At 45.8% G+C, this 119,833-nt stretch overlaps 3 protein-coding genes across 6 annotated transcripts; 2 read left to right on the top strand and 1 right to left on the bottom strand.

Annotated features, from left to right (window-relative positions):
• Nucleotides 1–14,636: 14,636 nt before the first annotated feature.
• Nucleotides 14,637–25,827, bottom strand: PRKCSH (PRKCSH beta subunit of glucosidase II). Its single transcript, XM_077261923.1, has 17 exons — nt 25,650–25,827; nt 23,632–23,748; nt 23,383–23,478; nt 23,104–23,161; nt 22,898–23,015; nt 22,625–22,754; nt 22,466–22,550; nt 22,306–22,384; nt 21,766–21,852; nt 21,560–21,697; nt 21,326–21,401; nt 21,173–21,242; nt 18,948–19,037; nt 18,764–18,838; nt 18,563–18,662; nt 17,501–17,655; nt 14,637–15,144 (listed from the first exon to the last, which is right to left on the bottom strand). Exons 1-16 carry the CDS (start codon nt 25,738–25,740, stop codon nt 17,515–17,517), a joined length of 1,551 nt encoding a protein of 516 aa, XP_077118038.1. The 5' UTR covers nt 25,741–25,827; the 3' UTR covers nt 14,637–15,144; nt 17,501–17,514.
• Nucleotides 25,828–25,973: 146 nt separating this feature from the next.
• On the top strand, nt 25,974–41,775 carry ODAD3 (outer dynein arm docking complex subunit 3). Of its 3 annotated transcripts, none has more exons than XM_077261920.1 (15): nt 25,974–26,151; nt 28,004–28,094; nt 28,261–28,382; nt 28,527–28,604; nt 30,157–30,336; nt 30,861–30,896; nt 32,980–33,081; nt 33,173–33,298; nt 33,887–34,009; nt 34,197–34,340; nt 38,433–38,593; nt 39,150–39,306; nt 39,399–39,554; nt 39,860–39,944; nt 40,025–41,774. In XM_077261920.1, exons 2-15 carry the CDS (start codon nt 28,010–28,012, stop codon nt 40,153–40,155), a joined length of 1,686 nt encoding a protein of 561 aa, XP_077118035.1. In that variant the 5' UTR covers nt 25,974–26,151; nt 28,004–28,009; the 3' UTR covers nt 40,156–41,774. The 3 variants fall into 3 exon arrangements, with proteins under 3 accessions (XP_077118035.1, XP_077118037.1, XP_077118036.1); XM_077261921.1 differs by lacking the exon at nt 25,974–26,151 and adding an exon at nt 27,892–27,912; XM_077261922.1 differs by lacking the exon at nt 30,861–30,896 and having other exon boundaries at nt 26,017–26,151; nt 40,025–41,775.
• Nucleotides 41,776–49,870: 8,095 nt separating this feature from the next.
• Nucleotides 49,871–111,770, top strand: RGL3 (ral guanine nucleotide dissociation stimulator like 3). Of its 2 annotated transcripts, XM_077261918.1 has the most exons (19): nt 49,871–50,052; nt 59,276–59,398; nt 68,279–68,377; nt 73,446–73,642; nt 74,799–74,873; nt 75,555–75,736; nt 75,803–75,918; nt 76,096–76,311; nt 77,596–77,699; nt 80,380–80,464; nt 80,760–80,843; nt 82,773–82,859; nt 82,940–82,972; nt 83,067–83,188; nt 87,435–87,524; nt 87,685–87,820; nt 105,281–105,472; nt 105,668–105,782; nt 109,219–111,751. In XM_077261918.1, exons 2-19 carry the CDS (start codon nt 59,282–59,284, stop codon nt 109,311–109,313), a joined length of 2,145 nt encoding a protein of 714 aa, XP_077118033.1. In that variant the 5' UTR covers nt 49,871–50,052; nt 59,276–59,281; the 3' UTR covers nt 109,314–111,751. The 2 variants fall into 2 exon arrangements, with proteins under 2 accessions (XP_077118033.1, XP_077118034.1); XM_077261919.1 differs by lacking the exons at nt 49,871–50,052; nt 59,276–59,398 and adding an exon at nt 65,478–66,087 and having other exon boundaries at nt 109,219–111,770.
• The last annotated feature ends 8,063 nt before the right edge of the window (nt 111,771–119,833 follow it).

Raw genomic sequence — 119,833 nt, 5'->3', positions numbered from 1 at the left:
TTTACCGTGGTTACCAGCGTAAAAGTAAAAAAAAAAAAACCGTACATACTCACCATCTGATGTCCGTCAGGTCCCTTGCCGTCCGCTTCCCTCTCTGACTGTCTGCCGGCCGGAAAGTGAGAGCAGATCACAGCGGTGACGTCAGCGCTGCGCTCTGCTCTCAGTGTACGGCCGGCGCTGTCAGAGCAGGAAGCAGACGGCAAGGGACCTGACGGACATCAGAAGGCAAGTATGTACTGTTTTTTTTTTTTTACTTTTACGCTGGTAACCACGGTAAACATCGGGTTACTAAGCGCGGCCCTGCGCTTAGTTACCCGATGTTTACCCTGGTTACCAGCGAACCTCGGCATCGCTCCAGCGCCGTGATTGCAAAGTGTGACCGCAGTCTACGACGCTGGAGCGATATTCATACGACGCTGCGACGTCACGAATCGTGCCGTCGCAGCGATGGAAATTTCACTGTGTGACGGTACCCTTAGGGGCACCTGATCCCTTTGAGAGTTGCCAGGAGCGGGTGGCCAATAAATTGGTCATGGGTCTCACCGACTCCCAGGGAGTATTGCAGGAAACTTAGGAGGGCATCCTGGGGGTCGTGAGATCTTATTATACTGACTTGGTTCAGAGGAAAGGTTTGAATAAAGACAAGATGACTCAATTCTTGGAGGCAACTCCAATGCCTGATGCTAATTATCTGGACTTTTCTCCTTTGACAGCAGAATTGACAGTGGAGAAAGTTAAGGAGGCCATTGATAAGTTACATCTGAAGAAGGCACCAGGTCCAGAAATTCAGAGACCTCTTGGCTCCAATTCTTGTGCATGTTTACTGAAATTGTCTACAAAATCACCTGATGCCTCCATCCATAAGAGTGTCTTCATTAATTTTGCTGTCTAAAGGTATTGAATGTCAACAGGAAGATTCTGGCAAATATCCTGTTTTCTAGGTTAGTGTGTCTGTCTCCGACACTGCTGGCAGGCTCTCAGTTTGGCACAGTAAAAGGCAGAACATCTCTGGAGCAGTCATCTCGATACGGGAGATGTTTGACAGATGTAAAGCTCTGAGGTGTGGGAGATATTTTGTCAGTCTGGACCAGACTAAAGGTTATGACAGAGTTGATTATCTGTGGGCCACTTTATCAAGGTACGGTATTCCGGGAAAATTTATGGATTATAGACTTTGTATAGGAAGGCAGTGAGCTTTCCTCTGATTAATGGTTGGCAGGGTGATACTTTTGGAGTTGAGGCAGGGGTGAGACTGGGCTGCCCGCTGAGTCCGCTTCTATATGTTTTTGCTATAGACTCGTTTTTGAGATCACTGCAGGAGTGTGACTTTCAGGGGGTGCCAGTCCCCCACTGTGTGGAGAAACGGGGTCAGTGGGTATTCTCATCCACTGGCCCGGCTGTCTTTAGCAAGACTGCATGGACCAGGGCTCATACCACTGAACGCCCGCTCTATCTCCCGGTGGGCAATACACTACACAGACAACACAGGGTTAAGGTAAAACAGTGTGGCCATACTTTATTGAACCACAACACACAATAGCAAACAGAACAATCTCAGCAATTACCCCAACACAGTGCACGTGACAGGGTCTTACTCTTCTGTTGTCTCGCCAGGATAATGGTAGATGTTATATCAGAGCTCCCAGGGTCGCTATTCCACCTGTGATATTATACACACAGAGAAGAGATATCGACAAGCGTAGGAAGATGACAGAGAACAGTCCATAGAGTCCATACAAGATCAAAAGCCAGTTGACATGATGTCAGAGCTCCCAGGGTCGCTATTCCACCTGTGATACACACACAGAGAAGAGATAACGACAAGCGTAGGAAGATGACAGAACAGTCCATGGAGTCCATACAAGGTCCAAAGCCAGTTGACATGAGAGTCACCACCTGGCTTATCTGACCATCTCCATGGAACCAGGCGACCAGCGGGTCCCAAACCTGGCTTTCTCCAAACATATCCATGGTTCAGAGATGGTCACTGGATCAGATTTGTGTCCTTCCAACCGGAGCTGAAAACCCCTAGGTTGTTTCCAATAGAATCGTAGATCAGTGTCCCTCGTGATGGTGCCATGATGAATTGGCTGCAGTCCTTTCTCTTGTCAGTTGGGTGGTTTTCAGAATGTCCGGCTGGTAGCTCTGTCTTACTTCAGTCTCCCATGATGTGATCTGAGTCTTTTTATACCCAAGGCATGTAAGCTATTTTTAGAATTACCCATGGTCCTTCAGTCCAACATCAAGATAAGGTAAACAATGGTGACAGGGACAAGTAGTACTATTAGTATATCAGCACACATCAATAAACAAAGCTTAACACACACTATGTACAGTCACTATTACAGACTTACACAGTATGTTAGATAGTATATCAGTTTGCAAGTCTGTCTTCTTGACCCACCAGACATAAACACTTAAATTCACAAGCCAATATACAGATAAAAAAGCCAGTTCTTTTGGTTTGCAAAAACATGGTTGTCTGGGAAATTAAGATACAATCTGATTTCTTCACATTGCTCCCCCATCTTAATTGACCAGACATGATAAGATTCCAATCATCCAGTTTCCTTAGAGCATATTCCATATCCTCCTTACGAAAATAAACTCCATACGTAATTGAAGAGTAACAACTGGTATCTATTGGGTCCATGCATGGCTTTCTCCACATTCCGTAGCTCCTGCATTAAATTCTATTCAATCCGTTGAAGCTGGAACATCTCCTGTAGTTTCCGTTTCTTGTTGAGGTCATATAGCCACTCTGGTCCTCTTCCCAAGGTCGAGTTGGTGGGGTTGGACATAGTAGCTTTCTAAACCTGCTGTGCATGCCCCATCACTAGTCTTCTGAGTCTGTCTGTATACCTCCCTGGTTGTGGAGCCCTGGACAGTGTCTACGAACACCAGTCGCCTGCAGCTCCCCCGGTTCCGCCGGGCTGAGTAGTGTCCCACTGCTGCCACCAATTGTGGAGAAACGGAATCAGTGGGTGCTCTCGTCTGCTGGCCCAGCTGTCTTTAGCAAGACTGCATGAACCAGGGCTCATACCACTAAACGCCCGCTCTATCTCCCGGTGGGCAATACACTACACAGACAACACAGGGTTAAGGTAAAACAGTGTGGCAATACTTTATTGAACCACAACACACAATAGCAAACAGAACAATCCCAGCAATTACCACAAGATTGTGCAAATTACAGGGCCTCACCCTTCCGCTGACTCGCCGAGATAATGGTAGATGTTATATCAGAGCTCCCAGGGTCGCTATTCCACCTGTGATATACACACAGAGAAGAGATATCGACAAGCGTAGGAAGATGACAGAACAGTCCATAGAGTCAGTACAAGGCCAAAAGCCAGTTGACATGATGTCAGAGCTCCCAGGGTTGCTATTCCACCTGTGATACACACACAGAGAAGAGGTAGTGACAAGCGTAGGGAGATGACCAAGAACTTTCCATAGAGTCCATACAAGGTCCAAAGCCAGTTGACACGAGAGTCACCACCTGGCTTATCTGACCATCTCCATGGAACCAGGTGACCAGCAGGTCCCAAACCTGGCTTTCTCCAAACATATCCATGGTTCAGAGATGGTCACTGGATCAGATCTGTGTCCTTCCAACCAGAGCTGAAAACCCCTAGCTTGTTTCCTATAGAATCATAGATCAGTGTCCCTCGTGATGGTGCCAGGGCACCAGCGCCGACTCGCCCCCCGCCAGCGCCGCTGCATTCAACTATACCGGCGCCTATGATGCTGGTACAGTTGAATGCAATGATGGAGGAGAGAGCATCTGACGATGCTCCCTCTCCCATCATTCCCCGCTCTGCCTCGCGCTGACACTTTGGGTGCGCAATGATGTCATACCATTGCGCACCTGCTGTGTGGCTGGGCAGCGAAGCGGCAGCCGCCGAGACAGGAGCAGGGAGCAGCGTGGGCACGAGGAGAGGTGAGGAGTGTGTTGTTTTTTTAACTGGACTGTGGGGCCATTCTCGGGGGGGGGGGGGGCTGTGCTGTATACTACTACGTGGCCTGTGTGTGCTGTATACTACTGTGTGGGCTGTATATTACTACATGGGCTGCATACTACTGTGTGGGCTGTATACTACTACGTGGACTGTGTGCTGTATACTACTGCGTGGGCTGTGTGTGCTGTATACTACTGTGTGGGCTGTATACTACTACATTGGCTGTGTGTGCTGTATACTACTGTGTGGGCTGTATACTACTACGTAGGCTGTGTGTGCTGTATACTACTGCGTGGGCTGTGTGTGCTGTATACTACTGTGTGGGCTATATACTACTGTGTGGGCTGTATGCTACTGTGGGCTGTATACTACTGTGTGGGCTGTGGGTACTGTATACTACTGTGTGGGCTGTATACTATGCGGGCTGTGCTGTATACTACTACGTGGGCTGTGCTATATTATGCAGGCTGTGCTATATACTATGCGGGTTGTGCTATATACTATGCGGGCTTTGCTATATACTATGGGGGGTATATTATAGTCTATAGGGGAGGCCGTGTTATATACTATGTGGCTGTGTTATATACTATTGTGGGGGTATATTATATTCTATGGGGAGGCTGTGTTATATACTATGGGGGGCTGTATTATATTCTATGGGGGGCTACATTATATATTATGGGGAGGTGGGCTGTATTATATTCTATGGGGGGGCTGTATTAGATTTTATGAGGGAGGATTGCATCATACTCTTTGATGGGGCTGCATTATATTCTATGGGGAGGTGGGCTGTATTATATTCTATTCGGGGCTACATTATATTCTATGGGGGCTGTATTATATTTATATTCTATGAGGGTTGTGATCGTGGGATATGTTATGTGGGTATCATTTTTGTATATTTATATTTTTTCCCCGACCGGCTGGGGTGGGCCAGAGGACCTATGATGTCGACAGCTACACGTTGAAATGGTTCTTCAATTATGGGCAGGGATTGCAGGGGTACCTTATTTCAAGCTCCTGGATGCCGCATTCGCTGGCACACATCGCAGGTGCGGCAATAATGGGCTACCGACTGCGAGATGCCAGGCCAGTAAAAACTTTGGGTGAGTCTCTTTTCAGTCCTTTTCCTCCCTTGATGCCCAGCCAAGGGCCAGTTGGAGTAGCTGTGCCCTGTACTTCTGAGGAACAATGAGTTGCCTGGTCGTTGCGTCAGGGTTGCCCGTCACTGACCTTTGTTACACGATAATACAGTCCGTTTTCTTGAGTGAAGCCATCCCCATTATCTTCCATGTGCTCAGATTCTGCCCGTAGCCTAAGGGCTGCTAAGGTAGTGTCACCCTCTATTTCTCTCCTAAACTCCTCTCTATCCCAAGACTCTCCCAATGTAGTAGCAGCGAACGTATTGCTTACCAACTCTGTTGATCCCACTGCTGCCTCTAGTTGTCACAGGGTCCTTCTCCGATACCACACAATCTTTATTTTCTTTATTTTTTTTTTTATATAGCGCTAACATATTCTGCAGCGCTTTACAGTTTTTGCACATTATCATCACTGTCCCCGATGGGGCTCACAATCTAAATTCCCTATCAGTATGTCTTTGGAATGTGGGAGGAAATCGGAGTACCTGGAGGAAACCCACGCAAACACGGGGAGAACATATAAACTCATTGCAGATGGTGTCCAAGGTGGGATTAGAACCCAGGACTCCAGCGCTGCAAGGCTGCAGTGCTATCCACTGAGCCACCGTGCTGCTCAACAGAGCAACAGAGCAAGAGAATAGTGAACAATTCCTAAAGCTTTATTTAGGCAAAAACACGAAAGGTCCATATACGATCCACCACACAAAGGATACACCAAGGTTACTTACGGGTAGCCGGTTTTTCCGGAGCCCATGACGGCACACCTGAGAGAGGGGATCCGCCCAGTCAGGACAGGAAACCCTACTGAAAATAACAGGGCGGTACCTCTCTGTCGCTTCAGTTGGTTTTCAGAGCATGAGAGGCCCCCCTGGTTAGTACACATGGCAATCCAACACCACATTATATTAACTAAACACACCCAAAACAATAGTGCACACCGAAAGGGTGAAAAGGGGGGGAATATACGGGTGCCGTCATGGGCTCCGGAAAAACCGGCTACCCGTAAGTAACCTTGGTGTTTTCCCTTCCCCCATGACGGCACACCTGAGAGAATTTTGTAGAATGAAACCTTAGGGAGGGACCACCGCTTGTAGCACCCTTCTACCAAAGGTTAGGTCAGCAGAGGAAGAAAGATCTAGCCGGTAGTGCTTGAAAAAAGTTGAGGGTGAGGACCAGGTAGCGGCCTTGCAAATTTGATCAATTGATACCTCAGCTTTTTCTGCCCAGGAGGTAGCCACGGCTCTGGTGGAGTGAGCCTTGATGCCTTCGGGAACCGGAGTGCCACCCACAGAGTAGGATAAACTAATGGCCTCCCTAATCCATCTGGCAATAGTACTTTTAGCTACCCCACACCCTCTTTTGCTACCCTGAAAGGCTATGAATAGGGTTTGGTCTTTCCTCCACTGACTAGTCATAGATATGTATTGTAACATAGCTCTTCTCACATCTAACATGTGGAACTTTTGTTCCCCTGGATTCTTAGGATTACTACAGAATGATGGTAAAGTAATCTCTTGACTCCTATGGAACTTTTGAACCACCTTGGGGAGATAAGCCGGGTCTGGTCTTAGAACAATCCTGTCATCAAAAACCTGAGTATAAGGAGGGCATATTGACAAGGCCTGTAAGTCACTTACCCTACGTGCCGATGTTAAGGCTACTAGTAGAACTGTTTTAAGGGTAAGTAACTTAGGTGACAACTCCTGCAAAGGCTCAAAGGGCTGTTTAGTCAGGGCTTCTAAGACCAAGTTTAGATCCCAAGGAGGGATTTTTGGAATAATGACCGGCCGAGATCTACTACAAGATTTTATGAATCGTGAGACCCATCTATTTGAGGCAAGATTACAATTATATAGGGCCCCCAAGGCAGAAACCTGAACTTTAAGGGTGCTGGTTGCTAACCCAAGATGTAATCCTGCTTGCAGAAACTCTAGGAAAGGACCTACTGGAGGCACCTCCCCCAATGGTTCACCCAGGAAGTCAATAAATTTTTTCCATGTCCTACCATAGATCCTAGAGGTTATGGGTTTTCTGCTTTTCAACAGGGTGGAGATTAACCCTGGAGAGAATCCTTGGCGACTTAGTAACGCCCTCTCAAATTCCAGGCTGCGAGATGGAAGCCCTTCACCTGAGAGTGGGTCACTGGGCCCTGGGTTAGCAGGTCCGGAACCTCTGGTAGGATCCATGGGTCTGTTACCGACATCTGCCTTAGAAGGGAGAACCATGGTCTTCTTGGCCAAAAAGGAGCTATGAAGATGATTTTTGCCTGATCCTCCCTGATTTTCCGGATCACAGCTGGAATCATCACTATCGGGGGGAATGCGTAGGCCAGAGAAAACTTCCAGGGTATCAGTAGGGCATCTACTGCGAAGGGATGTTCTCTCGGATTCAAGGAGCGGAACTTTCTGACTTTTCTGTTGTGAGAGTTGGCAAATAAGTCTATTTCTGGTGTGCCCCAGGCCTGGACTATTTGTTGAAATATCTGGGGGTTTAAGGACCATTCCCCCTGCCTTAAGCCTCTGCGACTCAGGAAGTCCGCTTGAGTGTTTTCTATGCCTTTGATGTGCAACGCCGACAGAGATGACAGGTGTTGTTCTGCTAGTTGAAGGAGTAGATTTGATGCATGCATGAGGCCTTTGGACCTCGTCCCCCCCTGATGATTGATATACGCCACCACTGCTCGATTGTCCGTCAGGATTCGAGTATGGCGACCCCGAAGTAAAGGAAGAAAATGTCTTAGGGATTTCTCCACTGCCCATAGTTCTTTTTCGTTTGATCCATAGTTTTTCTCTCGTATGGACCAGGTCCCTTGTACAGAGTGAGATCTCAGGTGAGCCCCCCAACCTGTACCGCTTGCGTCGGTCGTGATGATGTCTATGACCGGATTTTGCCACCGGACCCCCATTGCCAGGTGGTTTTTCACCGTCCACCAAACTAGGGAATCCCTTACGCCCAGGGAGAGACATAGATTTCCTTCTAAATGCCCTTTTAACAGTCTTTGAGCTGAGAGAACTTCCCACTGTAGTTGTCTTAGGTGGAATTGTGCCCATGCTACCGCCGGGATACACGACGTTAACGAGCCTAGAAGGGACATTGCCTTTCTCAGAGTCATTGTTGGCTGGCGTATTGCTGTACTGGCCAGGTTTATTATCTTGTCTACTTTGTTTTCTGGAAGGAGGCAGAGCTGACGTTCGCAGTCCAGTATTAACCCCAGGAAGGACTGTAATTTTGCTGGCAGCAGTCTGGATTTGGGGACATTTATTAACCAGCCCAGCTCCACTAGAGTTGATGTTACCACTGATACTTGATGAGTGCAGTGGGACTCTGACCTTCCTATTACAAGGAAATCGTCCAGATATGGGACAATGACTACATCCCGGGACCGGAGGTACGACATTACTTCCACAATCACCTTGGTGAAAACCCTGGGAGCTGTAGACAGACCGAACGGAAGGGCTGTGTATTGATAATGTTTTACCTGATTCTGAATATAGAGAGCTACTCTCAAGTATTTCTGATATTCCGGATGTATTGGTATATGGTAATATGCATCCTTCAAGTCTATTACTGCCATGAAGCAGTGTTGGAAAAGAAGTTTTATGGTCGTATTTATAGACTCCATCTTGAAAGAGTAGTTCTCTAAAGATTTGTTGAGTTTTCTTAGGTTTATAATAGTTCTCCAAGAACCATCCGGTTTTTGGATTAAGAAGAGGGGGGAGTAAAACCCCTCTCCTTCCTCCCGAAGAACCTTTTTGTGGACAAGTCCCAAGACTTCGGCTTCTAGGGCAGATTGTTCCTGCTGGGACTTTCTTCGGGGAGTTATAATAAAGTTTCGTCTGGGTGGACAGATGAATTTTATTTTGAGGCCGTCTCTGATAATATTTTTGACCCAGGTACTGGGGGAGATATTTACCCAGGCCGGAAAGAAGAGGGAGAGTCTTCCTCCCACTTCTGGCGTAATGTCATTGGGGGGATTTTTTTGCCGATGTAGAGGGCCCTTTAAACATATAGCCCGATCCTCTCTTATCCCTAAAGTCCCAGTTTTTTCTCTCCCCTGGGGGGCGACCTCTATTATATCTTCTCCTCCGAAAAAAAGTTTTTTTGGACTCTTTAGGGATATTGGGAAAGACTTTCTTTTTATCTCCTGCATGTTCCAGGATCTCTTCAAGTTTTTTCCCAAAGAGAAGTTGGCCATCACATGGAATGGAGCATAGCTTGTGTTTAGATGGCAAATCCCCCGGACAACCTTTGAGCCAAAGGGCTCTTCTTGCCGCATTAGACAAGCTCGCTGCTCTGGCCGTTAGTCTTGCGGAATCCGCAGAAGAGTCTGCTAAAAAGGCTGCTGCTCCTTGCACTAAAGATATATTGGCAAGGATGTCAGTTCTGGGTACTTTGTCCCTTAGCTGATCTTCTATCTGCTGTAGCCAGACCATTAGAGCACGGGCCGTACAAGTTCCAGCAATTGCTGGCTTCAGGCCCCCCCGCTGAGGCTTCCCAGATATGCCTCAGAAACCCATCAGCTTTTTTTATCGAGCGGGTCTTTAAGAACACCCGAGTCTTCTAGTGGAAGGGATGATCTTTTCAAACATTTGGCTACTGCTCCGTCAATTTTTGGGATCTTTTCCCAGGGTTCAGAGTCTTTATCCTCAAAGGGATATCTCCTTTTGGATGAAGAGGGCAAAGAACCCATTTTTTCAGGTCTTTTCCACTCTTTCTCAATTAATGCTTTTATTTTTGCATTAACCGGAAACGTGCGTTTCCTCCTCTCTTCTAAGCCACCAAACATGACATCCTCTAGTGACCTAGGTGTCTTCTTCTTCTCCTCTTTAAGACCCATTGCAGACCTGACTGCTTTGACTAACTTGTCCACGTCCTCAGTTGGAAAGCAAGGACGACCTCCTGAATCACTGTCTGAGGAGGGATCCGAAGAGTGGACCGAGGCCGGTGAAGTAGAGGGAGATCGGGATGTTTTATGACTCCCCTGTCTCTGAGAGGCATCTGATTCTGTAGACGCCTTACGGCTTCTCCCTCTCGGTTCGCTAAGGGCCAATTTCAAGGAGTCTTTTATTTCAGCCTGTATTATGGCTTTAAGGCTAGTGGCGAAATTAGGGGTTTCTTCTTGTATAGTCTTACTAATGCAGTTAGCACAGAGATCCTTCTGATACTGAACTGCAAGCGGGTCTTTACAAAGGGCACACTCTCGGTTCTTTGTTTTACCGCTAGCTTTCCTGGACCCCTAGTGATCAAAACAGAAAAATGGACCCTGTTACCATAAGGGATACATTTACGTAGATCACTCACCACCGCCGACAATCAAGGGTACCGATTTTGGAGGCTGGACAGATGCACGTGAAGCGTCCCTCCTGGACGTCGACGAATCTTGCCGGACGGAACAGCCACTTGAGCGGCTGCTCCTGGTATGGTGGTGGCTCGGCAAGGCATCTGGTGAGAGCTCCTGCTGCTGCTGTGAAGGCGGCTGCTGCTGCTGCTCCTGTTGTCCTACTTCCATAGTGAAGTTTAGAACATGAGCGCGTCTTCTGTGGTCCAGCACCCTTTTATGGGGGGACCACTGCACTCCCCGCCTCCTCCGGTGCCCAATGGTGGCCCTCCCCTCCTCTGCCGCGCCGCCGGAGTCCTTTTTCCACCGGCCGGCGTTTCTTCATGGGCGCCGCCATCTTGGATCCGGCGCCTGCTCCTGACGTCACACGGGCACGCCCATTCCCAGCGTGCCTGGCGTGTGACGTCAGACGAGCGACCCGGAAGCGGCCACCGCGCCTGGACGCCGGCAGAGTGGGGAGAGCGGCGTGGCAGCCATGGAAGGAACCCGGTCCTCCAACCATGCTGCACAACGCCCGCACGGACGCAGCGACCCGGGGGACCTGCGGACGGCGCCTCCAGGACCCGAACCTCCGACGCACAGGCGCTGCCTGTTCTTCCACGCCGGGACGGGACCTGGGTAAGTCGAACCGCCGTGTTCAGCACAAGGGTCCCTGTCAGGACAGGAAACCCAAATGAAGCAACAGAGAGGTACCGCCCTTTTATTTTCAGTAGGGTTTCCTGTCCTGACTGGGCGGATCCCCTCACTCAGGTGTGCCGTCATGGGGGAAGGGAAAAAGATAGTCCAGAAGCTGAATGCAGTTCAGTAACCGGATAAATGTCCAGGAGATGAGAGTCCAATAATCCAGCAGAGGATAAAAAATGGTCCATATGCTTCCCCTTGTGACGTGCGGTGTTCATCATTCCACACAAGACTGATCTGTCTCACCTCCCTGATATTTACAAGTCCCTCTCCTCATTCACAGGTTAGGGGGGTGGGTTGCAGGGGCTCCTTGTTTCAACAAGCTAGGTCAACATGTCATTAGCATATTAGCAAACAACATTATTCACTGACCCTGTGGAGAGATAACAGTACAGGACTGTGGGGGCTGATATCAGATGGCAAATAACAACAATTCATCAATTGGCAAATAGCTCATCCTACAAGAGAACACCATGATAATCAGTAAAATATAAATATACACAAAATGATACCCACATAACATATCCACCATCACAAGGGGTGATTGCATCATACTCTGATGGGGCTGCATTAAACTATGAGGGGGGCTGCATTATATTCTATGGGGGGTTACATTATACTCTGTGGGGTGGTGGCTGCATTATACTATATGTGGGCTGCATTATACTGTATCGAGGACTATGGGGAATACGTTATACTATATGAAGAACTATGGGGTGCATTATACTATGGGAAGTGAATTGTACTACATGGATGACTATGGCGGGGCATTATACTATATGGAGCACTATGAGGAGTGTATTATACTATGTGGAGGACTGAGCAGTGTATTTTAATATATGGAGGACTATAGGGAGTGTATTATACTATATGGAGGACTGTGGAGCACATTACAATATATGGAGGACTATGGGGTGTATTTTACTAAACAAGTAAAATGCTGCATATTCAGATTGTTTTTGCCGGAGCAAAAATCCTTGTTCTCAGCAGCACATCGCCGGTGTAAACTGTAGATGTGCTGCTGATAACATGATACTGTATGGTGATCTGTTAGGGATCTATTAGTGATCGTTCTGTCCCATCATTATTCCTCAGCTGGTGGAAAGAGGCCGGGAAACAAGTGTTGAACAACTTCAGTATTGTCGATCAAACTCATTTAGTGGCCTGAACTCAGCGCATGTAAATACAACCGAAATGCTTTTGTGTGATGTGCAGTATGTTAGCATTTGGGGACCCATTATAAACTTTGCCTAGGGTCCCACTTTGCCTAAAACCAGCCCGGCCTACAAGTGTACAAAGATATTATACAGTCACCATGTGACAAGTGGGCCTGTGTAACTTCAAATACCAGGGCTGAATTTTAGTCCCAGTCTGGCCCTGCCTGTGGCAAATGCAACCCTGGAAGAATGGAAAGTTCCCACACATCATCTTGCCAGACCACTGTACCCCTTCCAGAGGATCCAGATAGACCACATCCAGACATCGCCAAGTGGGGGTTTCGAATATGCCCTTAAGGTCGTGGACGTGTTCTCAGGATGGCCAGAAGTTTTCCCAGTGAGGAACCAATCAGCAAAGACTACTGCAAAGAAGCTACTCTCAGAGATAGTATGCAGATATGGGGTCCCAGAAGTGATAGAGTGACCAGGGACCCGCATTCCACAGCAAATCTCACACGGGAGATCTGGTCAGCAGTAGGGTCAGACTTAGGCCTACACACTCCTTACAATCCTGAGAGTGGTGAGAGTGGAAAGACTGAATGGGACACTTAAGAACAGGATGTTGAAAGTTGCCCAAGAGACAAACAAACCATGGCATGAGACGCTCCCAATCACACTACTTAGTGTAAGGCACACTTCCAGAGGCCCAGAAAAGCTGTCACCATATGAAATTTTGTTTGGGTCTAGTCCCAGGTTAGGGGTATTCTTTCCCTCAGCAGCTGACTATGCAATATGATACTTTGTTTATGTAATTGAACTCACCAAGAAACTTGCTAACATCCATTCTTGAGTTTTTTCTTCATTGCCAGATCCAGATTCAGTGTCCGGTACACACTCCTTGAAGCCAGGAGACTGGGGGTTGGTGAAAAAGTTTGTAAGGAGAACACCACTCGATCCCAGATTTGATGGTCCTGCCCTGCTGATGACACCAACCTCTGTGAAGCTGGAGGGAACACCCACTTGGATCCACGCATTGCATTGCAAGAAAGCTCCCATTTCAGAACATACACCCAAGCCAGAATGATGTTGTGGATGCCCTGCCTGACCGGATAATGACCTACCTGATAAAGAATACACACCGCTCAATACACATGCTGTTGACTAAGATTGCAACGAACCCCAGTTAGGGACAGATCTCCTGACCACCCATATGCGAAAAGTCTGTACAGAGTGGGGCGTAGGCGCTAGGCTTGCGTCAGTCCACCGGCAGCACAAAAGAGTTGCAGCGCTTTGGGACAGGAGGCTAGGATTAGGGCAAGTGATATCTAAGGAGGATTGTGATGGAAATATATATCATATAGATCTCACTTGCATATATACTCATATAATTATATATACTCATATATCCACAGCTAATATATACACTATAATCAATTGCATAAAATGGCTGACAAACTGATATAAGCCAGACAGACTGTTCGGGGATTTCCAGCCAAAAGCAGAACAACGCCATATGTATTAAGTGATGATCAGATGTCTCAACTTTGTCCTAGATGCAGACAGTTACACTGTAGTTGCTTAATCAGCATTCATATGTGCATTAATCACAATATTCCATATGTATTTAGATAACCAATAACAGAGGAGATTGACAATATGGTAATTAACTAACCACCCCTTTCTATATGCAATTATAAATCCATGTATGTACAATAAATCATCAGTATTGGTGGAATGTTATTGTCACAATGGTGTGCAGTCTCATTCTTGAGCGCTCAAAATACTCAGTCTAATTGGAAACGGCCGCAGCACACACCCCCATGTTAACCAAATCAGTGTTTTCTATTAAAAACCACCTTGCTTCCCATCACACATTTTTCCCTTAGTCCCACTGTGTTCATTTTATGTATTAACCTTTTATGTTACACAAACGCCTTTGAAAAGTCCAAATAGAGGACAACCAATGCGTTTCCCTGGTCCAATATGAAACTTACCTCCTCATTATTCCAACTAGATCATAATTTTCCTACTAAAATATTAATTCTAATTGCTCCATTTTGTAGGTAAGGCTTTGAGCATTTTTGTACATGCACTTTATGTATTCTCTGTACCTATCCTGACTCCTACCCTCATAGTAAAAAACAAAAACAACTTCCTGAATGCACCACTAGGAGGAGCTCATTACACAGACTTCTACTGAACATTTCCTCAGTGAGCTCCCCCTAGTGGTGGCTGCTGATCACACAATTCTGATTATGCTCTGCAAACAAAGCACTAGTGACAAAGTGACATGACCGATATAGAAGAGGAGAAAGAAAAAAAAAAAAAAAAAAAAAAAAAGGCACTACACTTTCAGTTTTTATAGAAACATGTATTTTTGAGCACAGAACAATCCCGTCATTAGCATGGAAACAAGAGATACTATAGCAGCTACTTGGAATATTATTTTAAAAAGAGGATATCCATGATTTATGTATATTTAAAAAAAAATTACATTTATCAATAATTAGTGACATTTCTGTCCTTGGGCTTTGTCGGATTTTGCAGTTTACTTAAAGAGCTGCAATACCAGGCACAACCAGTGGGCAGAAGTAGCATTGTTTCTCAAGGAAAAAATAAACTTATGGACCTCCCCTTTAAGTCTCAAGTGTGTAAAATAAAGTGAAGGTGACGCAGGGCAGCAGCGATGGAGGGATGGTGGATGGAATGTGTCTTTCGGTTGCTTGTGTCCTTTACTGCAGAGATGGGGTGAAGGTGGGACGGGGGGTCTGGAATGAGGTTGGGGACGATGTGGAACAAGGCGGCCGTCGGATCTAACTCTTCACAGTCCGTCTGGTTCCGTTCACACGCGGTCTTCTCTACGTCTGGTGCAAACAAAAGGAGAAAGATCAACGTTAGTGTGGGCCATTATGAAAGCAGGCACATGATGTACATTCAGGCGTCATCTTGCATCATCAGGAGCGCGCCCGGCCTCCCTGTTTTGCACTCTTGAAAATTGACAGTCCAGACAGTCATGTCGATCTCCGTCCACATTGGGTCCAGTCGAACCCATCAGTATGTTTTTGGAGTTTATACGTAGACATTTCTTCAGGTTCTCCTACGTGATGCAGCAGGCTCAGGAGCTGAGCCCGCACAACTCCCAGCAGATGCTGGAGGTGTTACACAGCTGACATCTTCCTGTAACAGCAGTGACTGGAGCTAAGCGCCACTCGCTGCTGTTCACCCTCTAAATGCTGCTGTCACTGTCTGACTACAGCATTTAAGATGTGCAATCTGGGGTCATCAGATCCCCCGATGACAGAGTGCTCATAGATTTCCATAGCAGCCAGTGGGTTGACTGAAGGTTCCTTCACGCCTGCAATGGTGGCGCTTCACTACAGTCCAGTCTATGGCTGGGCCTCGCAGGAGAGTGCGATTCTCTATATAGATGTGATATTATTATTATTATTTAGTGCAAGCAATCAGACAATCGCAGGTTTAAAAAAATAAACGTTAAAAATTAAAACTTGATTCCCTGGTCTTTCCCACCATTAAAAATAAATGAGAAAAAAAAAAAAAAAAACCACACCACATTTATTATTGCTGCATCCTTAAAAGTCCAGATTTTTTTTTTTTTATAGAATTAACCCACGTGGCAAAAGCTGTAAAGAAAAACAAAAAAAAATAAAATAAAAATCTAACAAAAAAAAAGAAAAAAAAAAAAGGAGGTGCTCAGTTTTATAAAAATAAATAAATGCTATTGGAGGAAAAAAACCAAAAATGCATAAAAAAAAAGGGTTAACCACTTTAAGAAGTAGCTTCTCCCCCCCACTTTCTATCCAGCATTAAAAGTCATAAATAGGTTTGCTGAAGCACTGCGGTGTCACCATGAAGACGCACAGTATTACGGGACGTCACATCTTATTCACTTTGGTATCTTTTCCTTGCATATTTGAAGCAGTTTCCAATCTACAATATGTCACTTTTTTTTTTTCCACCCAAATGACAGAACAAATGCATTAAAACCACCCGTCAGTGTTTTTCCTGCCAACGCTCCGGTATTGGCAGGTTTTTCTGCTGAAAATACTGACTGTGTGCACATACCCAAAGGGAATCGGGTCACCGGGAGTTTGCCACCTAATCAGAGAGCAACATAACATAGGGCCTCAGCGATGTGTCACTTACTGGGCTGCATGCTGCAGTTTTGATATAATCAGAGTTTTATCAGCAGGAGATCACCACTACAGGACTAGTAGACCTGCTGCCATGTAGTCCTCCATATTCATGAGCTCTCTCTAACCCCACCCACACCACTGATTGGCAGCCTTCCACCTATGCGTAGGGTACACAGCAGAAAGCAGCCAATCAGTGTTGTGGGCGGGGTTATACAGAGCTCAGCATTTAGAGAACTGCTAGATCTGCAGCAGAGAAAACAGGGGGGATTATCAAAACTGCAGCAAACAGCCCAGTAAGTGACACATCGCTGGAATCAGAGTTTTAGCCCCTACATCATGTTGCATTCAAATTATCGGTGACCGATTCACTTTCACATTGAAAATAACTGTAAGAGATTTGGCTTCAGTCCAGTAAAAAACTAAGCGACCTCCCAGTAACTGCTTCGTTTACTTGTCAGGACTTTCGGTCCTCCAATGCTATACACTAGGAGTACGGGGAGGCAGTGGACGGGGAGGCAGCGGAGGGGGAGGCAGCGGAGGAGTGTTCTCAGTGCAGGTCTCCTCTCAGCGCCCAGGATGGCGCCGTGTCTAGTATAAGCATTGACACATCACGTGTCTCCGGACTGCGCCATGCCGGCTTCTATGGGTCCGTCCCAGCACCGCGCCATGCCGGCTTCTATGGGTCCGTCCCAGCACCGCGCCATGCCGGCTTCTATGGGTCCGTCCCCAGCACCACGCCATGCCGGCTTCTATGGGTCCGTCCCCAGCACCACGCCATGCCGGCTTCTATGGGTCCGTCCCCAGCACCACGCCATGCCGGCTTCTATGGGTCCGTCCCAGCACCGCGCCATGCCGGCTTCTATGGGTCCGTCCCAGCACTGAAGCACATGTACCCGATTTTGCACTAATGGATTAAAGAAAAATTATCCAACCTCTTAAAAAGAGACCCAATATTATTGGCCTAGAGGGAAATAGCTGAACAATGGCGGTGTTGTGCTCCGGCCCCCTAGGTCTGGGTCAGCGCCCGTCCTGACCTGATGGAGGGACATGTGGTGTTATGTGGCACCTGTTCTGCTGGTATCACAGCTCGTCATGCTCCTCCTGGGGGATGTCCACCGGCTGATGGCAGGCGGCCGGAGTGAAGAACTCCATGAGGTATTCGCAGCGACTGGGCTCAGAGGTCGACGTGACCACGGTCTCCTTCCCGCAGTACAGCTTCACCTGCAGAGCAGAAACCACATCATTCACGAGTCTCAGAGCGTCCATCACTGGCGGCAAACAGGAGGAGCACAGAAAAGACAAGATGCTACGGCCGCAGTGCTGAGATTCCTAATATATAAGGACCGGTCACTACAGTGGGAGAGGCAGACGCCATGTCCCATAGCTCCTCCTCTTTCCCCTGTGGTGAGAGGGGCAGACGCCATGTCCCATAGCTCCTCCTCTTTCCCCTGTGGTGGGAGGGGCAAACGCCATGTCCCATAGCTCCTCCTCTTTCCCCTGTGGCGGGAGGGGCAGACGCCATGTCCCATAGCTCCTCCTCTTTCCCCTGTGGCGGGAGGGGCAGACGCCATGTCCCATAGCTCCTCCTCATTCCCCAGTGGCGGGAGGGGCAGACGCCGTGTCCCATAGCTCCTCCTCTTTCCCCTGTGGTGGGAGGGGCAAACGCCATGTCCCATAGCTCCTCCTCTTTCCCCTGTGGCGGGAGGGGCAGACGCCATGTCCCATAGCTCCTCCTCTTTCCCCTGTGGTGGGAGGGGCAAACGCCATGTCCCATAGCTCCTCCTCTTTCCCCTGTGGCGGGAGGGGCAGACGCCATGTCCCATAGCTCCTCCTCTTTCCCCTGTGGCGGGAGGGGCAGACGCCATGTCCCATAGCTCCTCCTCTTTCCCCTGTGGTGGGAGGGGCAGACGCCATGTCCCATAGCTCCTCCTCTTTCCCCTGTGGCGGGAGGGGCAGACGCCATGTCCCATAGCTCCTCCTCATTCCCCTGTGGTGGGAGGGGCAAACACCATGTCCCATAGCTCCTCCTCTTTCCCCTGTGGTGGGAGGGGCAAACACCATGTCCCATAGCTCCTCCTACTCCATTCTGGGTCACATGTGAAGGGGGCAAATACTTTCTATCACTCACCTGTGTCGATCGGTTTGGTCCCTGCCAACAGGCTGTGCCTTGTTCATATTTCATTGTACTGAATCGATCATTTTCAGGTCCTGACCAGAATCCCCATGATCTGTGGAAAAGAAGAATCATCAGAAAGACTTGGACCCAATATTTACATAATACTCAGAAAGAAGATTTAAAAAAAAAAAAAAAAAGACCAAAACCTCTCACCCCAAATTAGTCTCCGAGCCTCCAACCTTCGGCTTCTGTGTCACACGACTAAATGGACACAAGCGATAAATATATCTAGAAAAGAAAATCACAGGAACGTCCTATAATACAGTCTGAACACAAGCATCCAATATCCAGAGATCTATTATACACGATCACCCGGGAACGTCTCCATTATACTTACTCGCTGGTCGATAGCTCGTAGCATTGTCCATAAAGATAAGAAAACTCCCCGTGTGACCCAAAATTCAAGGAAATCTCCTTCTCCAGATTCCTAAACACAGACGAGCAAGACGGAAAGGTCAAAGCGCAACAAGGAACCGAGGTACAAAATACAAGGGGTAATAAGGGGATCAGGAGCCGGGTTACTGTAATAAGAGGTTACAGGGGTAATAAGAGGATCAGGAGCCGGGTTACTGTAATAAGAGGTTACAGAGGTAATAAGAGGATCAGGAGCCGGGTTACTGTAATAAGAGGTTACAGAGGTAATAAGAGGATCAGGAGCCGGGTTACTGTAATAAGAGGTTACAGGGTAATAAGAGGATCAGGAGCCGGGTTACTGTAATAAGAGGTTACAGGGTAATAAGAGGATCTGGAGCCGGGTTACTGTAATAAGAGGTTACAGGGTAATAAGAGGATCAGGAGCCGGGTTACTGTAATAAGAGGTTACAGGGTAATAAGAGGATCAGGAGCCGGGTTACTGTAATAAGGCTACAGGGTAATAAGAGGATCAGGAGCCGGGTTACTGTAATAAGAGGTTACAGGGTAATAAGAGGATCAGGAGCCGGGTTACTGTAATAAGAGGTTACAGGGTAATAAGAGGATCAGGAGCCGGGTTACTGTAATAAGAGGTTACAGGGTAATAAGAGGATCAGGAGCCGGGTTACTGTAATAAGAGGTTACAGGGTAATAAGAGGATCAGGAGCCGGGTTACTGTAATAAGAGGTTACAGGGTAATAAGAGGATCAGGAGTCGGGTTACTGTAATAAGAGGTTACAGGGTAATAAGAGGATCAGGAGCCGGGTTACTGTAATAAGAGGGTACAGGGTAATAAGAGGACCAGGAGCCGGGTTACTGTAATAAGAGGTTACAGGGTAATAAGAGGATCAGGAGCCGGGTTACTGTAATAAGAGGTTACAGGGTAATAAGAGGATCAGGAGCCGGGTTACTGTAATAAGAGGTTACAGGGGTAATAAGAGGATCAGGAGCCGGGTTACTGTAATAAGAGGTTACAGGGTAATAAGAGGCTCAGGAGCCGGGTTACTGTAATAAGAGGTTACAGGGGTAATAAGAGGCTCAGGAGCCGGGTTACTGTAATAAGAGGTTACAAGGTAATAAGAGGATCAGGAGCCGGGTTACTGTAATAAGAGGTTACAGAGGTAATAAGAGGATCAGGAGCCGGGTTACTGTAATAAGAGGTTACAGGGTAATAAGAGGGTCAGGAGCCGGGTTACTGTAATAAGAGGGTACAGGGGTAATAAGAGGATCAGGAGCCGGGTTACTGTAATAAGAGGTTACAGGGTAATAAGAGGATCAGGAGTCGGGTTACTGTAATAAGAGGTTACAGGGTAATAAGAGGATCAGGAGCCGGGTTACTGTAATAAGAGGTTACAGGGTAATAAGAGGATCAGGAGCCGGGTTACTGTAATAAGAGGGTACAGGGGTAATAAGAGGATCAGGAGCTGGGTTACTGTAATAAGAGGTTACAGGGTAATAAGAGGACCAGGAGCCGGGTTACTGTAATAAGAGGTTACAGGGTAATAAGAGGATCAGGAGCCGGGTTACTGTAATAAGAAGTTACAGGGTAATAAGAGGATCAGGAGCCGGGTTACTGTAATAAGAGGTTACAGGTGTAATAAGAGGATCAGGAGCCGGGTTACTGTAATAAGAGGTTACAGGGTAATAAGAGGATCAGGAGCCGGGTTACTGTAATAAGAGGTTACAGGGGTAATAAGAGGATCAGGAGCCGGGTTACTGTAATAAGAGGTTACAGGGGTAATAAGAGGATCAGGAGCCGGGTTACTGTAATAAGAGGTTACAGGGTAATAAGAGGATCAGGAGCCGGGTTACTGTAATAAGAGGTTACAGGGGTAATAAGAGGATCAGGAGCCGGGTTACTGTAATAAGAGGTTACAGGGTAATAAGAGGATCAGGAGCCAGGTTACTGTAATAAGAGGTTACAGGGTAATAAGAGGATCAGGAGCCGGGTTACTGTAATAAGAGGTTACAGGGGTAATAAGAGGATCAGGAGCCGGGTTACTGTAATAAGAGGTTACAGGGTAATAAGAGGATCAGGAGCCGGGTTACTGTAATAAGAGGTTACAGGGTAATAAGAGGATCAGGAGCCGGGTTACTGTAATAAGAGGTTACAGGGGTAATAAGAGGATCAGGAGCCGGGTTGCTACAAACCTAATTGTATCCTCAATTTCTCGCAGCGACTTCTCCGCTTCATCATACTGATTACGAGCCACTTGAGCAGCTGCAATAAAGACAATATTGCGATGATAATGAAGGATGATAGGGGTGGTAGTCATTACTTGGAGGATGGATTACGTCACTCACTGTCTATCAGAGCCTGGGTGGCCTCGTCATATGGGGGCATCTCCACTTCCTCGGTGGGTGACTTGCTTGGTGGAGCCTGTGATAACAGTGGATCAGACACACGAATCCTTACGTTACACCTTTCCCCTCCCCCACATGCCGTGCTATACTATAATGAAGCTTATAATAAATCCCTTACTCAGTAGCTCCCCCTAGTGGTGGCTCTGGGAAGGCAGAATTTTCTTATGGACTCACCCTGTGCTCTTCATCAGAGTCGTCATCATCATCCTCCTCATCTCCCTCAGCTACGTCATCATCCTCATCTTCCTCAGTGGGGATTTCCGGGTGGCTTTCGGTCCCCTCTTCCACTGGGGGCAATGGTGGGGCGTCGCTCTGGCGGACATTAACCACATGAATACTGGCCACACGCAGCGCCCAGAAAGCCGCCTGTCAGCACCAACCTCTGACTTGAACTTCTCTTTAACCTGTGGCCACACGGAGTCCAGGAAGGTGGCGGCATCCACCGAGTACGACCCTCTGAGAAGATCCTGCAGGAAGGAAGACACGACACCCATGACCCCATGACATAGACCCCCTCACACCCCAGGACATCACATATGTCACACATTTTTAAAGGGGTTGTCCAACTGATGGTGGGTAGCGGTCAGACACCAGGCAACCCAACCGATCGGATGTTTGTAGCTCTAAGAACTACAGCTGTTACGGTACTGCGGCTCGGGTCACATTCACTTCTATAGGAGCTGCAGTACCCAGTCATGGCCACTACACAGTGTACGGCGCTGTGCTGTACCTCCGGGGGCTGCTGGACCCCATCTAACTGGACAAATGAGATCAGTTGGGGGGGGGGGTCTGAAAAATAAGACTCCAAGGGGATGATTGCAGACTACTGCTTTCACCACTGCCCTCACTTATGGGGTCTTAGATCCTGTGACGCCCCCTTTAGACCGGCTATAAAGCGCCCCTCCACCCACAGGCCTCACCAGGGCTTCTTTATCGGACAACGATCCGTCCCCGTCTGAATCCAGCTCCATGTGAGAGAGCAGCTCCGGGGTGGAAACCCTATAGATAACAGACATGAGAAGGCATAGCTCTGCATGGGAGCTGTGTACACAAAACGGCCCTCTGATCTGCACTACTCACATGCCGTCCGAGTCCTGGTCCAGCTCGGCAAACACTTCCAGGCAGCGTTTCTTCTCCATCGCGGCCTTCTCAGCGTCCCTCCGCTCTACAAGAGGCAAACACAAGTGTAAATGCCCCAAATCCAGGGCAATATGGCGGCGGGGGACGGGCGGGCGGCACCTTCCCACTCCTTCTTGTGAGCATCTGTGGCTTCCTTCTCCGGCTTCTCGGCCACCTCCTTCTCGGCGCGCAGGGCGTCCACCTGAGCCTGCACGCTCTGCCGCTTCTCCACCAGCTCCTGCAGCTGCACCTGGGCGGGAAACAGTCAGCATGGCGATCACGACTCGGGACTAACTATGACACCTCCTCCCCCCTGAGGACAGACAGATCAGGCATATCTACATCCACATGCCCAATCCCCTCGTCCCACCAGGGCTCATCTACGGCCATCACCTGCTTCTCTTCTCGGCCTTTTCGGGCCTCCTCGATAAACCTCTGCTTCAGCAGCATGCCCTCCCGGGCCATCTCGGCCTTCTTCTCCAGCTCCTCTCGCTCCTGTTTGCCCATCTCTCTGAGAAAGACCAGAAAGCGAGAAGTGAAAGATCCCCCCAAAAACCTGCTAGCAATACCTGACCCTCTCCACAGGGGGCGCTACTCACCGGCACGTGTTCTGGCAGCGCGCTCCGCTGTTATACTCATCGGTGGTGTCGCAGCAATCTGCGGGGAGAGGAGACGACCGTCAGCTCTGCGGCTCCGCAATTAAAGGGATATGCCCATCTCATTAAGGAACAGCCTTTTCTCGCCAGGACCTGTGGCGGTCCGGTCTGACCCATCCCACGAATGAAGGGGATGCAGCACAGTGACCTCTTTCCCCAATTTCCAATGTGCTGGGAGCTGTAGTCCCACAAGGTCAAGGGCATGATGACAAGGTTTCTTACCGCAGATGCCGTCGTTGACCCGTGATGCCGGGATGTACTGAGGCTTGAACCCAGCGTTGGTACAGTGGAATTTGCCATTGGCGCACGCAGCGGTGCCTGATGGGAGGAAGAAGGCCCGGTCAGTAACAGGTTGGAGAGCATTTTGCAGTAATGGCCTCCAGCTCCCCCTAGAGGACGGACAGTTGTAACACATGATTGGGCGCCGTGTGATACCACATTTCTCCAGCAGAGGGCGCTCTGTCTCCTTACCGGGCTCGTCGGTTCCATCGGCGCAGTCGCAGTAGTCGTCGTTCACGTGGTCGAAGGGGATGGTCTTGGATCCGTCCAGGCAGGTGAAGGGTTTGGTCTCATCGTAGAAGCTGCGATCTGGGAAAGAAGGAGACGTTACACATCCGCCATGTTCTCAAACACACGTCCCTTTAAGGCCCCCACGTCATCTATCACTACAGCCGGCACTGAAGTGGTCGCTGATCCACAGAGCTATGGCTGTGTGGGGGATAATGCTAAGTGGTTTTGGCAGTCAGGAGACTGGGAAAGCTGGGTGACAGCACATGGGAGAGGTATAGTGGTGGCCATCCCAGACTGTGCATATCAGATCAGTTTGACTGAAATTCATTTGCTGCATCCGTAGCCTAGCAGGCTTGCCATTCAGGAGTCTGGGAAAGCTGGGTGGCATTGTAGGTTTCTTTAGATTGGCCACAGCCACGAAATGCCACCCAACTTTCCCAGACTACCAAATGGCACATCCGAGCAAAAATCCAATTATAATTCATGTGCTGCATCCATAGCTGAGCAGATTTGCCACTCAGCAGTCTGGGAAAGCTGGATGACAATCTGAAGAAACATGGATAACCAACATATTGCAAGCACTATGACTAACATAATATATTGTCACCCAGCTTTCCCAGACTGAGGAAGTCACATTAATTCTACTATAACAGAGCAGACTTGTCATTCAGGAGTCTGAGAAAGCGGAGTGGCATTAAAACCAGACCTGTAAAGTGGGAGCCATGTATTGGTTACTTATGTTTCCGAACTCTGGCCCCCACCACGGCTCTCCCATGAGATGAAACCCAGCTTTCCCAGACACCTGCAGGTCAACCTGCTCAGTGATGGAGGCAGCAGATAAATTACAATAGAACAAATCCAATTTCCTCAGTCTGAGAAAGCTGGGTGACCCAACAGTCACAATGACCTCTCTTGCAGGAGCCCTCACCCAGCTTCTTTTGATTTCTGCATAATAATAGATGCTTTTTTACTGCAAAAGTACTCAAGATTTGCCACTCAGGAGTCTGGGAAAGCTGGGTGACAAGACATGACACAGGACTAGTGGATGCCTTATATGGCCACCGAGCTTTCCCAGACAGAATAATCCTCCTGCTGCAGCCACAGCAGAGTAGCCTTGCCTTTCAGAAGCCTGAGAGAGCTGGGTGTTATATCACAGCTGGTGGCCATTTATGGGTTACACCTGTTTCTCTAAGGCTCTGCCATGCGATGTCACCCAGCTTTCCCAGACTGCTGAGCGGCCAGCCAGCAGATGAATTACAGCAGAACTAATCTGATTTGCTCAGTCTGGGAAAGCTGGGTGACAACACGGTCACAATTACCGCTCTTGTAGTAGTCATCACCCAGCTTTTTCAGACTTCTGAATGGCAAGTAGGCATATTTATATCCATTTCTCACATTTCTGCATATACAGAGAATTGCATTTAGAAGTCTTCTATTGCCACCCAGCTTTCCCAGTATCCTGACGGGTAAACCTGCTTAGTTTTCTTATTATACGTACCACCAGAAACATTTCTGGGAAAGCTGAGTGACGACCGATGTGAGCAGTGGTCACTATGGACATCGCTACGGCTCCGATCACCCAGCTTTCAAAGTATCTCACAGACATTTATGGCATAAAACACAGTTTGAGCCTTGACAAGCCATGTGTGGGATGTAGAAAGACATAAATAAGCTTATTTGCCATTCAGGAGTCCGGGAAAGCTGGGTGAGACATTACTGACATATTAAAGGCCCATACAGAAAAGTCTAGAATATGAGCAGCGCAATTAGATTTCTTGGTGCAGTTCACAGAACAGCCAGCAGAGAGCGCTGCACCCTACAGACAAGTGACTGGAATAAGGCACAGACCATTGAATGAAGCTTAACACTACAACTGTAGGAAAGGAGCCTCTGCGTCACAGCGCCACCCGGAGTCCCGGAGGAAGTATTGCATGCTGGTGAATCGCATAGCAGCGATAATGAATGAAGACATCACTCACTGGACAGGGAGACGCCGCGGGGTCTCTTCACCTCCACCGCCCGGCAACCGAGCCCCGCCAGGAGCACCAGGAAAACAACAACGGGCTGCATCTCCGCACACCAGGAACTCAATATCCGCCTTCTGGAGCCTCTTTGACACCGTCAGTCGGGGGGTAAAGTCTAATTAAAGCGACACTTCCGCTGACGTCACTTCCGGACGACGCGAGTGGCCATCTTGGTTGAGGCAGTTGGTTTAATCCTTTTTTTAAACGATTTCGAACAATCATAGACATTCGATAATCAATGACTGTGTTATAAATTATTCGTTATTTCTGTCATTTAGAGAAAACAGAAGTCATAACAAGGTGGATATGTCCCTATAGCCGGAAATGGTATGAGAGTACCAAGATGGCGGATAGGGCCCAACCAATGGGGAAGTGTGTCAGTCGTTGTTAGGGAAACAGTTGCTAAGCAGCAGAGTTGTTAGGGACAGAGGAGCAGCTGCTGGAGACGCATCAGAAGGTGAGCACCGAGTCCTGTGCATTGGGTGATACATACAGTAATGGCGCAGGGACGGGGAGACAGCAGCGGGGCACAATATGGGGAGCAGCCGTGTCCTGTGCATTGGGTGATACATACAGTAATGGCGCAGGGATGGGGAGACAGCAGCGGGGCACAATATGGGGAGCAGCCGTGTCCTGTGCATTGGGTGATACATACAGTAATGGCGCAGGGACGGGGAGACGGCAGCGGGGCACAATATGGGGAGCAGCCGTGTCCTGTGCATTGGGTGATACATACAGTAATGGCGCAGGGACGGGGAGACGGCATCGAGGCAAAATATGGGGAGCAGCCGTGTCCTGTGCATTGGGTGATACATACAGTAATGGCGCAGGGACGGGGAGACGGCATCGAGGCAAAATATGGGGAGCAGCCGTGTCCTGTGCATTGGGTGATACATACAGTAATGGCGCAGGGACGGGGAGACGGCATCGGGGCAAAATATGGGGAGCAGCCGTGTCCTGTGCATTGGGTGATACATACAGTAATGGCGCAGGGATGGGGAGACGGCATCGGGGCAAAATATGGGGAGCAGCCGTGTCCTGTGCATTGGGTGATACATACAGAAATGGCGCAGGGACGGGGAGACAGCAGCGGGGCACAATATGGGGAGCAGCCGTGTCCTGTGCATTGGGTGATACATACAGAAATGGAGCAGGGAGAGGGAGACGGCATCGAGGCAAAATATGGGGAGCAGCCGTCTTCCCAAGGAGGAGGACTAATGCTCGGAGATCTCCTCCAAGGTCATGCGCATTTTATTAGTGCCACGACTACATATTGTGTGAATGTCTGTTTAGAGGGGTTAATAAAATGGCGTTGTCAGTACACACCACATACATGAGCGTGCACAGGCAAATATACCAGATACAAACTATAGGGGGTGACATTACCTAGAGCCCCAAATAAATACACCCCCCCGAGGCCCTGATAAAAGGGACCCTCAGCCAGACCACCCTAAATCCGGACCCTCAACCAAACCACCCTAAATCCGGACCCTCAACCAGACCTCCCTAAATACCGACCCTCAACCAGACCATCCTAAATACAGACCCTCAACCAGACTACCCTCAACCAGACCACTCTAAATACAGACCCTCAACCAGACCTCCCTAAATACCGACCCTCAACCAGTCCACCCTAAATACAGACCCTCAACCAGTCCACCCTAAATACAGACCCTCAACCAGACCATCCTAAATACAGACCCTCAACCAGACCACCCTAACTACAGACCCTCAACCAGACCACCATAAATAGAGACCCTCAACCAGATCACCCTAAATACAGACCCTCAACCAGACCACCCTAAATACAGATCCTCAATCAGACACCAGGCCGGACTACCCCTAAATACAGACCACAGACTGGACTACCCCTAAATACAGACACCAGACTGGACTACCTCTAAACACAGACCCCCACACTGGAATACCCCTATATGCCGACCCCTGTCCGGACTATCCCAAATAAAGACCCTAGACCGGATTACTCCTAAATACAGACCCCCACATCGGACTACCCCTAAATACAGACCCCAGGCCGGACTACCCCTAAATACAGACCTCAGACTGGACTACCCCTAAATACAGACCCCAGACCGGAATACCCTGAAGCACAGACCCCCACACCGGAATACCCCTAAATACAGACCCTCAGACTGAATTACTCCTAAATACAGACTATAAACTGGTCTGCCCTGATATAAAGACCGAGCTGTGAGAGGTCAGTACGTTTTCCTGCTGCCTGTGCTCCCTCAGCGATGGCTGCCCCTACATGTGTGTGATCTTGCCCCTCATCTTCTCCCCTCTGCCAGGTAGCCATGCCTAGCACCGCTGCGCTCTCTGGGGTGAAGCCTCCCATTCATGAGCAGATCACGGAGCTGCAGAAGAAGATTCAGCTCCTGGGTAAGAAAGTCTGCGGTGGGCTGCACAACTGCTGATGACCCAGATTTGGGGGCCGTGAGCAGTGCGGACCCAGTAGCCCCTAAATGTATTTGCCAATGTCGCAGCATCTTGTGGTAATGTAGTGCAGTGGTCGGGAATAATGCACATTGTAATGGACTGTTGGCAGATGGTGACCACAAGGCGTACCAGGAGAGCGCCAGCTCCACCATCCACAAGAACCGGGAGACCATTCAGTTCCTGCGGCAGGAGAACAAGAAGCTGCACAAGAAGTTGGCCGACACCCTTGCGGTAAGGTCCAGGAGGCGGATTGGCGGGCTGATGTGTAGCTCACCGTAAGCCCGATTTCATGAACATGCCCTCGGGGTGTTCGCTTGTTATGGAGTTGGCACAGAACGTTCTCCGCACCATCCATTTCCTTGCTCTGCTCCTCAGGGGGACGAGAAGGTGATTAAGGAGGCTTTCCACAGTCACGTGGTGGAGAGGGCGGCCATGAGGAGCAAAAGCGGACAAGTAAGTGAGAGGAGCAAAAGCGGACAAGTAAGTGATTATGTGGTCATACGTGGCATAGTCCATGGTCACTTAAAGGGACGCTGCAGTGAGTCCCTGAGGAGAAGAAGACATGCCAGACTGCAGTGCTGTATCTGCTGGCTGACATGCCATGGCTGACAACTGCAGATCTCTATTGCCCTGTTTAATCACACTGTTGTGTATATGATCTGAGCTTTGCTGTTCCAGCTCTTACAAGGTGACCTCCCAGCACTAGGTATCAGCTGTTCTGTGCGGGTGCAGGGTGTCTGACCCTCACTGATCTGATGTTGATGACCTAGCATAAGTCTAATGTCAGCCCTCATCCCCTGCACCTCTTCTGATTAGTATACCTGACACAACGTTGTGTGTGCGTCTCACTGCAATGATGCCAGACCTACAAATCAGAATCAGGGAAGGAGGAGGATCGCAGGGCTCGTTTTCAGCAGGGAAGGAGGAGGATCGCAGGGCTCGTTTCAGGCAGGGAAGGAGGACAATCGCAGGGCTCATTTTCGGCAGAGAAGGAGGAGGATCACAGGGCTTGTTTTTAGCAGGGAAGGAGGAGGATCGCAGGGCTCGTTTCTGGCCGGGAAGGAGAAGGATTTCAGGGCTTGTTTCCAACAGGGAAGGAGGAGGATTGCAGGGCCAGTTTCCGGCAGGGATGGAGGAGGATCGCAGGGCTTATTTCCGGCAGTGAAGGAGGAAGATCGCAGGGCTCGTTTTCGGCAGGGATGGAGGAGAATCACAGGGCTTGTTTCTGGCCGGGAAAGAGGAGGATTTCAGGGCTCATTTACAGGAGAGAAGGAGGAGGATCGCAGAGCACATTTTCAGCAGGTAAGGAGGAGGATCGCAGGGCTCATTTCTGGCAGGGAAGGAGGAGGATCGCAGGGCACATTTCTGGCATGGAAGGATTAGGATTGCAGGGCTCGTTTCTGGCAGAGAAGGAGAATTGCAGGGCTTTTTTTCCATCAGGGAAGGAGGAGGATCTCAGGGCTCATTTCCGGCAGAGAAGGAGAAGGATCACAGGGTTCGTTTTCGGCAGGGAAGGAGAAGGATCCCAGGGCATATTTCCATCAGGGAAGGAGGAGGATCTCAGGGCTCATTTCCGGCAGAGAAGGAGAAGGATCACAGGGTTCGTTTTCAGCAGGGAAGGAGAAGGATCCCAGGGCATATTTCCATCAGGGAAGGAGGAGGATCTCAGGGCTCATTTCCGGCAGGGAAGGAGGAGGATCCCAGGGCATATTTCCAGCAGGGAAGGAAGAGGATCACAGGGCACATTTTCAGCAGGGAAGGAGGAGGATCACAGGGCACATTTCCAGCAGGGAAGGAGGAGGATCACAGAGCACATTTCCAGGAGGGAAGGAGGAGGATCATTGGGCTCGCTTCCAGCTGCCACTGACAACTAATGCGGCCAACGGACTCGGGTCCTGCAAATTGACTTACTCATCTCTGGTCATCAGTATCACGGCCCCTTTAACAACTTGATAGAAGAGGAACAACCAAGATAGCGGTGATAATAATATAATTGTGTCCCCAGGCTGCCGTCCAGCTGATGGACCAGAAACTCTGCGACAAGATCAAGCGTCTCAACGCCCTGCGCCACCAGACGGACGGACGGAGGAAGCGCTTGGAGGAGCTGCAGTCTGTATATAAGCAGAGCTGTGGTGAGGAGGAAGACAAGCCCGAGAAAGATGGCGGAGCGGTACAGGAGGAGCAGGTGATTGCGGCCTAGGGGTCGGCTTGTGGACGAGGCAGTGTTGTGGGTGATAGTACACTGCGTCCTTCATCTGGCTGAGCAACCCAAACACTAAATCATGGGGTCGCTTAGCTTTAGACACCCTTCATCCTCCCACCATCATTTCTATCCTGCCTGGTCCACGTGGTCAGGCAGATGTTCCCATATCTACATAATCATTTAGGACCATTTTGAGCTTGTATCAGCAGCCATGTTGCTTTTCAGGAGTGGGAAGGACGTAGGTTAAGTGGGTCAAACAGAATTAAAAAAAAAACATGGTCGCTTTCTTCCAAAAACAGCTGCTCACCCACCAAGAGGTTGTGTCTGGCATTGTAGCTCAGCCATTTTTACTTCCATGGAGCTGCGCTGCAATATCAGACACAACCCATGGACAGGTGTGGCGCTGTTTCTAATCCTGTACCTCCCCTTTAAGCACTACCTCCATATGATGGCACTATAAATCCATATAATCCTGTGTCTTCATCTTCTACTTGTTTCATCCGCAGATTGAAGCCTCAGAACAGGAGGAAACTCCTCAGCAGGTTATTAACTAATTATCTATTAATTGCAAACCTTCTTGTGTCTCCTGTGCCTCTGACGGAGGCCGCCACGTAATCCCATCTAATATATGTAGACGGCAGAAACTTGGAGCAGATGTCTGAGAATCTTTATCACATCGGAGGATACCTTTGGGGCATCTTTAGACTCTTGGCTGGCTTACATTGGGCTCATCTGCACCAAAATCCTGGCACAGTGGGGACATTTGGTCCACGTGAGGCCCCTATATTACTGCCTATGGGTCTGAAAGGAACAAACAAATCTCTTAGATGGGGTATCCATGACTTAAAGGGGTTGTCCAGACATGGGGTTCAAGTTTGCAGTCAGGAGGAGCAGGTGCAAGACCGCAGGTATGTGATTTTACATCCATGCAGTCACATGCCGACTAGACGTGCCCGGCATCACTCAATACAAGTCAGATGACTGAGGATGGACACGTCTAGTCAGAATGTGACCGGGAGTCTGTGAATCACAAACTTGCGGTCCCATGAGCACCCGCTTCTTGCGTCGGGGAATCCTGACTAAGAGGATTCACAAGCCTGGACAACCCCTTCAAGCCCACCTTACACAATAGGCTTACGTCTGATGAGCCTGCGAGTCTGTCCAACAGTCTGATATGTATGGGGGTCCTGGACAGATGATTGTCGAGGTTATAAAGGATCCGGCGTGTCCCATTTCAGACTGATCCCTTTGTTCACGCAGGGATGTCCGGCAGCGACTCTCTCATAGAGAACACAGGAGCGTACGTCTCCAGTGTATGGGAGAGACAGCCGGGATGTCTGCCAGCCGGTGACACCTCCACAACCATCCAAGGTGTATGAGGGCAGGGTGGGCTTTATCTAGGTTGATCACACCTTACGCAGTACGCAATTTTTATTTTTGCACTTTCATTTTATCCTCCTTTCTTCCAAGAGCCACAGCTTTTTACTTTTCTGTCGTCATTGCCAGTCGATCGGGGGAGATGCTTGTAGTTGGGCCCCTACCTATATGATATTAAAGGGGGTGTCTTAACTTCAGGAGCTAACTGCTCCCATCGCTCAGCTCCCTGCTTCACCGCGGTACGGGGAATTCCTGACGTTTCACAGTTCGCACCAGCAACATGGTGGCACCTCTGGTCTGAAATACGCTCTTTGAAGTAGAGGCACCCTTGATCCTGCTCGTATTTTATAAGTCCTGAGGACGGGTCATCCCCTCTCCTGAGAACAGGTCATCCCTTCTCCTGAGGACAGGTCATCCCTTCTCCTGAGGACAGGTCATCCCCTCTCCTGAGAACAGGTCATCCCTTCTCCTGAGGACAGGTCATCCCCTCTCCTGAGAACATGTCATCCCTTCTCCTGAGGACAGGTCATCCCCTGTCCCTCCTGAGGACGGGTCATCCCCTCTCCTGAGAACAGGTCATCCCTTCTCCTGAGGACAGGTCATCCCCTCTCCCTCCTGAGGACGGGTCATCCCCTCTCCTGAGAACAGGTCATCCCTTCTCCTGAGGATGGGTCATCCCCTCTCCCTCCTGAGGACGGACCGTCCCCTCTCCTGAGAACAGGTCATCCCTTCTCCTGAGGACAGGTCATCCCCTCTCCCTCCTGAGGACGGGTCATCCCGTCTCCTGAGAACAGGTCATCCCTTCTCCTGAGGATGGGTCATCCCCTCTCCCTCCTGAGGACGGGTCATCCCGTCTCCTGAGAACAGGTCATCCCTTCTCCTGAGGATGGGTCATCCCCTCTCCCTCCTGAGGACGGGTCATCCCCTCTCCTGAGGACGGGTCATCCCTTCTCCTGAGGATGGGTCATCCCCTCTCCCTCCTGAGGACAGGTCATCCCCTCTCCTGAGGATGGATCATCTCCTCTCCTGAGGACGGACCGTCCCCTCTCCCTCCTGAGGATGGGTCGTCCCCTCTTCTGTGGAACAGAATATATTTTCCATTTGGTTGTGTGCCATTCGGGGTGGCAGAACTTATTTTTTGGGATACACCAGGAACCATTACCCCTCCTGTCTCCCTCTATAATTACTCCATTATTCTATACCTTTTAATGGACAGCTTTTAACCCTTTACATGCTCTCTTCCTCCAGTCCCTGCGCCTTTTGGAAAATCGTCTGGAAAAAGCACAGCTGAAATTACAGGAATCAGGACACATATACAGCGTGTACCAGAAGCTGAAGGACCATATGCAGGTGATGTACGGGACCCCTTCTCCTCCCCACCCCATGCCGTGTTATGTCAGAGGGTCCCGAGTTGTACGTTACTTGGCCACCATTTCTTCAGGAGGAAAGCCTGACGTTTCAGTCACAGCTGGATCTACTGGAGGCCGAGATCCTCCGACAGAGGAATGAACTGAAGGAACTCCAGATGATGAACAAAGATGCAGTGATGTCACGGGATATGGCCCGGGTATGTGGGGGGTGGCCCAGGTATGTAGGGGGTGGTCCGGGTATGTGGGGGGTGGCCCGGGTATGTGGGGGGTGGCCGGGGTATGTAGGGGGGGTGGCCCGAGTATGTGGGAGGTGGCCCTGCTATGTGGGAGGTGGCCCGGGTATGTAGGGGGGGTGGCCCGGGTATGTCGGGGAGGGGGGGGGCGGGTATGTGGGGGGGGTGGCCCGGGTATGTGAGGGTGGGCCGGGTATGTGAGGATGGCCCGGATATGTGGGGGGCTGGGCTGGATATGTGGGGGGTTACACAGTAAAATCCCATTTACACAGGCTGATTTCAGCACATAAACGAGTGCCAAGCGACTGTATAGAGGCGGATCAGCGCTCGGTTAATGGCCCGTAACGTCACTCTGTCCCCATACAGCATACATATCCTGTCGGCTCATCCCACTACACATGTAAATGGACCATTAATGTACAGAAGGGACAGTTAGGAGGTCTCTTTTCACTCACCCAGTCCACGAATATGCAAGTTCCTACCTCTGATGGGCAAACGGCTGTTTAGGGTTCTCCGACACCCACCATTGTTTTGTATTATCCCCCATTACAGACAGAGCTGCAGCTGCAGGAAGAGGAGTTTCACCGCGAGCGCAGGGAGAGGGAGCGGATCCTTCAGGAGTACAAGCGTCAGGCAGAGGAGAGACGCATGTACGCCGAGCGCGCGGAAAGAAGAGTAAGTAGCCATTAGTGACCAGCAATGGCCCATCTTCTGAATCCACCGATGCTACTGCTAGCTCATCCACTAGGGGGAGCATTGGGCGTTACTGCATATCAGCTCCCCCTAGTGGTGGCACCTGACAGTTATAATTTTGGCCATAGATTTTTTTTGTAGGATCCGATAACTATCTGCACATTTTTAGGCTCAGCGTGTGACTTTGCCAGGAGAGGACGCCCCTACCGACATCCAACTGGTATCTAACGGACAGGAGGAAGAAAAGGCAATTAGGACCTATCAGGAGGCTTTTCAGAGGATAAAGGAGGCCACGGGGGTGACAGATACACAGGTGAGAGGCCGCAAGGTTGGAGATGGATGGCAGGACGGAATAGAGAGGCCACCGAGGATAAAGGAACACGAAATCTAACACTCAGTATATAGTACTCAAGAAATAGTCAGTGTGCAGCATTGTCCACCGGAGCTGAAATCCTGCACAGAACAAGGTTAATCTCTTACTGATCTTTTCCTTGTGGCAGACTTAAACTAAGCCCCCCTAAGCTAGAGTAGCTATAAAAGTCTGTTACAATGGCAGGTTTTTGTAATATAATAATATCATACCCAGAAGAATCATGTCAGAGCTTATCCCACCTTTAATGTCGCCCATATTCTGTACAGATCTGTTGGGAACCAAGATGAAATCTTTTCAGGTGGGAAAATAAAAATGTATTAATAATGGGGTTGCATAAATCTGCACACCCTTATACTAATACTTTTTTCTCCTTTGACTTTCTGGTAGCATTCAGTCCTTTTGCGTCGGGCATGTACAGATTGAGATCTTGGGAGCCGAGATTTCAGTCTGCACCTCCAGCGGCCATATTCCCGAAGTCCACCGCAGGTAAAACAGTGGGAAGTGCGGGAGCTCCGCTGACATTTTCTGAAAGCCCAGGGCAGCATCACACACCCCCTCCTCGCAGCCCGAGGCCCGCAGCATCGCCCCACTCCTGCCGCCGCCAGCTTCCTGCAGCAGGAGCTTTACCGCCTGTATTCCCGCTCCACTGCAGCCGCGACCTCTCCCCCCCAGTAAGCTACATTCGGATTATAAGACGCTCCCCTATTTTCCTTCCAAATTTTATGGGGAAAAGTGCTTATAATCCAAAAAATACGGTAGGTTTTGGTAAAACACAGCTGGACTTGGATAATTTTCTTTGTAAGAAAAGGCTTCTGTCTTGCCACCCTCTGTAACACTATTGGCCAGCAGTTCTGCATGGTTCCCCTTCCCCCTCCATGCAGGGACACCGACATACCGCCCTGGTCACGCGGCTTGGTCCCCGGCGTGCTCCCTGTCTCCAGCTGTGTGGAGGCATTTAGAGTGCACCTGCAAGATGGCTCCCATTCAATAACTGGGAGCCATCTTGTTTAAAAGGCACCCTTTCTAGTAGAGAGATGTCACACTACACAGTGAATCTTTAGTGAGAGAGGTGGTCTCCTAGTGAGTTGTGAGGTTCTCTGGTCCTGGTGTGGTCAGAGTCCTGAACCCAAAGTCCCTGTTCCTCGTGTGGCCAGTCTTGAGCCCGAAGTCCTGGTGCGGCCAGTCCCCCTAAACCCGAATTCCCTGGTCCTAGTGCAGCCAGAGCCTGAACCTCGTTCCCCAGTCTTTATGAATGAGTATCCGAGGCCTGTGTTTCTGAAAGTGTGCCTGAGTACCCCGTATAGCTGGACTGCTACAACCAGTCTCCGAATCAGCCCTGTCTGAGACTCTGTGTCAGTTACCGCTCTGCAGAGGATCCTGAGCCTAGTAGTCTGAACAGAGCCTATGTCAGTAACTGTTCTACAGCTAAGCCTGATTCCACAATAAGGAGCTCCAGTGAACAACAGATGGCCGCTTAGCTACGCCCCTCCTAGGTAAGCCCGGCCCCATGGCACAGTGGGTCCGCTATACCACATGCGCCACCTGCTTGCATAACTATTTACTTGACCATGGGCCCCAGTCCCCGTGCACTCAGAGCTGTGTCAGCAGCTGAGGTACCAGTGAGAGGTTCCATCTGCAGACACTAGATGCCCGATTGGCATCAGCTGTGCCAGCTCAAGTTGCTTAACCTATGGTTATGCCTACTCAACCCGAAACTTATGCCTCTGGAGTGGAACCTTTCCTTTCTGATCCGCCTTGGCACTGTGGGGATCCGAAGCAGTGCCGTGGGTTCCTAGAGCAGTGCATTCGGCATTATGAAGTTTTGGTCCATCAGTTTTCCATATGGTTAAGTTGGGATTCCTAATGTCCTACCTGGCTCCACCCCTTATAGGAAAAAGGTTCTCCTATCACCTCGGACTTGCAGGCCTTCCTGGTGGCCTTCCGAGAGATCTTCGATGAGCGAAATCTGGAATCTTCTGTACCATCTTGCCTTCCCAGCTCCCAGGAGCAGCCCAGACAGGTGACACGTTTGAGGAAGCTGTCACATCTGGCTCTGCCCTTCCAAGGACCACTAGTTTCTGAACATGTTGAGGCAGCAACCCGTGCAGAATTCGTGAAGGTCAACCGTGTATGGCAGGCTGAGCCGAAGTCGGAACTCAGTAGTGAAAAGGGATTGCGGTATCGCTGCGATTGTGTGGAATTTCCTGATGGTCTTTGTCCCGAGAAGTCTAAAAAACTCAAAAGCCTTGGGCTAGTAGGAGAGGCTGTTCTTGGCGAGAGTATTCCCTCTCCACCGATGACTGTGACTGTATCTGTGGCAAGAGGAGGCTTTGGTTCAGCGGGAAAGTTTGTGCTGCAAGCCGTGAAGAGTCGGTGTCAGGTACCTGTCTGACTGCTCCTGAATTCGGTGAGGGTGTTGTCAGATGAAGGACGAGCCCTATCACAAGACAATCAAGTCATTTCCTAGCAACTAGAGCCCTAGATTGGAGCATTGTATATGGAGAAGCTCGCCTTCCATGTGCTGCCTACTTTTCCCAAAGGTTGTCCAGTGCTGAGAACTCAGGTGTCCGTTCTACTCTGGAAACCCCGTGTGGTGCTTTGTTGGGCACAGTTGAGTCACAAGAAGTCTGGTCCCCATATGTCCAGGTCAATCAGCAGTGTCGCCATCTTCTCCGCCTGGTCTGCTAGTCACCGACTCGCTGTGAGCTGGCGTCTCTGAAGGAACGGAAGCAGAGGCGATGTCCACACTCAGTCCCAATTGTTCCAGTGATCTGCTCCCAGGAACCTACCTGCCTTGTGGACGTGTCATCTTGGAGACCACGCTGAAGATGGACTCAGAGAAGGTATCTCTTCAGTTTTAAGATGGTCTGGTGAAGAGAACGTCAAGGTGGTGGAATCTTCCAAGTTTCTGCGATCCACCAACCAGGCGGAGGAACTCCAGTTTGTCCTTGAATCTATCAGGGTGGTAGCTGATCAACAAACGGAGAGAGATTTCCTAATACCAAGTTCCTGGTACTACGCCCGCTTTGTCCTATGCTGAGGATGGCTTGATGGAGAGAAGCATCCTAGTCGTGAAGATGGTGAGATGTGTCAATTTTCTTCTAGTGGACAAGAGAAATTGTGGTCCTGAAGAGAAGTCGTGGGAGTCCGTGAAGAAGTGTCAGCCTCCAACTTCTCTGCAGAGAGTCCTCGGTAGCTTGAAGAAGAGGGAGCGTAAGGGGGGTAGTGTAACAGTATTTGCTGGCGTCCTTGCATGGTTCCCCTTCCTCCTCCATGTCGGGACACCAGCATACTCACCACCCCGGCCGCATGGCATGGTCCATGGTGGGCTCCCTGTCTCCAGCTGTATGCACGCAGCACTTCTCGGTAGCGCGCCTGTGCACGCCCCTGCTCTTAAAGGTTCAGTGTGCACATATTGAAAAGCTCCCAGCCACTTTAAACAATGAGATCCCTTTGCTGTGTTGTCAGCTGTTTATGGACTATGGATTTTACTGTAAAATGCAACTGAGAAAATGTCAGGAAAATCCTAGAACAGCGACCTTGGGGTAGTCAGAATCCCTGTAAACGATGGTGGGCGAGCACTGACTGCTATGTAACATGAGGGTAAATGTGATTGGCTAATTCTGAACACAACCACATCCCCAATTATAAGAGGGTGCTCACACTTATGCAACCACATAATTTTAGATTTGTTAATTTGTGTTTTCCCCTCAAAATGATTTCAGTTTATTTCTCCATGGATTTGTACAGATTATAGGCGACATTAAAGTTCTGAAGTGATTCTTCTTGGTTGGATTTATTTTTCCGTAACAAAAACCTGGCAGGTGTAGACGTTTTATATCCACTGTAAGTGCTGAAAGCTTTGCGATACTTTGTCCTCCTGCAGATAGGGGAGAGGCTCCTGCTGCAGGCCACACACAGGACAATGTGGGGAATATATTATCTGATGCACAGATCATGACACACTTTGATGACCGCTTTACAAAATAGACCCCATGATACCGGTTCTTCTCTGTATCCCGCACTGATTAGGAAGTGGTGAGACGCTTCATTGCCCAGGGGGAGACCCACAAACACTTGGAAGAGCTGAAGAGCGAGAATGAGCGGACTTTGGTGAGGCTTAAGGAGGAAAAAGAAAGACTGCAGGACGCCTTCCAGGAGCTGAAGTATTCGGGGGAGGCCAAGCTATCTAGGTACCTACATACAAGTCAGGTGCTGCAGTTAAAGGGATATTCTTACCATAGTTAGTGTTGGCGTATCCTAGGGGTGTATCAAGAGAATACCCCAATAAAATGCTGTATTTGGGCATTTGTGGTTTATACAAGAGCAAAGACCCAACGTATTCCTGCGTGTCAAATGCTTAGACGTGAGCAATTTGTTTCGCCCAGTCTGGTCCTCCTTTTGATTCGGCCTTGCATGGTGTTATTGACACCTCTGGTGCGTTTGAGGCCCCCGTCATGACGTTGCAGGGCCAAAAAGCAGCAAACAATCCCAGTATACCGGGCACAACCACTTCGGTGGAACCCAGAAAGCAACCTAAAAAAGACTAACGCTTCCTGTTGTGTCCATCATCCTCCATATTGGCCTCCATTACATTCGTTGGTGGGCGGCTGAGGAAAGCTGTGATACTTCCGAGTTGGGGCCCTGATGGTGGCCCCATATTGCTGTAGACGTCTAGAATAGTTTTTAGAAATATATCCAGACCTTACATCCGTTTTACTAGTCTTGTCCCATGTGCCGCAACCACAGCGGTCAGCAGGTTTTAGAAGAACTTCAAGCTCATCTACAGAAGGAAGAGAAGAGACGAGACAAGTATAATGAGGAGCTGGAGAAAATGACCAAAATCTTGGTGGCAGCAAAGTCTGGGGTGGAGCACCTATCTACCAAAGTGCAGCATGTCAAGGTGGTGAGTACTCGGATATGGAGGGGAGCGAAACCAACGAATAGAGAATGCAGAATTCATTTGGTATGTTTACCGCTATTATTCTCCTTTATCAGCCCAGAAGCCATTTTCCTGCAAAGGATCTGTCTTCTCAGTCAGATGAGTATGTCCTGGACGTCCTGCACACGACCGACCAGAAGCTGCAGAAACTCATGGAGGAGTTAGACGGGCAGAACATTGGAGAGATCATAAGGCAGATGGAGGAGGAGGCGGTAAGACGAAGGGTCTGGAAAAACCAAGATGGATAGATGGATGACATGTGTACGATCAAAAGAGTCACCTTGCACAGTGTTGGTTTGTCAGAAAACTTTACTGATATATATATATATATATATATATATATATATACCTCACTGGTATATATATATAATATAATAATAATATATACAACTCAAGGCCCACAGGCTGTGTCTGGTGTTACGGCTCATCTTCTCCATTGAAGTGAATAGGTTTCCTGCATGGCGGGATAAGCTTTATATACCAGGGAGGGTGTGAACACATTACCTCTTGTCTCCAGTTCCAGGCGTCCATCGAGGGTAAACTTCCAGCATTTAACGTTCGCATCCCGTTGCCGGCACAGGCCAAGCAGGACACATTTGATGGTAAGCGTGGAACCAACAGCTCTTGGTTAGTGAATATTTTTATTTTTGGTGACTCGCTACCTGTTAATATTTGTCTACAGATGACGAGGACAGCGGAGAGGACGAAGGCGATGTGGTGACACGCGCCAGTCTAAAGAAACAGTCCCAGCAAATCATAGAGTCTAAGACCAAGAGAAAGGCCCGGCCCAAGAAGAAAAAGGGGAAGCAGTGAGGGATAGCGGTGACACCCCAGTCCTGCTAGAGATACACCTAGGTCTACTCTCAACAACCTGATCCACTTTGTACAGCTGTCCTGTTCCCTAAATCTACAATAACCTACCAGTCCTGCTTCATAGATCTGTAATCATCTACCAGTCCTGCTTCATAGATCTGTAATCATCTACCAGTCCTGCTTCATAGATCAGTAATCATCTACCAGTCCTGCTTCATAGATCTGTAATCATCTACCAGTCCTGCTTCATAGATCAGTAATCATCTATCAGTCCTGCTTCATAGATCAGTAATCATCTATCAGTCCTGCTTCATAGATCTACAATTGTCTACCTGTTCTGACTTGTACATCTACAATCTTCTATCTGTCCGCTTATCTACCTGCCTTATTTTATAGGACTAGGCACATCTACATGACTTGCTTAGGGTTAGTCATCTACCAGTCCTGTTTCCTAGATCTACAATCGTCTACCTGTCCTGCTTCATAGATCTACAGTCATCTATCTGTTCTGCTTCGTAGATCTACAATCATCTACCTGTCCTGCTTCATAGATCTACAGTCATCTACCTGTCCTGCTTCATAGATTTACATTCATCTACCTGTCCTGCTTCATAGATTTACATTCATCTACCTGTCCTGCTTCATAGATCTACAATCATCTACCTGTTCTGCTTCGTAGATCTACAATCATCTACCTGTCCTGCTTCATAGATCTACAGTCATCTACCTGTTCTGCTTCGTAGATCTACAATCATCTACCTGTCCTGCTTCATAGATCTACAGTCATCTACCTGTCCTGCTTCATAGATCTACAGTCATCTACCTGTCCTGCTTCATAGATCTACAGTCATCTACCTGTCCTGCTTCATAGATTTACATTCATCTACCTGTCCTGCTTCATAGATCTACAATCATCTACCTGTTCTGCTTCGTAGATCTACAATCATCTACCTGTCCTGCTTCATAGATCTACAGTCATCTACCTGTTCTGCTTCATAGATCTACAGTCATCTACCTGTCCTGCTTCATAGATCTACAGTTGTCTACCTGTCCTGCTTCATAGATTTACATTCATCTACCTGTCCTGCTTCATCTACTTGTCCTGCTTCATAGATCTACAGTCATCTATATGTCCTGCTTCATAGATCTACAGTCATCTACCTGTCCTGCTTCATCGATCTACAATCATCTATCTGTCCTGCTTCATAGATCTACAGTCATCTACCTGTCCTGCTTCATAGATCTCAATCGTCTACCTGTCCTGCTTCATAGATCTCAATCGTCTACCTGTCCTGCTTCATAGATCTACAATCATCTATCTGTTCTGCTTCATAGATCTACAGTCATCTACCTGTCCTGCATGTTAGATTTACAAGTCTACATGTGTAGTGTCTTTCAGTCCTCCCCTGGCCGGCCACCACTGTCCGCACCCCATGTCAGCCCCCTTCCCTCTCTGTAAGTGGCGCAGACAGGGGGCAGAGGATCAGACTCTGACTTCTCATGAGGCCGCCAAGATCAGAAGTGTTGTGGGAACAGCTGCTTTGTGACGTTATCCTGAGACACGAGCGACGCTGAAATGTGACCTCTTATGTTTTCCCTATAACAAATAAATAATTCTCTAAAAATCCTGTCTCCCTCCCTGCGTTAATAACCAGAGACATCCTGTGTATCGTCTGCCACTACGTATTAGACGTTTCCACCAGATATCGCTTTACGTATTCTCTGATTTGTTACACTTGCATCCAAGCAAAAGCAAAATAGAAATGTACGTGGCATGGTCGTCACCAGACTGAGGATCCTACACCGTGACTGCAGACACAGACCGAGCTCCACAGGTCATGGCAAAGGGCAATTCCCAAATAATAACTGATACTTCCAGGCCCAATGCTTAGAAGTGGGGATGGTTATTTGCTATCATGTCACCTATGTATTTCACTTCCTAAAGCAGGAGATTGTGCTTCTAAGCTGTCCTCCTTTCGGGAATTAGGGACATGACGTTGGAACTAAAGTATCCCATTTCTTAAATTATGAAGAGCTGTTCTGTGTCACCGGATCACCGAGCTCATAAGGAACTACACTCCTGCACTTATTATTCCAACTCGCCCATCTGTCGTACACCTTTTTGAAAAATTAAGTTACACCAGTGTGTACCCTGTAACCTCTTACTACAGTAACCCGGCTCCTGATCCTCTTATTACCCTGTAACCTCTTATTACAGTAACCCGGCTCCTGATCCTCTTATTACCCTGTAACCTCGTATTACAGTAACCCGGCTCCTGATCCCCTTATTACCCTGTAACCTCTTATTACAGTAACCCGGCTCCTGATCCTCTTATTACCCTGTAACCTCTTATTACAGTAACCCGGCTCCTGATCCTCTTATTACCCTGTAACCTCTTATTACAGTAACCCGGCTCCTGATCCTCTTATTACCCTGTAACCTCTTACTACAGTAACCCGGCTCCTGATCCTCTTATTACCCTGTAATCTCTTATTACAGTAACCCGGCTCCTGGTCCTCTTATTACCCCTGTAACCTCTTACTACAGTAACCCGGCTCCTGATCCTCTTATTACCCTGTAACCTCTTACTACAGTAACCCGGCTCCTGATCCTCTTATTACCCCTGTAACCTCTTACTACAGTAACCCGGCTCCTGATCCCCTTATTACCCTGTACCCTCTTATTACAGTAACCCGGCTCCTGATCCTCTTATTACCCTGTAACCTCTTATTACAGTAACCCGGCTCCTGATCCTCTTATTACCCTGTAACCTCTTACTACAGTAACCCGGCTCCTGATCCTCTTATTACCCTGTAACCTCTTATTACAGTAACCCGGCTCCTGATCCTCTTATTACCCTGTAACCTCTTATTACAGTAACCCTGCTCCTGATCCTCTTATTACCCCTGTAACCTCTTATTACAGTAACCCGGCTCCTGATCTTCTTATTACCCTGTAACCTCTTATTACAGTAACCCGGCTCCTGATCCTCTTATTACCCCTGTAACCTCTTATTACAGTAACCCGGCTCCTGATCCTCTTATTACCCTGTAACCTCTTATTACAGTAACCCGGCTCCTGATCCTCTTATTACCCTGTAACCTCTTATTACAGTAACCCGGCTCCTGATCCTCTTATTACCCCTGTAACCTCTTATTACAGTAACCCGGCTCCTGATCCTCTTATTACCCTGTAACCTCTTATTACAGTAACCCGGCTCCTGATCCCCTTATTACCCCTGTAACCTCTTATTACAGTAACCCGGCTCCTTATCCTCTTATTACCCTGTAACCTCTTATTACAGTAACCCGGCTCCTGATCCTCTTATTACCCCTGTAACCTCTTATTACAGTAACCCGGCTCCTGATCCCCTTATTACCCCTGTAACCTCTTATTACAGTAACCCGGCTCCCGATCCTCTTATTACCCTGTAACCTCTTATTACAGTAACCCGGCTCCTCATCCTCTTATTACCCCTGTAACCTCTTATTACAGTAACCCGGCTCCTCATCCTCTTATTACCCCTGTAACCTCTTATTACAGTAACCCGGCTCCTCATCCTCTTATTATCCCTGTAACCTCTTATTACAGTAACCCGGCTCCTGATCCTCTTATTACCCTGTAACCTCTTATTACAGTAACCTGGCTCCTGATCCTCTTATTACCCTGTAACCTCTTATTACAGTAACCCGGCTCCTGATCCCCTTATTACCCCTGTAACCTCTTATTACAGTAACCCGGCTCCTGATCCTCTTATTACCCCTGTAACCTCTTATTACAGTAACCCGGCTCCTGATCCTCTTATTACCCTGTAACCTCTTATTACAGTAACCCGGCTCCTGATCCTCTTATTACCCTGTAACCTCTTATTACAGTAACCCGGCTCCTCATCCTCTTATTACCCCTGTAACCTCTTATTACAGTAACCCGGCTCCTGATCCCCTTATTACCCTGTAACCTCTTATTACAGTAACCCGGCTCCAGCTCCTCTTATTACCCTGTAACCTCTTATTACAGTAACCCGGCTCCTGATCCTCTTATTACCCTGTAACCTCTTATTACAGTAACCCGGCTCCTGATCCTCTTATTACCCTGTAACCTCTTATTACAGTAACCCGGCTCCTGATCCTCCTATTACCCTGTAACCTCTTATTACAGTAACCCGGCTCCTGATCCTCTTATTACCCTGTAACCTCTTATTACAGTAACCCGGCTCCTCATCCTCTTATTACCCCTGTAACCTCTTATTACAGTAACCCGGGCTCCTGATCCTCTTATTACCCTGTAACCTCTTATTACAGTAACCCGGCTCCTCATCCTCTTATTACCCCTGTAACCTCTTATTACAGTAACCCAGATCCTGATCCTCTTATTACCCCTGTAACCTCTTATTACAGTAACCCGGCTCCTGATCCTCTTATTACCCCTGTAACCTCTTATTACAGTAACCCGGCTCCTGATCCTCTTATTACCCCTGTAACCTCTTATTACAGTAACCCGGCTCCTGATCCTCTTATTACCCTGTAACCTCTTATTACAGTAACCTGACTCCTGATCCTCTTATTACCCTGTAACCTCTTATTACAGTAACCCGGCTCCTGATCCTCTTATTACCCCTGTAACCTCTTATTACAGTAACCCGGCTCCTGATCCCCTTATTACCCCTGTAACCTCTTATTACAGTAACCCGGCTCCTGATCCTCTTATTACCCTGTAACCTCTTATTACAGTAACCCGGCTCCTCATCCTCTTATTACCCCTGTAACCTCTTATTACAGTAACCCGGCTCATGATCCTCTTATTACCCTGTAACCTCATATTACAGTAACCTGGCTCCTGATCCTCTTATTACCCTGTAACCTCTTATTACAGTAACCCGGCTCCTGATCCCCTTATTACCCCTGTAACCTCTTATTACAGTAACCCGGCTCCTGATCCTCTTATTACCCTGTAACCTCTTATTACAGTAACCCGGCTCCTCATCCTCTTATTACCCCTGTAACCTCTTATTACAGTAACCCGGCTCCTGATCCCCTTATTACCCCTGTAACCTCTTATTACAGTAACCCGGCTCCTGATCCTCTTATTACCCTGTAACCTCTTATTACAGTAACCCGGCTCCTCATCCTCTTATTACCCCTGTAACCTCTTATTACAGTAACCCAGGCTCCTGATCCTCTTATTACCCTGTAACCTCTTATTACAGTAACCCAGATCCTGATCCTCTTATTACCCTGTAACCTCTTATTACAGTAACCCGGCTCCTGATCCTCTTATTACCCCTGTAACCTGTTATTACAGTAACCCGGCTCCTGATCCTCTTATTACCCCTGTAACCTCTTATTACAGTAACCCGGCTCCTGATCCTCTTATTACCCTGTATCCTCTTATTACAGTAACCCGGCTCCTGATCCTCTTATTACCCTGTAACCTCTTATTACAGTAACCCGGCTCCTGATCCTCTTATTACCCTGTAACCTCTTATTACAGTAACCCGGCTCCTGATCCTCTTATTACCCCTGTAACCTCTTATTACAGTAACCCGGCTCCTGATCCTCTTATTACCCTGTATCCTCTTATTACAGTAACCCGGCTCCTGATCCTCTTATTACCCTGTAACCTCTTATTACAGTAACCGGCTCCTGATCCTCTTATTACCCTGTAACCTATTATTATAGTAACCCGACTCCTGATCCTCTTATTACCCTGTAACCTCTTATTACAGTAACCTGACTCCTGATCCTCTTATTACCCTGTAACCTCTTATTACAGTAACCCGGCTCCTGATCCTCTTATTACCCCTGTAACCTCTTATTACAGTAACCCGGCTCCTGATCCTCTTATTACCCTGTAAGCTCTTATTACAGTAACCCGGCTCCTGATCCTCTTATTACCTGTAACCTCTTATTACAGTAACCCGGCTCCTGATCCTCCTATTACCCTGTAACCTCTTATTACAGTAACCTGGCTCCTGATCCTCCTATTACCCTGTAACCTCTTATTACAGTAACCCGGCTCCTGAACCTCTTATTACCCTGTAACCTCTTATTATTATTATTATTATTATTTATTGTTATAGCGCCATTTATTCCATGGCGCTTTACATGTGAGGAGGGGTATACATAATAAAAACAAGTACAATAATCTTTAACAATACAAGTCATAACTGGTACAGGAGGAGAGAGGACCCTGCCCGCGAGGGCTCACAATCTACAAGGGCTTGGTGAGGATACAGTAGGCGAGGGTAGAGCTGATCATGCAGCGCTTTGGTCGATCGGTGGTTACTGCAGGTTGTAGGCTTGTCGGAAGAGGTAGGTCTTCAGGCTCTTTTTGAAGGTTTCGATGGTAGGCGAGAGTCTGATGTGTTGTGGTAGAGGGTTCCAGAGTAGGGGTGATACGCGGAAGAAATCTTGTATGCGATTGTGGGAAGAGGAGATAAGAGGGGAGAAGAGAAGGAGATCTTGTGAGGATCGGAGGTTGCGTGTAGGTAAGTACCGGGAGACGAGGTCACAGATGTATGGAGGAGACAGGCTGTGGATGGCTTTGTACGTCATGGTTAGGGTTTTGTAGTGGAGTCTCTGGGTAATGGGGAGCCAGTGAAGGGATTGACAGAAGGGAGAGGCCGGGGAATAGCGGGGGGACAGGTGGATTAGTCGGGCAGCAGAGTTTAGAATAGATTGGAGGGGTACGAGAGTGTTAGAGGGGAGGCCACAGAGCAGGAGGTTGCAGTAGTCAAGGCGAGAGATGATGAGGGCATGGACTAGGGTTTTTGCAGATTCTTGGTTGAGGAATGTACAGATTCATGAAATATTTTTCAGTTGAAGTCGGCAGGAAGTGGAAAGGGCTTGGATATGTGGTTTGAAGGAGAGATCAGAGTTGATCTTCTGTAATGGTGGAGAAGTTGGTTTTGGAGGTGGAGGGCTGGGAAGTCGGGAGGAAGGGCTCTGGGGGTTGTTGACCAAAACTGTCTCTGATGTTATCAATCTTCTGCTTGAAAAATGAGGCAAAGTCTTCATCTGAGATAAGTGGGGAGGGAGGAGGTGCTGGGGGACGGAGAAGAGAATTGAAGGTGTTGAATAACTGTTTAGGGTTGTGAGACAGGGAGGATATGAGAGATGAGAAGTAGGTTTGTTTAGCTGTGGCGAGTGTGGTCTTGAAAGTAGTGAGGGACTGTTTGAATGCGATGAAGTGCTCGTTGGAGTGGGATCTTTTCCATCTGCGCTCAGCAGCCCTGGAAGCTTGCCTCAGTTCTTTGGTCAGGCTGGTGTGCCAGGGTTGTCTGTTGATTTTGTGAGCTTTGGTATGTGTAAGTGGGGCAGCAGATTCCAAAGCTACAGCTATTGTGGTGTTATATAGAGCGACAGCGTCATCCGCATTGTGTAAGGAACTTATGTCTGTGAGAGGGAGGAGGGATTCAGAGAATGAATGTAGGTCAAGATGTTTAAGATTTCTGCGAGGGTGTGAAAGTTTGTGGGGTGGGGATTGTAGACATGGAGTGGAGAGGGAAGAGAATGTGAGAAGGTTGTGGTCAGAGAGAGGAAGAGGTGAGTTAGAGAGGTTAGAAAGGGAGCAGAAGCGGGTGAAGATGAGGTCCAGTGTGTGACCATCTTTGTGAGTGGCTGCAGAAGACCATTGAGTGAGGCCTAAGGAGGAAGTGAGAGATAGAAGTTTAGTGGCAGCTGAGAGGGAAGTGTCAATGGGGATGTTGAAGTCGCCCATGATGATAGTGGGGATGTCCGTGGAAAGGAAATGAAGTAGCCAGGTGGTGAAGTGGTCAAAGAATGTGGTGGCTGGTCCTGGGGGGCGGTAAATGACAGCCAGTTGGAGGTTGGAGGGGGAGTAGATGCGCATAGAGTGCACCTCAAAGGAAGGGAGGGTAACAGAGGGTGGCAGTGGGATTGGGTGAAGGAGCAGTTATCTGACAGGAGAAAACCAACTCCTCCGCCATGTTTGCTGCTGGGGCGGGGTGTGTGAGAAAGGTGGAAGCCACCATAAGAGGGTGCAGCAAGGGAGGCTGTGTCAGAAGGGGTGAGCCAGGATTCGGTGATGGCGAGGAATGAAAGTTTGGTAGTAACAAAAAGATCATGGATGTAGGAAAGCTTGTTGCAGACAGAGCGAGCGTTCCACAGAGCTCCTGTTAGTGGGACTGGGGAAGCGGGGGCTGGGTGAATGGGTATAAGGTTAGAGAGGTTACGGAAGTTTGTGATAGAGCATGGATGGGAGGTAGAAATGACTGTGGGAATGTGGTGAGGAGGACCAGGATTTGGAGAGATATCACCAGCAGTGAGAAGGAGCAGAGAAAGTGTTAGCAGGTGGGAGCAGGAGAGGGCATGAGGTGGCTCCTGATCCTCTTATTACCCCTGTAACCTCTTATTACAGTAACCGGCTCCTGATCCTCTTATTACCCCTGTAACCTCTTATTACAGTAACCGGCTCCTGATCCTCTTATTACCCTGTAACCTCTTATTACAGTAACCCGGCTCCTGATCCTCTTATTACCATGTAGCCTCTTATTACAGTAACCGGCTCCTGATCCTCTTATTACCCCTGTAACCTCTTATTACAGTAACAGGCTCCTGATCCTCTTATTACCCCTGTAACCTCTTATTACAGTAACCGGGCTCCTGATCCTCTTATTACCCTGTAACCTCTTATTACAGTAACCCGGCTCCTGATCCTCTTATTACCCTGTAACCTCTTATTACAGTAACCCGGCTCCTGATCCTCTTATTACCCTGTAACCTCTTATTACAGTAACCCGGCTCCTGATCCTCTTATTACCCCTGTAACCTCTTATTACAGTAACCGGCTCCTGATCCTCTTATTACCCTGTAACCTCTTATTACAGTAACCCAGCTCCTGATCCTCTTATTACCCTGTAACCTCTTATTACAGTAACCCGGCTCCTGATCCTCTTATTACCCCTGTAACCTCTTATTACAGTAACCCGGCTCCTCATCCTCTTATTACCCCTGTAACCTCTTATTACAGTAACCCGGCTCCTGATCCTCTTATTACCCTGTAACCTCTTATTACAGTAACCCGGCTCCTGATCCTCTTATTACCCCGTAACCTCTTATTACAGTAACCCGGTTCCTGATCCTCTTATTACCCTGTAACCTCTTATTACAGTAACCCGGCTCCTGATCCTCTTATTACCCTGTAACCTCTTATTACAGTAACCCGGCTCCTGATCCACTTATTACCCCTGTAACCTCTTATTACAGTAACCCGGCTCCTGATCCTCTTATTACCTCTGTAACCTCTTATTACAGTAACCCGGCTCCTGATCCTCTTATTATCCTGTAACCTCTTATTACAGTAACCCGGCTCCTGATCCTCTTATTACCTCTGTAACCTCTTATTACAGTAACCCGGCTCATGATCCTCTTATTACTTTAGTGATCTATTAAATAATCCAGAGACAGAAAATTTTAATGTAAATCAGTATTTTTTTCATTTTGTTAGTTTCCGTTCTGTGGATTCATGAAATCTGAGCTTTTGAAAACAACAAAAATCTGGCATTGTTTTTGTGGTCTGGGAAAATGCAAGAGAGGGGTCAGAGGAAGTGACATTCCGCCCCACCACACCACCCTCTCCTGAGTCTGCAATATTCAGAGGAGGGGGAGCAGGATGTAGGAGGACGGCTTCCAGCTAGTGGGATAGAGGGAGGAAGGGGGAGAGAAAAAGTGAGACAAGTAAAAAACAGGGATCAAAGGTAACGGGGACATCATCTATATTTCCTTCCATACACTGGCTCACACAGCTGCGTCTCTGTGGGGTGTAAGAGTGGGGGACACGTTGCCGTCTGTTCCCACCCTTGTCATGGATTTTTATTAACTTCCTTGCAAACTTTTCTAATTCTGGCGGGTGATTTTGGGAATTGAAGTTATGAGGTGAGGAAAGAGTATGTATTATATGCAGGGTTATATTACATTTGCATTATTTTGTTTTGTAAGGTACAGAGACTTCTGTGTCTGTTGATGCCTATATTTATACCCTGCATGGATATGCAACGTTCGATGCTCGTTATAGGCACCCAGTAACCTTACATGTTCCCATAGGCACCCTGTAACCTTAGATGTTCCCATAGGCACCCTGTAACCTTAGATGTTCCCATAGGCACCCTGTAACCTTAGATGTTCCCATAGGCACCCTGTAACCTTAGATGTTCCCATAGGCACCCTGTAACCTTAGATGTTCCCATAGGCACCCTGTAACCTTAGATGTTCCCATAGGCACCCTGTAACCTTAGATGTTCCCATAGGCACCCTGTAACCTTAGATGTTGCCATAGGCACCCTGTAACCTTACATGTTGCCATAGGCACCCTGTAACCTTACATGTTCCCATAGGCACCCTGTAACCTTACATGTTCCCATAGGCACCCAGCATCCTTAGATGTTCCCATAGGCACCCAGCAACCTTAGATGTTCCCATAGGCACCCTGTAACCTTACATGTTCCCATAGGCACCCTGTAACCTTAGATGTTCCCATAGGCACCCAGTAACCTTACATGTTCCCATAGGCACCCTGTAACCTTAGATGTTCCCATAGGCACCCTGTAACCTTAGATGTTCCCATAGGCACCCTGTAACCTTAGATGTTCCCATAGGCACCCTGTAACCTTAGATGTTCCCATAGGCACCCTGTAACCTTAGATGTTCCCATAGGCACCCTGTAACCTTAGATGTTCCCATAGGCACCCTGTAACCTTAGATGTTCCCATAGGCACCCTGTAACCTTAGATGTTCCCATAGGCACCCTGTAACCTTAGATGTTCCCATAGGCACCCTGTAACCTTACATGTTCCCATAGGCACCCAGCATCCTTAGATGTTCCCATAGGCACCCAGCAACCTTAGATGTTCCCATAGGCACCCTGTAACCTTAGATGTTCCCATAGGCACCCTGTAACCTTAGATGTTCCCATAGGCACCCTGTAACCTTAGATGTTCCCATAGGCACCCTGTAACCTTAGATGTTCCCATAGGTACCCTGTAACGTTAGATGTTCCCATAGGTACCCTTATCCAAGAAGTATCATTTCTCCTTGCGGAGATCGACATGCTGTAACCTTAGATATTTCCATAGGTATTATTATTTATTTATATAGCACTATTAATTCCATGGTGCTGTACATGAGAAGGGGTTACATCAAAATACAAATATCACTTACAGTAAGCAACCTAACAATGACAGACTGGTACAGAGGGGCGAGGACCCTGCCCTTGCGGGCTTACATTCTACAGGATTATGGGGAAGGAGACAATAGGTTGAGGGTTGCAGTAACTCCGATGGTGTTGAGGTGACCATGTCGTCATTACAGGCTGTAAGCTTCTTTGAAGAGGTGAGTTTTCAGGGTTCTTTTGAAGGATCCAAATGTGGTGGATAACCGGACGTGTTGGGGCACAGAATTCCAGAGGATGGGGGATATTCGGGAGAAGTCTTGGAGGCAATTGGGTGAGGAGCGAATAAGTGTGGAGGAGAGAAGGAGGTCTTGGGAGGACCGGAGATTACGTGAGGCAAGATATTGAGAGATTAGTTTGCAACTATATGGAGGAGAAAGGTTATGGATGGCTTTGTAGGTCAGTGTTTGTAGTTTATAATAGATACGCTGGGAAATTGGGACCCAGTGAAGAGATTTGCAAAGAGGGGAAGCGGAGGAGTAGCGACGATAGAGATGAATTAGTCGGGCAGCAGAGTTAAGAATGGACTGGAGAGGTGCGACAGTGTTAGAAGGTAGGCCACAAAGGAGGATGTTGCAGTAGTCGAGGCGGGAGATGATTAGGGCATGCACAAGCATTTTGGTAGAGTGAGGGTTGATGAAACTACGGATTCTGGAAATAGTTTTGAGCTGGAGGCGACAGGAGGTGGCGAGAGCTTGGATGTGCGGTTTGAAGGACAGGGCAGAGTCAAGGGTTACTCCGAGGCAGCGGATTACCGGGACGGGTGAAAGTGTGAATTCATTCAATGTGACAGATAGATCAGGTAGGGAAGATCTGTGAGATGGAGGAAAGATGATGACGAGTTCAGATTTGTCCACGTTGAGTTTGAGGAAGTGAGAGGAGAAGAAGGAGGATATGGCTGATAAGACACTCTGGGATTCTAGAGAGCAGAGAGGTGACATCTGGGCCAGAGAGGTAGATCTGAGTGTAATCAGCATATAGAAGGTACTGGAAGCCATAGGACTTTATGAGTTGTCCCAGGCCAAGGATATAGATTGAGAAGAGAAGAGGTCCTAGGACAGAGCCTTGAGGGACACCAACAGAGAGGGGGCGAGATGAAGAGGTAGTATGGGAGTAGGAAACACTAAATGTGCGGTTGGTGAGGTATGAGGAGATCCAGGATAGGGCGAGGTCATTGACACCAAAGGAAGAGAGGATCTGTAGTAGAAGGTACTAGTAGGAGGTACCCGGTAATCTTACATGTTCCCATATGCATCCTGTAACCTTAGATGTTCCCATAGGCACCCTGTAATCTTAGATGTTCCCATAGGCACCCTGTAATCTTAGATGTTCCCATAGGCACCCAGTAAGCTTAGAGGCTCTGTATAGGCACCCTGTAACGTTAAATGTTCCTATAGGCACCCTGTATCCTTAGATGTTCCCATAGGCACCCTGTAACCTTAGTTATTCCCATAGGCACCCTGTTACCTTAGATGTTCCCATATACACCCTGTAACCTTAGGTGCTCCTGAAGACACTCTGTATTTTTAGGTGCTTGCATAGGCATCCTATAAGCCTAGGTGCTCCAATAGGCACTCCTTAAACTTAAATGCTTGCTATAGGCAGCATACAGCCTTAAATAATTTCCATAGGCATCCTGTATCCTTAGATGTTCCTGTAGGCACCCTACAACCTTAATTACTCCCGTAGGCATCCTGTAACTTTAGATGTTCCCATAGGCACCCTGTATCCTTCAGTGCTTCCATAGGGCCCCTGCAGTAGATGCTGCAATAGGCACTCTGTAACCTTAGAGGTTCCCTATAGGCACGCTGTTACCTTAAGGCTCCCCAAAAGTATCCTGTAATCTTAGATGTTCCCATAGACATCCTGTAACCGTAGGGGTTCCTATAGGAGCCCTGTAACCTTAAGTGCTCCCATATGTACCTTAAATGCTCCCATAGACAACCTATAACCTTAGGCGCTCCCTTAGACACTCTGTATCCTTAGGTGCTCTCCTAGGCATCCAATAATTTTAGGTGCACCTATAGGCACCCTAAAACCTGAAATAGTCCCCGTAGGCATCCTTTAACTGTAGCTGCTCCAATAGGCACTCTGTAACTTTAAATGCTTCCATGGGCATCTTGTAACCTTAGCTGCTCCCATAGGCACCCTGTAACCTCATGTGCTCCCAAAGGCACACTGTAGTTTTAGATGTTCACATAGGCACCTTGAAAACTTAGATAATCTCATAGACATTCTTTTGCCTTAGGTTCTCCCATAGGCACCCTGTAACCTTATATGCTCCCATAGGCACCCTGTAACCTTAGGTGCTCCCATAGGCACCCTGTAACCTTAGGTGCTCCCATAGGCACTCTATACCTTAGGTGCTCCCAAAGGCACTCTGTAGTTTTAGATGTTCACATAGGCACCTTGAAAACTTAGATAATCTCATAGACATTATTTTGCCTTAGGTGCTCTCATAGGCTGTAACCTTATTTGCTCCCATGGGCACTCTGTAACCTTACATGCTCCCATAGGCACCCAGAAACCTTAGGTGCTCCCATAGGCACCCAGTAACCTTAGGTGCTCCCATATGAACCCTGTAACTTTAGATGTTTCCATAGGCACCCAGTAACCTTAGGTGCTCCCATAGGCACACAGTAACCTTAGGTGCTCCCATAGGCACCCTGTAACCTTATCCTTAGGTGCTTCCATAGGCACCCTGGAATCTTAGGTACTCCCATAGGCACCCTGTAACCATATCCTTAGGTGCTCACATACGCTCCCTGTAAACGTAGATGTTCTCATAGATATCTTATAACTTAGATGCTTCCATATGGATTCTGTAACCTCAGATACTCTTCATAGGCACCTTGTAACCTTAAATGCTCCCCATGGACACCTTTTTACCTTAGATGCACCCCAGAGATGCTCCCATGGACAACCCTGCTTTTGTACAAATGTGGCTGTTGCTACATAAAAGATCAGATTTTTATGATATGTTATCTTCGGTGACCAGAAAAATGCCCACAGGAAAATTGCCCACAGGAAAATTGCCCACATGAAAAATGCCCACAGGAAAAATGCCCACAGGAAAATTGCCCACACAGAAATTTGCCCACATGGAAAATTGCCAATTGCATCATCACAAAGTTTCAGATCCATGATATTTGAGGTGCAAGGTGAAGAATGCCCACAGAAAATTGCCCACAGGCTGAATTATAGGTTAAATGCTCTGCAGGACAGGGGGATAGTATGCATGTATACATGAGATGCTCTGCAGGGCAGAAGAGTAATATAGAATTATAGGTGAGATGCTCTGCAGGACAGAGACTAGCAAAGAGATATAGGTTAAATGCTCTGCAGGACAGGGGGATAGTATGCAGGTATACATGAGATGCTCTGCCGAACAGAGAATAGTATAGAATTATAGGTGAGATGCTCTGTAGCACTGAAGAATGTTGGCAAAAATTGCCCACACAGAAAACTACCCACAAGTTTATTAAGAACAGTTTATTAAGGAGTTCTAATAACAACAATAACTTAAGTTTATTAAACAATCATTGCACACCTGCAAATAATTAGCTGCCGGGTGATGGTCGTTGACTTCCATGGGCTCCATTGAAATACAATACAGCACAACACAGGCAGCAAAGAAAATGCAGAATGGATTTCAACAAAGGTCTCTGGGCCCAGTTTACGTCTCCAGGTTCTCCAGGTTCGGTTCACTCATCCCTAGTCCCAGAGGACGGATTCTGTTCTTAGGAGTTGTCATTCCACTGTGCTAACAATAATTCCACTCTCATTGTGGTGTGTCTGGGCCTAGAGACCCTTAGGCTATGGTCACACGTTGCGGATTTTGCTGCGGATCCTCAGCGTTTCCGAAGCTGCGGGTCCGCAGCGGTTTCCCATGCGTTTACAGTACAATGTATTGTACAATGCACATGCTGTGGAAAAAAACGCGCGGAAATGCAGCGGTTTACATTCTGCAGCATGTCAATTCTTTGTGCGGAATCCGCAGCGGTTTTACACCTGCTCCGCAGGTAATTCCGCAGTAAATCCGCAATAAATCCGCAGGAAAAATCCACAGAGGAGCATTCTACGTGTGCACATACCCTTATTCCAATCCACTCTGCATTTCCTTCCATCCTATGCCTGCCTGCACCTGCAGTATATGTGTATGATACATAACTAGGTAGGGTCTGTTCACTCTTACTCTTGGTAGTCATAAGTGGACAGGGAAGGAAGTGCAGGCCCCAGATTCACCGCCACTGAAGTCAATGGGAGAGCGGAGCTGCTATGGCACTTCCGCTCCTCTGACAGATTCTGACAGAATCTCACCTTTCTGCGGTGCCTTCTGGGCTTCCAGGACCATCTATCTCAGCCAGCAGCACCCTGGTTTTGGTGGGCACCCACTGAGGTGAAAATGTATTAGATCTGACCTGCAGTCCCATGTAACTCCACAGATAATACAGTGATTCTTTTGTGGGTACTGATAGCAGTGATGGCTCCTCTGGATCATACTGCTGCTGGTTCTGCATGTGCTGCTGCTCTTGGCTGGTGGGAGGAGTAAGGCAGAATCAGTGAGAGATGAGAGCAGACTAGATCTATCTATTGCTGAGAATGACAGACTGCTGCAAACCACAGATCTTCAGCATGCTTGCAGTTTTGCACTAGGTCAGCTGTAAATCACAAGTTGATCACACATCATGTGAACATCCTCACCTTTCACCTCAAATATCATAGATCAGAAACTTTGTGATACTGCAATTGGCAATTTTCCATGTGGGCAATTTTCCGTGTGGGGAATTTTCCATGTGGGCAATTTTCCGTGTGGGGAATTTTCCAAGTGGGCAATTTTCCGTGTGGGCAATTTTTCATGTGGGCAATTTTCTGTGTGGGCAATTTTCCTGTGGGCATTTTTCATGTGGGCAATTTTCCTGTGGGCAATTTCCCTGTGGGCATTTTTCAGGGAACCGTTATCTTCCTCTGAGCCCTCACCATTTACTAGAACGATGGATAGGTTTGGGCCATCTTGAAGCTCCTAACCAACCACCATCAAACAAAAAAACGTTAGGGGCCCACTTCTTGGTTGTAGGCATACATCGGGATGCCAAACAAAATGTATATCTATTGTTGCAAAAAAAAATCCTATGTTACTGTGACAAAATTAATTTTGTTTGTACAAAAATGTGACAATCACAAATCAAAATTTTCCCTAAATCGTAGAACGCTGTGGGTGTGATCCTTCCAAGTGTATGTCTCGCTAAATGTTTCCTATACGTACTACAGAGTCAAATATTCCTATAATGAAGGCTTTACTACTACGTCTTCAAACAAGGCAGGAAACACTTCGATCTGGGAAGTTCGAGAAGCAAGCCCCGTCCATATAAATGTCATTGCGTATTTGTGTATTTAGAGTGCCTTGAAAAAGTATTCACACCCAGTGATATTTTCCACATTTTTTTAATATTACACCCACAAACCTAAATGGATTTTATTTGGATTTTATGTGATATACCAACACAAAGTAGCAAGTATTTGTGACGTGTAAAGGAAATTATACACGGTTTTCTAAATTCAATTACTGCTGCTGTCTTTTGGGGACTGTCTCTACCAGCTTTGCACATCTAGAGGTGACATTTGTGCCCCTTCTTTTTTGCACATTCGCTGTCGCTCAGCGAGATTGAATGGAGGCGTCTGTGATCAGCAATTTTCAAGTCTTGTCAATTTAAGTCTGGGCCATTCACACACAGATCATTTGTTGATCTAAACCATCCATTGTAGCACTAGCAGGATGTTTAGGGTCATTGTCCTGGTGGAAGGTGAACCTATTCCACAGTCTCAAGTCTTTTGAAGATTCTAACAACTTTTCCTCCATTATCGCCCTGTATTTAGCTTTATCCATCTTCCCATCATCCCTGACCAGTTTCCCTATCCCCGCTGAAGAAAAGCCTCTCCATAGCATGATGATGTTACCAACATGTTTGACGGTGGGGATGGTGTTTTCAGGGTAATGTGCAGTGTTAGTTTTCCGCTACATATAGCGTATTACAGTTAGCCTAAATTGTTGTACTTTGGACTCATCTGACTAAAGCACCTTATTCCACATGCTTGCTGTGTCCCCTACATGGACTTTTGTAAACCGCAAACGGGACTTCTTATGGCTTGCTTTCAAAAATGTCTTTCTTTTTGCCAGATTTGTGGAGTACACGACTATAGGTTGTCCTGTGTCCGGTGGATGTTTCTCACACACCAAAGGCCAATCCGTACAGGCTCAGATTGACCCCCCACAAGTTCCAAAACAGGTTAAAAGTCCAGAATTCGAAGCACCAGGAGAAAAAAACTTCTCATTGGGATAAAACATAATGTTTTATTACGGCAGACTTTTTGTACACTTGTGATTTTTGGCTTGAAAAAGGCCTATCATGGTGAAAACGTTTGATTCTTGTAGCTCATTTGTAACGACTGCCATATGCTCAATCCCAATGTGATTTTTTTTCCTGGTGCCTCAGATTCTTTTGGACTTCATTATAGTTGTCCTGTGGGCAGATTTTCCCAACTGACCTGTGAATCTCTGCAGCTTTTCCAGAGTGACCATAGAGCTATTGTCTGCTTTTCTAATTACTGCTCTCCTTGCTTGGGATGTCGATTTAGGTGGACGGCCATGTCTTGGTAGGTTTGCTGTTGTGCTATACTCCTTCCATGTTTGGATAATGGATTGAACAGTGCTCCGTGAGATGTTCAGAGCTTGGGCTTTTTTTGTTAACTAACCCTGCTTTACTCTTCTCCACAACTTTATCCCTGACCTGTCTGGTGGGTTTCTTGGGTTTCATGATGCTGTTTGATCCCTAATGTTCTCAAACACACCTCTGAGGCCTTCACAGAACAGCTGTAGTTATTCTGAGAATAAATTACACACAGGTCGACTCAATTTACTAATTATGTGACTTCTGAAAGCAATAGGTCATTCAGGAATTTATTTAGGGTTTTCAGACTACAGGCGATTGAATGTAAATGCACGTCACAATTTTCAGATTTATATTTTTAAAATATTTAGAAAACCTGGTATCATTTCCTTTACACTTCACACATACTTGCTACTTCTTTGTGTTGGTATCACATAAAATCCCCAAAAAATACTTTTAATGTTGTGGCTCTGACGTGAAAAAAATGTGCAAAACTTCACTGGGTATGAATACTTTTTTTAAAGGCACTGTATATAGTATACCATATGTGTATAATATTTTTTGCCATAAAATGGCATTGAATATACATAATATGGTATACACAAAATGGCCAGAGAAAATAGCATACATTACTTATGATGAGTTAGTATGCAGATGAAACAGCAGGGGCTTGCAGCTGCTGATTTCTGAGGTAACACATTTTCCTTCCTGTTTTATCACAGGATGTAAGTGTTTCTGTCAGGTCTCCATCCATCTGAACTCATTATATATCAAGTCGGTCATGTAGGAGCTCTGGCAGCCGCTGAGCTTATATGTTACTAACTTGATTTATGATAAGCTCACAGGACTGGTGATGTGGCAGAAACGCTCCTGTGATAAAACAGGCAGGGCAAATGTGTTACCTCAAAAAGGTGCTCGACGTTTGATAACGTGTCCATACAACTAGGAAATAGACGCTCCGGCATTAATGATACACCTTTATCATGGACATGATAGAAAGATGAAGATGATAAAAAAAAAGTTGATTCTTGTCCAAATCAAGAACCTCATAGACTGAAGATTATTAAGTCCAGCATGTTATAAGTAGACCCAACGACATTTTTACGTTTTATGTGCTTTAAAATGTTGAGTTTTAAGACAACCATTACCAAGATTTGGGTGACATGTTCCCATCAAATGACGCCCAAGTAGCTTCCTCTACCCCATCATAAGAAGTTACACGCACTGCAGCCTCTTAAGTTTGAAATGCTCTCTTTTCTACAAGATCAAAATGTTTGGTGATCCTGGCTCACGCAGCAGTCTGTCTCTGGACCTTGACATGAGTTGGGGGATCGTCTTACAAGCGTATCGCTGCCTCGCCAATGATGATAAAACTTCCAGATACAAGGTGAGTCTCGAGTTTATCTGTAATGTAAGTTGTATTCCTCCTAAAGTCACAATTATTGACAGCGTATGTGACAGGTAGAAGCTGCGCTGTTGATTTAGAATCATCCAGCAACTATAGGGGTTCACATGTTTATAGCAGACAGGGAGTCGTTAGCTCAGCCCCAGGTGGTACTAGGAAAGTTGTTATTGTGTCCTGGACATCCAAGAGTAAGGTGTGTGCTAGAGAGTCTCCTATCAGACTGAAATCAGACAAGCTGTAAAGACCAGTTCTTCCTGGGAAGACATTGCTGTGATCATAGAAGCAGTCAGGACAGCCATAAGCATCTTTATTACATAAAGATAGAAGTGAGAGAGCTACAGCACCAGACTTATTCCCCCTCCCCCACCACAATGCATGATAAAGGTACAGTTTTGCTTAGGTTAAGACACTGTGTGAAGAGAAGTTATCTGTGAAGAGACGTTATCTGTAAAGAGATTTGTTGATGTAGCATTGCATGAAGAGAAGTGATTTTGTGTGATAAAAACAAGCTTGACTAAAACCCCTGTGATCAACTCCAGCTCAGAACTGTGTCATAGCTGTGTGCCTGTAAACTGTTACCTCCCCTCTACTGTGAAGAATTATAATTAATGGTCTCCCTGAGTAAGGTTTCCCCAGGATTCCAAAAAGTACTCATGTTTCCTTTGTATTGCCCTCATTCTTCCCTAAATGCAACCCTAACATGGCAAACATCCCATTGTCCCAACCAGTCCAAGATGTTACGGAATCTTGTGGCCAAGTATCACAACCATTAGGTGGGTTGAAATGACGTTTTAACAGGTCAACAATTGTATTGAGATTGGTCATGTTGGCTCATCCTGAGGGTGGTCAGTTCCTTGTGACATCTGTGATGTACAAGACACCTTTTCAGACATAGCTCGGTGTCCAAGTCTTGGTCTTTCCTATGGAAAGTGAAACATCTCTTAGTCTAAAGCTGCACTTTCTACCAGTAAGCCACAAGCTCAGGTGGGATTCAATTTTTCCCTTCTCTGAGAAAAGAGTAAAGTAACTGCAGATTTTTTTAGGTGTGGAAAACAATCAAACCATGGTCAGTCATGGTTCTTGAGACCTAGCAGCCATGGAGGCACTTGTCCAAATATTTAATCTAGATATGGAGAGAGTAAAACAATGGGCTACTGGTTTCTCCTGCACAAGTTATTCGCCCTACCTGACAAAGGGGGTTCTTGGTGCCCCTAAGAGGGTATGTGCTCACGTCAGGATTTCTTGCAGAAATTTTCCTGACAAAAACCAGACATTTCTGCCAGAAAACCTCATGCATTTTTTTCGCATTTTTTTCATGCGTTTTGACACGTTTTTTGTGCGTTTTTTTCCAAATGCATAGAATTGCGGGAAAAACGCGGAAAATCCGCAAAATTAATGAACATGCTGCTTTTTTTTTACCGCGATGCGTTTTCTTCGCGGAAAAAAAATGCACCATGTGTACAAAACATGCAGAATGCATTCTAAATGATAGGATGAATAATGTATGCGTTTTTAATGAGTTTTTATAGCGTTTTTATCGCGAAAAAAACGCGAAAAAACCTGAACGTGTGCACATATCCTGAGTGTTCCTACTAGATGTGTGTATAATATGTAAAACTCTGTACTCACCAGTAACAATACCCCAGAGCAGGATTGGCAACGCATTTGTGTTTCCTCTGTAGATTCTCTTTAAAAAAAAAAAAGAGATATACAACACAGAGCACTATTGCATTCCGCCCCCTGGAGGGGCCTACCTAAAGTTATAGCAGTGCTTGGGGTGATGCTTCTCTAGATTATTTATTTTCAAATATCTGATGGGACTCAAACCTAGAACCTTGACTACAGAAGGCAGAAACACTAACAGTGAGCCACCTACTTTCATTAATTAATTTAATTTTCAGTTTATTTGTACATCAGGTCTGTGATTTGACTTAAAAGTAAAGTCAGAAACATCTACTTGAGGCAGAAACACTAACAGTGAGCCACATACTTACGTTAATTAATTTAATTTCCAGCTTCTTCATACTATATATCAGGTATCTCATGGGACTCAATCTCGGAGGAACCTTGTCTACATGAGGCAGAAACACTAACAGTGAGCCACATACTTACGTTAATTAATTTAATTTCCAGCTTCTTCATACTATATATCAGGTATCTCATGGGACTCAAACTCGGAGGAACCTTGTCTACATGAGGCAGAAACACTAACAGTGAGCCACATACTTACGTTAATTAATTTAATTTCCAGCTTCTTCATACTATATATCAGGTATCTCATGGGACTCAATCTCGGAGGAACCTTGTCTACATGAGGCAGAAATACTAACAGTGAGCCACATACTTTTTTAAATTAATTTAATTTCCAGCGCCTTCATACTATATATAAGGTATCTCATGGGACTCAGTCTCGGAGGAACCTTGTCTACATGAAGCAGAAACACTAACAGTGAGCCACAGACTTTAATTTCATTTTCAGCTTCTCTGTTTATCAGGTCTTTGATGGGAGTCAAATGTAAAACCTTGTCTACAGGAGGCAGAAACACTAACAGTGAGCCATGAACTTTAACTAATTTCAATAATTTTCAGCTTTTTCGTATATGAGGTCTCTGACGGGGCTTAAACCTAGAACCTTGTCTACTGGTGGTAGAAACACTAACAGTGAGACACAAACTTTCATTAATGTAATTTTAATCTTCTTCGTATATCAGGTCTCTGATAGTATTCAACTCTAGAACCTTGTCTACAGAAGGCAGAAACACTAATAGTGAGCCATGGACTTTCATTAATTAATTTAAAGAATTTTCAGCTTCTTCTTATATAATGAATCTGATGGGACTGAAACCTAGAACCTTGTCTACAGGAGGTAGAAACACTAACAGTGAGCCACAGACTTTCATTCATTAATCCATTTTCATCTTCTTTGTATATCATGTGTCTGAAGGAACTCAAACATAAGACAAAAATGGAGAGAGAATAATGTAAACCCGGAGTCGTCGCTGAACCTCTTCTTACCGCTCTTTCCCGTCCGGCCTCTGTGATCTGTGCAGAACATTTACTGATCACAGAGAGACTTTGGTTTTGCTTTGAATTTTTATGTTTTGGCAACAACTAAGATGAGCTTTATGTGTATATCTAAAATAAGGCAGAATTCAGGTGTCATCAGTCACAGGCCGGCAGGACGAGGTGGTATGTCCTCTTTAAGGGGATTTGGTGAGATGAGGTTGTCTTTGGTGGTGGTGGTGGTGGTCCATATGCGTATAGGTACCTACATCAATTAATTTCTTGATCCTCCGATTGAGGGAACTAGAGATTGCACGTACTTCAGTGTAGTCCCCTTTTAGTCCTCTTGGTGGTTTTGATTGGCTGAGAAGGATTTGGAACACTGTGAAAGCGTTTTCAGGGTTTGTCACAATGACAGCCCATCTTTATGAACTATTAGGGCACACGGACATGACAGGCGATCATCGTGTTATAGGACTGTGCAGCATTCGCTCTGTCCTTGTAATACATGGTCAATAAATGATTTGAATGGACACGGTGTAATACTACATTTGCCCTGTAGTGGCCGCTGCAGGGTAATGCATGGTCGGGTATAACTGTGATCCCAGATCTGCAGCAATCAACTGATTACTGAGCCAGGTTCTTTTTTTTAAACTTTTTTTTATAACGAGACAACCCCTCACAGAAACATTCTCTTCACAGTTCTGTGCTGGGGTATCAGAACTTATGGTCTATTGGACGTTGGATTAAAATACTTTTATGGTATATAAATATTAGGAATTTCTATGCTAATATATATAATATGCACATTTTCTGGATTGTTGAATACTGAATATATAATATATATATACATATATTTAGACAAAATGTTGATTCCGGGGCTCTCATTTAATCCCATTGCCCCCGGTTTGACCCTTATCCCCCGTGTATTACATCCGCCCCCCCCCCCCCCTCCCGGTGTATAACATCCGGCTCCTCACCCCCCTAGGTATAACATCCGTACCCTCACACCCCCCCCCCCCCGTGCATAACATCCGGCCCCATCTCCTTCCCCCCAGTTGTATAACATCCGGCCCCATCACTCCCCCCCGATGTATAACATCCGGCTCCTCACCCCCTATGTATAACATCCGTACCCTCACCCCACCGTGTATAACATCCGGCCCCATCTCCTTCCCCCCAATTGTATAACATCCAGCTCCTCACCTCCCAGTGTATAACATCTGAACCGTTGCCCCCCGATGTAAAACATCCGGTCCCTCACCCCCAGTGTATAACATCTGACCTGTCACGCCCAGTGTATACGCTCCGGTCCCTCACCCCCAGTGTATAACATCTGACCTGTCACGCCCAGTGTATACGCTCCGGTCCCTCACCCCCAGTGTATAACATCTGACCTGTCACGCCCAGTGTATACGCTCCGGTCCCTCACCCCCACTGTATAACATCTGACCTGTCACGCCCAGTGTATACGCTCCGGTCCCTCACCCCCAGTGTATAACATCTGACCTGTCACGCCCAGTGTATACGCTCCGGTCCCTCACCCCCAGTGTATAACATCTGACCTGTCACGCCCCGTGTATACGCTCCGGTCCCCCACCATGCTGTCTGCCTTTATAACATGTGACAGAACGGTCGGTGGTGCAGAGCTCACTGATACCAGCGCAGTCCTGTAATATTGGCCACCGGGGTAACAAGTTCGTCCATGACGTTCTTCCTCCTAATCTTCCTCCATCACCTGTGAGTCGCATTAGTGAGAAGTTGAAGAAATGGCAGCAACTCAGCCACAAAGTGGAGACCCCGTAACGTTATGGAGTGTGAGGCCGAGGGCTGAGTAGCAGAGAGCAGAAAAGTCACCAACGCTCTGTTGACCCCATAACTGCAGAGTCCAGACCTTCTCTGGTATTAACATCAGCACAAACCCTGCACCCCCACCAGGAGTTTCATAACTGAGCAGCTGCATGCAGCCTTACATCACCAAGCGCAATGCCGAGGGTGGGATAGAGTGGTGTAAAGCCGCCACCACTGATGTCTGGAGGAGACGTGTTCTGTGCAGTGATGGATCACACCTCTCTATCCGGTGTCTGTTGAAGGAGTCTGGGTTTGGTGATTCCTGGAGAACGTTACCCCCTGACTGCATTGTGCCCCCTGTACCGATGGTGGGGAGGATAATACTCTGGGCTGTTATAAGGGGGTGGCCTCGGCATCTTAGATCCAGTTCAGGGAAATCTTAATGATTCAGAACAAGACATTGTGGACAATTGTAGCCTCCATCTTTGTAGGAACAGTTTGGTGAAGACCCTTTTCTGTTCCCCATGACTGCGCCCAGTGCACGAGGTCCATGTTTGTAACTTCTATATGCTCAGATACAAGACCCGGAGTTTCTGGACTATCGGATACCAGAATAAAGGAACGTATTTTTTTCTGTTACTGTATATATGTGGAATATAATATGCAGACCTTATGGATGCTGAATTAAAGGAGTTTCACTGCATTAACATTTCGAGACACTCAGATAAATGCAGACTTTCTGGATTAACGGCATTTTTATATAGATAAGTAAATGTTTTTATATTAGTGCCCATGATTCGCAGACTTTTTAGGCTTTTTAGGCTCTTGTACACCGGAGTAATATATAATACGCACACACAATAGGGTATTATGAGCGTCTTCATTCCCCCTCCCCCCACTAAGTCTCCTTAGCCTACTGAGTTAACTATTTCTCAAGACGTCTGTAACCTTGTAGTGAACTTTGAGATCTTGGAGCAGCACCGTCCTCCTTTTCTCCCTCTTGCTCAGGTGTCCTGTGTCTTCCTATACCCTCCTGCTTATGTCCTCCTGCCCAAATGTTGCTCCACTCTCAGGATCCCTCAGCATTGTCTCTGATCCCTCTTTTCCTCTGTCTCTTATCTCCTACCCCTATGTTCTCTTCTCCTCCCTCCTCCCAACTTCCCAGGTCTCTCCTCCCCACTCTCCTCCCTTCCCTCTTTCTCTGGAGGGCAGGGATTTAATCCCTTGATGATATCAGTCTGAGGATTTCAAAAGAAAGAAACTTTCCACAACACACAAGGCTGACCACAGAGAAGGAAGGAGAGACAGGGGAAACCAAGGACGGTAGGCAGGAGAAAAGTCCTGGAGAAAAGTTTCTGCTGGAGACATTGCCAAGGTTGGAGCTATCTGGATGACGGAAGAGAAGTGAGAAGAAACAAGAAAGAACAAACAAGGCAAGGAAAAGTCAACGAGAAAGAGAAGACAGTAAGCAAGTGACACATGGAGGACCCACTTATTGTCAGAAGTCGCAGGATATAGACAGCTTGGAGATATGGATATCCGAGGGATGGATATCTTCATTTTGGAGTGATCCAGATTTATGGGTGGTGGCATCTCGAAGGAGTTTACGAAGGAATATACCTTTGGGATTTGCCAAAAATTCCCATCTGTAATACAATTTTAGTGGTCTCGCTTTTAACTTCACCCTTCTGCCCCCATCTCTTTCCCGAGTTATCAGGATGGCTTCGCCGGGGCAGGTGGTCCTATCTTCTTCATATACGTTGATCCTTTCGTTGTGACATGCTGTCTGAAAATAGACATTGAGATCCCAAATGTCGGATGAAGAGGAACCCCGTGAGACGAAGCCCTCCCGTGCCATGGGCAAAGAGATCACTATGGTACGTTTGATCACTTGGGCATTGTGTATGAATAGTCAGTGGCCTTCAGAGATAGCTTAGACCCTGGAGGAAAGAATGGTGGTGTAACCCCTGGATGGGCAAACCATCAGGGTCCAACCCTTCCCCAGGATCACGGATGAAGTAGAAGAAGGCTCGTCTACTATCTACCTTAGTCCTCCTGAATCCAGGGTCCAAGCCCTTTGCGTGAGGAAATTTTTAAGGAAAGGAGGATGTTCTTCAAAGTGCACTTGTCATAAGATAAGTGCATTGTACATAGGGGCAGAGACATGATACACCTAAAGAGTTAATCTTGTAAATCTGCTTTATAGGGGTATTTTAGTTCTTTAATATTGATGTCCTATTCTTAGGGTAGACCACCAATATCAGATATTTGAGGGTCTGGATCTGATCAGCCAGCCACAGTGATTACTATTTTCAATCAGAACCTAATCCATGACCGATATGCTACTTTCATGAAGTTTCATCAATTTGGACACAGGAACAATTCCCGAGTTACGAGGAACATGGTGCCTCCTTCTCAGAGGAATTTTCAGTTTACAACAGTCTCTTTTTGCTAGAAAGGTTCCTCGATAATACGATGATCACAGATTGTCCTGCTGAAGACATTCTCATGGGTCAGCTGTGAGGGAAGCTGACAGTAAATGCTCAGATTCCCTGCAGCGCTTCCGCAGGAGAGACGGGGAATTACAATGATACACATTAAATCAAGATGTGCCTGGTCTCTCTGGATGATAGAAAAATAAGGTTCCTGAGAGGAGACCAACCGCCCCCATGTAATAATGAACGGCAGCTTGCATTGTGCTATAGGTGACAATATACAGTGATGAACGAGTCTTCTTAACCCCTTAAAAACCATTTTTGTGCTTCACTTTTTCCTCCAAAATATTTTTTTGTTGCCAATTTCTGAGACGCGTAAATTTTTCATTTTTCGCTTGATGGAGCTGTGCAAGGGCTTGTGTTTTGCAGTATTATTGATATCATTTTGGAGTAGATGCGACATTTTGATCACCTCTTATCATTTTTTAAGATTTTTTTATTGAGAAAAAAAACCTTAAATTTGTATGAAAAAATTGTGACGGGTGGAATGTCGCCATTTTCCAAGACTTTCCAAAAAACATTTATGTTTTTCCACTGATTAGGTTGGTGAAAACTAGTTTTTGGGTTTTTTGCTTGATTAACTTATGGTGTTTTATTGATACCCTTTTTGGCTATATACAATATTTTTAGTATACCTATAAAGTTAAGAATCCAATATATATAACACCAAAAAATAATAAAGCCACAAAGTAATAAAGTTTAATTTATTTTACTGTGGCTTTATTATTTTTTGGTGTTATGTTTTATTGTATTTTATTATGTCTTATTGTAGGAGTAATAACCCAAAAACCTCACATTTCTGGTGTTTTTTTTTCTGTTTGTGATGTTTATCGTACAGGATACCATAATTCATTTTATATTTTGATATATTGGAATTTTATATATGCTATGACAAATTAATGTTTATTTTTTTAATGTTTTTAGTTTTAATTTGGGAAAAGGAAAGTGGTTTATATAGTTTTTTTTTTTTTTAAATATATATATTCTTCACTATTACCTTTTTTAGTCCCCTAAAGTATATAGTGTAACTCACTGTCTCCTCTGTAGCTCTATGGCGGAGCTTCACTGGACTACCATGATGGCAGTGATGTGGGCCTTCAGCAGACCCCTGACTGCCATGTTTGATCACTGATATGGAGGTCCAGAGACCCCCATGACTCCTCACAACCTCCAGGGTAAGGAGGAGCACTGTAAGGCCCTTAGATTTGTATGTGGCATGTATGATGGACACCATACTAGTGAAGAGGTTGAGTTTGGGGCGTGAAGGGTGGAACAGGCCGAAACTTCTTCGTTGAGCCCAGAAATACACGATCTTCTCTAATGTATAATTTGGTTTACGGATCTGGGCCTGGTGAGTTAACAGGGCGGCCGAGAGATAGAGGAGAAGGAGGAGGAGTGGTGGTGGGGGACCTGACCAAACCGGACAAGTGACTTTAGATTTGGAAAGATGAGAATTAACCGCTTCATCACCAAGTGAGACTTGTACAAAAACCGGAGGAGGGAGGACACCTATCATGGATACAAGGGCCTCGTGGAGGATATTCACCCTGAACTTGTTCTCTCCTCTTCTCAGAATCCTCTGCAGGAATGGGGGGAAGAGGTGGAAGACGGAGCGATCTACGGAGTGACCCTGAGGAGAGTCAGGACGGAGAAACCCTGCAGAGACCTCCTGGTAATAAATAGGGGGGAGCGTGCGCCGGATCTGACTCTCAATACGAAAACAGTAGAGATGATAGATACATATACATGTATGATCGATGGGTGTCCTGCTGCTGAAACCATCACCCTTCCGGGCCTAAAATCCCTTCTGTGAATGGGGCGGTAGTGACCATGTGCAACAACTCCTATAGAAAGTGAATGGAGCAGCGGTCGCACATGCTCACTACCGCTCCATACACATTCATGATCAGTGAGGTTCCCAGAGGCTGGACCCCGAGTGACCACACATTTATTTCCTATCCTGTGGATATATACCAGTAACCCACTTTATTTCATGTGTATCTTGTGTACAACACTTCATGTACCTGTACCCCATTATAATAATACTGTAATCTGTCCATGCCGCTTTATATTTGATGAATACCCATGCTGTACCCTTTTATAATAATACCATGATCTCTCCAGGCCCCTTTATATTTGATGAATACCCATGCTGTACCCTTTTATAATAATACCAAGATCTCTCCAGGCCCCTTTATATTTGATGAATACCCATGCTGTACCCTTTTATAATGTCATGACTTGTCCGTGCCCCTTTATATTACTTGTATAGCCATCCTTTACCCCTTTATGATATCAAGACTTGTCCATCCCTCCTTATATTTCATATATACCCATTCTGTACCCCTTTATAATATGACTTGTCTGTGCCCCTTTATATTTTGTAACGCTAATGTCAGCGCCTCTGCATGGCTCCCCTTCCCCCTCCATACAGGGACACCGGCATACTCACGGCCCCGGCCACGCAGCGTGGTCCCCGGCGGCCTTCCTGTGTCTTCCCGGCATCGCGCCTAATGTGCATGTGCGCTCCCCTGCTCTTAAAGGGGCAGAGTGTGCACATGGTAAAATGCTCCTAGCCAATAGCTGGGAGGCATCTGAGTATAAAAGGCACCGTCCCCATCAGGGAAGTGCCTGAGCAGTCCCTATAGTTTCCTAGTACTTGTTAGTGTGTGCAACTGTATGTTGTCAGGTCGTCCTATGTCCTAGTATCCTGAAATTAGCATCTGAACCCTGGTCCTTGTGCGGCCAATGCTTGAACCCGAACCCCTTGTCCTTGTGCGGCCAGTGCCTGAATCCATGTAGAAAGTAGTGGAAAGCTAGCACTCAATCAATGAAGTTCACGGTGCCAGTGAACGGGATATTGAATCCCACACGTCATCAAGTTCCAAAAAATCACTGCACTCGTATGGTTTTCAAATGCATAATTCCAAAAGTTTATTAAATTTATATCAGAGGAAAAATTCGCCAAGTACCTTTTTTCCTCTGATATAAATTTAATAAACTTTTGGAATTATGCATTTGAAAACCATACGAGTGCAGTGATTTTTTGGAACTTGAGTGCCTGAATCCAAACCCCTGGTCCTTGTGTGGCCAGCGCCTGAACCTGCTCCCCTGGTCGTTACGCGGCCAGCGCCCGAACCTGGTCCCCTGGTCCTTGTGCGGCCAGTGCCTGAACCTGGTCCCCTGGTCCTTGTTCGGCCAGTGCCTGAACCTGCTCCCCTGGTCCTTGTGCGGCCATTGCCTGAACCTGGTCCCCTGGTCCTTGTACGGCCAGTGTCTGAACCTGCTCCCCTGGTCCTTGTGCAGCCAGTGCCTGAACCCAAACCCCTGGGCCTTGTGCAGCCAGTGCCTGAACCCAAACCCCTGGTCTGTGTGCGGCCAGTGCCTGAACCTGCTCCCCTGGTCCTTGTGCGGCCAATGCCTGAACCTGCTCCCCTGGTCCTTGTGCGGCCATTGCTTGAACCCGAACCCCTTGTCCTTGTGCGGCCAGTGCCTGAACCCAAACCCCTGATCCTTGTGCGGCCAGAGCCTGAACCCAAACCCCTGGTCTGTGTGCGGCCAGCGCCTGAACCTGCTCCCCTGGTCCTTGTGCGGCCATTGCCTAAACCCAAACCCCTGGTCCTTGTGCGGCCATTGCCAGAACCCGAACCCCTGGTCCTTGTGCGGCCAGTGCCTGAACCTGCTCCCCTGGTCCTTGTGCGGCCATTGCTTGAACCTGAACCCCTGGTCCGTGTGCGGCCAGTGCCTGAATCAGTTCCCGAGACCTGTGTGTGTGAACATGTACTTCGTGTATCCGGACTGTTACAGCAGTCTCCGAATACAGCTCTGTGTGTGATTCCATATCAGTATCCTTCCTGCCCAAGAAGTAGTCTGAACGAAGCCCAAGTCCAGTCCGTGTCTGTGTACCCCAGGGATCAGCAGCTCTAGTACTGGGGACTACCTAGGAGTGGTACCTGGCGGCCACCTGCAGCCTAGTCTGTCTCCACCATCAGGAGCTCCAGTGAACATCAGGTAGCCACCCTTTATAATAAATGTCCGCCCTGTACCCCTTTATATTTCATAAATAACCAGTCTGTCTCCATTTTTCTTATACCCTGCCTGTCCACTTTCTGACTTATGTTTATCCTGCTGACTGTTTCCCCTATAAATCTACACAAGGCTAATAGGATGCAGTATGATGTAAGCCCCCCAGGTGTGATGGTGCCCTCTGCCCCTTTATAATCCTGTCATCGCATCTGTCCTCCGTGATTATTAGGGCTATATCCGGTGACACATGGCATCTGCTGGAGATCCTGCTGTTTGGCCGGACATAGAAGCCAAATGTGCCAGATTGGGGCGAGTCGTACATGGCCCAGGCATCGCATCTGATAGTTAAATAGAGCTCTGCACCCAAAATTAAACTTGTATGGACCCATAAAGTAAAATATCATCAATAGGGCCTAATAGAATTCCCATAGATTCTGTAGAAAATAAAGAATGACACTTTCTGGATTACTGAATGCCAGATTAAAGGAATTGTACTGTATGCGAATAGTTTACATCCTGCCTTGACCAAGTGTCAATGAAATACAAGTAGGAAGACTGACACCCCTGCCTCAGGCCTCCTTCATTCTGCTTTTACTGGTCTTTCCTGACTGTTATCTGTTTTCCCCCCTCCACCATCTCTGAGGTTCCTCCTACCTCCAGCCTTAATTATTCCATGCTGTTCCAACACGTCACCCGCTTTCACTTTCTTAAAGCGTACCTGTCACTATTTGTACTAATATCGGTAGTTCTTATGAATAAATGGGAAAAGTATTAATTAATACTGTAATATATGAAGAGAGAGGGAGGAGGGAGATGAAGCTGCAGATTCTCTCTATTGGTGTCTAAGGGACTACTTGCTGTGAGAAGTTGTGAGACATCGCACTGGCTTAAAGTTACATGCACAGCACTTTAGTATATGTGGAGAGAGACAAATATCACATCAGTAAGAGGATGTCTATACCGAAAGAGAGCAAGGAATAAAGCTGACTATGCGAGTGATTAAAAGGGACTTTTTACCAGATTTTTAAAATCTAAACTGTGTGTCTTCTCCAATTGGTGCTGCTCCACTGATTCTGGAACATTTTTTCTTTTCTTTCTGTGCCCCTCCATTCCAAATTTATGCCTCTGGTAATAAAGAAGCAAATTTTCCCTTCAACAAACTGGGCTTACCATACAACTTCTCTGTGGGTGGGGCCGCGTTTTGATTGGCCAGTTATTCTGTGGTACATGCCCAGTCGGTTGACGGGAAAATTTTCTTTTTTATTACTGTGGGCATATCTTTGTAATGGAGTGGCACAGAAAGAAAAGAAAAACTGTTCCAAAATCAGTGGAGCAACAGCAATTGGAGGAGCTACTCAGGTAATAAAGAAAAAATCCACTGAAAAGTTCTCTTTAACACACAGGCATTTTAGGGTTATAATAAAACATAGCTGATTTCTTCCTCCAAATTTCCCCACTTTTCCATACTATGGGGGTGGTTATTGCAGCTTCATTAACATCAATGAATTGCAGCACTACAAACTACCCATGGACAGGTGTGCTGCTAATACGTAATCCTGTACAGCCCCCTTAAAGGGAGTGTATAATCAGAAAATTCTGAAAATTGCCTATTGCTTAAATCAGGTTTTTTGTGTTACATGTATTAAAAAAAAATGTGTTAATGTTTTTTTTTGTAATCCTGCAATTTTTCACTCCTCCAATTTTTAGAATTTTCAGCAGGCTCCTTATCATCAGAGGCAGGATTACAATGACCGATATCACCTCTATACACCACTGATAACACAGAAGCTACCAATAATAATAGGCGATTTTACAGCTGACCCAGCTCCTCCTCCCTTCACAATGACTTGGGTATACGCTCATTTGACACTGAACGGGTCAAGAAAACATAGAAAATGAAAGGTCATACACCATACAATGAAACTTCAATATATAAGGGGCAGAGACTCCAAATAACAAATATATATCCTACAAGAACAAGGAGTCATGTATCCACCAAAAGTATACATTTTATAAGAAAAGCAAAAGATACAGTAATAAACATGAATTGATAAAATCCGAATCAAAGGTGGAGACTCAAGCTATTGTATTATACACAATGTATGGAGGGGCAAAAACAGCAGATGAATTAAACATAAATCCGTAGGGATTTTAAGCCCATAGTTTGTAGAAAAAGAAAGGACCAGAATAAGTAATATAGTACTGAGTTGGTATACAATTCACAGAAACAATGTATTGTCAGAGGACTATTGCTTACTCTTTGTTTCATGTACAAATACCATGTGTGTGCAACCCCGACGCGCGTTTCACGTGGGCTTCCTCTGGGGGGTCATCATATTTTGTATTTTGTGTGCAGAACCATTTAAAATAGTATCCCCCACACAAAATATGACGATTCCCCCCCAGAGGAATCCGACACGAATTGCGAGTCAGGGTGGCATACATATCTACTGCTTTTGCTCCTCCATACAATGCATATCATACCATGTTGTTGTTAGCTTGACTCTTCACCTTTGATTCAAATTTTATCAATATAGGTTTATTATTGTATCTTTTGCTTTTCTAATAAAATTTGTACTTTTTATATAATTGGTGGATACATGACTCCTTGTTCTTGTAGGATATATATCTAAATTTAGTATTTATCTTTCTTCTCCTTTTTCCACTTGTTGGCTCATCTTCTACTTTGTTTAACCTGCTCCCATTGCCCTCAGGATGTCGCATGCTCTCCTGGATATGTCCATTATAAGACGTGTAAGGTCCGCTGTCTCCGTGCTGGGACTCTGGAGAAGCTGGTGGAGAACCTTCTGGTGGAGTATCAGGGAAGTGATCCTGGGTATGTGCCCACCTTCTTGAGTACCTACCGTGCCTTTACCTCACCTGAAAAGGTCATGGAGCTTCTACTTGACAGGTGGGGACAACAACATATAGACCATACTTCTTTTCTAGACTTTTTTTCTTTGGCCTTCTAATGTTACCTGAGATGTCCTTCTCTCATCTATACCATTTTCGTACTTTCTTCAACATCTTTCTTCTCTGTCATCCACATACTAGTGTCGGAATGGGATTATTTGAGCCCATCAGAAGAAATACTATCCTGAGGGACTAACATCAATAAGATATAATAGGTTTTTAGGGAATCAGCCCTTAAGAAATAGACCCTAATGGCAAGGAATTGGCTCTAGCCACGTCAAAATTGTGGTGGCTTATGCTGGACCTTTGAGGCCTATTATTGTGTCCCAGTTCGGGACCACTGGAAAATCCTTTGTTGAGGTTGACCAGTCCAACTGGATACCCTGTGGTTTTTAGGTTATAATGTGTTTAGGGTTGTAGTAAGAGGAGACCTTGTGTTTTTGGACAGGGTATTTAGGTATTTAGATTAGGTGCCAGGGTAGAGTGACAAATATGATGCACTAGGGTAACCTGGGGCAAATATTTCAATGAGGCGCCAGGGTAACCTGGGGCAAATATTTGCCACCGGTGAAGAAAAGTGTAGCTACAACTCAGGGTCTACAGTTCTTTACACCTAACGTTTTTGTAGCAAATTTTTCATTTTGACCTTAATCAAACTAAGCCATCCACTTTTTTATTGTTTTTTTTATTTACAGTATATACTGTACATTGGTCAGAAGCATTTTATTGGTCAACAAATTGGCTACCTGTGTGGACTATCCATGTCTAGCCCCTTTATGATGAAGCGCAATGGACCTCATTCATCAAAACTGTCTTAGTAAAAATTATTCTGTTCTTATGCCCAAAGAAAGCATAGCCCAAAAAGGTCCACGTGGCCAAAAATGGGGTCTAAATATAAAAAAAAAAACTTCAAATGCTCTTGGAATACTCTTTATTGCACTTCAAAATCCACCCAAAAACATGTGAACATGCCCCGAGGAATTTTTTTTAGGTGGAAAAATCCTATGTGGTCTTGAAGTTTTGACTTCAAGACTCAAACCCTCCCTTTGAGAACACAAGGGTTATACATAGAATTTTTGGAGTTAGAATTTTCCCATATTGAGCCATTTCTTAAGAAACCTCTGCCTAAAAGGTTTTCATCATTTCTTCTTCAGGCGTCTTGAAAAGGTTGGTGATAAGGAACCTACAATACCTGGTAGCCCTGTTCCTGATGCTCCATCTGTGCAGAGGTCAGTGCCATGCCGTCACATATATTGTGTATTCCTCTACCATGCTAGGGTTAGTTGACTCTTCTGTGCCGGAAATAAGTTGGTTTTCTTAAAGGGGAAATCAACATTCAGATATTTCCAAACAGGTCAGTGATCACTGCTGATCCTCAAATGAAAGGGGTCAACTAAATCCATAATCCTGTAGGCATAACTTCTTTGGGTTAGGGTCAAATTAAGGTTGGTGGAAAAATGGGTAAAAAACGATTAATAGCAAGCCAATTTGTAAAACATTTTGTGGAGTGGGTGGTCTCTTTCGACATCCTGGACCCAGACATACAGTATAGTAGAAGTCGCTAAGTCCATGGGACTTATGGTGCAAGCCAAGCCTGTGACTATCTTAGACCTCAAATAGTGGCATGAGAAGCATGCGTGGTCCATGGCAGTTATGGAGCAAACCAAGACTGTGACTATTTTGCACCTCAAATGGTGGCATCCCAAGCATGCCTGGTCAACTCTCCACCTCTTTTTGGTTGGATGGGATTATCGATCTGTCATCGTGGAAGCTAGAGGTCTTATATATGGCCTCTCTATCTAGGATTCAGGACTATAATCAGTTTCTCATTTTGGCTGGAGGAGACACATTAAAAATGGTCCTGGCTAAAGGAACCAATTTTACCAAAAAAGACCATCTTGTTCCTTTAGAGTGGTACGAGGTGTCCTACAGACCTGGTTAGAAAGACACCCTCAAGACTTCTGCGATTCTCCGCAATGTGTGCAACTCATCTCCTCCTACTTAACTCATGACAGCCGGGAGAACCCCAGCCAGCTCCTTCGTCTGGTCAAGAGCTTAGAAGAAGAGAGAGAGGACAACTCTCCACCAAAAGGTAAGACCATACATCTCCGGTTTCTCTGAATCTCTTCCATGAGACTGACCATTTCTTCTCAACCAGATTGGACATCTATAATCCGACCAGCAGAAGGTGACTGTGACACCTCCGTAGATTCCACATGTTTATTGTCATACCCTCCTCAGGATGTGGCGGAACAATTGACACTGATAGATGTGGTAAGTGCGTACAATATCGGTACTACGAGGTCAGGCCCTGTGCTTTATGCTCAAGATGCTCATGGATGTGCGCAGCCAACGATAGTCACACATCATTTGTCATAAACTTTGACCCAGACATTTGTATATACAGTATATATTAGGTCCTTCTTTGAGAAATGCCCTGTCTTGCTCCAGGATCTCTTCCAGAAGTTGCAGTCCTGTCATTGTCTTGGGAGTATTTGGTCTCAACGTGACAAGAAGGAGAACAGACATGTTGCTCCGAGCGTCCGAGCCACTGTAGCCCAATTCAATGCAGTGGCAGCCTGTGTGACCGCGTCCGTCTTGAACGACATCCAGATGAAGCCACAGATGAGGGCCAGAGTGCTGGAGAAGTGGATTTCTATCGCACAGGTGTGACCAATATATAAACCACCACGGGACGGAGGAGCTATGTGAAATGATGTCTGCTCAGTAGTGATGAGCGAATATACTTGTTACTCGAGATTTCTTGAGCATGCTCGGGGGTCCTCCGAGTATTTTTTAGTGCTCGGAGTCTTAGTTTTTCTTGCCGCAGCTGAATGATTTACATCTGTTAGCCAGCATAAGTACATGTGGGGGTTACCTGGGTGCTAGGGAATCCCCACATGTACTGATGCTGGCTAACAGATGTAAATCATTCAGCTGCGGCAAGAAAAACTAAGACTCCGAGCACTAAAAAATACTCAGAGGACCACCGAGCATGCTCGAGAAGAGTATATTCGCTCATCACTACTGCTCAGCCCACCACAGGGTGACAACAGTCAGGAGAGAGGAGATATGTGACATGGAGTCTGCCCCTCCTACAACAGGGTGACACAGTCATGAGGGAGGAGCTATGTGACATGGAGTCTGCTCTTGCCACCACAGGGTGACACAGGAGGGAGGAGCAATGTGATATGGAGTCTGCTCCTCCCACCACAGGGTGACACAGTCAGGAGGGAGGAGCTCTGTGACTTGAAGTCTGCTCCTCATACCACGGGGTGATACAGTCAGGCGGGAGGAGCTATGTGATATAGAGTCTGATCCTCCCACAACAGCGTGACAGTCAGGAGGGAGGAGCTATGTGACTTGACGTCTGCTCCTCCCACCACGTGACACAGGATGGAGGAGCTATGTGACTTGAAGTCTGCTCATACCATGGGGTGATACAGTCAGGAGGGAGGAGCTAAGTGACATGGAGCCTCCCCTCCTACAACAGAGTGACACAGTCATGAGGGAGGAACTATGTGACATGGAGTCTACCCCTCCTACAGCAAGGTGACATAGTCAGGAGGGAGGAGCTGTGTGGCAAGTCTGCTCTTCCCACCACAGGTTGAAACACTCAGAAGGGAGGAGCTATGTGATATCGACTCTGCTCCTCCCACCACAAGGTGACACAGTCAGGACGGAGGAGCTATGTGACTTGAAGTCTGCTCCTCAAACCACAGGGTGATATAGTCAGGAGGGAGGAGCTATGTGATATGGAGTCTGCTCCTCTCACCAGGGGTTACACAGTCAGGAGGGAGGAGCTCTGTGAAATTGAGTCTGCTCCTCCCACCACAGCATGACACAGTCAGGAGGGAGGAGCTATGTGACTTTGAAATCTGCTCTTTATACCATGGGGTGACAGAGTCAGGAGGGAGGAGCCATGTGACATGGAGTCTTTTCTTTTTCCAGTACTGCAGATTTCTACGTAACTTCTCCTCTCTTAGAGCCATATTGTCGGCCCTTCAGTCAAATTCAATCTATCGGCTGAAGAGATCATGGGCGGCAGTGAGCAGGTAATTACTGTAATGCCCAGACTTACTAATATTAAAGTTATAACAGTTTACACTGGACGTGTTGAAATAACTGTGGAAGCCTCACACTTAGGAATATTCCTAGGGCTCCACAATTCTGGACAATCAGGCGCTACCTGTACTTCCAGATATTGAGGCGATACAAAGAAAGCTCCATTAGGCTATGTTCACACGTTGCATTTTTGCAGCATTTTTTTTATGCAAATAAGAAGCTACGTTTTTACAGTACCAGAAAAAGCTATGAGATTTCTGAAATCTCATGCACTCGCTCGTGTTTTTTTCTTGACTGAATTTGAGATCCGCATACTTTGAGTAAACATGTACTGTAGGCAAATCACACTTGTAATCTGCACCAAAAAAAGCAGCTTAAAAATGCTGCAAAAACCTGCATTTTATTGTCAAGAAAGCAGGTTTCAAATGTCTAGATTTTTTTTTCCTGAAATCTTACATAAAAACGTGAAAATAAGAGTTAGGTATTATTATGTTTTTTCTTACTTTTTATTTTTCGATCACGTTTTTTTCTTCATGTAATTATTTTCTTATCCTAGCCCAATACCGATTGCTATCTAGTGTAATCCATTTTTCCTGAAAATTTTCACGTTGTCAATAACAGGCCCAGAAACGTAGCCAGCCCCATTTCTGAAAAGATGGACACTTTCAGAAAGAAACACAAACTGAGTTTACGTAAACTCCCTTCGTTTCATTTCAAAATTAGGTGGGATCCTCTGAATACACTGTAGAAATAAAGTGTGAACAGGACCTAATCCTAGAACTAGTCCTAAGTCTATCTCTAGGTCTAACCCTAACACTGTTCCTAACCCTAGAACTTTCCCTAAACCTAGGTCTAACCCTAACACTAGTTCTAATCCTGGGATAAACCCTAACCCTAGAACTATCCCCTAACCCTATATCTATGTGTAACCCTAACCCTGGGACAAACCCTAACCCTAGAACTATCCCTAACTCTAACCCTGGGACAAACCCTAACCCTAAAACTATCCCCTAACCCTATATCTATGTGTAACCCTAACCCTGGGACAAACCCTAACCCTAGAACTATCCCTAACTCTAACCCTGGGACAAACCCTAAAACTATCCCCTAACTCTAAGTCTTACCCTAACACTATTCCTAACCCGAGAACTTTCCCTAAACCTAGGTCTAATCCTAACACTAGTCCTAATCCTGGGATAAACCGTAACACTAGAACTATCCCTAACGCTAACCCTGGGACAAACCCTAACCCTAGAACTATTCCCTAACCCTATATCTAGGTGTAACCCTGACCCTGGGACAAACCCTAACCCTAGAACTATCCCTTAACCCTATATCTATGTGTAACCCTGACCCTGGGATAAACTCTAACCCTAGAACTAGCCCTAACTCTAAACCTGGGACAAACCCTAACCCTAGAACTTTCACTAAACCTAGGTCTAACCCTAGCACTAGTTCTAATCCTGGGATAAACCATAACCCTAGAACTATCCCTAACTCTAACCCTAGGACAAATCCTAACCCTAGAACTATCTCTAACCCTATCTCTAATTTTACCCTAACACTAGTCCTAACCCTGGGACAAACCCTAACCCTAGAACTTTCTTTAAACCTAGGTCTAACCCTAATGCTAGTCCTAACCCAGGGACATATCCCAAACCTAGAACTATCCCTAACTCTAGGTCTAACCCTAAAGCTAGTCTTAATCCTGGGATAAACCCTAACCCTAGACCTATACATAACTCTAACCCTGGGACAAACACTAACCTTAGAACTATCCCTTAACCCTATATCTAGGTGCAACCCTAAAGCTGGGACAAAACCTAACCCTAGAACTTTCCCTATACCTAGGTCTAACCCTAATGCTATTCCTAACCCAGGGACATATCCTAACTCTAGAACTATCCCTAACTCTGGATTTAACCCTAACGCTAGTCCTAATATTGGGACAAACACTAACCCTAGAATTACCCCTAACTCTAACCCTGGGACAAATCCTAACCCTAAAACTATCCCCTAATCCTAACTCTAGGTCTTATCCTAACACTATTCCTAACCCAGGGAAAAACCCAAACCCTAGAACTATCCCCTAACCCTATATCTTGGTGTAACCCTAACTCTAGTCCTAAGCCTGGGATAAACCCTAACTCTCTCTATCCCTAATCCTATCTTTAGGCCTAACCTAAGGTCTTGTTCACATGTAGCATTTTTTATCCTGGTAATTTCTAAAATCGAATTCACACTGTGCTTTTTTTTCTTGTGGGTTTTTTTGCACTACAGTGAGTTATCTTTTTAAACTATAGCATGTCAATTCCTTCAGCGGTTTTTTAACCATTCAACAGAAAACATAAAAGATGCTAATAAAAAATGACACATGAAAAACGCATTAAAAAAGTGCTTGATGTACGCCACATTTTTCTGCCAACACTCTGCGGTACAAAAAAGCAATTTTGCAGTGCAATATTTGCCATCTCAGTTGCTTCCTATGCAGAGCGCAGCAACCGATGATAAACCCATCCTTACTGCTGCGCTCTGCATGGGAACCTGAAGGTGTCAATACTCAGTGGGGCCCAGCGCCACTCCGTGAAGGTGGAATTTAGGGGCTCCCCATGGACTTTGGCGTCCCTGTTACTCCCCCCTCATTGGTAATGAATTTCTTCCATCCCATAGAGACAATCTGAATGTCTTCCACAAGTTATCCGCCATCTTCTCAGATGAAAACAACCACGAGATGAGCCGGGAAATCCTGACCAAGGTAAATCTATATGTACCGATGGCCGGAGGCGGCATGGAAGGAGGGCAGAGAATCTGCGTTTTTCCATGGATAGCGCCACTTATTGGTTGGGTGAGGGGTCGTCATCACAAGACCCCTCTTTATGAGCAGGGACCCCTTTAACGCATTCATTTCTATGGGTCAACAATGAAAACACAAGGTGCTGTACTAAAAGGAAACCATCAGCAAGGATGTCCCCGGACTCCTCGCAATCTAGTGTCCAGTCTCCTCCTCGGATATGAGCCTTCTTATGTCTTTTTTTAACCCCTTACACCAGGATGAGATCCCGCTTCGCAGGTCCAACAGCGCACGCAACGAGCCCCGGCCACTTCAGAGATCGGCGTCGCAGGTCCGCTCCACGGTAGGTTTTCAGGAACAACCCGGCTCTGCCACGCTTGGCTGCCGTGTGACATGGAAATGAGTAACTAGTCCTGCGGTATAATATTAACCCCGCGAGGGAGCCGAGGTTCACAGGGGGCAGCGGACCATTACATAATGCTCCCTGCTGCAATACTCCAACAGTCCATCACTCGATGCCGGACTATCGGAATTTCTAAATCGCATTTTCATGTATTTTCTAACTCCTTTATGTCCACCGTCGCCACATTTTTATCGCTCAAAAAAAAAAGGAAATTGAAGCAACTTTGCAAATGGTTTTGATTAAAAAAATTTCTACCGTTTTGTGCCCACAGCTCCTATGCATAGCAATGGTAAAAAAAAAAAAAAATACAAAAAACCCCAAACCCCTATGTAATCTGACCCTACAATCGTATTCTCTTCCAACCGTCTCCTGCTTCTTGCTGATTTACCAACTGTATTTTAACCCTTTCCCAGCATTTGGCGTACAGTAAAAAGAAAAAAAAAAGTTTAAAATTAGGAAAAAAAAAAAACCGAAACATAGAAATTCGTATCCACCATCAAAAATAAAGTCCAAATATACTTCAATTTATACTTAATTTTTTCAGAATTTTAAACTTTTCTTTTTTTAATACTGAAATGCTTATATAATGCTTGTAGTGAATGCACGATGTACGGGGGCAGAGAGCCTGATTCTAGCAATGTGTCACTTACTGGGCTGCTTGCTGTAGTTTTGATAGAATCCCTGTTTTGTCTGCTGTAAATGGAGCACTGGTCAGAATGCTGATCTGTGTATAACCCCGCCCACACCCCTGATTGGAAGCTTCCTGTGTACAGTAAGCTTCCAATCAGTGGCAGGGGCGGGTTACACAAATTAGCTGGACTGCCTGGCACATGACACCTAGTCCTGCAGTGATAATATCCTGCTGATAAAACACTGATTATATTAAAACTACAAAAGACAGCCTAACAAGTGACACATCACTGTAATCAGGGCCTCTGCCCCTACATCATGGTGCTCTCAAATTATAAATAGTAAAAACCTGCTGATCTTTAGTTGTAACATCAATACTGTCCTTAACTACGTCAGGATCGGACAATTTTTTTTTTTGCGCTTTCATTTTTTTTTTACTCCCCTTCTTCTGAGATCCATTTTTATTTTTTGTAAATATAGACGTATGAGGGCTTGTATTCTTGTATTTCTTGTCGGACAAGTTCTGGTTCTGAATGACACCATTTAATATGCCATATAATGCTGTATGCCCCTAACAGGTAATCTGAGCGCAGCATAATATAGGGGCTGAGACCCTGATTCCAGCCATGTATCCCTTACTGGGCTGCTTACTGTTATATAATCGATTTTTCTCTGCTGCAAATCTAGCAGAGCTCAGAATATGGAGTCCTGTATAACCAAGCCCACACCCCCGATTGGCAGCTTTCTGTGTACACAGTGCATAGGCAGAAAGCTACCAATTACAGTTACACAGAGCAGCAGGACTAGGAAACACGAGACACCTAGTCCTGTAGTGATAATCTACTTCTGATAAAACACTGATTTTATTGAAATGACAACACACAGCAAAGTAAGTGATACATCACTATAATCCTGGTATTTGCCCCTACATCATGATTACATAGCAAAAAAAATTAAAATGACATGATTGATACTGATCAGAGCTCACTTTTCCTGCCCCCTGCATAGACCTAAAATTAAATGGTAATTTTTTTTCTTGCCTGCAGTCACCACTAGAGGGAGCACACTGTATGCAGTTTGTTGGACAGTATGCAGTAAGCTCCGGAGCTCCCTCTAGTGGTAGCTGCAGGGAAGCAGAGGTTTATTGTTTATGTATATGCAGAAGGTTTGGAGCTTTGTATTAGAAAAATGATAGAAATGAAAGAAGTGATAGAAACTAAAATAGGTGTCTTATTTCAGAGACCAGCTCAAGGGACCGTGCCGTATCTTGGGACATTTCTGACAGACCTTGTTATGCTGGACACAGCACTGCCCGACTCTGTAGAGGTGAGACCCCTTTGATTGACCCTGCAGTACACACCTGGCCTTCAGCGCTTCCTCCTTTTACCCTTTTCTCTTCTTTGCAGGGTGGGCTCATAAACTTTGAGAAGAGGAGGAAGGTAAGTCTTGTCCCACACCCCCTAACACCACTATATCAGATCGCCTATAATCACTACCATCTTGTCCCCAGAGCTCACACTCTACTTTTTCTAGGAGTATGAAGTCTTGAGTAAGATCCAGAAACTTCAGCTCACGTGTCGTCACTATGTTCTGACGCCAAAGCCGGAAATCTTACAAGCTTTTTACACCCATCGGCAGCTGACTGAGGACCAGAGGTGAGGGGATCCGATGGTTGCAAAGTAAATGTAAAAGCACAAAGGAGGGGATTCTTCAGAGCCCCTCCATGAGGATATTGGAGTATGTTTTTAGAATCCAGAAGGATGGGATGTCCACATTTGAAATCATTTTAGAAAGCTCCAAAGCAATTAAAAAAACACACAAAAAAACCCCTTCCTACCGTTTTTGTCTTCAGCTCTTCTGGAGAAACATATACCTCCATGATTACTCGCTTCCATTTTCAGCACTACAGAATATGTGATAGGGAAGGAATGAGAGCAGAACGGGGCACCTGTGCTTCATTCATTCTCTCTGGAGTTGCCGAGCACTGACCTCCTCTTTTTCTGGCAGCCCCATTGGAAATTAATGGAGCGGCATTTGGGCGTCCGTACTTTTAATGTTGGCGAACAAAACTCACACTCTGCCGATCAGGGACCCCCACTGATCAGCAAGTTATCACCCATCTTGTGGACAACCCCTTTAACTCAGCACTACAATATCTAGAATGAGTATAGGCTTTTATCCTTACACGATCCAACACAAAAGAGAGCGACGTTTTGGTCCACGATCCAGGACCTTTGTCTAACCCAACTACAACAAAGAAACAAAGACATGAGGTACGTGACGGAAACGCCTCCAAGGAAAGATATAAATAAAGAAGACCTGGGAGATAATATTGTGGTAGGTCGGCAAATACTAATTCCAAAGTTCTAAAGACTAATGAAGAAACTCCATAGACCGTCATTAACATTAATGACAGGGTTATTTCATCCTGCCGGAACCTAGGGCAACAGGAATCAGAGGCTGACCACACGATTGCAGACAGGTATTTTATTTTCTGAAATGCTCTGGTCGAAGTTTGAAGATCTGGTCGGGGACAATACCTGAAGATGAGACTAATCTGGTGCCTCCCCCGGTCTGGAACCCAACTATGGGAACTGGCCGCTTTGACCTGATGAAAGGTCCTCTGAGACTAATCTGGTGCCTCCCCCGGTCTGGAACCCAACTATAGGAACTGGCCACTTTGACCTGATGACAGGTCCTCTGAGACTAATCCAGTGCCTCCCCAGTCTGGAACCCAACTATAGGAACTGGCCACTTTGACCTGATGACAGGTCCTCTGAGACTAATCCAGTGCCTCCCCAGTCTGGAACCCAACTATAGGAACTGGCCACTTTGACCCGATGACAGGTCCTCTGAGACTAATCCATTGCCTCCCTGGTCTGCTACCCAACTATAAGAACTGGCCACTTTGACCTGATGAAAGGTCCTCTGAGACTAATCTGGTGCCTCCCCCGGTCTGGGACCCAACTATAGGAACTGGCCACTTTGACCTGATGACAGATCCTCTGAGACTAATTCGGGGCCTCCCCCGGTCTGGAACCCAACTATAGGAACTGGCCACTTTGACCTGATGACAGGTCGTCTGAGACTAATCCAGTGCCTCCCCAGTCTGGAACCCAACTATAGGAACTGGCCACTTTGACCTGATGACAGGTCCTCTGAGACTAATCCATTGCCTCCCTGGTCTGCTACCCAACTATAAGAACTGGCCACTTTGACCTGATGACAGATCCTCTGAGACTAATTCGGGGCCTCCCCCGGTCTGGAACCCAACTATAGGAACTGGCCACTTTGACCTGATGACAGATCCTCTGAGACTAATTCGGGGCCTCCCCCGGTCTGGAACCCAACTATAGGAACTGGCCACTTTGACCTGATGACAGGTCCTCTGAGACTAATCTGGTGCCTCCCTCGGTCTGGAACCCAACTATAGGAACTGGCCACTTTGACTTGATGACAGGTCCTCTGAGACTAATCCGGTGCCTCCCTGGTCTGCTACCCAGCTATAAGAATTGGCCACTTTGACCTGATGACATGTCCTCTCTGAATGTTTTGAGTGTGCAAGCAGTGGATTCAGAACGTCTCTCTAAAACTTGAAACCTTAGTTGGGCAACTGTGTGAATAATTTTCTGAAACTGGTAAGGGAGTGGTAGATGTAACCTCTTGTATCTTATGTTATCTTGAGAAATCCTGTTCCAAATTTGTTGGGTTGTTTCACCTATGTGTACTAGGCCACAGGGGCACTTGATAACATAGACTACAAATGTGGACTCTGATTGGGATAGCCTTTCAAACATTGTTACTTTGAATACAATGTAGACATGGGAACGTGTCTTTCTTTTTTGTCTGTAAGAATGTCTGATTAGGAACTCTTTATGTGGAGCCCTTGTCGGCTCTCACAAGTTTGCTTCTGAAATTTGGTGGTCGCCTAAAGCATTGAAGGAAGGGCATTTGGAATGCCTCCTTCAAAAGATAACCGTTACTCTGGGTGTACCATTATCTATTGTGTATATTGTGGATACAGTAAAGGTACCGTCACATTAAGCGACGCTGCAGCGATAGCGACAAGCGATGCCGATCGCTGCAGCGTCGCTGTTTGGTCGCTGGAGAGCTGTCACACAGACCGCTCTCCAGCGACCAACGATGCCGAGGTCCCCGGGTAACCAGGGTAAGCATCGGGTTGCTAAGCGCAGGGCCGCGCTTAGTAACCCGATGTTTACCCTGGTTACCAGCGTAAAAGTTAAAAAAACAAACAGCACATACTCACCAGCGCGTCCCCCAGCCTCTGCTTCCTGACACTGACTGAGCTCCGGCCCTAACAGCACAGCGGTGACGTCACCGCTGTGCTTTCACTTTCAGTTTAGGGCCGGCGCTCAGTCAGTGTCAGGAAGCAGAGGCTGGGGGACGCGCTGGTGAGTATGTGCTGTTTGTTTTTTTAACTTTTACGCTGGTAACCAGGGTAAACATCGGGTTACTAAGCGCGGCCCTGCGCTTAGTAACCCGATGTTTACCCTGGTTACCAGTGTAAAATATCGCTGGTATCCTTGCTTTTGCTGTCAAACACGGCGATACACGGCGACCTAGCGACCAAATAAAGTGCAGACCTTCTAGCAGCGACCAGCAATTTCACAGCGGGATCCAGATCGCTGCTGCGTGTCAAATACAGCGATATCGCTATCCAGGTCGCTGCAACGTCACGGATCGCTGGCGATATCGCCTAGTGTGACGGTACCTTAAGAAAATGGATGGAATGTACAAAATGTACAAACTGAACTCTTTTGTGTAATATTCACTCTTTTGGGTGGGCGCTGTTCCCTCCCTTGCTTAAGAAGTTTCTCAGACTACCCCATGGGTAATTTTATATATAAATATATATCTCATGTAAGCGGATTTAATGTATGTGATCATTCGGTACATTTTTAGTGCCAATCTTGAATTGTGCAATGGGAATCAACTTTGTAGTGACTGTAGGGTGACAACTTGTACAGTGAAGTAATTTATTGTAGACTGCGCCTTCACGAATAGATCAATGGATAAAACCTCTTGTATGTTTTATAATTGTCGTATCTAATAATCTAATGCTGTTCTTCTATGCGTGACTGGTGAACTGGAGTTCTGGTCATATGCTGTTGAGATGAGTATACAGAAATGTCATCTACATAGCAATGCAATATCATGGAGTGTATCAAAAAGAGGTCTTTGGGGGACATATAGACATAGTGTACAATTAAAGATGACATATAACAATTTGCATGTGTGTGGGGGTAAATTGGACCCCATCGCGGTGCCTTGTGTTTGAAGGTAATATGTATTTTGGAATAGAAATTTTACTTCAGGACTAAGTATAACAAATCCATACAGAATTCTCTCACTTTATCAGACGACACAGGGGTTATTTGTAGTATTTTACCATGGAAACATGTAGGATTGTATTTGCACAGTGGACACAAAATGGTAGATAATCTTTATGAAGACTTGATTCATGTTTATCCACTGGAGCTATAAAAACTAGTTGCAGAAGTTGGTACACCCTTTATCTTTTAATTTGGGTGCCTATACTACATGATACCACTAACATTTTCCCTTACATTTCCTAAAGGAAAAAATACAAAATATCAGTCATTTTCTGTTTAGTTGAAAACATATTTTCAGGTCTTTCTTCCTTATCTGGACCTGGAAAAGCTGGGCAATTACCAGTATGACTTCTTTTGCTGCTCCTACACAGCGAAAGGGGAACTAAGGTTAAAGCAGCCATTCATGAGTCTGTGTCCATATTATTGTCCAGTGACTCCCATCTTAAGCCTATGGACATCTTCCTTTTATGAAATAGATCCTGTGCTGTAGACTTTCAGGTTTGGAGTCTGTATATCAACAATAACATGTTCCTCTTTATTCTTGCAGTTACAGGATATCTCGCAGCATTGAGCCGCCAGCAGACTCCTGTCCAAACTCTCCACGAATCCGCCGGAAACTGACCAAGAGATTCAGCTCGTGAGTGTTCACTGTGGCACCATTGTAACATTCCCATGGTTCTCTGGGTGCATAGCCCCTCCCCTTTCACTAACCACACCCTGTGCCTTGCTTTCCTTCTTACTGTAAAATGTACTGATGCGCCATTTTAACTGCTCAGGTATACTGTCATCTATTTAAGGTTATTATTAGGCTCAGAAGTGTTCAGTCCGAAGATGAATGGAGACCGTGTGTCGCCATCTGGTTCCTGCAGCAGCTGTGAGATAGATGAAGGGCTTATTGCTGCACTGTGTCCTGCGGAGCCTCTTGTGGCTAAGGTAATGCCATATACCTCTCCACCACTATGTAGCTGATATACACTCATAAAATCCTCATACACTACCACATATCTGGTATACCTCCCTATAACCTCATACACCACCATATGACCAATATACCTGTATTTATCTAATATACACTATATAGAGAAAAGTATTGGGCCCTACGTCTTACCTTCAGTACCATTGCCCCCGATGTATAACATCCGGTCCTTCTTCACCCCAGTGTATAACATCCGGCCCCCTGATGTATAAAATCTGGTCCCTCTCCCCACCGGCGTATAAAATCCAACCCCTTGCCCCCCCGTGGTGTATAACATCCGGCCACTTGCCCCAGTGTATAAAATCTGGCTAATCACCTCCAGTGTATAACATCCGACCTCTCACTTCCCGCTGCCTTGTCCTGGTGTATAATATCTGGCCCCTCACTCTCCGGAGTATATCATCCAACCCCTTTCCCTATTATATGAAATCTGGCTCATCACCCTCCTCGTGCATAACTTCCGGCACCTCACCTCCCTATTATAACATCCGACCCCTCGCCATGCAGTTTGCCTTTACTAACATGGGACAGAATGGATGTTAGTAAAAAGCTCATTGATACAAGTACGGTCCTGTATCAGGAGCCACCGGGGGTAACGAGTACGTTCATGACATTTCTTGCCTCCTAAATATTCCCTCATAAATTGTTAGTGATATTATTGAGAAGTTGAAGGAACCGCAACAGCTCAGCCTCAAAGTTACACAGCGGGAGGCCACGTGCTGAGGAGCTGAGGGCAGAAAAGTCTGCTGACTTCATAACTACAAGGCTGGTTGATCAGGGGGCGGCCTCGGCCCCTTAGTTCCAGTGAAGGGAAATTTAATGCTTCATCACAAGACACTGTGGACAATTGCGAATATTGTACTGGAACTGTTGACTGCATTAAAAATCTACTTCAGTTTCTCCTAAAGTTGAGTGCCAAGTTTCTTTATCTCACTGTGGACAATTGTAGCTTCGAAAATTGTGGGAACAGTTTGGTGAAGGCCCTTTTTTGTTCTCGTTGACTGCTCCCAGTGCAGAAGGTCCATACAGACATGGAGGGGGAAGAATATGACTGGTCGCATAGAACCCGGACCTCCGCCCCATCCACTAAACTGTCAGGTTGATTACACTGTTCTACATATTTTCAACATTTGTCAGGTTCAGTTATGAAATGAGCCATTTCTTGATTTTGACCTCCTGAATTCAAATCTGTCAATGAAAATTTATATTTGGTTCTTGTTTCTATGATATCAAGGAGTTGAGCTTTCCTTTTACTGCTACATATAGTTAATGAATAAAAGTTTCAGTAATTTGAAACATTATTATTTTTCCAATATAAGGATTCAGAAATTGCTCTACAAAATTTGCTCCTCATTCCGTGACAACTCATTTTTGCTTGTCTCTTGTCCTCCTGCATCGGATCATCTCTTACAATTGTCCAACAGTAATCTGCAAGTATTGATGGATTCCATTTTCCTTGATACCTTCTCTTCATAGACGCATCTTGGTGAAATCTCTCACCGTGCTCGTTGCTCACTGCTCCGCAGTTTGGTGGAGAAAAGTCTAGATGCGAATGTAAGAAATTAATCTTTAAGGACATGTTACAGCCAAGATCCTTAATATGGCTTAACGAGATTTTTCTCCAATTGTTAATAGTTTGCAAAAAAAAATTAATTACTACTAATGTGAAAGCTACCCATGCTGCCTTTTCCTTACCCTGCCACAAGTGGAGAAACTCGTCATCTTGAATTAGCTTACGAATCTCATTTCCAATAAAGACTCCTTCCTTTATCTTTGCTTCACTCAACTTTGGAAATTTATCAATGAGATATCTGAATGCTTTTGCATTTTTATCCATTACCTTTACAAAGGTCTTCATTAGGCCCAACTTGATAAACAATGGTGGACGGACATTTTTAATCCCTGGTTGAAATGAATGTTGGAGGCCAGTCTCTTTTATTGTGGTGATATTCTCTTGCACAACTATCCCACTTACACAAAAAGCAGCAGTACTTTGTGTATCCACCCTGGATACCAAGTAAGATGACCACAGAGGGGCCACAAATGTTGGTCATCGGTCAGGCACCTCAACAGCTGTTTCATGTTGTCATAGGGTTCTATCATGTGGACTGCATAACCAACTGGAATTGAAGGTAGAGCATTGCCATTATGGAGCAAGATGGCTTTTAGGCTTGTTTTGGATGAATCGATGAAGAGCCTCCAATCCTCTGGATTACGAATTATCTTCAGAACTTCCATTAAACTGTTGATGTTGCAGCAATGCCACAAGATCACCCTCCATGGAGAAGTATTGGACACGATCTTGGACAAGATCACGGTTGTGAAGCAAAGAAATCAGAACATCGCCCGCTAGGAGATTCCAATGCTGTAGCCAGGAACCTAAGAGCTCAGCCATACTGCTGTAGCCAGGAACCTAAGAGCTCAGCCTTACTGCTGTAGCCAGGAACCAAAGAGCTCAGCCTTACTGCTGTAACCAGGAACCTAAGAGCTCATCCTTACTGCTGTAGCCAGGAACCTAAGAGCTCAGCCTTACTGCTGTAGCCAGGAACCTAAGAGCTCAGCCATACTGCTGTAACCAGGAACCTAAGAGCTCAGCCTTACTGCTGTAACCAGGAACCTAAGAGCTCATCCTTACTGCTGTAGCCAGGAACCTAAGAGCTCAGCCTTACTGCTGTAGCCAGGAACCTAAGAGCTCAGCCTTACTGCTATAGCCAGGAACCAAAGAGCTCAGCCTTACTGCTGTAACCAGGAACCTAAGAGCTCATCCTTACTGCTGTAGCCAGGAACCTAAGAGCTCAGTCTTACTGCTGTAGCCAGGAACCTAAGAGCTCAGCCATACTGCTGTAACCAGGAACCTAAGAGCTCAGCCTTACTGCTGTAGCCAGGAACCTAAGAGCTCAGCCTTACTGCTGTAACCAGGAACCTAAGAGCTCATCCTTACTGCTGTAGCCAGGAACCTAAGAGCTCAGCCTTACTGCTGTAGCCAGGAACCTAAGAGCCCAGCCTTACTGCTATAGCCAGGAACCAAAGAGCTCAGCCTTACTCTTATCCAAATGTAACAAGATGGTTCAGTTCACTTTGTGTTATAAGGTGTGGTTCAGTTGAGATTGCTGACAGAAAGTCTTGGTTGTGAGAGGGAAATGCTTCATGACACCAAGCGCCCTCTTCTTCCTCACTTGACTAGACTGAAAATGTTTCTGGTGCTTTTGGAACCGGCAGTCCTTCTGTTTGTGGTGCTGGGTGTATTGCAGATGGAAAGTTAGGATACTGTAAAGTCCACTTCTTATTCCGTGAAACTCCTTTCCTAATGGGGGCCACCAAGAAAATATAGCAATTGTTAGTGTGATCTGTTGGCTTTCTCCAGATCATTGGGACTGTAAAAGGCATAGATTACCTCTTCCCATGCAATCACTGGGTAAGATGTGATCCACATCTATTGCAACCTATGTGTGGAGCCCAACCCTTGTCCAGAACCCCTATTCTGCAGCCAGTATACAGGTTGTAGGCTTTCCTTATCATGGTAGTCAGGTTTTGCCTTTGTAAAGCATATCTAGCAAAACCAAACCGCTTTGTGAATGCAAGAACGAGGCATATCTGAAAAAAACGATATGTCCATATGCTAAGAAACTAAGCTAAGGAATCCTAAAGCTGTATACCTTACAGAGAGCATTTATAAAAGTAGGTGACGCCACTGTAATTAGGGTCATCGGAGCTGAGATGGCATTTTTTCATTGGTCGCCCTAAGATGATAGAATAACGAGGCCTCAATAGAGTAAATAGACGATGTAATAGATGAGCTACTGACAATGCAACAATGATAAAGACGCCATTTTTCTTTAAGCTGCATAAGCGAAGTCATAAGTTATTACAACCTTCTCTGGACCTTGACAATTAAAGCCAATCAGCAAATCTAAGCATCAGATTCACTTCAGCAAAATTCATCAAGTTCCACTGTTTTTGTCTCTGAAGCAGTTTGGCTGTAGACCAGTGTTATCAGATGATATTGTCTTGGTGGCCACCACTGTACTTCTCATGCCTTTGAAATGCGGAGGTAAAGTCACAGGGCCGGACACTCAGGTTTAGGCATTCGCCCTATGCAAACAGTAAGATTGACAGTAAACAATAATAGATTTTACTTCATAGACATCCAGCAAAGTAAAAAACTGTCCCCAGCAGCCGGAGCGTTAGTTTTTCATTTTGCATGATAAGGAATGATACAGCCTATCTGTAAGTTCTTAAATAGAATTGAAGATTTTATCCTTTCCTGCTTTCATCTACTTCAATATAAGCCTTGGTAAGCGTCATAAAAAACTGCTCATTGTTATGGGAAGATCAAAAGCCAGGTGGCTGCAGAAAGCCCGGTTTATTGTATGTATGATATAAAGACAAAAGTAAATATCCTCCACTGTAGATGTCTGGCAGCTGAAGAAAGGTCCGTCCGGCAGCTGTCTCTCCCGCCTCTGTCCGGCAGCTGTCTCTCCCGCCTCTGTCCGGCAGCTGTCTCTCCCGCCTCTGTCCGGCAGCTGTCTCTCCCGCCTCTGTCCGGCAGCTGTCTCTCCCGCCTCTGCCCGGCAGCTGTCTCTCCCGCCTCTGTCCGGCAGCTGTCTCTCCCGCCTCTGTCCGGCAGCTGTCTCTCCCGCCTCTGCCCGGCACCTGTCTCTCCCGCCTCTGTCCGGCACCTGTCTCTCCCGCCTCTGTCCGGCACCTGTCTCTCCCGCCTCTGTCCGGCACCTGTCTCTCCCGCCTCTGTCCGGCAGCTGTCTCTCCCGCCTCTGTCCGGCAGCTGTCTCTCCCGCCTCTGCCCGGCAGCTGTCTCTCCCGCCTCTGTCCGGCAGCTGTCTCTCCCGCCTCTGTCCGGCACCTGTCTCTCCCGCCTCTGTCCGGCACCTGTCTCTCCCGCCTCTGTCCGGCACCTGTCTCTCCCGCCTCTGTCCGGCAGCTGTCTCTCCCGCCTCTGTCCGGCAGCTGTCTCTCCCGCCTCTGCCCGGCAGCTGTCTCTCCCGCCTCTGTCCGGCACCTGTCTCTCCCGCCTCTGTCCGGCAGCTGTCTCTCCCGCCTCTGTCCGGCAGCTGTCTCTCCCGCCTCTGCCCAGCGCTACTGCTAGGGTCGCTGCCAGAAGTCACTCTGAGAACAAAAGGATTGGCCCTCCAAAACTGGATATGCCGGTTCCTTCTCTCCCCCAACATCTTCTGTCGGGGGAGAGTCCTGAAGCTTCTTTTTACACATTAGACTGTCGGCCGAGCCCACCGATATAGAGGGTTCAGCCAATGTGTATGGGGGGCTTTAGATCAATGTGTATAATGTATATACTATATATTCCTGCACATATAATCTCATATACCTCTGTATAACCAATACTCCTCCTCATGACTAGGATACCATCATATAACATCACAAGAAAACACTTCCATAGTACTTTATACACCGTATAGTCAATATACCTCCAAATAGCCTCACAAATCAGCATATAACCTGTATACCTCCACTTCATACACCACCATATTACCAGTATACCTCTACATAACCGCATATACCACCATATTACATCCATATTACTTTATAGTGGCTTGTGAAAGTATTCACCCCCTTGGCTTTTTAACTATTTTGTTATATTATTACCGGTGTTTAAATATTTTTGTAATACAATTTGTGTGTGATGCATCAGCACTAAATAGTCTAAGTTGGTGAAATTAAGTGAGGAAAAATATAAAGGATAAATTAAATGTATGGGATCAAATAATAAAAAATTGGTATGTGCATATGTATTCACCCCTTTTTGCTATTCAGCCCTTACAATTTTCTGATGAAAGCAATTCCCTTCATAAGTCACATACTTAGTGACAGGACGTCCCCCTGAGTGTAATCTGTCACATGTCTGTCAGTATATACACGTTACCTTTTCTGAAAGGCCACAGAGGCTGCGGCAACACCATTAACGAGAGGCACCACTAACCCAACATCATGAAAGGAGAGGCACCACTAACCAAATTACACCATTAACAGGAGCCACCACTAACCAAACACCACCATCAACAAAAGGCACCAATAAACCAAAGGCCACCATTAACAAGAGGCACCACTAACCAAAGGCCACCATTAACGAGAGGCACCACTAACCAAATTACACCATTAACAGGAGCCACCACTAACCAAACACCACCATTAACAAGAGGCACCACTAACCAAACACCACCATTACCAAGAGGCACCACTAACCAAATTACACCATTAACAGGAGCCACCACTAACCAAATAACACCATCAACAAGAGGCACCACTAACCAAACAACACCATTAACAAGAGGCACCACTAACCAAACAACACCATTAACAAGAGGCACACTAACCAAACAACACCATTAACAAGAGGCACCACTAACCAAACACCACCATTAACAAGAGGCACCACTAACCAAACAACACCATTAACAAGAGGCACCACTAACCAAACACCACCATTAACAAGAGGCACCACTAACCAAACACCACCATTAACAAGAGGCACCACTAACCAAACAACACCATCAACAAGAGGCAACACTAACCAAACGCCAACATGAACAAGAGGCACCACTAACCAAACAACACCATTAACAAGAGGCACACTAACCAAACAACACCATTAACAAGAGGCACCACTAACCAAACACCACCATTAACAAGAGGCACCACTAACCAAACAACACCATCAACAAGAGGCAACACTAACCAAACGCCAACATGAACAAGAGGCACCACTAACCAAACAACACCATTAACAAGAGGCACACTAACCAAACAACACCATTAACAAGAGGCACCACTAACCAAACAACACCATTAACAAGAGGCACACTAACCAAACAACACCATTAACAAGAGGCACCACTAACCAAACAACACCATCAACAAGAGGCACCACTAACCAAACAACACCATCAACAAGAGGCAACACTAACCAAACGCCAACATGAACAAGAGGCACCACTAACCAAAGGCCAACATTAACGAGAGGCACCACTAACCAAATTACACCATTAACAGGAGCCACCACTAACCAAACACCACCATTAACAAGAGGCACCACTAACCAAACACCACCATTACCAAGAGGCACCACTAACCAAATTACACCATTAACAGGAGCCACCACTAACCAAATAACACCATCAACAAGAGGCACCACTAACCAAACAACACCATTAACAAGAGGCACACTGTTATGATCTGGTGGCCTAAGAGCAGCATGAGACGTACTCTGGAGAAGGTGGTACCTGTACTGACCGCAGACCCTGAACCTAACACCGCAACTAGAAGTAGCCGTGGAATGTACCTAGCACTCCCTGGACATCTCGACACAGCCGGAGGACTAATTACCCCTAAAGATAGAAAAGGGAAAACTATCTTGCCTCAGAGAAAATTCCCAAAGGATAGGCAGCCCCCCACAAATATTGACTGCGAGAGGAGAGGGAGAAAACATACACAGACTGAAATCAGAATTTAGCAAAGGAGGCCACTTCTAGCTAAATAGAAAGGATAGGACAGAGTACTATGCGGTCAGTATTAAAACACTAGAAAATATCCACCACAGAAAATACAAAAACTCCACAGCTAACTAAAGATATGGAGGGTATATCTGCATCTCCAGAGATACCAGCTTGGCTAAACAAATCCTTATACAGACCAAGCTGGACAAGACAAAAAAACATGGAAAAGAACTGAACAATAAGGCCACAGCATGTGGACAGCAAAAAATCAAGGCCACAACTTATCTTTGTTGAAAAGAACTGCAAGCAGGAGAGACCAGGCAGAGATGTGAATCCTCCAGGAACAATGGACAACTGGCACTAACTAAAGGGTGAAGCAAGACTAAATAGCCCAGTCAGATTTGCAAAAAGTGAACACACCTGACAAATGCTGCGACTCAGAGACAGCAGCGCTACCACTTACAACCACCGGAGGGAGCCCAAGAGCAGAATTCACAACAGTACCCCCACCTTGAGGAGGGGTCACCGAACCCTCACCAGAGCCCCCAGGCCGATCCGGACGAGCCAAATGAAAGGCACGAACCAAATCGTCAGCATGAACATCGGAGGCAACAACCCAAGAATTATCCTCCTGGCCATAACCCTTCCATTTGACAAGATACTGAAGCTTCCGCCTCGAAAAACGAGAATCCAAAATCTTCTCAACCACATACTCCAACTCCCCATCAATCAACACCGGGGCAGGAGGATCAACAGAGGGAACAATGGGCACCACATATTTCAGCAACAAAGATCTATGAAAAACATTATGGATGGAAAAAGAGGCTGGAAGGGCCAAACGAAAGGACACTGGATTGATAATCTCAGAAATCCTAAAAGGGCCAATATACCGAGGCTTAAACTTAGGGGAAGAAACCTTCATAGGGACATGACGGGAAGACAACCAGACCAAATCCCCAACCCGAAGCCGGGAACCAACACACCGACGACGGTTAGCAAAACGCTGAGCCCCCTCCTGAGACAACACCAAATTGTCAACAACATGAGCCCAAATTTGCTGCAACCTGTCAACCACAGAGTCCACCCCAGGACAATCAGAAGGCTCAACCTGCCCCGAAGAAAAACGAGGATGAAAACCAGAGTTACAAAAGAAGGGTGAAACCAAGGTAGCAGAACTAGCCCGATTATTAAGGGCAAACTCGGCCAATGGCAAGAAAGCCACCCAATCATCCTGATCAGCAGACACAAAGCATCTCAAATAAGTTTCCAAAGTCTGATTAGTTCGCTCGGTTTGGCCATTTGTCTGAGGATGAAATGCGGAAGAAAAAGACAAATCAATGCCCAGCCTAGCACAAAAGGCCCGCCAAAACCTAGAAACAAACTGGGAACCTCTATCGGACACAATATTCTCCGGAATGCCATGCAAACAAACCACATGCTGAAAAAACAACGGAACCAAATCAGAAGAGGAAGGCAACTTAGGCAAAGGTACCAAATGAACCATCTTAGAAAACCGGTCACAAACCACCCAGATAACTGACATCCTCTGGGAAACCGGAAGATCCGAAATAAAATCCATAGAAATATGTGTCCAAGGCCTCTCAGGGACCGGCAAAGGCAAAAGCAACCCACTAGCGCGGGAACAGCAAGGCTTGGCCCGCGCACAAGTCCCACAGGACTGCACAAAAGAACGCACATCCCGTGACAAAGAAGGCCACCAAAAGGACCTACCAACCAAATCTCTGGTACCAAAAATCCCCGGATGACCAGCTAACACAGAACAATGAACCCCCGAAATCACTTTACTAGTCCATCTGTCAGGAACAAACAATTTCCCCACTGGACAGCGGTCAGGTTTATCAGCCTGAAATTCCTGAAGAACCCGTCGTAAATCAGGGGAGATGGCAGAAAGAATCACCCCTTCCTTCAGAATACCGACCGGCTCAAGGACCCCTGGAGAATCAGGCAAAAAGCTCCTAGAGAGGGCATCAGCCTTAACATTCTTAGAACCCGGAAGATACGAGACCACAAAATCAAAGCGGGAGAAAAACAGGGACAATCGGGCCTGTCTAGGATTCAGCCGTTTGGCAGACTCGAGATAAATCAGATTCTTATGATCGGTCAAGACCACAATACGGTGCTTGGCCCCCTCAAGCCAATGTCGCCACTCCTCAAATGCCCACTTCATAGCCAACAACTCACGATTGACGACATCATAATTGCGTTCCGCAGGCGAAAACTTTCGAGAAAAGAAGGCACACGGTTTCATCAAGGAACCATCAGAATTCCTCTGAGACAAAACGGCCCCTGCCCCAATCTCAGAAGCGTCAACCTCAACCTGAAAAGGAAGAGAAACATCCGGCTGACGCAACACAGGGGCAGAAGTAAATCGTCGTTTAAGCTCCTGAAAGGCAGAAACAGCCGCAGAGGACCAATTCGTCACATCAGTTCCTTTCTTCGTCAAATCGGTCAGGGGTTTAACCACACTGGAGAAGTTGGCAATGAAACGGCGATAAAAATTAGCAAAGCCCAAAAATTTCTGAAGGCTCTTCACGGATGTGGGCTGGATCCAATCATGAATGGCCTGAACCTTAACCGGATCCATTTCTATAGATGAGGGAGAAAAAATGAAGCCCAAAAAAGAAATCTTCTGTACTCCAAAGAGGCACTTAGACCCCTTCACAAACAAGTCATTATCACGAAGGATCTGAAATACCATCCTGACTTGTTTCACATGAGACTCCCAATCATCTGAAAAAATCAAAATATCATCCAAATATACAATCATGAATTTATCAAGAGAATTCCGAAATATATCATGCATGAAGGACTGAAACACAGATGGAGCATTAGAGAGTCCGAATGGCATCACAAGGTATTCAAAATGACCTTCGGGCGTATTAAACGCAGTTTTCCATTCGTCACCCTGCTTAATACGAACAAGATTATATGCCCCTCGAAGGTCAATCTTAGTAAACCAACTAGCCCCCTTAATCCTAGCAAACAGATCAGAAAGCAAAGGCAAAGGGTATTGGAATTTGACCGTGATCTTATTCAAGAGGCGATAATCAATACAGGGTCTCAAGGAGCCATCTTTTTTGGCAACAAAAAAAAAACCTGCTCCCAATGGTGAAGAAGATGGCCGAATATGCCCCTTCTCCAAGGACTCCTTAACATAGCTCCGCATGGCGGTATGTTCTGGCACAGACAGGTTGAAAAGTCGGCCCTTAGGGAACTTACAGCCTGGAATCAAGTCAATAGCACAATCACAGTCCCTATGCGGTGGAAGGGAACTGGACCTGGGCTCATTGAATACATCCTGGAAATCTGACAAAAACGCAGGAATTTCAGAAGAGGGGGAGGAGGCAATTGACATCAAAGGAACGTCACCATGAACCCCCTGACAACCCCAACTAGTCACAGACATAGATTTCCAATCTAATACCGGATTATGCACCTGTAACCATGGGAAACCCAGCACGATAGCATCATGCAAATTATGCAACACCAGAAAACGACAATCTTCCTGATGTGCTGGCGCCATGCACATGGTCAGCTGTGTCCAAAACTGAGGTTTATTTTTAGCCAGCGGTGTAGCATCAATGCCCCTCAAAGGAATAGGACTCTGCAAAGGCTGCAAGGGGAAACCACAATGTCTTGCAAATTCTAAGTCCATTAAGTTTAGAGCGGCGCCTGAATCCACAAATGCCATGACAGAAAATGATGATAATGAGCAGATCAGGGTCACAGATAACAGAAATTTAGGTTGTACAGTACTGATGGTAACAGAACTACCGATTCTCTTGGTACGCTTAGGGCAATCAGAAATAACATGAGCAGAATCGCCGCAGTAAAAACACAACCTATTCTGACGTCTGAATCCTTGTCGTTCAGCTCTAGACACAATCCTATCACACTGCATAGGCTCAGGACTCCGCTCGGAAGACAATGCCATAGTGTGCACAACTCTGCGCTCGCGCAAGCGCCGATCAATCTGAATGGCCAGAGACATAGAATCACTCAGACCAGCAGGCGTGGGGAACCCCGCCATAACATCTTTAACGGATTCAGAAAGACCCTTTCTGAAGATTGCCGCCAAGGCATCCTCATTCCATTTAGTCAGTACAGACCATTTTCTGAACTTCTGGCAATATGATTCTGCCACTTCTTGACCCTGAGACAGGGCCAACAAGGTCTTCTCAGCATGATCCACTGAATTAGGTTCGTCATACAATAACCCAAGCGCCTGAAAAAAGGTGTCTACATTAAGCAACGCCAGATTCCCAGGTTCCAGGGCAAATGCCCAATCCTGGGGGTCACCACGCAGCAGAGATATAACAATTTTAACCTGCTGGATGGGATCACCAGAGGAACGGGGTTTCAGAGCAAAAAACAGTTTACAGTTATTTTTAAAGCTCAGAAATTTGGACCTATTCCCAAAAAACAAATCAGGAGTTGGAATTCTAGGCTCTAAAACCGGAGTCTGAACAATATAATCGGAAATACCCTGTACTCTAGCAGCAAGTTGATCCACACATTGAAGCCAATCCCTGAACATCCATACCAGCGCCGAACTCCTGAGCCACCCAGAGGTAAAGAGGGAAGAAAAAAAAACAACAGACTACAGAAAAAAAAATGGCTCAGCACTTTCCTTCCCTTCTTCTGAGATGAGGTTAACTCATTGTTGGCCAGTTGTACTGTTATGATCTGGTGGCCTAAGAGCAGCATGAGACGTACTCTGGAGAAGGTGGTACCTGTACTGACCGCAGACCCTGAACCTAACACCGCAACTAGAAGTAGCCGTGGAATGTACCTAGTGCTCCCTAGACATCTCGACACAGCCGGAGGACTAATTACCCCTAAAGATAGAAAAGGAAAAACTATCTTGCCTCAGAGAAAATTCCCAAAGGATAGGCAGCCCCCCACAAATATTGACTGTGAGAGGAGAGGGAAAAAACATACACAGACTGAAATCAGAATTTTGCAAAGGAGGCCACTTCTAGCTAAATAGAAAGGATAGGACAGAGTACTATGCGGTCAGTATTAAAACACTAGAAAATATCCACCACAGAAAATACAAAAACTCCACAGCTAAGTAAAGATATGGAGGGTATATCTGCATCTCCAGAGATACCAGCTTGGCTAAACAAATCCTTATACAGACCAAGCTGGACAAGACAAAAAAACATGGAAAAGAACTGAACAATAAGGCCACAGCATGTGGACAGCAAAAAATCAAGGGCAAAACTTATCTTTGTTGAAAAGAACTGCAAGCAGGAGAGACCAGGCAGAGATGTGAATCCTCCAGGAACAATGGACAACTGGCACTGACTAAAGGGTGAAGCAAGACTAAATAGCCCAGTCAGATTTGCAAAAAGTGAACACACCTGACAAATGCTGCGACTCAGAGACAGCAGCGCTACCACTTACAACCACCGGAGGGAGCCCAAGAGCAGAATTCACAACAGCATACTAACCAAACACCACCATTAACAAGAGGCACCACTAACCAAACAACACCATTAACAAGAGGCACCATTAACCAAATGCCACCATTAACAAGAGGCACCACTAACCAAACACCACCATTAACAAGAGGCACCACTAACCAAACACCACCATTAACAAGAGGCACCATTAACCAAACGCCACCATTAACAAGAGGCACCACTAACCAAACACCACCATTAACAAGAGGCACCACTAACCAAACACCACCATTAACAAGAGGCACCACTAACCAAACAACACCATCAACAAGAGGCAACACTAACCAAATGCCACCATGAACAAGAGGCACCACTAACCAAACACCACCATGAACAAGAGGCACCATTAACCAAACACCACCATTAACAAGAGGCACCACTAACCAAACAACACCATTAACAAGAGGCACCACTAACCAAACACCACCATTAACAAGAGGCACCACTAACCAAACACCACCAGGAACAAGAGGCACCACTAACCAAACAACACCATTAACAAGAGGCACCACTAACCAAACACCACCATGAACAAGAGGCACCACTAACCAAACAACACCATTAACAAGAGGCACCACTAACCAAACACCACCATGAAGACCAAGGAGATCTCCAAACAAGTCAGGGACAAAGTTGTTGAGAAGTAAAACTTAGGGATAGGTTATAAAAAAAAATGTCCCAATCTTTGATGATCCCCCAGAACACCATCAAGTCCATTATCTTCAAATGGAGAGAATATGGTACCACAACAGACCTGCATAGAGAGGGAGCCCACCAAAAGTCTCAGCTCGGGCAGGGAGAGCATTAGTCAGAGAGGCAGCACAGAGACCACAGGTAACCCTGAAGGAGCTGCAGAGTTCCCAAGCAGATACTGGAGTGTCTATACATATAATCATAATAAGCTGCAAACTCCATAGAGGTGGTCTTTACGGAAGAGTAGTCAGAAAATAAGTCTTTATTTACACACAAAAATTGTAAGACTCGTTTTGCGTTTGCCAAAAGATATGTAGGAGGCTCCTTAAATATACAGAGGAAGGTGCTGACCAAAATTTAACTTTTTGGACACCAAGGTAAACGATATGTTCATTACACAGCTCATTAACCTAAGAACATCATCCCCACAGTGAAACATGGTGGTAGCATCATCATGATGTGCTGATGTTTTTTGACAGCAGGGACCGGGAAAATGGTCCAAGTCGAGGAGAAGATGGATGTTGCGAAGTACAGGGTTATTCTTAAGCAAAACCTTTTTCAGTGTGTCAGTGATGTGAAACTGGGACGGAGGTTCACCTTCCAACAAGACAATGACCCAAATCCTATTGCTAAATCAACACTCGAGTGGTTTAAGGGGAAATGTGTAAATATTTTGGAGTGGCCTAATCAAAGCCCAGACCTTAATCCAGTTGAGAATCTGTGGCCAGACTTGAAGATTACTATTCACCAGAGGAAACCATCTAACTTGATGGAGCTGGAGCAGTTTTACCTTGAGGAATGGGCAAAAATCCTAGTGGCCAGATGCAGAAAGCTCAAAGACTTACAGTATCCAAAGCGACTTGCAACTACAATTGCCGCAAAAGGAGGCTCTACAAAGTACTGACTTTAGGGGGGTGAATAGTTATACACACTGAAGTTTTCAGTTATTTTGTTCTATTTGTTGTTTGCGTCACAATAAAAAGAAAACCAAATATTCAAAGTTATAGGCAGGTTCTTTATTTGAACTTATGCAAACCCCCAAAGAAAAAGTGAAATTCCAGGTACAAAAAATGCCAAGGGTGTGTGTGGGGAATACTTTCGCAAGCCACTGTATATGCCACCTTATAACTTAAAAAAACCTCATACACCAACATATTACCTTAGTATAGCTCTATATTCTCAGTGTACCTCCATATAACCTTACATGCTACGTCATAAGCAGCACACTACATATTAGGCCGGGGTCACACTAGACCGTAATACGGACGAGTGCTATGCGATAAAAAATCGCATAGCACTCGGCCCAGTGTTAATCTATGGTGCAGCTCCCATCATCCGATATTTTCTCCGCCGTATTCAGGATCCGAGTAAAATCGCAGCATGCTGCGATTGTCAGCGTATCTCGGCCGAGACTCGCCAATGCAAGTCTATGGGTGCGAGAAAAAATCGGATTACACATGGACCATGCGTGTGCATTGCGAGAAATACGCACTGGTGTTAGAGAAAAGCCGGTAATTCAATTGCCGGCTTTTCATTTCTCCTTCCCAAACCCGACATGATATGAGACATGGTTTACATACAGTAAACCATCTCATATCCTTTTTTTTTTTGCATATTCCACACTACTAATGTTAGTAGTGTGTATGTGCAAAATGTTGGCGCTGTAGCTTGTAAAATAAAGGGTTAAATGGCGGAAAAAATTGGCGTGGGCTCCCGCGCAATTTTCTCTGCCAGAGTGGTAAAGCCAGTGACTGAGGGCAGATATTAATAGCCTAGAGAGGGTCCATGGTTATTGGCCCCCCCCCTGGCTACAAACATCTGCCCCCAGCCACCCCAGAAAAGGCACATCTGGAAGATGCGCCTATTCTGGCACTTGGCTCTTCCCACTCCAGTGTAGCGGTGGGATATGGGGTAATGAAGGGTTAATGTCACCTTGCTATTGTAAGGTGACATTAAGCCAGATTAATAATGGAGAGGCGTCAATTATGACACCTATCCATTATTAATCCAATAGTACGAAATGGGTAGAAAAACACACACACACATTATTTAAAAGTATTTTAATGAAATAAAGACACAGGGTGTTGTAATATTTTATTAGACTCTTAATCCACCTGAAGACCCTTGTCACCTGAAACAAAGTTTCAAAAAAACAAACAACAATATTCCATACCTTCCGTCGTTCTGTCCCACATTGTAAATCCATCTGAAAGGGTTAACTAATTTTACAAGCAGAAGCCTGTTAATGCAGCCGCCCCTGCCTGTAAAAACCCGAGGAATGAATGGGAAGCAGGGTGACCTGTCGTTACCTTGAGTCGCGGTGAGGCGCCCTCTGCTGGATGTCCTCATATGAACTCGAGCATGGGAAAAATTCCAAGGCTCCAGTTCATGAGGACATCCAGCAGAGGGTGCCTCACCGCGACTCAAGGTAACGACAGGTCACCCTGCTTCCCATTCATTCCTCGGGTTTTTACAGGCAGGGGCAGCTGCATTAACAGGCTTCTGCTTGTAAAATTAGTTAACCCTTTCAGATGGATTTACAACGTGGGACAGAACGACGGAAGGTATGGAATATTGTTGTTTGTTTTTTTGAAACGTTGTTTCAGGTGACAAGGGTCTTCAGGTGGATTAAGAGTCTAATAAAATATTACAACACCCTGTGTCTTTATTTCATTAAAATACTTTTAAATAATGTGTGTGTGTTTTATTAACCATTTCGTACTATTGGATTAATAATGGATAGGTGTCATAATTGACGCCTCTCCATTATTAATCTGGCTTAATGTCACCTTACAACAGCAAGGTGACATTAACCCTTCATTATCCCATATCCCACCGCTACACGGGAGTGGGAAGAGAGTGGCCAAGTGCCAGAATAGGCGCATCTTCCAGATGTGCCTTTTCTGGGGTGGCTGGGGGCAGATGTTTGTAGCCGGGGGGGCCAATAACCATGGACCCTCTCTAGGCTATTAATATCTGCCCTCAGTCACTGGCTTTACCACTCTGGTGGAGAAAATTGCGCGGGAGCCCACGACAATTTTTTCCGCCATTTAACCCTTTATTTTACAAGCTACAGCGCCAAAATTTTGCACATACACACTACTAACATTAGTAGTGTGGAATATGCAAAAAAAAAAGGGGATATGAGATGGTTTATTGTATGTAAATCATGTCTCATATCATGTCGGGTTTCGGAAGGAGAAATGAAAAGCCGGCAATTGAATTACCGGCTTTTCACATATCTCGCGCTGAATTAAATATAAATACAGTATATATATATATATATGTGTGTGTGTCTAAATGACATATATATATATATATATACATACTGTATATGTTTAAACGAACATTTGAGCACATAAATCCATTAGATGTCGGTTTTGCAAGCCTGCGAGAAAATATCGCAGTACGGGTGTCACACGGATAATTTGATGCGAGGAAATCGCATCCTCGCACTGCACACGGATCACTGTTTTGGCAACATTTGGGCGATTCTCGTCCGTGTAAAACGGACCGTATTTTTATACGTTGTGTGTGTCCCCAGCCTTACCAGTACACTGCCATATCCCCTTATATACACCTGCAATATACTTGTCTATGAGCTCACTAATAATCAAGATCAGGAATGATAGGTATTATAGGGTTAATTTGATCTGCTGTATAAATATACAGTATATATATATATATATATATATATATATATATATATATATATATATATATACATATATATATATATATATAAATGTTTAATTTATGACTCCTGCAGGATCGGGGCAGTATGATCGAACCTCTCACTCCACCCGGCACTCCGGTCAGAGAAGACGCACCGCGATATATTTCGTCACCGCGCTCCCCAGTCTCTCCCTCGCTCCCTGTATATAACCAGCAGATCGCAGATCTCTGTATTATCCGTGTCAGTATGGAAAACACTCATGGAAACCTGTATAAGAGCATTCTGGTAAGAGGCAACGTGATCGTAGGGAAAGATGGATGACAATCAGTATGGCTGCCAATACAACTACGATGGGGCTTGTCATCCCATGTACATTAACATTTATTTTTTTTTATTTTTGTCAGATTAAATTTTTGCATGAGATCAACAAATCCCCACCCAAAAAAAGTGCTATTTTCTAATATTTTTTCTCTTCTCCAGCTCACCAGCCAAGATAAATCCCGCATTGTAATACAGAAAGCCTTACATAAACACAACATTGAGTCGTGCAAACCGGACGATTTCCAGCTGGTGCAGCTATTATCCGAGGGTAGAGGTGAGGACGGATACGTCTCCGGTTTTTATTTTCTTTACTATCATACATCATTTTCTTTCTTTTTTTTATTTTCATCCTATATTACTGTATTTTCAGACTATACGATGCACAGGACCATAAGATGCACCTAGGTTTTAGAGGTGGAAATTAGAGAAAAAAAATTGAAACAAAAAATGTGGTCAATTCTGTACTTAATATCACCTATCCGGGTATACATGACCCCCTCATCCCCATCCTGGTATACATGCCCCCTCATCCCTATCCTGGTGTACATGCCCCCTCATCCCCATCCTGGTATACATGCCCCCTCATCCCTATCCTGGTGTACATGCCCCCCTCATCCCCATCCTGGTATACATGCCCCCCTCATCCCCATCCTGGTATACATGCCCCTCTCATCCCTATCCTGGTATACATGCCCCTCTCATCCTCATCCTGGTATACATGCCCCCCTCATCCCCATCGTGGTATGCATGGCCCTCTCATCCCTATCCTGGTATACATGCCCCCCTCATCCCCATCCTGGTCTGCATGGCCCCCTCATCCCCATCCTGGTATATATAGCCCCGCATCCCCATCCTGGTATATCTGTTGACCTCATCCTTATCTTAGTCTGCATGGCCCCCTCACCCCTTTCTGGTATATATGGTCCCCTCATCCCTATCTTGGTCTGCATGGCCCCCTCATCCCCATCCTGGTATATATGGCCCCCTCATCCTCATCCTGGTATACTGTATATGGCCCCCTCATCCCCATCCTGGTATATATGGCCCCCTCATCCCCATCCTGGTATACTGTATATGGTCCCCTCATCCCCATCCTGGTATACATGGCCCCCTCATCCCTATCCTGGTATGCATGGTCCCCTCATCCCTATCCTGGTATATATGGTCCCCTCATCCCCATCCTGGTATATATGGTCCCCTCATCCCCATCCTGGTATATATGTCCCCCTCATCCCAATCCTGGTATGCATGGTCCCCTCATCCCTATCCTGGTATGCATAGTCCCCTCATCCCTATCCTGGTATGCATGGTCCCCTCATCCCTATCCTGGTATGCATAGTCCCCTTATCCCCATCCTGGTATACATGGCCCCCTAAACCCCATCCTGGTCTGCATGGCCCCCTCATCCCTATCCTGGTCTGCATGGTCCCCTCATCCCTATCCTGGTATATATGGTCCCCTCATCCCCATCCTGGTATATATGGTCCCCTCATCCCCATCCTGGTATATATGGCCTCCTCATCCCCATCCTGGTATGCACGGTCCCCTCATCCCTATCCTGGTATATATGGTCCCCTCATCCTCATCTTGGTATGCATAGTCCCCTCATCCCTATCCTGGTATGCATGGCCCCCTCATCCCTATCTTGGTATGCATAGTCCCCTCATCCCTATCCTGGTATGCATGGCCCCCTCATCCCTATCCTGGTATGCATAGTCCCCTCATCCCTATCCTGGTATGCATGGTCCCCTCATCCCTATCCTGGTATGCATAGTCCCCTTATCCCCATCCTGGTATACATGGCCCCCTAAACCCCATCCTGGTATGCATGGCTCCTCATCCCCATCCTGGAAAGCATGGCCCCCCTCATCCCCATCCTGGTATATATGGTCCCCTCATCCCTACCCTGGTATGCATGGCCCCCGCATCCCCATCCTGGTATGCTTGGCCCCCTCATCCCCATTCTGGTATATATGGTCCCCTCATCCCTATCCTGGTATATATGGTCCCCTCATCCCTATCCTGGTATGCATGGCTCATCATCCCTATCCTGGTATATATGGTCCCCTCATCCCTATCCTGGTATGCATGTTTTAAGATGGTGTACTAAGTTGGTGTCCTAAGATGGTGTAGTAAGCACTTGTCCTTAGATGATGTCTCAAGATAACATGCTAACATGATGTATTAAAATGGTATTTTAAGATGTTGTACTAAATCAATATAACAAGGTGGTCTTTGGATGGTGTCGTAAGGTCATATTCTTATATGAAGTTATTACATGGTGTAACTAAGATCATGTTCTTAGATGGGTCTCAAGATGGTGTATTAAAGTTGAGTCCTTAGTGTCTCAAGATGGTGTATTAGAGTTATATCCTTAGATGGGGTCTCAAGATGGTGCATTAAAGTTGTGTCCTTAGACCAGTGTTCCACAACTCCGGTCCTCAAGAGCCACCAACAGGGCATGTTTTCAGGATTTCCTTAGCATTGCCCAGGTGATAATTGCATTACCTGGAAAGGCAGGAATTCCATCACCTGTGCAATACCAAGGAAATCCTGAAAACATGACCTGTTGATGGCTCTTGAGGACCGGAGTTGGGGAACACTGCCTTAGGAGATGCCTCAAAATGGTATACCAAGGTCCACTGACAACGTTCTAAGATGGTTGTGTCCTTAGATGATGTCCTAAAGTGCTGTACTAAGGTTGTGTCTTCAGAAGGTGTACTAAGGTCGTGTTCTTAGATGATGTAACAAGGTGGTGTACTTAGGTGATAGAGTGGTGTACTAAGGTTGTGTCTTCAGAAGGTGTACTAAGGTGGTGTTCTTAGATGATGTAACAAGGTGGTGTACTTAGGTGATAGAGTGGTGTACTAAGGTTGTGTCTTCAGAAGGTGTACTAAGGTGGTGTTCTTAGATGATGTAACAAGGTGGTGTACTTAGGTGATAGAGTGGTGTACTAAGGTTGTGTCTTCAGAAGGTGTACTAAGGTCGTGTTCTTAGATGATGTAACAAGGTGGTGTACTTAGGTGATAGAGTGGTGTACTAAGGTTGTGTCTTCAGAAGGTGTACTAAGGTGGTGTTCTTAGATGATGTAACAAGGTGGTGTACTTAGGTGATAGAGTGGTGTACTAAGGTTGTGTCTTCAGAAGGTGTACTAAGGTGGTGTTCTTAGATGATGTAACAAGGTGGTGTACTTAGGTGATAGAGTGGTGTACTAAGGTTGTGTCTTCAGAAAGTGTACTAAGGTGGTGTTCTTAGATGATGTAACAAGGTGGTGTACTTAGGTGATAGAGTGGTGTACTAAGGTTGTGTCTTCAGAAGGTGTACTAAGGTCGTGTTCTTAGATGATGTAACAAGGTGGTGTACTTAGGTGATAGAGTGGTGTACTAAGGTTGTGTCTTCAGAAGGTGTACTAAGGTGGTGTTCTTAGATGATGTAACAAGGTGGTGTACTTAGGTGATAGAGTGGTGTACTAAGGTTGTGTCTTCAGAAGGTGTACTAAGGTGGTGTTCTTAGATGATGTAACAAGGTGGTGTACTAAGGTTGTGTCTTTAGATGGTGTATTAAAATGGTTTTCTAAGATAGTGTGCTAAGATGGTGTACTGACGTGTTGATTATCGTGTGAATTGACCCACTGTTTAGTATTAGTATCTGTACATATCTAAATTTGTTTGGTTTCGACCATAATTTTCTTTCTCTCCAATTCATTACAGAACTGACCATCCCGGACACTGCCAACGTATATTATGCCATGAATACTTCTGCCAACTTTGACTTTGTGTTACGCAGGAGAGTCAAAATCAGCTGATTTTAAGAGCTGCCAAAGGCCAATACGGCAGGACTGCCACTGAGGACTACATCTCCATTTATATAACACTTTATTCATGTATATTTATTATGACAATGTAGACTATATCAACTGGAAAGTCCATCTTCTAAACCTGTCTTCCTTCAGATTTTCTTGACCCTCGCTCCGTTACAAAGGTTTCTGGTGGTTACCCCTAAATTATGGCTACTAATATGCGCCCAATATTCAACATATGTATTCCTCTGAGACAGTTTATTTAGAAGGACCCTAGAAAGTTCTCAAAAAATATGATTGTTTTTGTACATGCGCTCCTATTTTTGTTCTCGATTGGATGGCATAACCCAATTTATGGATCCAGAAAATGGATGAGATAACTGGAAAGCTGGTGATTATTTTATTTTTCATAAAAGGAACCTGACAAAACGGATTGGGAAAGTGATTGGGACGTGACACTTTTTCCTGGGTAAATTTTACGGCGTGTGGACCGTGATGTACGGACTGGCTGTGGGTCTCCTGACCCAAATTAAAGGGCTCCATAGCCATATTTGAAGCTGTTGAGTACATGTCACGAGACCCGTGGTCAGTACAAACATCGTGGTCCATACTCGGACCGTGTTTCACACTCATGTGGATTCGGACAGAGGCATACGGCCAGTGATTGATTACTTAGAGGGCAATTCCAGACTTATATAAAAATAATTGTACTTGTGCAGGACCCCATTTTTGCCTACAGGGTGCAGTATTATAATATAGTTGTGTGTATAGGGGGTGGTATTATAGTAACTATATTCAGGCCCAGAGAAGGCAGTAAAATCGTAGCTTTATTCTTGTCCTTAGGAGGCCGTACTGTAGTATATTTTAGTTCATAAGGGACAGTATTATAATAGTTACATTCTCATCCTCAAGGGACCACGTTTTGTTGTCTGGAGGGATAGTGTTACACTTGTTAATCAGCAGGTGGCAAAAGTCAGCACATAATGAAGCTCCTCCCAGGCGACGGAATAGAACATTTGAGCTCTATTCCGAGGTATAATGGGAGACACATAGAATTAAAATGATGTTTATAAAAATTTATTTGAATCAATTGTGGCAGGAATTGCTCTTAAGATATTACATTTTAATCATATTGATATTTATTGGAAATTATTCATAGAATTTTATGAACACCCTCAGATGAATGAGGACCAGTCGCTTACCATAAATGATTTTTTTTTTCTCCCCGATGTGAATGCCGCTGTTCTCCTGAATCTGGCATTGTTTTTCTTTTGTTCCTGCGCCTCTCCGTTCCCGAGATATCACCCCTTTCTGTAAATTTAGTCTTGTTAGACAACTGGGAGGGGACATAAACGTTACAAAGTAGGAGTCTACTTGAGGACCACGCCCACTTTTCTAGATACAGAGGGTTAGAGGAGGCCATATCTCGGGAATGGAGAGGCTCAGGAAGAAAAGAAAAACAGCGTCGGATTCAGGAGAACAGCAGCATGTACACCAGATAAATAAAGTGAGATATTTTTTTCAACTCACAGGTCCTCTTTAAGTATTTAGGCCCGAAACTGTAACACAAAATGAAGGTACAGACGCTCACTATTCACATGGATATCTCGTCCACATTTTAGGTCAGGAGATCTGGAGGCAGTAAGGAATCCCCTTTAATTGCTTATGACATTTCAATTATTGACCGTGGTGCGGACTGAGTCAAAAAAATGGGCATGGTGGGGGGAAATTGTGGGATGACAGGATAGAATTTATCTTTTTAATATGTAAATATACTTCTGTTTCGATTTCCTATTTCCGAGCTAATAAGATGCTCTGGGTAACAGGCCAAATACTGAATCGTCATAAATGCTCGGTGTATTGTAGACTTTGACTTCATCTTGTATGACTTTTGGATACAATTGATGAATCTATAATTACTTCCTAATTTAACTTTTCCTCAATTTATTGGAAATTCAGGCTAACGAGCACCTGACTTCCTGTTTGGGTGACCACCATTTTTACTGTACATGTAGAGATCTGAAAGTAGTCACAGGAAGATGTATCTGCTATACAATAGACTGGCTGGTATCAGCTTTCTCCTTTCCAAATATTAGACAAAAATGTATATGACAAGGGCGAAGGAGAAGCAAACACCTGACTCCGTTGTTTGGGTGACCACCATTTATGTCCATACATGAAATTAGTCAATGGAAGTTCTGTCTGCTATACAACAGACTGGCTCTCCATGCTACAAGAGAGCTAAAAATCCAATCACAGAAAGCCCTAAAAATCTATTTATTTCTCATCTTTACAAAAATTGCACCATGCGTAGCCAGTCGTGCACCCTATGTCCAAAGGGTTACTTAACCACCAAACAATGTACATTAATTTTGCAATTATCATCCTATGGACCAATACGACGGACATCCAAAATAATGTGACCACTAACTACTTGATTCGTGAAATAAAAAAAAGCACTTTAGCATGTGATTTCATGTAATTTTTGTGGGAGGGACATTGTCTGGGGTGGTCCTGGGGGATGGTGGGAATTTGGGAATGATAATGTCACTGGTGGGATGCAGTATGGTGGGGGTGTGCAGACAACAGTGTCTCAAATATATGTCACAATTTTCCAAGCGTTAATCAATACACAAGACCTGATCCAGCGGCCACATTAGTAATCTTCTGCCACCAGATGGGAGCCATGTGAACCACCTCTTACCTGACGGCATCCCTGGCTCTGGTGGGATACTGTAAGGTGGGGCGTGCAGACAACTGTGTCTCAACCACTTTGTGTGAATACAACCTAAAGAACAACAGTACCTAAGCGCACTTAAAGGGTTTGTCCACATCAGCAGTTCATATTAACTGATAGAGCCAGACGGGCAGGTGATTGTGCCATGATCTAAACATGAACCTGAACCCCCCTATAAAAAAGTACATCACAAGCTGGCACCCTCACAAATCAGTTGTGATCTGCAAGTTTTCAATTTCCCTACAGCACCCCCCCCCCCCCCAGGTGAAACGAAGCATTACACAGTCCAAGCTCAAATCAGCGAGTTGTCCGTTTACGGCTCCCCCACAGGATAGACAATCTTTGTAGCCGCTCTCTAATATATGATAATAAAAATATGAATCAGTGAGAAATCCAGTTGTTGATGGGTGCACTGAATGTTGCTGATGGGTCGATATGGAACTCATTACACTGGTGTGGCATATCAAGATTCATTGTGCTGGAGAAGACAACATGTGCACATGACACATTTGACATGTTACAGACGAAAATTTTCAAGTGTGGTACCCGGATTGTGAGATACATTTAAAAGAGAGCATTGTACTGATGGAAGAAGGAAGCTCAGACAATGGCTGGGCTTCACAGGAGATCAGGAATTTTGTTCTACAGATCCAAGTCACTAAAAGGGTCCAAAAAATTTTTAAAAAACAAATAAATATAAAAGTTTAATTTTTTGACTTTGCCAGAATAAAATGAAAGAGATAAATAAAAAATATGTTTCTCGGAAATAGTTTAAAACAAACAGCATTTGACTTACCCTCCCAGATCCAGCGCTGAGTTTCCGCTGCCACGTCCGGTGGCGCTGCTTATGTCACATCATCAGCACTGCAGTCAATGAGTGGTCTCCGCGGCTGTGCCCAAATAGGCAGCGCAAACTGCTGATTGACTGCAGCGCTGACAAAGCGATGTCAGCAGCGCTGTAGACAATAACAGACAACAGTAGCAGTGGCGGAGATGCAGTACTGGACTGAATGAGGGTGAAAAAAGAAAAGTTTTGGGTTTGTTTTGTTTCAAAACAAACTGCAGCCATAGGATAGGGGTTTTCTGAAACTGCAAGGAAATCTTCAGAATCTGAAAGTTTACGATTACTCCCAGTTCTCTTGGTTCGGTGGAATATATACCATAAATATAGACATCCCGCCTCTACCCCTTGTAGGAAAGCAGGTGAGATTCTGGATGGTAGATATGTGTCGGTAATGTAAGCTATACCAGTAAAACTAGGCTACTAGGGTTTAATGTGACTGTATTTTGAGTCCGCGTTTTTTGAATAACCAAAAGAATCTGGCTGGGAAGTGCCGATTCTATGATTCAGTCCAGAGTTTACAGGCCAATTAGCAGCAGCTAGGTTCGCTCAGCAGTGTGGAGTGTGCCAAGACTGGAGAAAGACAGAGCTGCTGGAGCCAAACAGAGAGGTATTTGGTGAACACATTTAATACAAATGTGAGCTGCTGCTGGGAATTGAGAGTTTGGTGAGGCTGCTACCTTTATGTTGTTTCATTCAGCCTGAAGTAAAGGATTGTTTCTGTTATCCATTGATACTGAAGGAAGAATGTTTTCTTTTTGGAAGCAAAAAACTGGAATATAAGTTGGCGTTGCAGGATACAGGCGCATGTTCACACTGGCCACTAAACAAACGGAACCCAAAAACATAATAAGCAAATACCCTGCACTAAATAAATTGCAATAGTGTATGAAAATTATATAGGGTGCTTAGTTAACATAATTTTGATCAAAGAAACGTATAAGCCACCACATCATAGTGACCTTATTCGGGATGGTCTTAACCTCTAGTATTAAAACCTTTCCAGTTGTCAAGTGACGTACATGTGGATAAAGGCTAAGTTGGTGTGCATGCAGTTCCCCATGCCTGGGGGTCCATTAGCCGAGTCTCAGTCCTTCTCAGTCCTTATCCACATATAAGTCACTTGACAAATGGTAAGGTTTTAATACTAGAGGTTAGGAACATCTCGAATAAGGTCACCGTGACATGGTGGCTTATACGTTTCCTTGATCAAAATTATGTTAACTAAGCATCCTATATAATTTTCATGCACTATTGACACTTATTTACTTATTATGCTAATATCTTGGGGTTTTGCTTTCATTTTGGAACTGTAAACTTTGTGATGGACAATAAAGTACATGTTATTTTGAAATAAAATGCTATACTACATGTAGCCAAGCAGCTACCCAAGAGTGTGAACCCATACACCCTATATATCTTTCAAACTGTGCCAATTAGGAATTAAAAATCTTCTTTTCAAGGGTTCAGCCACAGATTCCTTACACCACAATGTCAGGACTCTGAACATTTTTTACCTTTTGTGCATTACTGCCCTTTTCCAAGATGGCGTCCTTGGTCTCATGTGCACTGTGTCTTCCTGCTATAAAACTCCACCCCAGCCTTCAGTCTGTGCTAGAGTATTCTGCCTTGCATCCAGCTCCTGACCTCTGATTACTCCCTGGCTATACACCTGCTCCTGTGAACCTGTGTGGTGATCCTGCTACTCTGCTCTGAGTTCCTGCTGCATACACAAGTTTCCAGTAATCCTCCTTCATCTGCTGCTCGTGTTTACTTCCATCTGCATTTGCTGGAAATGTAAGCTGTTGCTGCTTTGCAATAACCTGAGACTATTAACCAGGCCTCCCTGGTTGAGCTAAGATTTGATTTGAACTGCCTTATAAGCATATCTATCTGTGTCTGGACTAAGACAAGGATTTATTCGTGTCAAGTATCCTCAAGAAAAACTGTGCTTCATATACTTTCTGCTTGATTGCATTTTCCTCTGAAGTTTCCTATAGACTGCTAAGCTGCGTTTATTATTTACACCAAGTGTTGTGGACTTGAGTTTCTCTCTGCACCTGTTTGAATCACCGTGTGATAATATAGACTTTACCACTTATAAAACTGTGTCCTGTAGTTATCTTGTTCCACGCAGAGTCTCCTGAGTTATCCCCTATAATTATTACACACTGTAACCAGAGCTAAACTTAATAAGTGGGGTTTAGGCATTCCAGACCTCTAACTCTATTATTATTGAGTCCTCCTAAGAAGATTATTGGATGCAGAGTACACATAAGAAACCTTGGGTTGAAATCAAAACTTCTCTCCCACACAATTAGGTTATTGCAATGGTTCCTCCCAAGAGACCATTAATTACTGATTTCTTATCACTGACACAATCTTTAATAACCCTGTGGGACAGGTCCTCCTGAAGTGCAGTCTCTCCCACAGACCCAACCTCTTCAGATTGCGTGCCAGGGTTTATCAAAGTTTGGCGATGTCAGCCTGAGTCGGATTGACTTCAAATCTTTACTCTGAATTGAATAACTATCCACAAATTGATGTACACCCCAATGACAAAGGATTAGACATTGACTCTTTTTTGGTCCAATTTCCTTAGAGAAAAAGGGAAAATTATGCTACTTTCTTACCCATTGGAAATCAATCATAGTGCCCTCCTTTAGGGAGACGATTAATGAATTGGATCATGGAGTCTATTATGGTGGACTTATCGGCCCAACAGGGAACAGTTCACAAGACTCTGGTTTCCGTGGTCCTCCTTCAATAATTATTTCCACCTTATCTTACTTAAACCTTAGCAGGATCGAAAGACGCGGTTCGATGTTTACTATGTTGTCCATTATAGAGGTCTTGGGATCCTCAACGTAATGCCAAATTATTACTGTACTTTACTGCTCAGAAATCCCACCAATTTTGTGAGCCTTGGAGCTAAGAAAACTGTGCACAGTTCTTGCCATACTGTCAACTTTATTTCTGTGTATCTTTAAAAACTCAATAAAATCTTTTTTTTTTTTTTAAGCTGCAAAATGGTATTAAAAAAAATAAAAGCTTGCCATACAAAAACAAACAAGCCCTCACACAGCTCCATTGAAGGAAGAATTGAAAAAAAAGTTTTAAGGGTCTCCGAAAATGGCAATTTTTTTTTTTTTTTATAAAGATTAGATTTTTTTTTCTTTCATTCAAATATATTTTTATTTTATTATCGCAATAACCGCCCTGACCTGGAGAATCATGTTACCAGGTCGTTTTTACTGCGCAAGGAACGCTATAGAAACAAAATACAATAGAAGAATTGCATTTATTTCACCTCACCGCGCTTGGATTTTTTTTCCTGTTTTGCAGCACATTGTACGAAAAAAAATAATTGATGTCAAGCAACACTTCAACGCTATGTCTATGGAAAAATAAAAAAAAGCGACATTTCTTGAAAGGGAAAAAAATGCAAAAATGAAAAATTGTCCGGGTTTGAACAGTCCAACGTCAGCCTCTGGTGATGGATGCAGAAGTACAATGACTTTCTACATATTAATCGATTTGCATGCATCCAAGTTCGTCTTCCCCAATGAATGTTGATCTGCCTGTTTTTCTTAGATTTTTTGCCTTTGTTACAAATGCTGGTGATTTGTGAAGGCCGGGTATGGAGACTCCTGACCGTTTGCTGGAAAAAATGCTCTGAATTGCGACTGCTTGGCATCAAGGTGTTAAGCTTATGCACAGAGCGGCATTTGGGTTCATAGACTTTCTAGTGAGCCCGTACATTGTTCTGAGCATGCTCAGAACAAGGCTTGTTTCTTCATCTTGTTTTTTTGTCTGCCGCCTGCCCTGACCACTTAGGCTACGTTCACATTTGTGTTGTGCGCCGCAGCGTCGGCGCCGCAACGCACAACGCAAACAAAAACGCAGCAAAACGCATGCACAAGGCTGCGTTTTGCGCCGCATGCGTCTTTTTTTCATTGATTTTGGACGCAGCAAAAATGCAACTTGCTGCGTCCTCTGCGCCCGGACGCGTGCGCCGCAGTGACGCATGCGGCGCAAAACGCAAGTGCGACGCATGTCCATGCGCCCCCATGTTAAATATAGGGGCGCATGACGCATGCGGCGACGCTGCGGCGCTGCGGCGCAGACCGCAAATGTGAACGTAGACTTACATGTCTACCGATCTTGGTACTCTCCACCCTTGGCTACAATGACTATGGACAGATCTATGTCAGAAATGCGTTGGTTTTTGCCTTAATCTATTATTAATCTTCTAAGCTGTACAAATGAATTGATGAAGTTTTATATACAAAGGGCTGGTAGTTTGTTCTCCACCCAGCCCTGGCCTTTCTGGCATTACATAGTGGAATGTGTTGTGAAATTGGATTCTGGGCTCCCCCGGTGGCCACTTGTGGAATTGAACTTGTGTGCATCATCCCCTCTGTTCACCTGCTCCTATCAGGATGTGGGAGTCGCTATATAACCTTTCTCCTCTGTCAGTTTCATGCCGGTCAACTATGTAATCAGAAGCCTTTCTGTGCATGTTCCTGCTACCAGACAACTCCCAGCTAAGTTGGACTTTTGTCCTTGTGTGTTTTTGCATTTTGTTCCTGTTCACAGCTGCTGTTTCGTTACTGTGTCTGGAAAGCTCTTGTGATCGGAAATTGCCACTCTGGTGTTATGAGTTAATGCTAGAGTCTTAAAGTAATTTCTGGATGGTGTTTTGATAGGGTTTTCTGCTGACCATGAAAGTGCCCTTTCTGTCTTCCTGCTATCTAGTAAGCGGACCTCGATTTTGCTAAACCTATTTTCATACTACGTTTGTCATTTCATCTAAAATCACCGCCAATATATGTGGGGGCCTCTGTCTGCCTTTTGGGGAAATTTCTCTAGAGGTGAGCCAGGACTGTCTTTTCCTCTGCTAGGATTAGGTAGTTCTCCGGCTGGCGCTGGGCATCTAGGGATAAAAAAACGTAGGCATGCTACCCGGCCACTTCTAGTTGTGCGGCAGGTTTAGTTCATGGTCAGTATAGTTTCCATCTTCCAAGAGCTAGTTCTCATATATGCTGGGCTATGTTCTCTCGCCATTGAGAATCATGACAGTTTGACCGGCCCAAAAAAGGGTTAAATTTCTGGCTGAGAAAGGAGAGAAAAAAGAAGTCTGCTACAATTTTTTTTTTTTTTTCCTCTAGTTCTGAGTGTGCTCTTAATTGAATCACTTGCTAGTTTGCCTATGCTGCAGCCTTCCTCTCTTTCTCTCCTTCTAATCCTTGAATGGCTCTGTGTTCACCTGTTTCAAATGGATCTTCAGAGTGTAGCTACAGGTTTGAATAATCTCGCCACAAAGGTACAAAATTTGCAAGATTTTGTTGTTCATGCACCTATGTCTGAGCCTAGAATTCTTTTGCCTGAATTCTTCTCGGGGAATAGATCTCACTTTCAAAATTTTTAAAATAATTGCAAATTGTTTTTGTCCCTGAAGTCTCGCTCTGCCGGAGACCCTGCACAGCAGGTCAGGATTGTAATTTCCTTGCTCCGGGGCGACCCTCAAGACTGGGCTTTTGCATTGGCACCAGGGGATCCTGCGTTGCTCAATGTGGATGCGTTTTTTCTGGCCTTGGGGTTGCTTTATGAGGAACCTCATTTAGAGCTTCAGGCGGAAAAGGCCTTGATGTCCTTGTCTCAGGGGCAAGATGAAGCTGAAATATACTGCCAAAAATTCCGCAAATGGTCTGTGCTTACTCAGTGGAATGAGTGCGCCCTGGCGGCGATTTTCAGAGAAGGTCTCTCTGATGCCATTAAGGATGTTATGGTGGGGTTCCCTGTGCCTGCGAGTCTGAATGAGTCCATGACGATGGCTATTCAGATCGATAGGCGTCTGCGGGAGCGCAAACCTGTGCACCATTTGGCGGTGTCTACTGAGAAAACGCCAGAAAATATGCAATGTGATAGAATTCTGTCCAGAAGCGAGAGGCAGAATTTTAGACGAAAAAATGGGTTGTGCTTCTATTGTGGTGATTCAACTCATGTTATATCAGCATGCTTTAAGCGTACTAAGAAGCCTGACAGGTCTGTTTCAATTAGCACTTTACAGTCTAGGTTTATTCTATCTGTGACCCTGATTTGTTCTTTGTCATCTATTACCGCGGACGCCTATGTCGACTCTGGCGCTGCTTTGAGTCTTATGGATTGGTCCTTTGCCAAACGCTGTGGGTATGATTTGGAGCCATTGGAGGCTCCGATACCTCTGAAAGGGATTGACTCCACCCCATTGGCTAGTAATAAACCACAATACTGGACACAAGTGACTATGCGTGTTAATCCGGATCACCAGGAGGTTATTCGCTTTCTGGTGCTGTATAATCTACATGATGTTTTGGTGCTGGGATTGCCATGGCTGCAATCTCATAACCCAGTCCTCGACTGGAGAGCTATGTCTGTGTTAAGCTGGGGATGTAAAGGAACTCATGGGGACGTACCTTTGGTTTCCATTTCATCATCTATTCCCTCTGAGATTCCTGAATTCTTGTCTGACTTTCGTGACGTTTTTGAAGAACCCAAGGTTGGTTCACTACCTCCGCACCGGGAGTGCGATTGTGCCATAGACTTGATCCCGGGTAGTAAATACCCTAAGGGTCGTTTATTTAATCTGTCTGTGCCTGAACACGCTGCTATGCGAGAATATATAAAGGAGTCCTTGGAAAAGGGACATATTCGTCCTTCGTCATCTCCCTTAGGAGCCGGTTTTTTCTTTGTGTCTAAGAAAGACGGCTCTTTGAGGCCGTGTATTGATTATCGACTTTTGAATAAAATCACGGTTAAATATCAATATCCGTTACCACTGCTTACTGATTTGTTTGCTCGTATAAAGGGGGCCAAGTGGTTCTCTAAGATTGATCTCCGTGGGGCGTATAATTTGGTGCGAATCAAGCAGGGGGATGAGTGGAAAACCGCATTTAATACGCCCGA

Source organism: Ranitomeya variabilis, chromosome 5 (genome assembly GCF_051348905.1).
Source record: "Ranitomeya variabilis isolate aRanVar5 chromosome 5, aRanVar5.hap1, whole genome shotgun sequence".
Taxonomy (NCBI): Eukaryota; Metazoa; Chordata; class Amphibia; order Anura; family Dendrobatidae; genus Ranitomeya; species Ranitomeya variabilis.
Note: the sequence above shows the minus strand (reverse complement) of the source record. Positions and strands in the feature narration are given on the sequence as shown.

Coding starts and splice junctions, on each gene's coding strand:
- ODAD3 (XM_077261920.1), top strand. CDS start 28,010: ATGCCTAGCACCGCTGCGCTCTCTGGGGTGAAGCCTCCCATTCATGAG. Junction 38,594..39,149: donor GGGGAGGCCAAGCTATCTAG/GTACCTACATAC, acceptor CCGCAACCACAG/CGGTCAGCAGGTTTTAGAAG. Junction 39,555..39,859: donor GGCAGATGGAGGAGGAGGCG/GTAAGACGAAGG, acceptor TCTTGTCTCCAG/TTCCAGGCGTCCATCGAGGG.
- PRKCSH (XM_077261923.1), bottom strand. CDS start 25,740: ATGCAGCCCGTTGTTGTTTTCCTGGTGCTCCTGGCGGGGCTCGGTTGC. Junction 18,839..18,947: donor TACGAGCTATCGACCAGCGA/GTAAGTATAATG, acceptor TTTCTTTTCTAG/ATATATTTATCGCTTGTGTC. Junction 17,656..18,562: donor GACCAAACCGATCGACACAG/GTGAGTGATAGA, acceptor TCTGCTCTGCAG/GTGAAGCTGTACTGCGGGAA.
- RGL3 (XM_077261918.1), top strand. CDS start 59,282: ATGTTTGGTGATCCTGGCTCACGCAGCAGTCTGTCTCTGGACCTTGAC. Junction 77,700..80,379: donor TCATGGGCGGCAGTGAGCAG/GTAATTACTGTA, acceptor TCCATCCCATAG/AGACAATCTGAATGTCTTCC. Junction 105,783..109,218: donor GCTATTATCCGAGGGTAGAG/GTGAGGACGGAT, acceptor AATTCATTACAG/AACTGACCATCCCGGACACT.